Here is a 142259-nt window from a genome sequence, read left to right on the forward strand (position 1 = left end):
CCTTAAGGACCTGCAATACGTTTTTAAAAAGTAAAAGAAGCCTTGTTATAACTGCAATACTATAGAATCCTAGAAATTCAGAGCAGACATTAGAAATCACTTTCCTTAACCTTTTCACTTTAAAGATGAGGCAACTAAGGCCAGGAGAGAATTAATGGTAACTAACTTTCATAAATGTACAATGTTTGCTATGAATGAACCTGTGTGTGTGTGTGTCTGTGTGTGTGTCTGTGTGTCTGTGTGTGTGTGTGTCCCCAGGATGTCATCTACACATTTCTCCACCTGGTGGCTCCTGCCTGAATTACAGGCAGAGTCCAGCCAGTGGAAAGAAGCAGCAGAGGACACTGTCTTGGAATCCCAGAAGAAAATCTTAAGAGCTGAGACCTGAGACCTCCTTCACAAACTCAGGCCAGCTTCTCGTGGACTAGCCTTAGTCCTCAGAGACTCAGAATGTTTGCTGCCCCTCTCTCCAGTTCTGTGATCCCTCCTCTGTAGCTCCCTTTCCATAAAAGAAAATATCAACCAGGGGGAAAGCAACCAACAAAAGGTACAATGTTTGACCAGTGGTCCTGGACACTAATTCTTTGAAGACTTCCAAGATGGTAAATGGAAAGAACAACCCACATGCATGCACATACATATACATATACAAAATGCAAAGACTAAGACCCAATTAGCCTCTCACTCTGTTTCTTTTACAGGAAGGGAAGTGTCACCAGCCTCAACTACTACTCCCCATCCCCTGCAACTGCCATTCTTTCTGACTTGTCTCTAGAAAAGGCCATGTGACCTCTCCCTCAGGTTGATCCATTGTCCCAGCCAGAATGTCCAGCCAAAGCAGAATAAAGCATCTACTGGACCTAAAGGAGTGCCCCTGATATCTCCCAACTGGGTTCTGAAAGGATCCTCTGAGGGGATTTTATCATAGACACATTTAAAATGCCAAGAATGAATCGATGTGTCACCAAATTTCAGTGTCAGTGCTAGAGGCAGATTTACAGCTCAAATGAAGTCCATTAAAAAGAAGAAGAAGAAGAAGAAGAAGAAGAAGAAGAAGAAGAAGAAGAAGAAGAAGAAGAAGAAGAAATTCCACTTTCTTCTCTAGCTGTGAAAATATTCTCTGAGGAGTCTCCTGTCTGAACACGTATATGACCAAGAGTGGAATTTATCAGAGCAGATGTGAGAAAAAGAGTTTAGTGTTAGTTCTCTATTGCCATGTAACAAATTACCCCAAACTTAGAAGTTTAGAACAACAAACATTTATTATCCAGACATCTATTCTTGAGGGTCAGCAATCCAAGAGCTGCATAGCTGGGCGATTCTGGCTCAGGGTTTTTCATGAGGTTATAGTCAAGCTGTCAACCAGTCCTACAGTCATATGAAATCTTGACTCAGGCTGGAGGATCCACATCCACAATGTCGCCTAATTTCTGACTGGAGGCCTTGGGTTCCTAATGGCTGATGGCAGGAAGCTTCAGTTTCTCTCCACATAGGCTTCTCCGTGGGGATACCTGAGTGTTCTCATGACATGGCAGTGGACATGTGATCCAAGAAAGAGCAGGGCAGAAGACTTGTCTTTCAAAATCTAGCCTCAGGATTGATATACCATCAATCTGCTGTACTCTAGCGGTCGTATAGACTAACTCTGATAACGTGAGAAAGAAATACACAAGGGCCTAAATAGTGGGAAGCAGGGAATACTTGGCCTTTGGGATTCTCTAGTGGCCACCTTTAAGGCTGGCTACAACATATTAGGTGGTAAATGCAACGGAACTCATGACTCCAATATATAAAATAAAAATAGAATTACTAATAAATACTGAAGATTGGTGGTCCTCAGATTTGAGCAGGCATAAGGATCACCTGTGTATTTAGCAATACACAGATTGCTAGAATCCACCCCTAGAGTTTCTGATTCAGTAGGTCTTGGGTGGGGTTGAAGAACTGGAATTTCAAGTAAGTTTCCAGATAATGTTGATGCTGCTAGTCTGGGGGCCACACTTGGTGTAGATAAGTTTGTCAAAATTTAAAATTTGAACATACCTTAAAGGTCTCCTGATTCAATGGTTTCCAAGTCCAGCTGACCATCAGAATTACCTGTGGGAGATTCTTCCCCACCCCAACTCAAGAGTCTATGAATTTTTAAACTCCTCTAGGCAATCGCGTGATCAATAAGGTTTGGAAATCCCCAATCCCAAAGTCTCCTCTGCTTAGCATCCCCAGCATCAACCCTCCTCTTAAAGAAGACTCTTAGCAAATTGTGGTGTATGTATATACCATGGAATACTACTCAGCCATAAAAAGGAATGAAATAATGGCATTCACAGCAACCTGGATAGAACTGGAGATCATTATTCTAAGTGAAGTATCTCAGGAATAAAAAACCAGATATCATATGTTCTCACTCATAAGTGGAAACTACGCTATGAGGATGCTAAGGCATAGGAATGATACAATGGACATTGGGACTTGGGGGAAGGGTGGGAGGAGAGGTGAGGGATAAGACTACACAATGGGTACAGTGTACAATCCTTGGGTAATGGGTGCACTGGAATCTCAGAAATCACCACTAAAGAACTTATTCATGTAACCAAACACCACCTGTTCCCCAAAAACCTATTGATTTTTTTTTTAAAGAAGACTTGTAGCATAGCAATAGGCAATTAACTCCCCCTAAGGTAATGCCCATTACAGTGTGGGCCAATCAACTACTTCAAACGTGCTGCTCAGACTTAAGCAAAACTGACTTGTCCACGATGTTCACACATTGCTCACCAAGCATATGGATTCTCTCTCCTCATAACCACTGTCTAGTTTTCTAAAAAGGACTTTTATTTCACCCTCAGTCTTCTATTTTTTAGGCAAAATATCCTTCATTCCTATAATTCATCCTCAGTGGGCATGGTTTACACTGTTCTCATGGTTCCTAGTCCTTTCTGTTTCTCTTTCTCAGTCTCCTTCTTTGTAGGTAATGCTTAGAATGGAGCTATTAACCCAAGTGTGGCGCAACTCAAAGAAGTATAGAGGAAATATAGCACTTTTATCTTGGATGTGCTTTTCCTATTGGTCCCACCTAAGAATATAACAACCTTTCAGTCAGTCCCAGCACACTGGATAGGTAAATTATGACAAACAGATATTTAGAAAACTCCAAAGCCATCCAAGAAAGCACCCTCAATGAGTATCTTCGAGATGTCTAAGCAGCCCAAAAGATCTTGACTTCCTATTCTCTGAGAACTGCAATCTTTATTCACAAAAATGAACCCCCAATAGCCTCAGTGAGAGCGGACTGGACCAGGGTGTCAAGCAACACAGGCTGGGATGAGGATTCTCTTTGATGAAAGAAGAGTGGTCACTCTCTTCGTGAGGATCTAATGGATAATCTCAGGACCTGCCTTTTGCCTGATGGAAAAGAGAACTTCTCTGCAGAGATACAGAAGGAGAAGCCAATGTTCCAATAGAAACAGAGGGGGGGGGAGACAGAGAGAGAGAGTGGGGGGGAGAGAGAGAAAGGAAGGAAGGAAAGAAGGAAGGAAGGAAGGAAGGAAGGAAGGAAGGAAGGAAGGAAGGAAGGAAGGAAGGAAAGAAGGAAGGAAGGAAGGGAAAGAGATGGCCAGCAGCCCAGTGAGTGACCTTCTGGGTCCTGGTTCTGGTCATTTCTGAAACTCAGCTGCATCATTGACCTTGGGTTCCATAACCCATCTCTGCATCTCTATAACCCATCTCCTATATTTTTTGCCTAATTGGGCCTAATTGGTTGCCATTTTTTCAACTAAAGAGTGTCAGTGAATAGAATACAATTTCCAGAAGACCTTTGGCACTGCTCGTGCTATTATGTCTGCACTGGGTGGAAACAAGCCTCCCTTGTGGAGGGTTGGTATTTATTCCTTGGGCCTCTAGACCCATCAAGACCTTTCTTTTCACCTAAATCAGTTGAGGACCTGTCTGCACTCCATTAAGCCAGCACCTTTCCCACCCCCATCACAACCCACTCCAGGGTAAGCCCAATTTTATATTCAACAATAAAATCAACAAAACCTTTTAAAAATGTTTTGGAAATGTCCATTTGGAGGTGAAGAAAGCACTATGAGAAAACTGGAGCTTCCGCTCACACTGACCTGTACACACCACCTCACTCCCTCTCACATGGCTCCAACCCTAAAGTGGAATTCGCCTACATGAAAGCTGCCTTCCAGTCGGCTCTCCTACTTCCATATCTTCTCTCTCAACTATTTCTTCTTGGAACACTCAATTACTACTTACTGCTTTTCAATATTTATTGAGAACCTACATGTACCAGGAGCTGTGTAGGTCAGTGGGGACTCAGAGAGGATAAGGCAGTCCCAGGTTCTGGCCTCAGAAAGCTTCTAAGAATGCCCTCCTTGCAGCCCTCAGAATCCCACTACTCACAGAGCTCACTGTTCAGATCCTTGTCCTCATTCCCTTCCCATTCCCAGCCTGCCTGCATCTCCATCAAATTGCACCTGCCCTAAAGATCTATTCCCTGAGGGTCATGCTCTCTGGTTTCTGAATGATGGCAAGCTCATTGAAGGGTCCAGTGTCTGCTAATAACTCTGCTGAGCCTTTGGCTTAATATCATCACACTACTCCCAACAAAAATATTTGTGTTTTAACACATCTCTAAAGTCACAGTGCCTGAAATAGAGAAGAGACCTGACCTATTGGGTGTCATTTCAAGCAAGACGCTTGTCTTGTTCTTCCAAGTGACCTATTCACGAAGATTCCACTTTTCCTGGGCAAAGCCTGGGGATTCAATCTTGTCCAGATTCCAGTTCCCTTCCTGATGGTGTTCCCCAGTCCCAGAGACAGACTCTGGAATTGGAAGGCCTGGGTCCAAGTCCTGATTTCTGCACACAGTCATTAAATGACCTGACCTTGGGTATGGTGTTTAGCTCATCAGAGCTTCACTTTGCTCATCCGTAAAACAGATCAACATTACCTCATCAATTGCTCATGAAAATGATATGAGATAATGTTATTAAATTACTCTGGGATATGAATGCTGCCATTATTTCAAGCAGTCTCCCCGCCTTCCCCCAACTCAGCACAGCACCCGTGGCAAAGGAGATGTGAGACAAGAGAGCTCAGCCCACTCGGGGTGCATGGCTGAGAAAGTGCTAATGAAAGACTTCCATCTTCTAGGTCCTTCACCAGTGGGCAGGGAAGGAGAAGGAGTGACTAAAGACGTGCTGAAAACACACCTCTAATATAAATCCTGAGCTCATCATTCCTTCTCCCGTCCCTGGACCTAGGTTTACCCCAGACCTAGAAGCGTATTAACTGCCTGACTTTTTGGGCTGACTCCAGACAGCAATGTGGTCCATTAGGTTCCCAGTTCCAGAGGCTCCACAGAGCAAAGTGAGAGGAAATGTTGCCTGCTTTCCTCAGGAGCATCACGTGAGGGGCTGTGGCATGACCTCTGGTGTCTACTCTCTGGAAGACTACAGAATGCTGGTGACTAAGGTATTCCACACCCCTTCCACCTTTTTGTCCACAGTGTTTCCTCCTCTGTCTTTTACATGGGCGTCTACGTCTACTCCTGAGCCCAATCTATGACCCATGCATTCATTCATTCACTATGTATTGGTTGTCTACTCTGCATCAGACACTCTGCATGGAAATGAAACACAACAACCCCCATTACCACACCCCACCCCCATGATGCCTGTCTCCTAGTCCAAGGAAGAGAAATTTGTAGAAAAGGACCATCTGAACTAGCTTGCAGAAGTGAGGGGGAGGGGGTGTGACTCCTGAGTCAGTCTGGGGTAATGAGTAAAAACTTCAGCAGAACTGGAGAAGCCCTGTTCTGCATCTCCCTTTCCTTATCTGTAAGAATCAGGCCTCCTTCCTGCTCTTGTCCCTTGGCTCCTAAGACCCTGGGGCAGCTGGAAGGGGTGGATGTTGGCCTGGGGATGGAGAGGGACTGGAGTGGGACAGTGAGCAGGCCAGGAGCAGTTTACAGACAAAACCTCAGGTCGGTTGAGGAAGCCAGAACCATGAGACAGAGGCGACTGGAGTCAGAAACAAACACCGTGATCTGGAGTCTCCCAGGTCTGTGTCTGAGCCTCCATCAGAGCACAAGTACTTGGAGGGAAAGGAGTCTGGTCTCACGCAGTCAGCTTCCTCTCCTGAATGGGAAAAGATGGACCTGGGAGACCAGCTAGATGGGGTTTAAACCCCAGGCCTGCCTGCCACCATCTACATGGCCTTGGTGAATTTGCCTGATTATCTTAAGCATCAGAATGTTCATCTAAGAAAACAAACAAAAAACATTTGTAAGGATCTGCCGCTGACAGTTCGTGTCCTGCTTTTCTCTAACAAGCAGTGCCACTTCGGGTGAAACATTCCTGCAGTTTTTAACCACCTGCTACCTGATGTCATAGTTCTTTGTGTAGACACCAACGCAGATTCCTCCTGAGGAGCTATGAGTTCCCGGCGAGAGCTGTGACCGTCCTTCTCTGGAATACCCACGGAACTCGGTCCAGTGTCTGGAGCACGTAGGTGATCAGAAAACAGCTGTCTTCCTCCTTCGTGCAGCCCATGGAGAGGCGGGCTGTGAACGCGCTTTGCCGGGGGAGGATGGGGAAGCTACGGCGCCTCTCCTCGCGCCGGAGGCCCAGCCCTGCGGGGCGGAGGGGCTGGAAACCTGACAGCTCCAGCCCCGTGACAGCCGCCGCCTGCGGAGTCCCAGAGGGCAGCGCCGGGAAGCAGAGCGCGCGCTCGGCCCTGGTGTCCCGGGACGCTGCACGACGACGCTCCGTTAACCTCCTGGCTCGTTCTGATACTGAGGCTGCATAAAAAGAAGGATCCCATGCAAATGAAGGCCAGTGTAGCGGAAGGCTAAATACTTTTAATTAAAGGAAGGCACCTGGAGACCCAGCCGGTGGGAGGAGAGAACTAGAGCAAGTCCGCTGTGCTCTGAGCGGGGAGGGGGAGAGACACCCCGGCCCTGGAGGGGCTCGCCGTTCCTCCAGGGCCCTTCTCCTTTGCTACCCCACCCCTCCTCCCTACTCCTCCCACCTTCATCAGGCAGAGGGGACAGGAGGTGGCCTGACCCAGAGGAGTTAAGGGTGTGGCTTGGGCGCCTGGAGGAGAGGGGACTTTCTGTCCTTTGGAACAACTCTGACATTGTGTCTCTGACCCAGAGCCCTGGGGACTCAACCCTCAGACCCCGATCTGAAGGTGCGGAAGGAGAAAGTGATTGTCCCCAGGCCACTAGGCAAGTGAGAAACACTCAGGCCTCCCAGGACCGCCAACATCAGGGCCTTCTTGCTGCCCTGCTGCAAATTCTAGGCAGCAGTGAAGCCAAGGATAACACCCTGGGGAGCCTTTGGAGCACTCACATTTCTTCTTCATCATCACCCGCGTGACTAAAATTTGCAGAGCCCTTAACAAGCCCTGTGCCATGCGCTTCATCATCTCATTTAATCCTCACAAAACTCCTGAAATGAAGGTGTTCTCATTATTCCCATTCCACAGGTGAGGTCACTGGGGGTCCAGAAGGGCTAAATCACCTGTTAAGGCCCCACAGTAACTTGCATAGAGGAGTCTCCAAGACAGTCCAACTCAGAAGTTCAAGGTTGCAGACCTTTTTCCATACAGATAAGGGTACCAAGAATGGTGAAAATGTTGGACACACCGCGCTTTGGACAGCATCTGACACATAGTCGGTGCTTGCTCACAAAGTAGGTGTTCAGTCATTGCAGTGGCCTCCTCCTTTAGCCAGACCTCCCTTCCCATGGTCAGGGTGAGTGTGTGTTCCCCTGGAGGATGACTCTGCAGAGACAAAACATGGGACACAGGGACCACCTGCTGGGCCCCAAGAGCCAGGGTCAGGGTCAAGGGCATCTCAGATGCCTGGGTCCTGACTTCTAAACCAGTGTCTTTCCTGCAAGTGAAGATGGGAAAGGGTGAGTACTGGCGCCATCTCTTCCTCTCTCTTTGAGGAAAGGTATGATGAGGATTGGGGATGAAGCAGAACTGATATCTCTGAACCTATAACTAATATCCAGAACCCACAATGGCCCTGGTTGGCTTTAAGCTTCTTGATTCGGATTCACCTTTTTTTAGCACTCACTACATGCCAGGCACTCAAATATCTTGCAACGTACCAAGCAAAGCTATATCCTTATTCACTTGCCTTTTAGAACCAAGGTTCCTGTGGACACCAGGCACGGTGACTCACACCTGTAATCCCAGCAACTTGGGAGACCAAGGCAGGAGGATGGCTTGAGCCCAGGAGTTCGAGATCAGCCTGGGCAACATGACGGGACTCATTTCTACTAAAATAAAATAAAATAAATTTGCTGGGTATGGTGGTGTGCGCCAGTGATCCCAGATACTCAGGAGGCTAAGGCAGACAGATGGCATGAGCCCAGGAGGTTGAGGCTTCAGACTGCAGTGAGCTGTGATCACACCACTGCACTCCAGCCTGGGTGACAGACTGAGACCCTGTCTCAAAAAAAAGGTTGCTTTAGTCAAATTGGATTCTACGTCATCATGCCATCTCCTTTGGGGTTACTTATAAAGAAAAAAATAAACGGCCCAAGCAGGGACTTCCTTGCAGTCACTGAATGGTCCTGTGGAGTGAAACCTACCAGTGACCTTGGCCTGAGTGTCAACAGGGTACAAAGCCCTGTAGAACTCCTTGCTCCTAGAAGGACAATAACAAACACAATCTTGTACAGACCAAGAGTTCGGTAGCACCAAATCCTTGTCTAATGGTCTGCTGAGAACCAGTTCTGGGAAGGAAGATCTTCAAGAATGGATAGTGACTTGATGGGAATTTCTGGACCCAGTCATGACAGAAGGGAATCTTTTGGACTTCTGAAAAATCAGCAAGTGCTCAACAGTCTTCACCAAGCAAAGCAAATGTTGGAGGACAATAGTCAATGCCAATGTCATCAGGAGTCAAACAGTGATGATCTTGTCTACCACTCCTCATAGGGCCTGAAGCTAGAACGCGGTTATTTACTCCTTCTCCCATCTGCTTCTCCCTGGATCTCAGAGCAGGCCAGAGTAAGACAGTCCCACAGAAGTGACCTCATCCTCCCCCAGGGCCATTAGAACAATACCTTCCCCTTCGGGGCACCTGTAAATCAGGGCCCCAAAAGGGTCTGGCAGTGCTGGAATGAGGTGTGGCTTGGCAAGGAGACCTGCATGTTTAGTACAATGGCCTGATTGTGTGGATTGTTCCAACCCAGCAGCGCTCAAGTGGTCACATGTTCCCTGGGCAGCAGGTGCTATAACCTTTGCCCAGAGATTTGGAGCCTTCGGTGGTGAGACTGAGTGCCGACGAGGAGGAGAGTGGTCTGGCTGTCTCCCGCTGCCTTTGGGATCTGGGGAAGTCACTCCCTTACCCTGCCCATGGTCTGTGCCCAATTCTCACCCATATTCTACTCAGAGGGTCCTCAGCTATCCAGAAAAAAGAGAGAGGCAGGCAGCATGCCCAGGTAAACAATAAAAGGCTACTGAGTTTCTGCTTCTGCCACTCGCTGCCAAGAACCAATGAGGGGCAGGCACGGCTAAGACTTCAGTCCAGTGTTTATCTTATTAACTGCTGTGTGCTCAGCACCCAGCACCACACCATCACAATGAGGCCATTGTGTAACCCTTGCCACTCAGTCATTCCATCGAACACTCGTGTAAGCACAAGCTTTTACTGAGCATTGTCTCTGTGCCAGACACTGTTCTAGGTACTGGGGATACAGCAGTAAACAAAACCACCAAGAATTCCTGCCCTCATGTAACTTACCATCTACTAGGGGGAGACAGATGACAAATAAATAAGCGAAGTAGACAATATGTCAAATGGTGAAGAGAAATAAAGCAGAGAGAAAGGAATAAAGCCAGTGGTGGGGTGGTGGGGGAGGCAGGGCTGGTTTGCAATAGGGGGATTGGAGAAGAGTTCCCTGAGAAGCTATCTTGGAGCCAAGACTTGGAGCTGAGGGATCAAGCATCCCATCAGCCCATCTATGGCAATATTGGTCGTAGACCAGCATCCCCTCCTCAATTCTCTGATCTGACTGTCATCAGACAGAAACTTCCCCTGAGCCACTGGAAGATTTTGAGGTGGGAGGAGTTATATCTGCTTGCAGTGACTACTGGGCTTGGGGAAGCTGAAGCTCACCAAAGGACATGGGAGGATAGGATGGGGCTTACACTCATTCTGGTCTTCACAGGGCTGCAGCCCATCACCACCAGTCAAGGATAGAACTGAGAGTCAAAAGCTGACTATGACAATATTTCCCCACTCATCCCCATCACCACTTCCCTCTATCCTCAGGGCTGCCATCATCCCTTAGAATTATGGGAACACAGTGCCCCACCAACACCCCACCCTGCCTGCAGCCTGGCCTCCTCCAACCCATTCGCCACACTGTAGCCAGAAAGAGCTTTCCAAAACATGTCTGTTCCTTCACTTTCCCCAGCTAAGATCCCCTTGCTTTTTAGTATAAAGTCCAAATTTCTCAACATCCTACAAAGATTTTTGTGATCTAACGCAACACACTTTCCCAGACCCAACTCTCAGCTCTCACTGCAGATACACACACACACACACACACACACACACACGCACATACAAACATGCACTCTATTACTGTATTTTTATCTCCCACTACACTGAACTCAGTTCCCTAAATGTACCTGGCCCTCTCTGACTTCTGGACCTTTTTCTGCCAGTACCAGAACATTCCACCTTTACCTTCACATTCTCACATTTGCCTGGTGGATTCCAACTCTTCTTTCTAGTCTCTGCTTAGAGGTCTCTTTTTCTGGACAGTCAAGACTCTGTGGGGTACCCTCACTGCTCCCCGCACCTCCCCCTCTACACTCCAGCCACATTACAGCATGAAGCACGCCTCCCTACCAGGATCTGTTTATTTGTTCCATGAGGACATGGTTCTTGTTTCAGTCACCACTGTGTTCCCAGGTCCTAGTAGATAGTCCAGCACTTAGTAGATGCTCAGTAAATGCTTGTACAGCTAAATACATCAAAGGGGAGGAAGACAGGAAAATAGAAAGGGCTGTCCTGGTGAGGGAACCATGGCATTATATTGATCATCATAATTGCCTCATCCCTTACTTTTCTCCATTTCTTAATAGTTTACAAATCATTTTCATGTCACCCTGCTAATGAGATGTGGCTGTTACATGTATAGTTTTACTAAGTGTGAGAAACCTGAGAATTTGAGGTCACTGCTCAGAGCAGGGCGGTATCACGAACCCAGGTCTCTCTGACTTTGAGTCCAGGGTGCTTTCCAGAACTCACAAATCCTTGGGCTCTAGAATGGAGAGACTAAGTTTCAAACATGGCAGTACAGCTATCTCTTGAGTCCTGAACAAGAAACCATAAGACTGAACTCAGTCACCTAATTTGACCTGTCAAAGTGGCTTGAGGATCTCAGGGGGTCAACGTGTACCCTCTCTTTATTTCCTGGTTACCTGTGGGCAGTCAAGGCTGCTTTCAGGATCAGGAGCATTACCCAGTCAGGACACGCATCCTAAACTTCTGTACACCTTGGTCACTGCCTGGAAAATGGCAATGGCCCTGGACTGGGGAATCTCTCCAGGTACTCCCTTCTTACACTTCCCTACCTGCTTACCTTTAATCTTTAAAGGGATATTCAAAAGCTGCAAAAAGACAAGACAGACTAGGTTTAAGGGAAGCCAACTTGTCCATATTCATTCTAAAGGTGCGCAACCTGTACTCCCACAGTTCCATTTGTCACTTCTCATCTCTCCAGGAAAATATTTATGCATACAGTTCATTACAGAACAATCTTTTTTTGTGGAGTACACTATCTTGGCTCACTGCAACCTCCACCTCCTGGGTTCATGGGGAAACTGAGCCTGGAATGCCATGGCTCTGGAAGCCATGGGAATGGTGTCTTCTATTCTGGATTCTGCTCTCCAGAGCCACAGGTCTCTGGTAGCATGGAACTCTCTCTCAGAACTCAGAGGGTTCTCAGACAGTAGAACTTGGCAGCCCATTGAGCTGCTGGAGTAGGCTCTTGTCTGTGACTGTAGTCTTGGACACCGTAAGAGCAGACTCCTGAGCCCCAGAGAGTGCACACTCAGATCCAGGATGGAAGGGAGGAATCAGCTCACTCACACCTGAGAGACCACCTCCTCAGGTTGTCCTCATTGCCCCTTCTCCCCAGCCGCCTTGCCCCGCTGCCATTTTTGGGACCTCTCTCTCTCCCAGTATCCCTGGTATAATGACTGTGACACCACGCCAAGGTCCATGAGCAATGCTTCTCTGACATCTTTCTTGTGGCTAGTTCGACTTTCAGCCACTAACATTTATTGAGCACTCACTGTGCTACAAACACTTTGTCTGCCTTAAATATCATATCTTACGAGAGAAGTACCATTATTAGTCTCAGTCTTCAGACATAGAAACTCTGGCTCAGAGAAGTTGAGTGATTGGCACAAGGTCACACAGCCAGTATGAGAATGTGCCAGGGTTCCGGCTTTGGCCACCAGATTCCCAGCCCAGCAGTGTGACCCCTATGGTCTCTCTGCATTATGGAAGAAAGGGTACCAGACCCCAAATAGGAAAAAAATCCTTCTTTCAAGACTGTAGGCCATCTTCACTGGAGCAAGTGATTCTACTTAAAAAAATAAAATCTCAGAGCAGATGGGATCAAAATCTATAAAGTGCAGGGAATGTGGACAAAGTGAACAGAAATTACCACGGACACAGCACACTCCAGGAGGTTCAAAGGAGTGGTGTTTGGAACAAATAATAGGAAACGCTATGTGACATAAAATATGGTAGGCCTAAAAATAGAAAGAATTTTAAAACAAGTTTAGAAAATGTGTAAATGGATGACTCACTCATTCTTGCCACAAGTGTGTTCTGTGTCTGTGCTTTGCAAGCGCAGTAGGAGTTCAGTCGGAGAGCGATGGGATTCACCATGATCCCAGCCTTTGATTTCCTTTACATCCTTTCAGTTACCTACCCACCCTGTGGGCCTAAAAATCACACATCTCGTTACTGGGGTCAAGCTTCTTCTCAACAGTCCACTAGTGGCCCCTAACACTGACACTGTTTTTTAAGTTTATTTTCTAGTTTATTCTAATGCTTCCTTGGAGTTATTACAGTTGTCCATGCCTTGGAGCTACTCCATGGGGTAGTGAAGAGAATGCTGGTTCAGGTGTTAGATGGACCTGAGTTCAGATCCTGCTTCTGCTGCTCAGCAATTGGGTGACCCAGAGCACCCTCTGTGGCCCAGTTGCCTTAAAGCCCTGGCTTCACTGGGTGTTGTGAAAGATAAATGGGGCTGTGTATAAGGCACTCCACAGTTCCTGGCATTAAGTAATACTTAGTAAATAACAGTAGTAGTAACTGTTGTTATTAGAAGGAAATACCATGCTTAGCATTCTCTTGGGGTAATGGTATGTCCACCCTGGTTTGGGGGCCATGAGTAGCAAGGACAGCCACCGAAGCATAGAAAGGAAAATGGGGCTCCAGACCCCTAAACCCTCAAGTCTGCTCCTTCAGATGCAGGGAAGGCAGGCACTGTGTGGTCCACAACATGACACAAGAGGACACAGCCCTGTAGTGAGCCTAGCCCCATGAAGGAGTGGGCGAAGCACCCAAGTTTGCTCCACTCAGAATGTGCCAGAAGCCCTCCTGGGGTAAGGAAAAGGCCAGTTAGATCTCTTGAATCTTCTCTATGCCTCAACCTCGTTCCCTTGCCCCACTCAAACCTGCAGAGTCTCTGGTCCCTTCACCAGGCCCCTGGGCACTGCCAGGAGCTGGGGAGGATAGGCCCTATTCCGCGGTTTGTGCCCACAGCAGGAACTGCTGGCATTCCAAGGCCATAAAGAACAAAAGCCAACCCTGAATCTGATGAAAAGCCCTGGGCCTGGGTTTTTTCCTTGGCACTTCCCCAAGAACAGCTGTCAGGAAGGCAGCCACTCCAGGGCCCTGGCACTGGTCTGAGAGGATTCCTGCGTCCTGACTCCTGCTGCTCTGGGCTGGACCACAGGGGCCTAGCTGAGGGGAGGGCATTCCTGCCCGGTGAGCTGCTCTCCTCTCCCGTGGTAGGAAAGTTTTCCAGCCTTGGGGGTCTGACCTCACCCTGGCCACTCCCTGGGTTCCAGAAACTTCCTTCCTGAGGGGAAGGGGCAGGTGTGGAGAGTAGCAAAAACTAGGCTGAAGTGAGTAGAATTTATAATATTTAAGGCAAAGCCTGAGTCACTGGTGCTTTATTCGGCCACCTAGTTGGCCGTCTGCTAGCTGGGTGGCCTTGCTCTCTACTTACCTTCTCTAGAATCCAGTTTCCTCATCTGCAAGACGGGTTGCCAAAAGGGTCTAGCTCATTTTTTCTAACTTAAAAAAAAAAAAAAAAAAAAACTATGATTACTAGAGAAAAAAATTGAGCTGTGTACGTCAATCCTTTTATCTCCCTCTGTCACCTTCCTTTTCGTGTCCCCAGGAAGTTTTTTTTCCACCCATTTGTAAGTACCAGGGTCTCCTTCCAGAAGCCCAGGCAACTGCTGCCAAAGGCTGTGGGGTGGGCAAAGAGCCCAAGGGACAAGTGCCCAGGACACATCCCTACCCAAACCAACTGGACAAATGCCACCAGTGGTTTCTTCCAAACTGCCTTCGGCAGCCCAGCCAGTGGCCCTTTTCCTTTCACCTGCCAGCACCTATATTTCTATTTCTGAGTTTTCAAAGCCTAGGGAGGTGGAGAACCTGGAATAATTAATGATTGATTTTCAGGCACTGCCACCAGGAGGCCCCAGGGCAGGCTGTCGGCCATTTCCTGAGTGCAGGGACAGGGTTGAAATCCCACGTGGCTTCGGCAGGATTGGGCAAGTCTGTGAGGGGAGAGGGTGGAGCGAAAACTGCCAGTGCCCTGAACACTTCTGCCCTCTGCAAAATGATGAAGTCGCTGCTGGAAGTTCTGCTGTGGTGCTGGCCTTCTGCCATTGACTCTCCCCTCTCTCTGGGTCAACAAATGTTAATTGCTGCCCTCACAGACACCCCTGCCCCACTGCTACCCTTGCACCCACGCCTGCACCCACAGGCACGGGCTCACTGGCCCTTTCCTCTCCAAGGCTCCTTTGGGAAAGGATTAGAGGAACCGACTTCCACAGCAAAACTTTAGAGGCATTTTAACTTGGCCCTCCTTGGATGTATTCCTCTGCCTTTGTTGTCTAATAATAATTAACTTTTGTACAGAGGTGTAGTTTTCAAAGGGCCTTCACATTCATAATTTTATTCGTCCTCACAACAAAGCTACGAGGTGGGTCTGACCCTCCCCAGCCCCCCGTCTATATCCACATCATGCAGAAGGGGAAACTGAGGTTCGGGCAGAAGAAATCATCCCATTCTACACAATTAGGGCTGGAACACTCACCTCTGATGCAAAGTAGAGAGCTGCTGTTTTCTTCCTGAAGGGATGTACTTTAGTCCCAACAATGGTTCGTTACGTAGGGGAAGTGGCATGGTGGCAAGTAAGCCAGGAGGATTGTTGGGAGCAGTGGTCTTCCCTCGAGGCTGGTCTCTGGGCATTGTGCCCAGAGAAACCAGGGTACGTAGGAGTAAGAGGGAGAGCTCATGCACCTACTGGAGTTCAAGGGTCTCAGTCACCTGAGCCAGCAGGTAGAATGACCCAAGTGTGCAAACAATCACCCACCCAATAGTCAGTTGAAACACGGCAGCTTATAAAAGACCCCCAAACCATCCCACTCCCGCACTCTAATCAGCTAGGATGACCAATTCATCCTGATTTGCCCAGGAAAGTCCCAGTTTTAACTTGTATCTAGAAAACACTGTTGGTTTCGTCCAGGGCAAACCAGGGCACTTTATTACCCTACCACCAGCCCAGTGCATTACAGCTGAGTCCAGAAAAGAAAGAACATCTTTTGAAGGCTCAGCAGATCAGCATAGAATTAAACAAATCGTGGGATATTATGCAAATTCAAAAACCACTGTAGTTAGGCAATTACCTAGGATTGTTGGAATGTTAAACCTGAAAGAATGTTCATTTCCACAAAGAAACGCTCAGATCTGTGGCCAGATCTCTTGCATTTTCAAAGGCAAGCCAGAGTTAGTCTCTCGTCTCTACTTCTGTATTTTGATATTGGCAATGAATTACATTTTCTCAAAAAAAACACTGAGTTTAAAAAAATTATAACTAGTTGCCAGTTGATAATATTGCCACAAAAGCCTTGTAGGCATCAAGCCTGAGAAGAAAAGTTGGCAAATGAGGTATTCGTTTTAAAAAGTGAGTTCTAAGGCCTGGCCAGGCACAGTGGCTCATGCCTGTGATCCCAGCACTTTGGGAGGCTGAGGCAGGCAGATCACTTGAGGTCTGGAGTTCGAGACCAGCCTGGCCAATGTGGTGAAACCCCATCTCTACCAAAATATAAAAAATTAGTCAGGCATGATGATGCATACCTGTAGCCTCAGCTAGTCGGGAGGCTGAGGCAGGAGAATCACTTGAACCCAGGAGGTGGAGGTTGTAGTGAGCCGAGATCATGCCACTGCACTCCAGCCTGGGTGACAGAGTGAGACTATGTCTAGAAGAAAAAAAAAAGAGTTCTAAAAGTCCCATTGAAAGTCTATTAGTCACAGTGCAAATTTATTTTAAAATTTCAAATATCATCATAGGAAGGCATATGATTTTTATTCCTAACTGAAAGCATCATGGATTTTAAGTTTGAAAAAATACTGTGATAATAGGTGATTTTAAAAATATATGTATTTCAAACCTTTCGTTTTGCAGAGGAGGAGACTGATGCCAAAGAGACAGAGTTAAAGCACCAGTTAATGACATTTCCTTGGCCTTGGTCTCAGAGAATTAGGAAGTACCAAGGAACCCAGGCCTGATTTCTGATTCTAATTAGAAGCAGGATCAGTCCAGGAGGCCTGTGTTTATCTCTGCAGCAGAAGTTCACTGCATTCTCACTTCTTGCTCGTCCTAGATCTTCTCTGCTGAGTCTTCTGGTCACCTGCTATGTCACCTGCAGTCTGGAGAAGAGGTACTGTCAAGGTGTGGGGTGTGTTTTTCCCTGAGGAGTAACCTTGAACAGTGCACATTGTTTTTACCTTGAAATGAAATTTTAAAGATAAGTTTATAAATGGGACAGGAATGTTCTGATAAGTTGCTGGATTTGTCCTCTAAGAAATTTTGCCCAAAAAGGGGATAGGAAAGGGAGAGGGTTCATTGCTTGGGCAGAAAAGATGTGCACAGGCAAGAATGATTGCATGAGAGTCAATGGTTATTGGTACGTATCAGAACCTTAGATTGGGTAGAATCTCTAAGGTTGTCAGAGCTGTTTGAAATGAGGGCGTATTAGATTCACCCTGGGGCATTGCCTCCCTGGTGGGAGGGAATCCTGGGTGGACAAAGAGAGTTTCTGCTGTGGCTGCCACACTCCACACCTCCCCTGCAGCAGAAGGACACAATCCAGGGCAGCAAACTGGCCCATGGGGTCCGGAGGACCTATGCCAAGATCCGTTTCCATCCCAACACCCTTGGATTGTCTCTCTCCGGGAGGGACTGCCAGAGAAGTTAGGGATCTGGAGCTTTGAAAACCACAGAGATATTTAAAATTACAATTTTAGAGAAAGATTTAAAATGATGAAGCAGCAACTATTTTTGTTTACAGCCCCTCTTTGCAAACGTGGAGGAAACACTTAGGGATACACATCTTCTTCTCTTTTTTCACAAGATGATTCATTTCTCCTAAATTGAGAAATGAGAAAGACTGCGTGGAAGGAGGTTGTGGATTGACATGAAAGAGAAAACTTTTTTAATTCAGAAAAATAGTTCATGTGTTTTCACACACGTGTACATATGTGCATACACACACACATCCAATCCCCCCGAATATCCCAGTTTCCCCTGCACCTTCCTTGCCCCCCTCCCACTGGCTTCTTAGCCTCCTGTCCCAGAACAACCCCACCAGGCCTGCAGAGCCATCACTGAAAAGGGCATGGCTGTCCTCTAGACTGTAATCCTGAGTCCAGAGGTCTGGCCAAAGATTGGGGGAGCATCCAGGCCTTGACCCCCAGGCCTGCCAGTGTTCCAGGACACTTGCTCACTCATACCCACTCACAATCTTACATGTACCCCGGTTCCCCGACTGAGAGAACTATGAGGAAGGAGGGGGCAGCTTTTGCCATCACTAAGGTAAAGAGGTGCCAGGTAGCTCTGCTCCGTCCCGGGGCTCACCAACCCTGCCGTCATTCCCACCAGTGGACCCCTTCTTAACCACACCCAGGCCCCCATATTGCTGAGGCTATTGATTCCTACAGACCAGGCCAGAGGTCAGCTCAGTCCTGTTCCTTTCTAAGGCCTTTCCACACAGAGATGAAGTCTAGGCCCTCAGTGCCCTTCCCCTGAACTCTTCCTCCAAGTTCAAAATCCTCAAGGAGCAAGAAAGAGGGCAGGTGGCTGCGTGTGTGTTCCAAAGGAGAGAGGCGAGGAGTTGCTGTGGAATGGGTTATGTGGCAATTGTGTTAGCCTGACACTGCAAGGGTGTGAACGCTGTCTGTGTAGAACAGAGGGAATGGCTTCAGGTGCTGCTCAGGATTCTTCCCTGGAAGAGGTCATAGCTGTGGTGAGAAGGTAATAGCATCTTGCCTACAGCCCTGAAAGCAGGCTCTACCTAAAGAATCAGGCATAAAACAGAAGTTCCCTCCTTCCTTTCACAAAAGAAAAGGCTGCTTCCCGGTGAGCAAACCAGGGGAGACAGGGGGCAAGAAGGGCATCCTGCAGAGACCATCCCTCTCACTTCTGGTGGTCAGTGACCCAGGAGGACTCAGAGAGCCTCATCCTCAGGCCCCTAGGCCTCTGTTCCCCACTCCTCCAATATTTCCAGGCCTGCTGAGTTAGGGCTCAGCTGCCTCTCTCTTCCCTCCGCTGGAAACAGAAGCTCCCAGCGAATGTTTCTAACTCCTGAGTCCACTCAGCCATGTCCCCCTTGCAAAATCCTCCCCTTCCCGCACCCCCCTGCACCCAGCCAGCCAATCCGCGGCCTGCGAGCCTCGCCAGACCCATCTCCCAGGGCCTCAGCGGGATAAAACCGGTCGGTGATGCCGGGTGGATGGGAACAAACTTCAGAAGGAGGAGAGACACCGGGCCCAGGGCACCCTCGCGGGCGGACCCAAGCAGTGAGGGCCTGCAGCCGGCCGGCCAGGTACGTCACCCAGGGGTTAGCTGGAAGCCGGCTAGCAGTGAGGACGGGGGATGGAAGAAAGGAGAGGGTCCCAGGAAGCCTGGCAGCCTTTTCCCTCCCAAGTTAAACGGGATAAGACTGGGACAGCGGAGGGAGTGGGCACGGAGGTTGGAGTCTGGAGCGTCTTCAGCGCACTCCCAATCCTTGATCCTCCCGGGAAGCCTGTTAGCTAGGCTAGGCTGAGGTTGGCCCTACTTCGCCTAAAAATCCTCCTACTCCTGGCAGACGATGCAGGTGTAAAGGATAAGGCCTGGGGAGGGGGCCTGAGGATGCAGGCATCGAATCTCATCGCATCTCATGCCCTTCTCCTGGGTTTGTGCAGGGCAGCGGCAGGCGCGGCCCGGACCTACGTGAGTGAGCCCCGAGCCCTCGGCGGGCTGCGAGCGACTCCCCGGCGATGCCTCACAACTCCATCAGATCTGGTAAGAACGCGGTGTGGTCAGGACCCCCGAGCCGCCGCGCCGCTGAGCGTCCGTGCGTGCGCTCGGGTGGTTGGATCTCCAGAGCGTAAGCACGGGATTCGCGGGACCCACCCGCGTGGGGACCCAGCTGGGGGCGCCTGGGGCCTGGCCCTCCGCTGGAGCCGCCTCGCTGTTCTCGGGCACTGGGGTTCCACCCGGCCAGCTGAGCCGCCCTTCCCAGGTTTCCAGGGACCCCATGGAACGGTGAGGGGATCTCTGTGGAGTTAGAGGGGGTTTCCTTTGAGCTCCATTCCCAGCCTTGCATGGCGCATTAGTGTGGACATTCTTCGTGCTCTGTCCCTGGGCTGCACCGGTGCTGGACTTGCCGTTTCCCCGTCCCCGACCTCTAAGTCCTCTTCCTCGGGTGCGCGCAGTCCTTCCCAGTGACTCCCCTGGCTGGACTGTGAGCTCCCCGCATCTCTCAAGCCAACGGCAATGGAGCCGGTGGTCCCGGGCCTGGGAGCCGGCAGCGCACTCAGGTGCTCTCCGACTCCTCCTGGCCCAGCACCGGGCAGGCAGGGAGCCGCGCGCGGGGCGTCCGGCTGGTGAGGACTAAGCCGCTCGCGGAGTCAAAACCCCCTCCCCACCTGCGCCCGGAAGCAGGGCCTTCAAAAACACTCAAGCTCCCAGGCCGCGATGCCTGTTTTCCCCCTTCCCGGCCAGGGCTGGGCAGGGTCTTCGCTGGGAAGGAGCTCCAGGGTCAGGGCTGGTAGGTGCAGCCGTCCCCGCGCGCAGCGAGTGCGGACAGCGGCGGAGGCGCAGCGCGGCCCGTAGTGATGGATGGAGCCTGGCCGGCCGCACAGAAGGCGATTTATGGGGCCAGGGCGCATCGCTATCGATTTGGGCCGGCGAAGTGAGAGGAAATCAATATTTCAGAATGAATTCTCCGCGAATATGAAGTCCCGCTCTGCAAACGGGACATGTGTTATAATAAGGAGGGTCGGATCGGGCGCGGAGCGAGGCTGAGATCTCTATTTAGCCAAGCGCACTGCGGGGGCCCGGGCTGTGCGGCGCGGTCTCCAGTCCCAGGGCCAGGGCTCAACTAGGAGGGGAGCGGGAACCCCCTGGGGCGCCGGAAGATTTCTCACTCGGGTTCTCTCTAGAGCTGCAGACGAATGCTCCCTCCCGGCCCCCATTCCCCTCAGAGACCTGGGCCAGAATCGTCCGGCTGCCCCCAGAAGGCGCGGGGTCCCTTCAAGGTCCTCAGGGTAGAGACCTCGCAGCCATTCCCCGGCGCGGCGGGGTTGGCGAGCCCTGGGACCGAGCAGAGCTCCCTGGCACCTCTTTACGGTCCGCGCCCTGGAACCACGAGCGCTCCTAGGCCATTGTCTAAGGTCAGGATCAGGTTTTAGTCCCTTAATCTTTAGCCAAACCGTGGTACGATACCAGACATCGCCAGGACCATCCCTGAGGCCTAATGTGCAGTGCCCGGTGCCCATGCCAAGCTGGTCCAATGGCACTTCTGCTCGGCTCTGGAGGTCCATCTTTCCTCCTAACCTTCCCCTGACCCTTCCGGCGGTGGCAGGAGGAGTGGGTGCTCTCGGAAATCAAATTCACTGTGGCCGGGCTGGACCCTTACTCTCTGCCGCTGCCCAAGAAATGAGACGATGTCCCCGTCCCTCAGATGAGTTTTTTTTTTTTTTTTTCGCGGCTACTTATTTTCATTCTAGAAGTACTCGTTAGAATAGATGGAAATAGAGTATGGAAAGAGTAAAAAAGGCACAATTTATTTTTACTGTAGTTTTAATCAGTAACAGTCCCAGATGATGAGATGCGCGCTTTCCCACTAGCTTGGATGCAAATCGCGCTTGGGTTTTGGGAGGGAGCCCTCTGCCCCTGGACCTACCAGGTAATTTTTTTCCCCTTCTTCTTTTCGGGAAGACAGAGGGGCTTCTTCTACCCCCTTTCCAAAACAAATAAACAAAGTGGCGAGGGAGGGAAGATGAGACTTTCTTCTCATAGTTTAATTTAAACGCTAATAAAACAAGAAAATGGCCTATAACAGCATAGACTGCTGAAGGCGCTCCCTGTTTCTTTTCTGAACCCTCCCTCGGCAAACCTGAGGGAGAGGCCGTCTGTCTTTCTGATCAGCTTACCTGACACTGTTGTCTATAATTGGAGCTAAATTCATAAGCGCACCCCTCTTGTTTTTACAAGCCCATTTTCTCTCGGGTTGTAGCAGCTTCCCCCTTTTCCCCAGGCACCCCTATTCCTGAGATCGGTAGTGCTTAGGGAGCTCCCCTTAAGTGTTCTGTGAGCAGAGCCCGGGACGCGGGCAGCCACACGGCTTTTCGCGGGAGCGAGGCCGAGCGCACCCTTCCCAATAACCGGAGACGCTCAGGAAAACTTCCCTGCGCGGCCCCCGCCGCCCAGGCTGCCACGGCTGTCTCGCCTCGTCGCTGGCTGGTCTTGCCTTGCAGAGAGTCTTAGCATTGTCTTTCCTACAGCTTTATTCTGAGGGAACGTTGCACGCGAATCATTTTAACGTGCGCAGGTCAGCGATGGGCTGAACGTTCCTTAAAATCGCTATTTTTGTTGCATCAGGGACGAAATTCTCTAAAGCAAAAACATTTTTTAAAAAATTCGAAGATGCAGAAGAAATGATAAATGCCCCATATCTATAAAACTGAAAACAATACTGTGCCAATGAGGAAGAGAGTTTTGTAAAAGCAAGCAGGCTGGCTGTCATTAAAAGTTATCTTAAATAACTTGTCGCAGCGCACTCCCACCAGCCCTGAAAATAGTTCATTCAAGTGGTAAAATAAGACAAGGCAGAGGACGATGTCTCTAACTTCCCAGATGTGAGATCTAAAGCCCCATTCCTAACTCTTGGTTTTAGAATTGAGGAAAGTGGAATAAATGCATTTGGAAAGGATCTGTTTTCTTCCCAGGTTTCCTGCCTGGGTTGAAAATAAGGTTTCAGGGAATGGAAGCAACTTTGAGGAACATAAAGAGGTATTGGGGTTCATCAATTCATCTTTGTTTCAAGATGGTTTATCCCCCTCCACAATGCAAGTTAATTAGGAGATAATTTAGCTACCTTGTGAATTAGTTTTAAGATAAGTATCTTTTTAAGCTTTGTCACTTTAATTGCCCCACTGATTGATAAGAAGTAATTATTTCTAATTGACACTTTTTTGATGTCTATTGGAAGCATTTATTTGGAACTTTTTGGGGTGGGAAGGAAAGTTAATTAATTTTATCAGTCTACCCCCAAAAGGACTCTGCCTAATTTTGTTGAAGAAGACAAAGGAAGTGAAGGAAACCAAATAAAAAATCAATCTCATGGAATTTTAATTATTAAGGGACACTTTGGTTTAAATTAGAGGGCATCTACTAATATAATACGTCAAAACGTTCTATTTATGGCCTCAAATCTCTAATTTATTGAGATGCATTTTATAGGTATTCATTTTCCTATGGATACACTCAACGGCCCTTTATATGCTTCCTTCATTTTGGAGCGGGTTCCTCTGCTGTGTAAATAATTTTTGTGAAAAGTAAAATCTGTCAAACTTGGTATGCCCAGAAAAAATGAAATCATTTTTGTAAGAGCCAATTGTAAGAAAGATTTACTAACAGTCATCCTTGTTCTGTAATTATTGATGGAGTTGGGTATAAAGGTGAAACTTTACTTACAGTGACTTGCCTTTTCATACCTAAACCTTGGAGTAAACAGTTTAATCATTCACATCCTCCAGAACATTTTGCTGTGAGAGAGAAAGGAGTGAAAGAATAAGGAGAAAAAGAAAGACACTGAAAGGAGGCAGTGGGGGTGGAAAGGAAAGAAAGGGACAAGGTAGCTGGAGAGAATAAAATGAAAGCATTCATTTCACAAATGAAGATAGCCAGGTGCGTGGAACCTTTGCCATTCAGTATAAGAAAATTGAAATCCTGCTTTCAAAATACATTTTTGTTAACACCAAATCTCTACCACAGTCTCCAAGCACCCCCTAACCACCAAGGGATACCCCCACTTTTCTACACCTTAAAAAAGAAGAGGAGAATTTTAGGAAGCTGGCTGATCCGGATCTTGGATATCTGGCTGTCAAAGTCTTTATTTGGGGTCCAGGAAAAGGAAGTAAGAAAACGCACATTGTGCTCTGGGATTTATAAAGAGATTCGAGTGTTGCTTATGTTTATTTTATTATTAAAGCCCCTGTGATCTTCATCTCCATTTTGTATGCACAATCTTTTCACAGATCGACTTGTGACTTATTGATATAGGAAAGCATTCCCACATTAACCCAAAGTAGAGACACACACACACGCACACACACGCACGTCTGGAATGAGAGAAACACAATCACACAGGACGCGTTCCTGTCAGGTTAATTTCAGCCAGTGCCTTTTTCAATCATTTATTGTAAAATCTTGCCTGCTTTTATTGATGTTTCTCCCTGATTATGTGGAGCTGCAAGAATGAGGAAATATTTTAAATGAAAAATAAATTTAAGACGTACAAACATCAGATAATATCACATACCAACCTCACTATTAGTGAAATTGAAAGAATATATAAATAATGCAAAAAAAAATCAGCAAGGGAGTTTAGTAATGGAAAATTCCCCTGCAATTAAATGAAACAGTAATTTAGTGAAGATATGCCTCAATGAATTAGCATTTATTAATTGGTTCTCATAAAAACAATTTGTGTGTGTGACTTGGGGAGGGAGATGTTTAAAGTATATATTGTCCATAGATAAAGTTCCTCAAATATTCATATCAAATTATGTCGTTATCACATTCTATTTTGTGAGAAATCCCAAGTCTTTCACTGGCAAGTTACACCTGTACACAGAGAGCTTGAATGCAAAGGAAAGGATTCCCATCTAGATCCGAAAGAGTAAAGCTGGTTCCCACTTCTCTTGGTACATTTCCAAATGTGAAACGAATGAGGGACACACTGGCAGAGTCTTCTATGCTTAGGAACATCCAAACCGGGCCGCAAGAAGTCTCCCTGAGGACCCAGCTCTTCTGGGGCACAGCTAGCTAAGCCAGAGCTAAGCCAGGGCTGGTTTGTGGTTCTGGTCCCCCAGCCTGCTCCAGCATCCTCTCCAGCTCAGGCAGGAACTGCAGTTTGTAATCTCAGCGAGGAGCTTGCTAGGGTTGACTGGTGCATGGATGTGTTTACTTTCTCTCGCCACAGTTGGTCTGTCTTCAGTTCTAAGCATTTTAAAGCTGCTCTATTTATCAGTCCAAGAAGTGCTGAGTTCTCCGTTGAGCTGAGAAGCTTTGAGCTCTATGGTTCTGAGTACACGAGAAGCCAAAAGATAAAAGAAACTGTTTCATTTAAGAAAAAAAATGTTTTAAAAAGTGGGGGCAGGGGAATGAATGAGCCCACCTTCAAGACTGCAGATTAGTTTTGCTTTTGTTTTAGTTGAAAACTTGGTGCACTGCCCCACTTCGGGTCCTCATTCTCTTCAGAGATAGAATTTAGTATTGAAAAACACCCTCTAAGAGAGGAGAATATGCCCTCACGTTATCTTCTCTTAGAGGGTGTAGAGTTCTTTGCGGGAGGGATTCTTTCCAAATGCAGATTGGAACACCTTCGCCCAGGTTCTTCTGGGGAGGGAGCTAACACATTCTGCCTAGGAAATGCAGGCAATGACTACTTTCAGCAGGAGTTCTAGACATTCCTTTTGTGGGGAAGGAGTACAGAGCATGACAATCCAGGAGTCTCTTGGCTCCTGAAAACTCCACTCTGCCACACCAATCCTAGTTCATCCAGTCAGTGGTCAGTGACCCTGGGATGGATGGAATCTCTGCAGTGAGGTGGAGTAGGAAGAAGCATCCGCTCTTCTTTGTTTATCTACAGTAATGACACTTTTAAATGGATCTTGAAGATTCATAATTATTTCCTTAGGTCCAGAGTTAGGGCTGACAAGACTGTTTGGGTTGCTGAAAGCCCCCCTAGACCCCTTCCTTGGCCAGATAGAAATACAATGAGCAAATTTCTCTTATATAAGCCACTGGCCAGAAAAATATTCATAGGAAGGCGTCTGTCTTAAACCTGTAATTCATGTAACTGAGTCTGGGCTTTACCTTGCTTGGCTGGTGGGGGTCCTTCCCCAGGAATGAGTCTCGATAGAAACCAGCATCTCTTTACTGAGGCATGTCTAAGATCAAGGGGAAGAAAGTCCAAGAGTCCCCGAAGGATACTTGGATTCTGTTTCTGTGTTTCTTCCCGTGGACCCTCCATAGTCCTGAATGCCATATAAGATGCCAGCAATCCCTATGGCTCAGCCAAGCCAGCCTCACAGCTCCTCCTGCTCTGCCCATGTCACATTTACATCCAAAGAAAAAGAATGTCTGCACAAGAGCTGAGCATACCTGGCACTTAGTGAGCTGTCAATGAATGGAAGCTGTGATTCTTCTCTCTGAGGACTGCCACAGGTGTGGTGTGGTGCTGAGAGCAGATGTATTCATCATCTCATTTAATTCTCACAACTCTGCCAGGCAGGTATTGCTACGACATTTTTATAGAAGAGAGGGGAAGGAACTGGTGTTCAAAGAGGTTGATATGACTCCAATTCCCCTTTCCACTGCTCCCTACCTCAACCACCCAAAGTCCAGCTCATCAGAACTCGGCTACTAGATGATCGACACCTGGAATCCTAGTGGAAACTCCCATCAGAACCCTTGATAAGAAGGCTCAAGTGCCCGTGCTGGCAGTGACAGGCAGGGCCTTCAGTCTATCAGCTTGCTTTCCTCATCAGTGTTCCCCACTTTAATTAAAATACGCCCCTTTCCAGTATGGTTCTCAGTCTTCCCATCTGTGAAATGGAGAAGAGGTTCCTGCCTGGATGCCTCTCCTAGAAGTAGCTATGAGAAGGAAGGAGATGCTCAGCCACTTGGAAAGGCAGAGGGAGGGAGGCCTTACTTTCACACATCCCCCCAAGTCTGCCGTGTCTCCATCTGCACTGGAAAAAAAGCAGCTATCCTCAGGCACCACAAGTTGAAGGACCCTGGGGAACTTACTTCCCTAACTTGGCATCTCCCAAGCACACTCAGCCTCCCTGCCTAGGTTCATCTTGGATGTGATGCAAACAGCTTCAAAGTGGCTGGGGAGGCTTCCCCATGCTGTTAGGGGCCAGCACTGGGGCCCCATCCACAGGCAGCATAGCTAGGAGTGGTGGCCACTGGAGGTGCCGGTTGTTATGTCCCAAAGCTTAGGTTCATCCCCTCTGCCACTTCCTCAGGATCCCTCTCACTCAGGGGCTTAAAAGCAAGGCATTTCTCTTTTGGAGCCTCTGCAGAGGTTCAGTTTTAGAACGTTAGCTTGAAAGAAAGGGATTTTATTTTAATGTTTTCACTTTTTCATGTAGAAAGTAGCTGCTTAGCTCCCGGGCTCTCAGATGAAAACCTCTCTTTGGTTTAAACAGAGAGAGAGATTGAGAAAGAAAAAATAATTCATTCCTCCCTGCTTTTAACTTTTTTTCGTCATCTTCAGCCACAATACTCATTGGTTTTGTCTTTTTTATTTGTCTTCTTAAATGGCCTTGGGGTGACATGGGTAGTTAGTGCTAATTAGTCCACTAGGACATATTGTGACTGTCAGGGCAGCACAGCAGAAGGGTCCAGGAGCTGGTTGGGTGACGCACCTAAGAGAGAAATGGCTTAATCTGCTGTCATCGGTGTGTACTACAGGGTTCGCGCACACCCAGGCCCTCTGTGTGTTGCAGTTTTGATTCTTCGGCATCTCCAGGAGGACAGTAGAACTTATTATTCTTGGGATAAACTCAGGGGCCATGAGGTGTCAAGAGAATGACAGGCTTTTGAAATCAGCGTGAAGCCAGGATGAAAGCCCCTGCCCTGCAGGCAGAAGAAGAAGGCAAAGCCCGGGCTTCCGTCTTGGCCCAGACCTTGCTGTTTTTGTGTGAACTTAGTCAAGTCAGATGTCTCTCTGGGCTTGTACTTCCTCTTTATAAAATATGGAGACGCTGCAGGGCTTCTGGGGAGTCATGTGAGTAAAACCTGTCTCCTCACCTGGCACATAGCTGCCACTCAAGACAATTTTCTGTGCTCCATGTAGTAGTCACCAAGGAGCGGAGTCTCCAGAACACATTCCCAAAGTCCCATTGTCGTCGTATTTCCTGTGAAACAGCCGCCAGTAACTTGCAACCCAGTACTTCGTTCCATTTAAAATTTAGGACAGACTTTTCAATCATTCATGTGGACAAAATAATAGATCTACCACCTAGGAGTACTGGGATTAAATGAAGGGACACATAGAAAGTGCTGGCTATGACCTCTGCGGCTGTTATCTGCTGTTACCACAGCCTGAAATGGAAAAGGATGCCTTAGTTCACCTTACCAGAAAACCCAGTCATAGGGAAAACACTAAGCTTTTGATAGAATGGCTGTCTGTGGACTGTGTGTTGAAATCCAGAACATTCTAAGGGTTTAATAGAATTGGTCTTTGAGCAAAAATGAGCTCAAGTGGGTTTGCAGTTATGCTGTGTGTGCGGCTAAGACAGGACTGCAGGAAGACTTGCCTGGGGTACTTGTTTTTAATTGACACGGAATCATATATTTATTTTTAAAAAATTAAATCCACGAATCCTCCACCTTCTGCTTTCTTCTCTCTCCCTCCCTCCCCACCTGCCTCTGTCTCACAATTTTCTACTTTGGGTAATAATAATCCAGCTTTGGCCTGATAGCAAACCCTGGTTGACATTTAAAAGTCTCTGTGATTAGCTGAGCACCAAATCTCTGACTTAAGCTTTGCTTTGCTCCTTTGCTTCAACACTGAGCAAGGTAGAAGGCACCTCTACAGGGCAGGGAGCTGGAGTCTTGCTCTTCCCTTTCAAGAAGGCAGACCCGCAGAACCAGGAAGAAGAATGATCAGACAAAACAACTCAGTGGTAGGAAAAGGACCGAACACTAACAACCCATTCGGCAGGAGCACCAAAGTTCATTTATCTTGAACAGTCACCCCAGCACGACTATGTTGTGGCTGTTGACAGGTAAACCCCATCTGGCTTTCTCGAGTCTGCTCCTCATTGTTCCAGAGCTGGTGTGCTCCATGACGGTCTACACTGGGGCTCCATCTCAGGGCTGCTGGGCAGTTTGTGGCAAAATGTGGCAGGGCTGCAGGTAGAAGTGCCGTGGAGACACTTCTGCCAAATGAAAATGGTTACTGGACACTTCCAATGCCTAGGCTCCATGCCTTCACAGATATGCAAACTTTCCCCTCTGTAGGCCTTACATCTCTTTGGCAGTATGAAAAGACCTGGGTCCTTCGAGCCTTGGGGACCTTCCTGGACCCCCCATATTCCCTGGGGACATGGCAGTACCCCATACCAGGAAGGTCCCCATGGCCCATGGCCCACCCCGACTGCTGGCCATGGGGCTGTCTAGACAGGTGCCCCACACTGTGACAGGCCTGCCTGGGCCTCAGGGCTCCCCCTTTTGCAGGTGGCACCTGCTTTCAAGGGTCCTGCTTACAGGGACATAGCTGCTGTCCTGAGACTCTCCTTTCCTCAGGGCCTGGCTGGGGGCCATGCCATGTCTGCAAAGCACTTGGTCACGTGCTGCCCACATTCCAGCTGTCCTCACCCATCCCAGCTCCAAAGCCACCTCCCCATGAAGCTGTCCATGATTCCTCTTCCTCTTCCCCACCTCCCCAAGGTCTCCTAGCACTCTGTTTGTATGGCATGCCTTGCAGTCCAATTTTTGGAGAAGGCTTGATCTCTGTGGCTCGCAGCTTCCAGACTTAAGTTACTTGAGTACCTGGGACAATGTATGCCTCACACATCTCAGAAGCTTCATAGGCTTTCATTATGCTGGTCTACCTGGATCCAGAGTTGTTCAAGGCTAGAGGGGGCTCACAGATGAGATTCTGTCGCCACATCTTACCAGTGAGGAAACTGAGACCCAGAGAGGTATGCCCCGACCCTGGTCCCACAGCCCTTGTGGCAAAGCAGACACTCCATCTCATCACCAGGACACTTTCCATGACCCTGTGGTGACTTCCAGGGCATGTTGAGTTACAGTGAGGGCTGACCCAACCCAGGGAGCCTTTGCTGTGGCCTCTGCTGCATAAGCAGGACCCAAGGAAATGAAGGGGCCTCCTTCGCCTGCTGACAGGGACTGGGAAGCCCAGTGACAGCTGCTGAGACATACAGACACACACCCATGCACACTCACATGCATGCACACACATACACAGCATATGTACAACACTCACATCCAAACATACAGACAACCGGGGGGATTAGGGTGAAGCAGGAAGGCACTCAAGGTGCAAAATTCCAGGAGGCTCTCTCTCTCAGGCTCACGCAAGGGCAGGGTTGGCCCTGAGAGCAAGTTCCTCCTTAGATCTTATAGCCTGGACACCTGGCTGTCCTCATTCTAGTCCCCTGTATCCATATGACACACACAGTCATATCCAGTTACACACACAGACCACAGTACTCACAGACATATACATGCACACATGAATACAATATTCCCCATCTCACACACATAAACATACTAAAAGTAAGCCTTTAAAATGTAGAAGTATGTGCAGAAGACTGTCCTAGGTCTGTGGGTAATTTAAAAAGACCAGAGAAGGCCCTGCTGTCAGAGACCCTGAGAAATGCAGCTGGGAAGTTACAGGTGTGATTGATGAGTCCCGGCTGTACTCACAGTTGCTAGAAAGGAAGTCATAATCGATGCACTGGGGAAAGTAGGGTGTAAGCTATCCAGGAATCTGCTCTGTGCTGTGCATCTATTTAGGCATGAGGTCACTGACATGTGACCTCCCTGTTCTTGCAACCTGTGGTGTAAGGTCTGAGTAGAGGAATACCAGTGTCCAACCCTGAGCCCCTCCTGGCCACTAGCCCCTCACTGAAGTGACAGGTCATGGGTAGTCATGGAGCCCTGTAGAGACCTTTTGGTCCAGCATTCTTGTTTTCACATAAGATCCAGGGGCAGCCAGTCATTTGCCTGCATCAGCCCCTAGCACCACTAGGTCTCTGGGGTTCACAGTGGCTCTTCCCTGATGAGGACAGAGCTACCAAGTGGGCAGCAGCAGTAGCGGCAGGAACTGGCCTCAAGGTCCCCCAAGAATGAAGCACTGAAGGCAGGTGGCTGCCAGCTAGCATGGGCAGGCCTCTCTGCTCAGCTCAGGATATTCTCTCTAACATTCTGTCCTTGCTCAGAATTCCTGGGCCACTCTACGCCTGAGACCCCTCAGCCCCAGGCAGTTCAGGCATGCTCTGTCTACTACACTCTAAAGGAGAAGTGTGAACACAAACCACAGTTGCATGCACAACACCGAGCTTGTTTCTCCACCCACATGGACTGTATTTGTCACTATTATACACAATATGGTGCCATCATGCATATTTTGTACATTTGATCAGCCAATATTTATATAAAACTTTCATAAACACTTTCAAACAGTTTTACCCCATAGGGTGGGCAGAGGTGCTTGTCAATATAATAAAACTGAACAACAGTGGTAGAAAAAGGTACACTTGTACTTATCTTCAAGTTTAAGATGTAAATTTTTTCTGTTCAATGGCCACTACCTCATATTATTTTTAGGATCTGGGATCGGACTTAGCAACACATTATGACTTTCAAGAAGTTGAGCTCACTGTTTTGTGGCGTTCTTTGCAGAACACCGTGAACTTCCGGGTGCCCCATGTGCTGACAAGTGTCAGAACAGCTGGTGTCCAGCTGACGTGAGGCTGGACTTGTGTGATAGGCACGTTGTGGCCATAGCTCCCCACTCTGTGAAATGATGAGGTCGACATGCCTCCATCCATCAGTAGGATCCCCAGCATGGAGAATTTACACCATCACCCTTCAAAGAAAGGAGCCAAGCCCTGGGCACCTCCTCTCACCTTGACTTTCCTACAAAACACCCTTCTTTCTTGGCACCAGTATAGCACATGTGTGTTGGTCATTTAGGAGCCCAGGTGCCTTGTGGCAGAGTAAAGACACACACAGAAAGGCTGGTCTTTTCTTACTCAGCATCCCTGGAGCACACCCGGAACATGATGCCTTCCTTGAGATTTCCTTTAAAGACCCTGTCACCCCTGAGGTTTCCATCCCAGCTACCTACAGAAGTCGTGATTTCTTTTGTCTTTCTCTCAGCTTCACAGACTTCTTGGTCCACCATGGGGAGGGCTTCTATTCCCAGTCATCCACTGTCCTGTGGTGAACCTCTCTCCTCTCCTCCTGGCCCATTTCTCTCCCAAGTGTGTGCTCAGTCTGCACCATGTGGCCAGATCATCTTAGGTTTTGATCCAGCTCCTAAAGAAGCACTCACTGCCCCTTCACTCTCTCACTCTGACTTCCCAGCACTTGGGTTCTTTCCCAGCACTGCCTCTGCGTCTGGAGTGCTCCATGCAAATTTCTCACCCCAACTGCTGGCATGCTCAGTTACCTTTAGTTTTTATGATGTGTCCTCACCCATCCCCTGGCCACACAAGGCTCAAGATCTAACTCCAAATTATTTCAAAGAGCATTATTACTCAACTATTCAATTTAGTAAGTCAATGTCTACTGAGCCCCTCAGTGTGGCAGGCAGGGAGTTAGGCTTTGGGGTTATGGAACTCAGGAGACCATCCCTCTGCCTTCATGCTGACATTCTAGAGAGAGGAAAGCAAACTGAACTTTCACCACAATCACAGAGAGAAAGCAAAGGCTTCAGTCTAGATAGACAGAAAATGCTGAGCAAGTAGGAGAGGGAGGCATGCTGAGCTCTGACCGGGTCAGGATGGGATTCCTTAAGGTGGCTCAGAGGAGAAACCAGCCCCAGCAGAGATGCAGAGTCCCAGGAGGGTGTGCAGGTTCCAGGCACCAGCAGTCAGCCCTGAGGGGAGGAGACAGCAATGGGAACATGGTCAGGGTTCAGCCCAACTGCAGGGGTTGACAAGAGAAGCTAAGCTATGGTGTTAATTCCAACGTGCCATCAGAACGTCTGAGTAAAGTGCACTCGATGTATACGTTTTAGGGCATTTTATTCACTTGTGCACGAAACTTCCATCCTCCCCTGGCTTGGCCTCATGCTTCTGTTGTTGGCAGTTTTCATATCCTTCTTGGCTCTTTTGCCGCAGCTGCATACCTACTGACGCTGTTGTCTTTCAGGTTTTGCGGTGATTTTATTAAGTGGAAAAGCCATGGCAATAATCTGTGATAGCTAGGTTATTCACTTTTTCAAAATGTTCTGGTTTCTCTCCTCTCTTGGCTCTGTTTCAGACAAACTTAGCCTGGTGATTTTCCAAAATAATCAGATTTCTCCTTGCACTTCCTTTTAATCCAATCATTAACAAGCCATTTTCAGGCAAACTGCTGATGTACAATCCGAGGAGACTTTCTCCTACCTCTGTGGCCTATTTCCCACTATTTCCGTATGCAAACCCATGTTCCAGCCAGCTAGTCATTGTTTCCAAAATACACCATGTACATTCTCACCTCTGTGTCTCTGCCCATTCAATGCAGCTACCTGGAACACCCTTCCCACTCCCACTCCCTTGACAAAGCCTCAGTCAAGCTCCACCTCCTTCCCGAGACCTTTTTAGACACTCTCTACCTTTAGTGACCATCCTGTCTGACTTCCCACTGCACCTGCTCCACTCCCTGGGTACTCAGTACCTGTTCCAACAAATGTCACTTAGCTTCTTACAGTGACAACCTGTCTCTGAGCTAGAAAAGAACAAGAACCCTTCCAGATCTCTCTCTATCCCCAGCACCTTACACAAAATCCTACATAAGGAGTGAGGACTCTACAAATGTCTGGGCTGCTGGTTTTCACCCAATTCTCCAATAACATTTTTTATTGCTTCCTTGGTTGATGCAACTTGCACATTTGAGTTTTGTATACGAAGTTTTTCCAACATGAAATACACCTGATCCTTTCCCATGATATTGCTATATTACTTTTCTATTTTCTTTATAATAATTGGCAATGAGGGAACTGAGAAAGCAAGAAATGCAGCCTTTGAGGGAACCTGATGCAGCCATTCAGGCCGGAGCTGCCCCACTGGGATACCTGCCTGGTCCTAGAGGCATCTTGTAGGCACAGAAGCCTATGCTTGAAGGCCAGATAGCCAGGTTGAGCAGCAATGGGCACTGGGAGTAAAAAACACTGGCAAGCCTGGGGAGTTCTGAACCAACAAGGGACCTTCCTAGTGGATGCTGGGTGTCGACTTGGCGGGGTAATTGGTCAGATTTAGGGTGAGAGCATCTGTGAGGATAAAAGATTACAAGATTCCTGTAATTCCTGCAGACTGGGAATACAACTCCAAACAATATCTAGCACATAGTAGACATATACTAGGTGCTTCACAAGTATTTGTAAAATGGATCTTTCTTTTCTTCTTTTTTCCTCTCCTTCTTCCTTACTTCCTTTTTTCTTCTTCTTCTTTCTTGGCTTTAGATAACTGTTTCTCAAGCGTGGTCTATATCAAAACCTCCTGGGATTTTTGTTAGCAAATATGGAGCCCTGGAATCTGTATCCTTCACAAGCTCCCAGGGACTTTTTTATGATCAGCATTTAAGAAACACTGATCTACAGCCCACCCACAGTCTTCCCCATGCGGAGTCCCTCATGCCTGCCTGCTGGGGGCACACCCTTCTTTTTGCACTGTGCCTCCTCCTCCCAGAGATCTCCCATCTGGCTATGGGTAGAAGCAGATCAGATTTGAATGCAGTCTCAGGTCTGCCCCTAACTGACTGTGCACATGCCATTTGAGCCTCCGAGATGGCATCTTTATCTATAAAATGGGGCAAAGTGCCAGCCCCACCTACCTCATGGGATTGTTGTGAAAACCAATCCTGGATGCAACCAAGTCCAACAACTGGTGTTTGTTGAACTAAATTTAAGAATCACTTACTTGACAGTACTTTGGAAGGGCCCTGTGGATGTCAGGTGAGTTTATAACCAACATTTAGACTGGATCCAGGGTCAGAAAGTTCTTGAAAGGAGGAGAAGCCTGGAGGTTCTGGTAATTGGAGGGAATCCAGCCTGGCATTTGGAATATTTGCTGTGCTGATACACTGATGTTCTTTCACTGAAAAAAAAAAAAAAAAACATTGCAACATGATGCAAGGATCACAAATGGAGAACAAGATGATGAACAAGATGGTAGCAAGTATAGTAATGTCAAGAGAAACAGGTTTTCACCAAAAGAGGGTAAGCTATTAGAAAGGATTTTACCCTCTACTTGACTGACTGAACCTGCCTTACACTTAAGAGTCATTTGGAGGGAACTGGAGGGGCAGCCAGTTACCCTAGGAGAGCAGCCTCCAGGGGCTGCCCGAGCCTGCTGTGCGAAATTCAGGGCTAAAGCTCTAAAACTCTATTGATCCGTGCATGCGTTTGCTAGCGCTGCAGTGACAAAGTACTACAAACTGGAGGGCTTAAATAATAGAAATTTATTGTTTCACAGTTCTGGAAGCCAAAAGTGTCAAATCAAGGGGTCAGAAGAGTTGTTTCCTTCTGAGGCTGGAGGAGAATCTGTTCTGTGCCTCTCTCGTAGCTCCTGGTGGTTTGCTAGAAGTCTTTGGCATTCCTTGGCTTGTGACAGCATAACTCTGATATTCATATGGCTTTCTCACTTTATCTCTGTATCCAAATCTCCCCTTTTCACAAGGACTTGATCATATTGGATTAGGCCCACCCTAATGACCTCACCTTAACTAGATCATCTGCAAAGACCTTGTTTCCAAGGTGCTAGGGTGGTGGGTGGAGACAGGGGAGGGGACTATTCAATTCATAACACCTAAGTATTGTGTGTCCTTAGTCCGTTTCAGTCCCCACCCAGCCCTGACTTGACTCTCAGCTGCTTTGGGTCTGAGCAACACCACTGCAGAAGCTCTGATTTGGAGCTGACAGAAAAAGAAGGGGAAGGTGACATCCATCCTCCAGAACCCTTCCTATTGCTCCAACAGAGAAGGGGACTCCCCCTCCCAAGCCAGAATCCCCCCAAAGAGAGCCTGAAGTCCAGGTTCAACACTTAGAAAAGGCGAGTCATGGTGGCTCACACCTGTAATCCCAGCACTTTGGGAGGCTGAGGCCAGAAGATTGCTTGAGCCCAGGAGTTCAAGACCAGCCTGAGCATCATAGCAAAATCACCTCTCTACAAAAAATAAAAAACACTTAAGAAAACAAAAAGGATAAGCAAACAAGCTGATACAAGAACCTAAAATCGGCCGGGCACAGTGGCTCATGCCTGTAATTCTAACACTTTGGGAGGCCGAGGCAGGTGGATCACCTGAGGTTGGGAGTTCGAGACTAGCTTGGCCAACATGACGAAACCCTGTCTGTACTAAAAATACAAAAATTAGCTGGGCATGGTGGTGGGCGGCTATAATCCCAGCTGCTTGGGAAGCTGAGGCAGGAGAATTGCTTGAACCCGGGCGGGGCGGAGGTTGCAGGGTTTCAGTGAGCCAAGATCGCACCACTTCACTCCAGCCTGAGTGAAAGAGTGAAACTCTGTCTAAAAAAAAAAACCTAAAATCTTTCAGGGCATGCCTTGCTTCAGGACATGTTCTGTGCAAACCTCACTTTCTTCCTCCACTCTACCAACATGGCCCCAGCCAAGAAGCCACTAAGCTCCCAAAGGGCTAAGACAGGGATTTAGGTCAGAACGCTGAGGTTCTTTCTTGGTTCTGCCATGAGGTGAATCTGTGACATTAGACAGCTCACCTCTCCTTCCTGGTCAAGGATCCTCTCAGAAGTGTGCCTTGCAACTCTGCCACTCCATAGACACTGTGCACATCCACCTTCATAGTCTGTAAGCCGTGGCAGCCCACTTTGTCACCATGCAAGTCATGTGGCAGCCCATAGGCCCCACTGTGTGCTACCTTCCCTCATCTTATGGCACGCCCAGTGTCACCACTGGTGTTTTGTCACATAGGAAGGTTACTCAATGTTTCCCTCTAGAGCTCTCTCTGTACCAGCTTCTGGGGGTTTCTGGCCTCTGTTCCCCGGCTGAGGGCAGTCCCAGAGTTGTAGACATTAGGACTGGAAGCATCATCTGCTTCTGTCAAGCCAGATGAAAAAACTGAGGCACAGACTGGCATCGCCACAGAGTGGGCAGAACCTAGGCCTCCTAATTCTCAGCACCCCCTGTTTCCTCTCCAGAAACTGCAGCCTGCAGGCTGCATCTGCTGGCCTCTGTCCCTTCCCCTTTTCTTCTGCCGCAGTGAGGGCAGCTTTTAGAGTGGATAATCTCCTTCGCCATGATGCCTGCTATCGACAGGTGTGGAAACAACAGATGCACGGTTTTGTCACAGATTTTGCTCCTGTGTGTCGCTCAAAAAGGCGGTTCCCCTTCATTTGTTCTTACCTGTTATGGTCCCCAGGATGGCCAGGCCCTCCTTCTGTCCCCCACCCTGAAGACTCTGCAACTCACACACACAGTCACACACATACACACACACACACACAAAACAGTCACACTCTCTCTCTTTGCACTGCTCTACCCACTGCAAAGCACGCCTGCATGGTCAGATGAAAGCTGCACCTCCCCTCAAGGAGCCAGGCGTCTGCGGAAAGAACTTGACAACGAGATTCAAAGAGAGGACAGGGGCTGGGGAGGTCGGTGGGAGGATGGAGAAGGTTCTGGAAGGTTGCTTCTGGGAGGCTTCTCTCCCTGGGCTTCTGAAGGCCAGAGTGCAGGGTGTGGATTAGCCATACCCAAAGCCACATTCACAGAGGGGGAAGCATCACTCCTGCAGGAAGGAAAGGAAGTGAGTCCCCTGCTTGGGAAATGGTGCCCAATCTCAGAGGGAGAAAGTGGCTCATCTGCTGTTACTTTATATACCTTATATTGCTGATATAATTTATAGGATCTAAGACAGCATGAAGAGACCTCCAGAAATCTCTGAGACAGCACCAAAGGCAACCCTACCCAGGGAACCCTTGGACTTGGTGACTTTCAGGCTCAGAGCAGCCCATGTGTGTCTCACTTGCCTCAAGCTCTCTGGCCCCTGTGCTCCCAAGGTCTCCAGCTTGGCTCCAGGAAAAGGCAGGGCCTCATGTCAAGTAGTACTTTTCTTAAGGAGCTTAGAGGTCTATTGACATTTGAAGCAGCTCCATCCCTAAAAATCCACACACTGAAGCCCTTCTTGGGAGGGAGGTGACAGGGTTAATCTAAGGGCTGGGGGAGGCGGAGAAAGGCCTTGAAACCACACAGTGAAGCCAACCAGATTAATAGAGGAAGAGAGAGGGGGGTAGACCATTAGGAAGACAAAGAGAAAATCATGCTGGAGCAATAGAAAGGGAAATCTAATATCAACTAGGGAAAAATAAATGGAGATTAGGGCAAACAAATTAGCTTTAATGGGTTCAATGCTAATACAAGAATAACAGCGGAGCTGCGAATGCCTTTGAGGGGAAGATGGGATAAAGAACCTGAGCAGTCATGCAAGCAATAAAGATTATGCAGGGAAGGGGGATGGCCAAAAGAGCCAGCAGGGAGGGAGAGAGAAGGGAAGACTCCGGGCAGATGGGTAGGGGAGCGGTGGCATTGGAGGAGTCTGCCATCTTTGACAGGAAAGGACTGGAACAGAGAGCTGGTAAGAACTGGAGAGGCAGCAATCAGGAGGGAAATAAAAGAAAGCAAGGAAACTGGGAGACACTGAGGGCAAGGATGCAAACCCAGAGCCGGAAAGACTGGGAAGAAAGGAGGCAGCGATGGATGTAAACAAAGAGAATGGAAGACAACCAGCCAGTACACAAGAGTGGAGGGAAATAAAGGAATTAGGTGCCCGCTCTGACTGGAGAAAATTTAAAAAGGAAAAATTAGGCCCCAAGAAAATGAAAAGCTGGAGAGGATTTGGAAGTGTGTTTTGGAAAGCACCCATACTTGGTAGGTGACGAAAGGACATATTCGCTCTTAGGGCGGGGTCTGGCTATTCCTGGAATACAGTGCTGCTGCCAGGGGTGGTGCCGGAGGTGGGTGGGCAAAAGTAAGCAGTGCACAGCATTCACTATGGCATCTGAGAGCTCTCAGCTTGAGTCTCAGTAATGCCACTTTGTAAAGGTGGAGCCTTGAACCTGTTACATGCCGAATCTGTTCCTCATCTTCTCATCTATAAAATGATAATGTACTTCATTTTTCAAAGGGTTATTATAAGAATTAATTGAAAAGATGCATTTAAAATACTCAGCTTGGCCCAAAAATAAGCACCTCCCATAATACTGGCTATAACTATTATTCTTAGGCATCGACTAATGGGGAAGAGGGGCTGGGTACTAAAGACAGCTCTTCCTCCCTCCTTCCCCCACTTCCTCTTTTTTTAGGTCCAGCATTGGTGAAATACGAGCCTAGTTTGATTCTCTCCCAGACAGAGTCTAATCCAAGGGAAACCTCTTTATCCATCCTCTATCTCCCTCCCCTGTCCCTCCCCAGCTCCCTCTCACTATTGGGGATGAAATAATAATGCTAAGCCTTCCACCACAGCCACCCTCTGGGCTGATCTAAGGCAGAAGCATCTAAGGAAGCCAAATATCACATTCTATTGGAAGACCCTCTTATATCTGCCTGAGCCTCAGAGTGTAGTAGACAAGGAGCTGGAGTTGGTCCTCATGGCCTCACATCTTAGGATCCTCCTGGGATGCATTAAAGAGCATAGACACCCCACCAGGGAAACAGAGCCCCAAAGACCAGCACACAGCAACAATAACAAGCTAGGAGTCAATCGGTTACAGCCTAGTCATGGGCACTAGAAGGGGAAAGAAGGAGCTGGGATTATTTCCTACCCCTCCAGGCATCCCAGAACCCTGCCCTTTTATCATTACTAAGGATTTTAGAAGAAAGAGAAGAGAAATCAATCCAGGCAAGAAGAGGGGCAGATAGGGGTGGGGGAGCTTTGCCATTTGCTAATAAATAAGTTAATTAACTTGAAATCATTACAAAAAGAATCTTCCCATAAAACCATAACCTCCAAGAGGGCAGAGACCCATCTTTCTTCATCCCCCTATGTCCCCAGAACCTGGAACAGTGCCTGGTATGGAAATGGTGGGTCTCAGTGGTGAGGGTAATGGCTAACATTTGTGGACGGTCTACTGAAGCCCAGGTCCTGTGTCAGGTGCTGCACCTGCACCATGTTATTTAGATCACTTGGCACACTTAGAAGGAAAGACAGAAAGAAGTGACAGAAATTCATGCCAAAGTAATAAGTTAGTCAGAGGTGAAGCAGGGGTTTCTGACTCTCTCCTCCATATAGCTTTAAGGAATGGAAATAAATGAATACATGAACCTCACCCACTCATCAGGGCAAGAGGACAGATTTGAAAGCTACCTGTCAGTTTGGGTGTTATTCTATATATATATATATATATACACACACACACACACATATATATACACACATATATATATTCCATATATGGAATATGTATCTATATATAGAATAATAGAATATATGAGGGACTGATAAATGGGCCACCTGGCAAGTAGTAGAAGTTTAAAGGATAGTGGAAGGACTTTCTTCTTGTTGTTGTATGTGGCTCTTGTCAGCCAATACCTCAGCAGCAGTAGTTGAATCAGATTCCAGCTCTCAGCTCTCCCAGAGCCAGCCTCACATGCCCCCAGCAATAGCTGGGATGAGCCAGCCCTTCGGAGATCCAATCCCCAGCTCCACAGGCTCTTCCTCTAAGCATGTAGTTCTGATAACTCCAGTTTCTTCCCTTTGCTTCCTCCAGCCTGAGGAGCAGTGGTTGCTTCCTGTAGCTACTATCTCTGGGCTATTTCAGTGTTTCCTTTGTGCTCTTACAGCCCTCCAACACCAGACAACAATTCCCCATATTAAAGCCCCTTTGTTGAAATACCTAGGAAGGTTTCTGTCCTCTGACCAAGCCCTGGCTGATACCAGAAGAGATCTGAGGAAACCAGATTTTAAGACTGGATTGATCATGTCCTTGGCCTTGAACACAGTACTGAGCTCCTTGACAATGAGAACTGGAGAACTTTTTTCTTTTTTCTTTTTATTTATTTATTTTTTTTACTGATTGATCCCTGGCAGGCATATGCATGCAGCACTGCCTACACAGTCCTGAGTCAGAAACTTCTCATGGGGTCTCTGAGTCTGGAATGTCTGAGTTCTCAGGAGGGGTAGCATTTGCTGCTAACCCTCTGCCTCCCTAGCTTGAGCTGTCTCTCGTGGTTTTTTCCCTTGATGGATGTTAACATCTTCCCAACAGAGCTACCAACCCAGTGAGGGAGGAGTCTGTGTAGATCACCTCCCATCATTCTCCATAGAGTCTCTATGGCCCAGGTTAGAAGAAAAAGACTTCTTGGCTCAGACTCCAAAGACTAGAGTCAGTGACAGTTTCCTTAGTGGTGTAAAAGGGCAAGAGTAGCACTAATCTCACAGAAGACTCCTGCAGAACACACTGCCACATTCAACCATAAAGCTGCTCTCAACAGTGTGAGCCTGGCAAGCACTCACGCATTTAATGTTGACGTTGAAGGTCTGATATGTGAGCCAACAGGAAGACCTCTGCATTCATATCCTGACTCCTTCGGAAGCAGGGCAAACCTCTTTTTTTTTTGGACTGTGGAATCTGGACCGTCTTCTTTAAATAACTCATTTCTATGAGTATATGTGTCCGTGGAAAACAGAATTCTGTTTAAGGCAAAGAAGGTGTGGGCTTCACTAGACTTGTAGATCTGCCTCTCTCCTTCCCTCCCTCCTTCCCTCTATTCCTCTGTCCCTCCTTCCTTCTTTTTTTCCTTCCTTCCTTCTTTCTGTCCTTCCTTCCTTCCTCCTTCCCTTCCTTCCTTCCTTCTTCCCTTCTTTCCTTTGTTCTTTCCTTTCAATAACCAACAGGCACTTATATTCTGCTTAATGAGATTATGTCCTGGCTTATTTAAAAGAAAGGACCAAAGAGAGCAGGCAGGGAAAGCCAGGGAAGACTTTCTGTAGGAGGGAGCTTCCTGAACCAACTCCTAAGGCATGAATGGAAATCAATCGGGAGAAGGTGAGGACGGGCACTCCAGGCACGGAGGACACAGTCAAGGACCCAGGAGAGGATTCAGATGCAGCGAAAGAATGGCAAGCAATTCTGTGCTGTTAGGGCATCAGGTTCAAGGCTCAGACAGGTAAGAAATGAGGCTTGAACACTAAGTCAGGGTCAGGTAGTGGTAGGCATTGTCTACAAGATTTAGTAGCTTGGACTTTGCCATGAAGAAAATGATGCCATGCCTTGCAAGGATTCTTAAATATGGGAGTGATATGGCCAGACTAGGATTTAGATGTGTTGCTCCAGAGCTGGGTAGCAAAGGTTCCCTTGAGCAAGGTTGGATGTGGAGACCAATGAGTCCAGGTGAGTAGTTAACTCCTACTCACCTTCCACTCAGGTTACATGTCATTTAGAGACATCTTCCTAATCAGCTTGAGCTCATTTTCTCTTGCACCCCCACCCCATTATTTTTTAACACCGCACCCTGTTGTGTTCTTCTTAGCACTTATTCCAAATAGTAATTATACATTTATTTCTGTATTTACTTTTTAAATATATACCCATCTTCAGCCTACCTATCCCTAGTCTGAAAGCTCCATGAAGATAGAAATCAATTCTATGTAATCAGTTCTATTAAAATGTTTGCTACATGGTAGGCATATAAAATACATGTAGAATGGATAAATGAATGCAGGAATATTTGAATGCTGGGGACAGACAGGAAGGTATTGGTTAGGTAAATATTTAGGAGGTAAAACGTGGTCTTGTGAGTATTCCATATGCAGAGAATGGAAAAAGATAAAGGCTATTAGTTGATTCATGTGACATGTTTACTGAACACCTAATATAATTTAATAATGATCAAAACGAAAGAAGTCTTGCCCTCATGGAGCTTTCTATCTGGTGATAGAAGACAGTTATGATTCATACATATATAGTTATGCAAAAAATGTAAAATTAAAATTTGGACCTAAAGATGCAATTAAATTTATCTATGATACCTCCCCAGTCCCCCCAAAATTCCTCCCTTGACTATGAGACATTTTCTTCCCCTCATTTTCAACCAGATTCCAAACAGCAGTTATATTTGATGCTACCTTTCTATGACAGCCATTCAAGAAAGGTAAAGCATGTTATTAGAACACCCAAACAGAAGCCTGAACCTACTCTGCAGGATAAAGCAAAGCCACCGAGGAAGTGACTCAGTGCTGAAATATAAAGGATGAGCAGGAGTTAACTAGATAAGACAGGGAGACAAGAGCTCCAGGAGGAGGGAACAGCATGTGCAAGTGCCCCAAGGCTGGGGACACACTGTTACTTCCAAGGTCGTGCAGAAGACCGATGACAGTGCGGTGCAGAGAGTGTGGTGGCAGGTGGCAGGAGGCTGAGTGGAAGGGGCAGGCCCTGAGCTTGCATGACAGCTGGTATTGTTACCAACCAAGACAACACTAGAGGAGGAGCCCCCTTATCACCTAAGAGGAAATCTCCAATAGAAATTGAAAACAAAAGTTGGGGGAAGGACCTGACTTGGGTTACCTGGGATGCCCATGATGCCATCATGAGATGGGTAGTAGGTATGACAATAAGGGTGTGTAGGATCACCAAGGATGGCCTTGAAGGGGGAGAGAAACACTGAGAACTAAGAGAAGCCTGAAGGGAGAAAACATATGTCATGGAGCATATAAGGGAAGAGAACCCCATTAAAGCAAAGCAAAAAGCCTAGACTGAAGGTATAAGGAATCAGGAGATGGGATTGTCACTAAAATCTCTTCAAGAGGGAGAACATGGCACCCTCCAACCACTCACTGTCCATCCATGGCCACTCATCACCAAGCACATGCTAAGCAGGAGGCACAGAGCAGGCTGAGCACTGAACGTGAAGGGAGGAATGGGCTGCAAGTATAGCTGCTTTTTGAGAAATTTAGTTGAAAACAATAGGAAAGAAGAGTATCATGGTCAAGGGAAGAATTTTTTTTGTTTAATGTATTTTGAGGTCAGGGGCTGGAGAGGCAACATAGATTAATTTAATTCCATCTGTAAGTTTAGGGGAAGGACCTGGTATAAAAGAAGAGGTAAGTAATGTTTTTAAATGGGAGGATAATTGACGGAGTAGGATTCCAGGACAGGTAGAAGGGCAAGAGATCAATGAGAAACACAAGCCGCAGCTCTGCCTAGCTGCTGTCTTTCCGCTCCAGTTTCCCTTAGGAAGACAAGTGTAAGGCACAGAGGTAACCAAGGGTCATGCAGCAAGTTGGGGGTAACAGCAGATGCAGGATGCTGCTTTCCAGCATGCCAGCCTCTTTTACCCAGTCCAAGGGTCTCATGTGTCCAGGTAACCCATAACCTCATGTGTGCCGGCATGATCCAGTGTGCAGACTTTGGACACTGGGATTCCATGGCCCTGGGACACTTTCTTCAGGAGCAGTTGGAGGCACAGACCCTGGTCTTTACTCCAGAAAGGCACCAAGCCAAGAGGATTAGCTGGGAGGTGGCACATGGAGATCACAGACCTGCAAGTGAGCAGCTGGGGAAGGCAACAACACCAAGCTGAGAATGCCAGGGACTGATTCGCATGGACAAGGCCTTTCCTTTGTGGAAGGCGTATAGGCCTGGCATGATTTGAAAGGCACCCAAAGAGGCCACTGCACCTCTCACTATAGCCCTGCCAAGGCTCAACTATCACCTTGACACTCTATGGGACTAAAGCAAAAAGCCCCAGATAGTTAAATGGAAATTTTTGCAGAACAACACATTGAGCCATTGCCACTTTAGGACTGGGCAGAGCTGCAAAAGATAAAGCAAAAGGATAAAGAGGAAAGTACTGAAGCGTGGGATTTGGGGGTCCCACCGTGCAGAATCATGGGAATCCATGCAACAATCATAACCAATGTAAACCATTTTTCTACCACTTGTATATAAGAAAACACTAATTACAGTAGACAAAGACAGGGCCCTGCCTTTGAGTAACTCATAAAGAAACTCAAATAGAGAAAGTTACTGTTCAATGCAGTCAGTGCTATGATAGGAATTTGTGCAAAGGACTATAGGAACATGCAGAAAGGATTTCCACATCTTAAGGGTTTGGATATTGGCGCATATAACAAGAATTTTGGTCAATAAGTGTCTCTGTTTTCTTTCTGCCATCCCAACTACTCAGAGCTCTATAAAGGATGAAGAAATTACCAACAAAGTCCTAAGACCTCCCTGAATGGTCACTTTTCAAAAGGATATGTTTCTGGACAGCAAGCTTCACCTAGACCTTTGCTGAGCTCCAATCCCTTTACTGTACGATAAGTCCTCTCTGACCCCAGGAAAGCTTGCATTTCCCGTCTGAGTACCTTTCACTCAGGAACCTGCTTGCATCCGGCCAGGCGGTCTTGTCTTCCTCCCCCATACCCACCCCGCCTCCCCACTCACAATCCTCCAGACATACAAAGAGTCTTTGCTTATGAGGCTTCAAACCTCTTCCTGGGTCACACCTTCCCCCCTCACCCCACTTCCCGCCCAACCAGGAGGCTCCTACTCATTTTTGGCTTCCGGCCTCAAAGCCCACCCCACCTGCAGCTGCATGAAGAGGTGGTCAGCACAGTGGGCGCCAATCGTCCCCCCAACCCCTGTGCAGGAAGGAAGTCTGCACCCACCTCTGGGCATTTGGTGGTGACTCACCCAGAAGAGTCCACTCCCCCACACCGGACACAGGAAAGACAAAAGTCTTTCCATTGCAGAGACTCAGCTTAAAACTTCAAACCATAGGGGCCATCTCCATCTGCAGCCAGCAGGCTCTTTCCAAATTCTCTTTCCTGCCTGTCCTACAGCCACACTAAATGTCTTTCAATTTCTTGAAGGCACCAAGACTTAGTGCATGGATTTTTTTCCCCCTGAAGAAAATTCTTCACCTAGTTACCTCCTAGATACTCTTCCTTGCAGCTTCCCTCTAACCACTTACGGGTCTCCCCAAGCACCTGGACTTATATCCTTCAAGAAAGATCACCATTAACATGGTGATTCCTAATGTGTCTTATATCCCCCAAAAGGTTCGAAGTTCCTTGAAGGCCAGGATTCTTGTCTTGTTCAAGGTTGTATTCCCAGTGCTTTGTACCTGAGTCATGATAGGCACTTGGTCAATGTCTTGAGTTGAAAAGAAATGAAAACCATAATATACAAACAATCATTATTATTGTTAGAAGAATGCTGGAGGAGTATGAAGAGTTATTCTCTTATGCTTAATTTACCAGCCATCACCTGGCCTAAACCAGTGGTTTTCAAAGTGTGACCCTGGCCTAGCAGCATTATCACCATGTGGAAACTTCTTAGAAACATAAATTCTTAGTTCAATCCCAGACCTGCTGATTCAGAAACTTAGGGCATTGTGCTCAGTACTCTGTATTTTAATAACCCTCACTGCCGAGTGATTCTGATGCACACTGAAGTTTGAGAAAACACTCCCTAGTACTAGTCCTACTCCCAAGATTGGGTCATAACATTCAACCATGGGAATATTACAAATTAGAAAAATGTTACATTTATAGCAAGATTTGTTTATCTAAATAAACACTTCTCCATCCTGGTCCCCCTATCTTCTTTTTTTTTTTTTTTTTTTTTTTTTGAGATGGAGTCTTGCTCTGTCACCCAGGCTGGAGTGCAGTGGTGTGATCTTGGCTCACTGCAAGCTCTGCCTTGCAGGTTCATGCCATTCTCCTGCCTCAGCCTCCTGAGTAGCTGGGACTACAGGCGTCTGCCACCATGCCCGGCTAATTTTTTGTATTTTTAGTAGAGATGGGGTTTCACCGTGTTAGCCAGGATGGTCTTGATCTCCTGACCTCGTGATCCACCCACCTCGGCCTCCCAAAGTGCTGGGATTACAGGCGTGAGCCACCGCGCCCAGCCCCGCTATCTTCTTATAGGGGTTTAAGTCAGCAGCAGGCATAAGTTTTGTTAAGCTCCATTCGATAGATAAAAACACTAAGGTTGAAAAAAAAACCCACTTTCTCAAATGATAAGACTAAAACAGGCAGTGTCAAAGAAGGGATCGGGCCCAAGACTCTTTCCACAGTAACACAAAGTCATTCAGAAGACAGTCAAATAAAATAAGCACCAGAGAATTCACCGTTTAGGGGCCAGAAATGTGAATGCATCTTTCCCAGCACTACAATGCTTGCTGATAACGGTAAATAACCTCTCAGGAGGCTTCCTGAGGGTTTGGGTTTCTAAGGATGCGAGTCAGTCCTTCATAATAATTAAGAGCAATGGCCCACACAACTTACAGCGTCGTTTTTTTTTTTTAAAAAAGGCACAATACCCAATTCATGCCACCCCAAAATGGCATTTTTTTAAAAACCTGCTTCACATTTGTAGAGGTGAAGAACCTCCACCTCTAAGAAACCTTGCTTTCAGATATAGAGGTCCCAGCCTAAACACCGAGGTTTGGGTGGATACGGCCCGGAAACTTCTGGAAAATGAGGACAAAGCTGGACTGCTGAAGGTCTTGTCTGTGTTTGGGTGGCTGTCTGGCGCCCCCTTGTGTTCAGTGCCTGGACCCAAAAGAGCCGGAAGGCAACAATGATGCAGTGAGGGCAAATGGCTACAGCAATTCACAAATGGCACTCTGGCCAGTGAGGACCAGAGGAATGGGCTTAGGACTGGGCAAAGGCCCCTCTGCCCACCATCTGGGCTCTCCTGAAGGCCCTCCAAGCACTCTTCCAGCCCTAGTGGAGAAGCAGTCACTAGGAAGACTTGCCTGGCAGGCATAGGTGGAAGCTGTGCCCAAGCTCACCCGTTGTCTCCACCAGGAAGATGGGTCATTGCATCCTTCTTGCTGGGTGTTTGGCCAGAGGGCTTTTCCTCCTGACTTACTGCCAAGGGCAGAGGCTTAGAGCACCCCCACCTCCTTTTTTTTTTTTTTTTTTTTGACGGAATTTTGCTCTTGTTGCCCAGGCTGGAGTGCAATGATGCGATCTGGGATCATCACAACCTCCACCTCCCAGGTTCAAGCAATTCTCCTGCCTCAGCCTCCCGAGTAGCTGGGATTACAGGCATGTGCCACCACGCCCAACTAGTTTTTTTTTTTTTTTTTTTTTTTGTACTTTTAGTAGAGATGGGGTTTCACCATGTTGGTCAGGCTGGTCTCGAACTCCTGACCTCAGGTGATCCGCCCGACTCAGCCTCCCAAAGTGCTGGGATTACAGATGTCAGCCACTGCACCTGGCCCCCACCCCCTTTATTAAAGGGAAATTGAGTGTTCTGCTGAAGACAGCTTGGGCCCCTGAGGAGACATTGCAAGGCAGTTCTGAATGTGCTAAGTCAGTGGGTGATAATGGGCACTGTGTGCCCAGCAAAGGCACTTCCCACCCTCGGCCATAAACAGTCTTTAACTGGTTCACACAGAAGGCTGGGGTTGGCTCTTCCTTCTCACCTGCCTGCTCCCTGACTCCCACACTGCAGGGCTCTACCTTCCCAGTCATATCACCAAATCCTGCCCTTGGTGTGAAAAAGACCATGGCATGTTCAGCACAAAACAGCAGAGCCAATGACAAGCATCCAGGCATAGCTCTAGCCCCAGAACAGGGCTCCCCTCAAGGAGCAGCCCTGATCTGAGCCTTAAATTCTGGATGGATCTCAGCTCCTCCTCATATAAGCTGAGTTAGACAAGTCATATAAATCAGAGCACTAAAACTCTCTGAGCCCCAGTCTCCTCATGAGAAAAATGGAAATCTCGGCCCTGAAATTAGGCCAGTATGGCTCTAGGTACTATAGAGTTGAATATGTTGGAAAATCTAACAGACAAGTATCCTCTTGCCTCTGAGTCTTTGCACATTCTGTTCCCACTGCCTGGAACAGTTTTCTCCCCTCTCTCCCTCACTTGGCTAGTACCTGTTTATCTTCAGTCTCAGCTTAGACCTCCTCAGGAACCCTTCTGTGTTTCCTTGAGCCAAGTCAAGTTCCCCTCCAGTGGTTCCCATAACTCTCTGCATGTCACCAGTCCCAAAAGTGGTCACAAAATATGTTAACTGGCTGTTTGCTGGTCTAGGACCTCACTGTAATAAACCCCATGAGGGAAGAATAGGGATCATGTCTGCCTTATTCACCTTGGCATCATCAGGGACCTGTGCAGTGCGTGGCACATAGTTGGCACTCAAGACAAATGGATTTGACTGGATAGATGGGCTCAGAATGAAACACAGGCTGGGGCCAGAGAGCAGAGGCCAAGTCAGGAAAGCAGCTAAGGGAACGTGTACACATATCCATGACGTGGATAGATTCCCACAGTGGCCTGTAGCCCCTGTGTCAGTCCTGGAACCCAGTGCTATCTATGCCTGTGAGGACCCTGCACCAGGTCCCTGCTGCTCTGGCCTGTTAGAGAAAGAGGGAACCTTGGGGGTCATTCAGGCCAGAAGTCCACAGACAGAGCTCAGGCCTTCTCTGCCCAAGCTCTACCAGAGAGTTTCTGCTTTTATTCTTTTGTATTTGTTTTTCTCAATGAGGTAGTGTTTTAAAATCTGGTTCCATGAGGAGAAGGAGAAAGGTGAAAATCACCTGCGCCGTCATTTTACAAAAGGAAAAGAGACTCTCGGAAGAGAAGGGGTTTTCCCCAAGGTCAAACGGCTCAGTATTGGCATGGGAAGACCCCACATTCTCAACTCCTTACACACTTTTCAGAGGGAGGGAAGAAAATAGGGGATTGTGATTTGGAGTGAAGGGCCGAGTCTGCCTGAAGAGTCCCCAAGCCCAAGGTGCTCCTGTGACACCATCGCATCGTGGGGGATGAGCATCACATACCATTTGTGCCAGCATCTTGGGAGTGAGATCTGGGGAAGGGGTGCAGAGGGGCCCACAGGGCCTGGCCGTGGGATTTCATGGTCACAGTCAAACACACACACACACACCAGCACCTGCACTCATAGCTAATCCCCACCCAAACTCCTACCTCACCCTGACAGCTGTCCCTGGGAATATTGTCTCCTTAGGCCATGGAGGGCTGAACCAACTGGGAGGGGCCTTTGTGAATGGTAGACCCCTGCCGGAAGTGGTCCGCCAGCGCATTGTAGACCTGGCCCACCAGGGTGTAAGGCCCTGCGACATCTCTCGCCAGCTCCGCGTCAGCCATGGCTGCGTCAGCAAGATCCTTGGCAGGTAAGCACGAAATTCACCGCAGGCCGCCTTCCCCGCAGGGCTTGACTTCTCCAGCTGATCTCAGGGCAGCTGGAGAATACCCCTCCCAGGGAATGGGGATTTGCTCCCAATGTCCAGCTTTGGTCCTGAGACCTGAACAGTTATGGTGGTCCTTCTGGGCCTCTACCCAGCCACTATTTTTCTACTGTTTTCTTGCCCTTCCTTCTTTCTTTGTCCATTTATCCTTCTTTTAGTTTCTCCGTCTCCCTTCTTCTCTTTTGCTCCATGTCTCATTAGCCATAGGCTTCTCTCCTGCTAAGGCAAGAGAATCTTCCCCCAAGTTCCTCCTCCTACCGAGACCTAGGGAAATTGGGCCACTAGGGAGGGGACACACAGATGAGCTCCCAAGGTCTAACCCCTAAAAGAGTGATATCTGAGTTTGTGCTTCTCAAACCATAATTCCCCAAGACCCCAGATCAGTGCTTCATAGCCCTGGTAGCACATTACAGTCACCAGGGGAAGCCTGATTTTTAAATAGCAATACTGTTTATGCCCCAGGGCAGACCAATTAAATCAGAACTTTAGGGAAATAGGCGCAAGTTTTGGCATATAACTCCCCAGCCCATCCGCCCCCAGCAAGTGACTCTAATTCTCTGCAGCCAGGGTTGAGAACCACTGACCCAAAGATTCAGAAGAGACCAGGAGCAGCAAAGGCCTGCATCTGAGCTGACGCAGTCACAGATTCCAGTCTGCAAGGCCACTTCCATTAAAAATGCCTCTGTGCCACAGCTTCCAGTCAGCTCTGTGTACGTGTGCCTGTCCCCCTGCTCTGACCCTTAGGTGGATTTAGGAGGAGCCCTGGTTGGACAAGGCAAAGGGACCTGGACTGTTCTTTGAACCGTGAAAAGCCCTGGCTCCCCTCCTGAAGTAGTTAGGGAAAGGCATGATCCTTTGCTGGGCTAGGGAGAGGGGATTCCTGTGATGGGTTGTGGTGTCCCAGAAGAGATGAGTCCTGGATGGAAGTAACAGATGAATGGAGTTTTAAAGAGCTAGATTCTTTTTCATGCAGATGAGAGCAGAGAGTTTCTACAACAAGAAGAGGAGGATATGCTGACACAGGCCATTGATCTGCCAAAGCAACTAGTTGGAGGATAGAGGGAGGGGAAGGGTGGAGGCCCCAGAAGAGGAGGCTCAGCTTAACAAGTTGGACCTGGCTGGGGATCCAAGCAAGGTCAGGATTCCAGAGTCCATGAGGAGAAGCTTCAACTTGAACCTGCTAAAACCTGATAGAAAACCAGTGACCAGGGGGGTGAGGGATATGCCTCAGGCTTGGACAGGGCAGGGAGCAAAGGTGAACCAGCAAGACAGAGCAGAGGGTCCAGTGACCTCGGCTAGCTTTCTAGGTGGCCAAAGAAAATAGTCAGTCATTGGCTGGGCATGGTGGCTGATGCCTGTAATCCCAGCACTTTGGGAGGCCAAGGTGGGCGGATCACTTGAGGTCAGGGGCTCAAGACCAGCCAGGCCAACTGAGTGAAACCTGTCTCTACTAAAAATACAAAAATTAGCCGGGTGTGGTGGCAGGCGCTTGTAATCCCAGCTACTCGGGAGGCTGAGGCAGGAGAATCGCTTGAACCTGGGAGGCAGAGTTTGAAGTGAGCCAAGCTTGTCCCATTGCATTCCAGCCTGGGTGACAGATTGAGACCCTGTCTCAAAAAACAAAAAAACAAAAACAAAAAAAAAAACTCAGTCGTGCTTTAGCCAAAAGAAGCTGGATAGAGCAAACTGCTGTGCCCTTGTCATTCACACATCAGGCACACCAAGATTTCCTTTCTTAGAAGGGGAATCTTTTGTGCCCCATACAATGGCTGTTGCAGGTGCTAGGACACAAGAGACTGGCCAGAGGGAAGGAAGAGAGAGAAGCCAAGGTGAGGCCTTTAGCAGAGGGTGCTGGTTTGGCAGTAGCATGAACCTACCCAAGTGAGGGAAACAGATAGTTCCATGCACATCAAGCGCTTGAGACCAGCCTTGGAGGCAATTTCACTCTCATACCCCTACCCAGAAGCCTCAGAGAGGAGGGAGGCTCTGGCTTAATCCCTGTCTAAAGACCCCACCTGCTTATTGGGTAATTCTTTGGGATTCTCTATTGGAGTAGGTACTACGAGACTGGCAGCATCCGGCCTGGAGTGATAGGGGGCTCCAAGCCCAAGGTGGCCACCCCCAAGGTGGTGGAGAAGATTGGGGACTACAAACGCCAGAACCCTACCATGTTTGCCTGGGAGATCCGAGACCGGCTCCTGGCTGAGGGCGTCTGTGACAATGACACTGTGCCCAGTGTCAGCTCCATTAATAGGTAAGAGAGAAAGCAGCCTCTGGTGTCAGGCTGGGGCCCCTGGGCTTTGGGGAAATCAGGAAAGAGACAAGAAAGGCCTGGCTTGGGTGGAGCAGAGGCCGGGAAGGGGCCTGATGCTGAACAATCAGGCAGGGAGCACACCTGGCTCCAGGCAGATATCATACCTCCCTGCCTCCTCCCTTGCCCCATGCTATGGGGCACCCTCCCCCTGGCCCCCAGCCATAGTGTGCTATCTACAGTTTCCTTCCTCAAACACCACATCTGCTTTCATTCAATAAAAGAATCTTCATGAATTGATCCTTTTATAAGCCATCAGACCCCTAACCCAGCCCACATTCAAGCATTCATTCGTTTAGTCCCTCAATGATTCACTCACTGCCTCAATCAATCATTTACTTACTCACTCGCTTGTTCATTAATTCATTCACACATAATTCATTCATTCATTTTGTGCTAGGCCCTGGGACACACAAAGCCCATCTTTGTGGAGCTTACAGTCTAATGAGAACACAGATATTAATCAACTACCTACAAAAAATATTGTAAAAATGCAGCTGTAAGTCCTGCTAAGAAAAGGAACATGAAGATATGCAAGGTAGCACAGGATTATTTGGTTTATGAAGTTCATGAAAGTCTTCCCCTGAGTAAAAAACAATAAGAGAACTAGGTGAAAAGAGCTCAGACAGTTATGTAAAGGCCCTGTGGCTAATATGATCAAAAGAAAACCAGTAGATAGGCCAGGTGCAGTGGCTCATGCCTGTAATCCCAGCACTTTGGGAGGCCAAGGCAGGTGGATCACCTGAGATCAGGCGTTCGAGACCAACCTGGCCAACATGGTGAAACCCTATCTCTTCTAAAAATGCAAAAATTAACTGGGTGTGGTGGCGAGTGCCTGTAATCCTAGCTACTTGGGAGACTGAAGCAGGAAAATCACTTGAACATGGGAGGCAGAGGTTGCAGTGAGCTGAGATCACGCCACTGGACTCCAGCCTGGGCGACAAGAGCGAGACTCTATCTCAAAAAAAAAAGAAAGAAAGAAAAGAAAACCAGCAGATAAAGAGCAGGGGAGCACAAGGTAGGCTGAAGTTGAAGATATCAGCAGAGGTGACCTTTCAGAGGCTGGGGGCTGTGTTATACCTTCTTGCCTTTGGTCATAAAGCAATGGGAAACCCTTGGCAGATTTTAAGCAGGTGGCCAACTTGCATTTCAGAAAGTCCACTCTGGCTGCAGTAGGGAGAATCACTTAGAAAGGGCCAAGAGGGGATGGGCGTGGGCCACTGAGTGACCCTGGAACACTGGTGATGACATGCACTAAGGTGCTGATGGAGAGACGCAGAGAGGGGTCAATGTTGGCGAGGTTCACAAGGTCAAAACACAGAACTTGATGATGGGTTTGATAGGAAAGAGAGGGAAGCAGAGGTTAAGCCCCATCTCTGTTTTGGCCTTGAGTGACTGATGGTACCAATCATGAAATGCGGACAACTGAGGAGGACTAGGCATGTGGAGTAGGGTCACAGACTTGACTGTGGACAGTTGAGTTTCAAGTGCCTTTGAGATACCCAAGAGGGGTGTCAAAAAGGTGACTGGGTCTGGGGCAGCCATGAGTTCTCTTTCCTCCTCTTCTCTCTCATGGCCTTTCTTCTCTTCATCACAGAATCATCCGGACCAAAGTGCAGCAACCATTCAACCTCCCTATGGACAGCTGCGTGGCCACCAAGTCCCTGAGTCCCGGACACACACTGAGTGAGTGCTGAGAGACCTGGATACACACACATGCTCGCGTACACCTCCCCTTCAGCATACCCACATATACACAGAGGCACACACAGACACACCCACACAGACATAGCTGTGCACAGTACCATTCACAAACCCATGTGTAGACTGAGTTGTGCCACTGCGACGAAGTCTGGCCTGTTCCCAGGGCGGATTCACTGAACTATGGAGAGATGCAAACACTTGAGACAGCTCTAACTCCAAGAATCCCTCCCACCAGGAGGCCCCCTGGAGGAAGGACCTGAGCCCCTCCAGGGCTCAGTCCATGGTTCGGCTTGCTGCCTCCTGCACAGTGTCAGCAGGGACTGTGAGGGGTGTCACTCTCACTCCCTGACCCTCTCCCTCTTCCCACCACCGCAGTCCCCCCAGAGTCACCCCAGGCTGTAAGGGGTGTCCCACCCCTTGCCCCTCTCCCTCTCCCCCAGCCCCTGCAGTCTCCAGCTCAACTGTAACTACCCCAGAGTCACCCAGGGCTGTGAGGGGTGTCACTCCCACCCCTGACCCTCTCCCTCTCCCCCACTGCAGTCCCCAGCTCAGCTGTAACTCCCCCGGAGTCACCCCAGTCGGATTCCCTGGGCTCCACCTACTCCATCAATGGGCTCCTGGGCATCGCTCAGCCTGGCAGCGACAAGAGGAAAATGGATGACAGTGAGTGCTGGGACAGGAGGGCAGCGGGCGGTGCACGAGAGCAGTTTGCTCAGGCTTTGATGGGGACAGAAACCCTTCCACTTATGATATGGGACTTTGTAGGGGCTCTGCATGTGACTGTCACATGTCCTGTCCCTCAGTTGGCCAAGGCTCCTGGGCCCACGTGGCTGGCCCTTTTTCTCCCTCCACAGTGAGTCAGCTTGGAGTCAGTCCTCTACTTTGGCCTAGAGCATGAATAGATAGGTCCCCTAAAAGCTTTCTTCCTTCCCGGGGGGTACAGGTGATCAGGATAGCTGCCGACTAAGCATTGACTCACAGAGCAGCAGCAGCGGACCCCGAAAGCACCTTCGCACGGATGCCTTCAGCCAGCACCACCTCGAGCCGCTCGAGTGCCCATTTGAGCGGCAGCACTACCCGGAGGCCTATGCCTCCCCCAGCCACACCAAAGGCGAGCAGGTGAGAAGCTGGGCCCTGGGAGGTGAACAGGGTGGGCAAGGGCCAGAGAAGGTCTATTCTCCAAATGAGCCTGTGCTCCATCAAAGCAGCTGGAAGTTGCATCAATGGGCTCAGGGCACCTGCCTTATGCAACTCCAAGCCTGACACATGCTTTATTTTACCAGATGCCCTGGCATCTTCCTCTCTTTCTAACCCTCCTGGCTTCCTTCGCCCAAAACCTTTGAGCCTGGCCCTTTCAGGGATGGCAGCACAACCTGATGATGCTATCCCTTGCCATCAGCGTCTTTCCCAGATTGCAACATCACGTTCCACAACTCTGAAGCAGTAGCACAAAGCCTTCACATCATGACCGCAGCCACTATTTCCTAGCCCCACCTTTGGCCACGCATCCTGCACACCCCACGCTCTTGCATTACTCATGGCTCCAAGCACACCACCCTCGCTCACACCTCTCTGCCCTTGCACACCGTGTGCCCTCCACACAGAATGCCTTTCCTCCCACTTCTCTGCATGGAAAAATACCACTAGCCTTCATGACTCAGCTCAAACATCACCCTCTCCGTCAGTCCTCCCCTGCCCCTCCGACATGAATCATCTCTCCTGCCTCTTGCCCTTCTGCATGTCCCACATGCTGCTCTCAGTAGCTTCTCACAGTGTCACTTAATAATCTAGCAGACAGGCAGGTACAAAGACACGCGGACTCCTTAAGGACAGGGAAGCCTCATGAAACATTAAACATCGTTTTTATTCCCAGCACCTACCATTGTGCCCCCCTTATAATAGACAGTAATGGTATAGTGAATGAATGAACAAATGAATGAGTTGAGAAATCCAGAATAATACATCACAAGCTACAGCGAATTTTTCTTGCTAGTGCTCAGGACAGGTGAAATGAATCATAACAGGTTGGTGTCTGTGAAAAGCTGACAGAGATGTGAGAGGTCCCACCCCGAGGCCAACAAAGACTCTGCAGCTCTGGCAGAACCACTAAGCTCTCAGCTCCTAGTCATCACATCTTTTTCCCTTAACCCTGCCCAAGTCAACCAGATGAGGAGTGTCTTCAGGGTGGGTCTGTTGCCCCTCTTTGCCCATGCCGTCATTTGCTGTAGGAGTGAGGCAAGCCCATATGCCTTTAAGAACTGAGTAGGACAATGGAGATGATGCCAATAATCAGCCCAACCACTTCCAGTGACCGTCTGGGCTGCTGGTCCCATGCCAGCACTCGCAGCTGGGCAGGCAATTTGCATCAGCAATTTTATCAGCGTTGACTGTGGCAACCACGAGCGTGCAGAGAAAGCTGACCATCAGCAGCATGGGGAGAGGGCCTGGGTGCTCACGCACCAGTCAGCACACAGCTCCAGGAAGGAAAGGGGTTGCAGTGGGGGGCCTGCAGGAAGCTCACTCTGTGAGAGTAAGCCTACAAAACTCAGTGCGCAGGCACCAGCCACTCAGTGAAAGTAAAGAAACCCTGCTGATGAGACTCTGGACACCCGCTGAGTCCCAGAGCCATTTCCTGGCTCCATCCCTAAGCCCCCCAAAGGACCCTGCTTGACTACAGAGCACCCCCATGCCATGCTGGCATATGAACATGGGGAATCCTGGAATGAGAGAGTCTTTGAGCTTTCGGGGACCTCCATGACCACCTTGTCCAGTTTCTCCATTTGTGTGGAGATAATCCAAGCAAGACAAGGAGGGCTTGGGCAATCAGAAGGTTTTGGAGCTCAGGCCTGCCAACCCTCATTTCATTCAGACTGGTCCACTGTCACCTGTTTCAGATATGGTGCTTCTACGTAAACACTTATTTGAAGACTGAAAAAAAAAGCATTTGAAAACCATTAAACTTCTCCAACCACTCATCTTTCAGATGAGGAGACTGAGGTCCAGCAGTGTCCATAAATTATTCATTACCTCCTCAGTCAATCATTATTCACCCAGTCATTCACCTGGAGGGTGGTGAAGGCAGGGAGAACCAGCCAGTGCAAGGGCCCTTCATGTCCTGCCTGGCCTTTGCTTTTCCTACCTCTGGTAACTGACTGTGCTGCCAAAGTAACACTCCGTGCTCTCTCACCTGGGCATAGGAATGCCCTCTGGCTTGGGGAGCCAAGAAAGAAGCACAAGTATTCATACCTGACCTTAGGACAGGTTGTAACACAGCTATCTTTTCTGCAAAATCAACAAGTGGGGGACCAGGCATGGTGGCTCACACCTGTAGTCCCAGCACTTTGGGAGGCCAAGGTGGACGGGTCACCTGAGGTCAGGAGTTTGAGACCAGCCTGGCCAACATGGCAAAATCCCATCTCTACTAAAAATATAAAAATTAGCCAGGCCTGGTGGCGTGCACCTGTAATCCTAGCTACTCGGGAGGCTGAGACAGGAGAATCGCTTGAACCTGGGGGGCGGAGGTTGCAGTGACCCGAGATTGTGCCACTGCACTCCAGCCTGGGTGACAGAGCGAGGCTCCATCTGAAAAAAAAAAAAGGGCAGGGGGAAGTGTTCATCAGAAACATCATGTGGCCTTATTCCTGGTTGCTATTTCATGACCAGACATAGCTAGAAGTCATACAGCTCTTGTTTCCCTATTTTACAAATGCATCAAAAAAAACTCAACAGAATATGAATATCAGTTTATTGACAGAAATCAAGAATTTGGTGGCTTCTGACTCTTCACATGATTCTGAAATAATATCTATGATAACTCTCATTGGGCATCTGCTGTCACCAAGTATTCTGTGCTAAGCACATTAGGTATAAGTATACAAAATTTCATGTAATGCTTACGTCAGCCTCATAAAGTAGAGTCTATGATTCCCATACAGGTGAGAAAATTAAGGTTCAGAGCAGTCAAGTAGACTAAAGCTACTTGGCAGGTCATTGCAGAACCAGGGCTCAGAGTTGCTGAAGTTCTGAAGCATTGTGCTGCTCTGCCCCGATTCAAGTTCAATTCCAGCTAAAAAGCCCAATAATCACTGGGAAGTTTCAGTCATTGAATACAAAATCACCAAAAGATTTGACTATATAGGTTTTCTTTTTCCTTTTTTTCTAAGTTACTTGGATTTTGAAATAGCTATAGGATTCTGAGTAGATATTTTGCTGTCAAAACAACACATCCATAAAGCATTTTAAACTTCTCTTATACTCTCTAGAAGTTAGGTATTTTGTTCAATTTCAATAAGACACACCCTGGCCAGGTGCAATGGCTCACGCCTGTAATCCCAACACTTTGGGAGGTCAAGCCAGGCAGATCATGAGGTCAGGAGTTTAAGACTAGCCTGGCCAACATGGTGAAACTCCTGTCTCTACTAAAGATACAAAAAATTAGCCTGGCATGGTAGCACGCACCTGTAATCCCTGCTACTCGGGAGGCTGAGGCAGGGGAATCACTTGAACCCAGGAAGCAGAGGTTGCAGTAAGCGAAGATCGCACCATTGCACTCCAGCTTGGGCAACAAGAGCAAAACTCCGTCTACAAAAAAAAAAAAAAAAAAAGGCCCTAAGCAACTCCACCCTGCCTCTAAGTGGGCCCCCTTGGAAGGCATGGAACCAGAGCACCATTTAGTCAATAATTGCTGCTATGTGCTAATGGTGCCCTGGTGGCCTCCAGAATTGACTGCAGCTTCCAAAAGTGCCCAGCATGCAACCGGAAAGTGCTGTGGGTCTTTGCAGAACCCAGCTCGATGGAAATCACTGAAAACAATTGCCTTTAGTGGCACTGTTATGTAACCACTGAGCATTCCCTGCATTCAGCTTTGCACATCTCACGTAGCAGGTATGTGACGAGTGTGAAGGTATGTGGGGAATGGGTGTGTTCTTTTTTCTGCGCTATCTGCTTCCCCGGTGGAAGGAGGCCATGGTGAGGATGAGGTACACTTGCCTTTAGTTAAACAAGTTCTTTTCGGAAGGAGTACCTAAGGTCATAGCTGTGCTCCTGGGAAGGGGAGGCCAGGAGGCATCTAAAATGAGGTCTTACTGATGAAGACCCCCAGGTACTTGACAAAGAGTGTTTCCAACAAAAACAACTCTCAATACCATTTTTAAACTGAACTTGCACACTTCTATTTGTTTGGATGTGGAGAGAGAAAAGAAGAAATCCACGTGGTGGGTAAAGCACCTGGGTCCACAGCCGAAATCCCGGGTTTAGTCTGTTTCATTATACAAAATTGGGCCATTTACCTGAGTTCCAGGCTCCACATATAAAACACAGACATAATATTACTCACCCATGTCACTGGGCTGCTGGGGGACTCTACTAGGACAACAGAGGCAAAGCTCTGATATAAGCTCTTTGCAAATGTAAGAAGTGGTCCTTATGTCACCCAGTTTAGGGCAGTGGTTGAGAGCAGACACATTCTGATCCCTCGAATCTGAATCCTATCTTTGGCCCATCTGGAAGTGGGACAAGTTTCTTAAACCTTTGTGCCTGGGTTTCCTATCTGGGGAAGAATAAATTAACAGATGCAAGGACCCTGAACAGTCCGGTCGGAGACTGCTCCAGTCCTTGGCACCGTCCTGCATTCTGTGGGTCCCAACAGTGTGGTGACACCAGGAAGCCGACCAGCCATCCAACCAGGGTGTGGTCCTCTGGCTGAGACTCTCTATCCCACGTCTGGGCACCCATGCCACCAGCCGGCCTTGAATTCCAGGGATGCGGGAGGACAATGAGCATGAACGAAACGTGCTGAGTGGAGTTGAGAACGTAAAGGAAGAAGGGGACGATGAGGGCCTCTCCTGGGGAGATTAGGGCTGCCAAGTCCTAAGACACAGGCTCAGGGTCTGCAGGAAGGTCGGCTTGTCGGATCATCTCTGTGCGCTGACTTCTCTTTGCTCCCCAGGGCCTCTACCCACTGCCCTTGCTCAACAGCACCCTGGACGACGGGAAGGCCACCCTGACCCCTTCCAACACGCCACTGGGGCGCAACCTCTCGACTCACCAGACCTACCCCGTGGTGGCAGGTATAACGCCCGGAGCCTCCCTGGCAGGTGGAGGGCGGGGGACTGAAGAGCTTGGCTGGCTGTCAGGCGGGAGGTGTGTGGGGCCCTGGCCTGGAGAGGAGAGGTGGGCTGTGCTGGCTGGGCCTCAAGGCGGGTCAGGGGGGTCGCGCCTCCAGTCCCAGGCCGCTCCTGGGTCTCCACGCTCCCTCCCGTGGGAGAGGCGGGCACACACACTCCTTCCCGCTCTCTCCATTTTCACTGCAGAAGCACAGCAGGGAGGTCTAGCTTCTCTCTCCCCTCCTTGCCACACCTCGTGGGCCCTGGCTCCCCGGCCCAGACTCTGAGAGCAGCTGGGCCTGCCTGCCCCGCGCCCCGCCCGCGCCCTCCACATCTCATGGCTTGGTTTGTGCATGTTCCCGCCCCGTCATCTCACACCCCTCTCTCCTTGTTGTCTTCCCTCCCTCCGGCAGATCCTCATTCACCCTTCGCCATAAAGCAGGAAACCCCCGAGGTGTCCAGTTCTAGCTCCACCCCTTCCTCTTTATCTAGCTCCGCCTTTTTGGATCTGCAGCAAGTCGGCTCCGGGGTCCCAGCCGGTGCCTCGGTCCCGCCCTTCAATGCCTTTCCCCATGCTGCCTCCGTGTACGGGCAGTTCACGGGCCAGGCCCTCCTCTCAGGTACGACAGGGAAGTCCCGGGGCCGTGCAGCTATTGCGGTGGGCGGGAGGGGGGTCCTCAGGGCAGACTGCCAGCCCCCTCTCTGGCCTCAATCTCATCCACCACCGCCCTGTTCCCTAATTCCTCCGGCAACTTTTGGAGGCGCCAACATGCTCGGAAGGGGCGGATGCTGCAGGGGTGCCAGGAAGTGGGATACACCACCCCAAGACTCCATGGAAAAGCAGGAACCCTAAGGCCGGGAGCCGGGTGCTGTAACATAGCAACTTGGCCTTGGTAAATGCATAAATACATAGAAGGAAAAATGAACATTTTGGAGGGAAAAAGGAATTGGCTTTTGGAGCCAATTTCTGGATCAAATTTCTAAAAAGGCCAAGGGTCAGTCCCAGTTGTGTTTCCATGATGCAGCTATCTTCATTCCTAGCTTAACAGCATCACCGGGAGGACAGTCAGACATCTGTTAAACATGATAAATTCAGTGATTCAACAACTTGAGAGGAGTGGGGGACCTCCCATCAGGAACCTCAACTGCCTCAAAATATTTAAAGCTGGAAGCACCGACCGGGCGCGGTGGCTCACGCCTGTAATTCCAGCAGTTTGGGAGGCCGAGGCAGGTGGATCACAAGGTCAAGAGTTCAAGACCAGCCTGGCCAAGATGATGAAACCCCATCTCTACTAAAATACAAAAAATTAGGGGGGTGTGGTGGCAGACACCTGTAATCCCAGCTACTGGGGAGGCCGAGGCAGGAGAATTGCTTGAACCCAGGAGGCATAGGTTGCAGTGAGCTGAGGTGGCGCCATGGCACTCCAGCCTGGGTGACAGAGCAAGACTCCATCTCAAAAAAGAAAAAAACAAATAAATAAAAATAAGTAAATCTGGAAGCACCTGAGGGAGCCTCTAGAGCAAACCTCTTATGCTGATGAGGAACCTGGCCCAGGGAGGAGAAGGTCCCTGCCAAGGTCTCTGGGCAGGAGCACCATCTGCAGCTGCTTGAGGCCTGGGCCTGCACTGCATGAGTCAGACCTCAAGGGAAGCTGGGTCCTCCCGGCAGAAGGACCTTCGCTCATCCAGCCAGGGCCTGAGGAATGGCTGAGAGTCAAGCGCTTGGCTTGGGTTGGAGAGGGCCTGAGATGCAGTGAAAGTGGGAAGCAGAGACCCATATGGTCTTCAGATACCTCAAGGGCTTCCACAGGGATAGGACTATTTTAGATGTGGGCCCAGTGGGGGCCCAGGACCAAGGAAGGAAGCCAGCTAGCTCTCAGTTCAGCATTGGAGGAATCTCTTTAATATCGGCACTGTCTCCAAGGAGTGTGGGTATTTAGTGACAGAGTCCCACACCCTCCTACCCTGACGACCTTGAAATGCTGGAGCAGAGACCAGTGCGTGGGTGGAGTGTGGGAGACCTGTCACAGAGGCAGCCCAGAGTCAGACAGTCCATCTGGACCAGTGGTTTCAAATTTGGGCCTCTCAATGCTCTCTTGAAATGAAGCCTTTTACAGAAGACATGTATGCTCACCAGACTTTTAGAAGGGGTCCCTGCCCCTAGAAAGGCCTTGGACTTCGAAACCAGAGGATTAAGACTTCTACAAGCCCAGAGTAACCACAGGGTCATGTGATAAAAGTCCCTGGACCCTTTTTTTTTTTTTTTTTTTGAGATGGAATCTCACTCTGTTGCCCAGGTTGGAGTGCAGTGGCGCGATCTCAGCTCACTGCAACCTCCGCCTCCTGGGTTCAAGTGATTCTCCTGCCTCAGCCTCCCGAGTAGCTAGAACTACAAATGGGCGCCACTACACCCAGCTAATTTTTGTATTTTCAGTAGAGATGGGGTTTCACCATGTTAGCCAGAATGGTCTCGATCTCCTGACCTTGGTCCGCCCACCTTGGCCTCCCAAAGTGCTGGGGTTACAGGTGTGAGCCACCGCACCCGGCCCACGGACCCTTTTTTATAACTGGCTCTACATTTTCTTTCTGGCTGGCACCCAGGGTTTGTTTTTTTTCCCCTCCGTACATCCCTGCACCTAATGTGAGAAGTTTTCTTAGAAGAGAGGGACATCTAGTGTGTGGGCAGAGAGATGCTGTTTAAGGGTCTAAAGCGAGGAATAAAATGTTGACTTGGAGTTCAAGAACTCAAGAGGGTGAAGGCCACAGAGATGGGTCGTTTGTTTTGACCAAAGTGATGAAAAGAGCAAAACCTGTGAGCTGAGTAAAATTATGTCAGCCAGAGAAAATGGGATGCGGGGTAGGGAGGGGAATGAGAGGAGAGTGGAGAGGAAGGGAGGGGAAGGGAAGGGAGGGGAGGGGAGGGGGTGAGGAGAAGAGGTTCATGTCAGTCACAGGGAGTTACGCAAGCCTGCATGTCTTCTGAGAATGGCAGGCTAGGGCTGGGGGCGGTCATGGGGCAGGCAAGGGGTGAGGGTGTGGTGGTGCCCATGATGATGGGGAGCAGGTGCTGTGGAAGCCGCGGAGAAGCTTGGCAAGACCAGCTGAAGGAGAGGGAAGGATGTAGGGCAGCTGGAAATGGATAGATGTATCAGAGTGCAGACATAGGCTGTGGTGTAAAGTGTAACTGGAACAGCCCAGGGCAAACTCCCTGCTCCCAAAGCCCCTACACTTTGTCCCCTCCCTGTCATCCTGTTAGCATCCCCTGTCAACATGCAGTCAATCAGAGGTGACGCCTCCAACTACTGTCAGCTGTTAATTTAGTGGACATGCCCACTCTCCAGGCCAACTGCAGGACTGAGAGGTCACCCAATCCATGGGACAAAACAGCTGGCAGCAGACACCAGGTAGTCATGTAGGGATCAGGCAGCCAAATATGCAGCACCGGCGTATCTTTCAGGCTGGTGGCCCCCAATGCAGGCCCAGATGATGCTGAAGTGCAGGTGTGAGCACTTTGAAGGTTGCTGGCTGGTCACAGGGCCCCCTAGCCCAAGGGTTGACAATTCAGCACAGAGGCAGAGGCTCTGAAAAGAGTGAGGAGTGCTAGGCTTGGAGGATCTGGGGTCCAGGCAAATGGCCAAGAGTAGGAAGCAAGTCAGAAAGCAGCTCAGGCACAAGGGAGGGGATGGCTGGTGTCCATGCTGAGCTCGGGGTGTTGGCCTGGAGCTCCTTACAGACTGTCCACCTGAGGCCTCTGGTCAAGACTGGATCTCAATACCTAACACGTGGCTGAGCCATGGTGAGAGAGCTGGGAGGACATGACGGGGGGCGGTGGGGAAGGTTAGGAAGGGAATGGTTCCAGGAGCGCAGGAGGCTGCAGACCTTCCCAAGAAGAGGTGAATTTGAAAGAAAGAGAAGGAACCTGGGCCCGATGGCTCACACCTGTAATCCCAGCACTTTGGGAGGCCAAGGTGGGTGGATCACCTGAGGTCGGGAGTTCGAGACCAGCCTGACCAAAATGGAGAAACCCCATCTCTACTAAAAATACAAAATTAGCCAGGCGTGGTGGCACATGCCTGTAATCCCAGCTACTCGGGAGGCTGAGGCAGGAGAATTGCTTAAACCCAGGAGGCGGAGGTTGCCGTGAGCCGAGATCGTGCCATTGCACTCCAGCCTGGGCAACAAGAGCAAAACTGCGTCTCAAAAAAGAAAAAAATAATAAAGAAAAGAAAGAGAAGGAAGTTGAGGCCACATTATTCCTAGGTAATGCTGCAGACCAGGAGAGAGGAGAGAGGACACAGTGAGTTTTCATTCCATAATCAGCTCAGCTTTAACCCGCGTGAATCTTCCACATGCCTCTGAGTGACTCCCAAGGACCCTCGTTGCCGCCTCCTGCAACTCCTTCACCTACTTCATAGCGTTTTTCTCTGGGTCACTTATTTCCGCCTGGTGGCTCTGATAGTGTGATTTCCAAGGTGACTATCCTTCTGAGTCTCAGCTCATCCCCAGTCAGCCAAGAAAGAAGAAACAGCAAGGTTTGGGGAATAGCAAGAGTGCCCCTAACATTGCTGCCAGTTCCCTTTGGAAGCCCCAGTCTGGAGTCCCAACACACTGGCCAAGACAGCAATGTCGAGGCCGTCCTGGTCCCAGCTGCTCTGGGACTGACTCCAGCTCAGCTCAAAGGAAAGCTGTGAGTTAGGTTTTATCATCAAAGAGTCCATTCCCCTCCTCCATCCTTTTGTACAAAATTATATTTAGTTCTGCCAAAGAGATTTCTGAGTTGCCATAAATTCTCCTTGCTATCAGAACGAGATAAGGAATTGAAAAGGGGTTACATGGAGGGCAGACTTCAAAGGGGGAAAATAAAATAGTCTGAAATCACCTCTACCCTCTGAATTCCTCCAGGCAATAGCTTTATGATTCTGGCCTCTACCAATATTTAGAATATTTACCAATATTTCAAGGTGTGGGGGGAGCTAGAGTTTTCCTAGAGAACCCCACTCCAGGGCCAGTCAACATGGGCCTATGCTTTCTGTCAACTTCTTAAAATAGGACCACGTTGGAAAGAAATTTGGGTGTAGAGGAGATGGAATTCATAGCGAGGATAGTTTTATGATGAAGAGTCTTAAAAACAGAGAAGTAGATAAGAGGGCATGGTTAGGCCGTGATGGAGTTTCCACCCCACAGCTTCTGTGGTTTTGTTTCTAAGAAGGCTTGCAAGCTTCTTGGCTTTTTGGAAGAAACTATGCATTTAAGCAATTGGAGCAAAGAGTTTTGTAGGGCTGTTGGGAGAGTTTATTGTGCCATAGTCTGGGTGAGAGCCATGCTGAAGAAAGTCTTAGCAGTCTTTCCAGGAAGACCAGCTTTCATGGCAGGAAGCCTCAGGCGTCTGTTCTGATGTCCGATTCAGAAGCCTCTACCCCATTGGGACGACATTAGGTGACTGAGGGGAGATGAAGATTAAAAATCTTAGAGTACAGGGGAGTGAGACTGATGAATTCCATTTATAAGATCAATGTAGGGGCTAGTTCTCATGCGGTGGAGCCCCGTGGGAGCACCTCTGGACCATATTAAGCTGTGTTGTAAGGGGAGTATATGCCCTGGAACTCTGCCTGCTACTCTGCCAGGCTCGAGAGGCAGCAGGTTCAGGTAACAGAACGAGAAGGAACAGGATGAAGGCAGGGGGAAGGGGAGTGCGGGGCCACAGGCTGCCAGGCCAGAAGCAGCCCTGCAGGGCACGAGGCTAGCACCAGCAAACAGGTGACCTGAGAGTCAAGACCACCTCCCACTGCTCCCCACCCCGATCATGGCAGACACAGGCTGCCTCAGAATCCTTCTCAACACTGGGTGCCAGGAAGTCCCTACCAGCCAATCAGGTAGTCAGGTGAATCCAGTTTACAAGCTGAAATCTAAACTAGTTCCTTATGTGACAGGCAGGAAGACGTGGTTCAGAGAATTAAGTGGCTGTCTTTCATCCAGGGTCCAGCCTGGATCTGGAGTTCCCTTTCTGTCTCTCTCATGGAGGAAGAGGTAGGGAGGGAAGAGAAAAGAAGGAAGCAGGCCTGAATCCGCCACCACCCTCTTCCATCACTCCCTCCCTCACCACCTGTCCCTGTTCTGTGCTCCTCCTGCTCTCACAGACTTCCTGTCACTCCTTCCCTCTTGCCTAGCCGGTGCTTCATCTGAGGGCCAAGGGGGCTGAGTTTGAGGGTCGATTGTGTTGTATTCTTCTTCAAAGAAAGCTCAGATTTTATCTCAGTATAGCTTCTGCATATTTCTCCCTCTGCGTCTAAATATCTTAAAATTCTCTTTTCCCTTCCTGTGTTTCCAGCCCTTCATTTGTTCCCTTGATGACCTTGTGTCACGTGAACTGAACACACCTGTAGAATTCTAGTGGGTTTCACCCCATTTGGTCCGGTGCCAAGCACAGCTGGACACTGCAGGAAAAGTCAAACAAATTAGAAGGTGGTGTTCAGGTTTACCAAAACATTCGCACGGTTTTAAACAATGAACACTGATGGCTCTTTATTCTGTAGGAGTTCACTGGCATATAACCATTTCTAGAATGTGTCCATTGTGCTAATCAATGTCCCCCTGTAGCATGAAACCATGGCTCTGAATTATACAGATAACCTCATAGAAATTGTAATAAGGTGCCTACAGTTATATTTTTTTTCCCATTTTGCATATGAAGAAACTGACACTTGGGGCACATACTAGGCTTATCTAAGGGCACTCAGAAAACTAGCCACAGAAGCAGTATAAGGACTCCAGGCCCTCTGATTCCCAGGCCCTGCCCTCTAGAGGAAGGGAAGAAGTTGTGTGTGCCTGGTTTTTGTTCATTGACCCCTTGGGCTTGGCTCCAAATGCCTATCCCAGCCTATGTCCCTTCTTGATTTAGTGCCTGGCCTTGCTAATTTAGCATCCTGGCTTTCTGCTATATACCCAAGTGCTTAGAAAAGTGTCTAGAACATAGTATTTACTCAATAAGTATTTAGTGAATGAACACTGTCTTTGGGGAATCTCCAGAAAGAGAGATAAGGAGGAGGTAGTCACTGCAGTATTGGCAACTTACAGGATTTCATGGGGCCTTCCTTCCCTTCTGTCATGACCAGGTACCCCTTGAAGGGGCTGAGGTATGAAGGACCTGGGGGGGACTGATGGGTGGATAGTTGGACAAGCAGTGCCATAGAGGAGATGAATTTGGTAAGTTGGTTAACAGGGCTCACAGGTGGCCCACACAGGTCCTGGGAGGAAAAAGCAGCCCCCAAAATGGAAGAGGCAGAAGGCATTTGGGTAAAACAGTCATAGTCCAACACAATGGTTCTTAGCCAGCAGCGATTTTGCCCCTACTACCTCCTGCTGAGGACATATGGCAATGTCTGGAGGCATTTTTGTTGTCACACTGGGTGAAAACTGCTGCTGGTGTCTACTGGATGGAGGCCAGAAATGCTGCTAAACATCCTGCAATGCACAGGACAGCCTCCTGCAGCAAAGAATTGTGCAGCCTAACATGCCAATGTTGCTGAGACTGAGAAACTCTGTAAACATCACCAAGAACTAGGAAGAGCAAATAACTCATTATTCCAACTGGAGCATTTTGAGAATGAAATGGGCATTATTAACAAATATGCTGGGATACTGGTCATCACCTGGGTACACCTTGGCAAACCAGGGTGTATTGTCACCTTGCCAAGAATCTTGGGGTGAAGGAGAATCTGATTGGGGCCTGCAGGACACAGGAGCGATAGAAGAGGGGCAGGGGCAAGGGATCATGTTTATGTTCATTGTTATATGCAGTAGATGGGGAGATGCTCACCAGGTCAGGTGGGGCCTCCAAAATGGGAAAGTGATTTCTCGATGTAGAGGAGAAGCAGAGCCGGGAAATGAGGTCTTTACAGAGCTGATTTGGTATCACCAAGGTGGGGGTATGACCCACAAGCTATAGATAAACAGAGAGATTGGTGTCTGTTTTGCTAAAAATGGTTCTTTTCAAAATAGAATGGACAGATATGTGGCTTGTGGTCATATAAAAGCTAAATATCTCCGCCACATCTCCTTCTAGGTTGGGGTTAGCCAATCGGTTTCCTGTACCTGGCAACTCTGATAGATTGCATCCACTTGGAAGGCCCCCTCTACTCAGGGGGAAATGATATAGTGGTTGATTAGCAATGTCTGTCACAGGCCCCCCAAAAAATAGTGATGAGTTAGTGGCCCACATACATGCCATCCCTTCATAGGGTCTTACTCTTGGTATCCTCAGAGCCGGGAATGAAAGGGATGAGCTCTGAGTCAAGTGGCCTCAAATGTATTTATGGAGGCCAGCTATACCCACTGCTCTGCTGGCTGCTGTTGGGGGTAACAAAGAACAGAAGACATAACCTCAGCCTCCAATACCAGGACATTCTTGTGGATTAATAAGATAACAATCACGTAAACAAAACCACTGGAGAACAGGGAACAGTGTGAGACTGCAGTAACAAGTGCTCCCTGCATGGTGGAGCCTCTGTCCTGCAGAAAACCAGACAGAGGTGAAAAGAACTTGGGCTCAGATGAGGAGTGGGGGCAGGAGGAAGTGGGTTTGGAGAATGGCTGTAGAGAGGGTGGGAATGGCATGGAGGAAGACAGCCTCAGGAGAGTGAGATGATACATATGGGAGCCCCCATGGTCCAACTGACGACTCTTTGCTGTATTTTTCCAGGGCGAGAGATGGTGGGGCCCACGCTGCCCGGATACCCACCCCACATCCCCACCAGCGGACAGGGCAGCTATGCCTCCTCTGCCATCGCAGGCATGGTGGCAGGTAAGGAGAGGGCCAGCAGGAAGGGGAGCACTGCAAAGAGGAAGTATTGGAGCAAGGTGGGACACAAGGGGCAAGAGGCATACTGTGCCCTATTCATAGACTTCCTAAAGGGCATTGAAGGATGGACCAAAGAGGGCATCTCCTTGTAAATGCCTGGAGACGATGTCCCAGTGCAGTCCTGACTCCCTATTTAACTTGCCCCAGCTCGGCCTCCTTCTTCCCAGGCCTGCTATATTACCCTCCATGATGAAAGGGAAGGGCTGAGACAGGTCTGTGTTCAAATCCAAGCTCCACCACTTCTTCCAGTGAATCAGTGAGCATAAATGGAGAGCACTCTAAGGGCCCCAAAACACTGTGAGTGGAAGATGAACCCTACCCTCAAGCAGTGCTGGTCTCCCAGTGATTTAACTCTGATGAATCCCAGTTTGCCCGTTCTGTAAAATCTGAATCTGAAGGGTATTGATGATGATGATGATGATGATGACGATGACGATGATGATGATGAAATATATGCTTCACATCTCTCTCTCAAGCCTGCATGGATAGGACCCGGGTTCTAGGTACTCTAAGAGTACTATAGAGGATGAAATGAGCCTGGAGTAGCTCTCCATCCTCATTTGGACTGTTCTGGAACCTGCCTGCCAGTCATTTGGGTTTCTTTGTCTGCCAGTCATCATCCAATGATGATTCAAGGTGACAAGGTCTGGACAAATGAAGATAATGGGAGTTTCCTTGGGCAAGTCTCAATTTTTCAGGAGCCATGTAGGGAAGACTTTGGGATGGATGAGACATAATTGAGCCATTGTCACTGGTCAAAAAGGCCTGGGACCTGGAGTTTCTGGAAAGAGCTCTGAACACAAGGCATCTGTGACCCCCATGCCAGCCCTAGGCCAGCCTCTCTGGCTGTGACCCCAGAGACTTGGCATATTTACCTAGGCCTGCTTCCCTTCCTTGCCGGCAGGAGTTAATCTTTGCCAGCCACCCACTCTGGGCACCCTATGCAGAGGCAGGTGGGCTGGGATCTCCTGGGCAGAGGGAAGGGAGGGAGAGAAAGAGGGAGGGAGAAAGGCTCTGTGCTCCCTGGGAACCTGCTGAGCTGGCACTTGTTGCTGCCTGGTTACCGTGGCGATGTGCTTAATGCAGCGTTGAAAATACAGAATACTGACTCCTCTCTCTCTCCTGGCCCCGGACTCCCTCCCTCCCTCCCTTCCTCTTCTGGAGCGTGAAATGAGATTGGTCAAGATAAAAAAGGAAAAGATTCGGTTATTTTTTTAAGAGTGTGGATAATGGGGCCTCTCAATCAAAATCCCAGGCTCCAGTCGGCTCCCCCCATTCCCCTTCCAACCCCTCCACCTTCCCCTGCCGCCTGCTTAGAGGAGGAGGAAGAAACATAAAGCACAAGGCTTTTCTCTTAATTATGAATCATTCCCTGAGGGCAGGCCCAGGGCAAGGGGTTCCTGGGGCCCAGAGTCTAACCTGTGAGGTCTCTAGAAGGCTTGAGCCTCTCATCAAAGTCCCCCAGGTTGTTTCCAGAAAGAATCCTGAGTGGGTTCTGAGAAAAAGAAAAAAAATAGCACAACTAGGACACTGACTGCAAGTGAAATCCACAAAGGAGGGACCTTGCCCTACACAGCTGGGCTCCCAGTGAGTTCCATGAAAATCAGTTTTAGAAAATGCAATACTATTTAAATGAATCACTTGGTTCCTAGGAATGGCACTGTGCAAATGAATTCTTAAGGAAATTTTTTTGTGGAAAAATTCTATGTCCGTCTCTTACCACTGCTTGCAATCTCCCAGTTGATTGAATGGGGACTCCTGCAATTAAAGTGAATAAACTTTCATCGAACACCTACTACATTCATGTTAGGTACATGATAAATGCTTAAAGCAAGGCATGCCAAAGACATTCATCCATCAATTGTGAAAGGAAGGAAGTGATCACTTATTATGTACTTTTGCATGTCTAGCCATTCAAATATGTATAACTTTATTTCTAATTTTACCCTGACCATAAGACTAAGAGGCTAATACTATCCCAGTTTTATGGATAAGGAAACTGAAGCAAAAGCAAAGTGGTGTGCTCAGGGTCATAATCATACTAAGTGGCTGAGTTATGCAAACACGGATTTTTCAATTTCAAGTCTAAGGCTCTTTCCTCTACACCATACTGCCTCCTACCGTACCAGAAATAAAGACACAGGCTGCAAGAGAGGAGCACAGGAAAAGGGCTAGGACAGATTTCCCTTGTCTATTCACCTTCTGTTTCTGTTTTATTTTATTTTATTTTATTTTATTTTATATTTTATTTTATTTTATTTTTTATTTTATTTTATTTTTTATTTTATTTTATTTTATTTTATTTTATTTTATTTTATTTTTTGTTCTGACTCCATTAACAGTCAATGATTCTCAACCAGTTCTAGAGCAGAACCAGCAGCTCCAGACACATGGATCCATCCAGTCATCTATCTTTCCACTCATTCATCTTCCCGTACATTTTTCCACGCATCCATGCATTTTCCCATCTATCCTTCCATCTTTCATCACCCATCCCATCATCCTCCACCTTTCCACCAATCCTTCCATCTTTCCATCCATCTTTCTTTCTTTTTTTTTTTTTTTGGAGACGGAGTCTTGCTCTGTTGCCCAGGCTGGAGTGTAGTGGTGTGGTCTTAGCTCACTGCAACCTCTGCCTCCCGGGTTCAAGTGATTCTCCTGCCTCAGCCTCCCCACTAGCTGTCACTACAGGGACCCACCACCACACCTGGCTAATTTTTATATTTTTGGTAGAGACGGAGTTTCACCATGTTGGCCAGGCTGGTCTCGAACTCCTGGCCTCAGGCAATCTGCCCGCCTTGGCCCCCCGAAGTGTTGGGATTACAGGTGTGAGTCACCGTGCCCGGTCCCTCCATCCATCTTTTAATTCATCTGTCTTTCCAGTTATCTATCATCCATCTTTCCATCCATCAATCCTTTTATTTTTCCATCCATATTCATTCATCCATTCATCTTTTCATAGAACTATCCTTTAATCTGTCTTTCCATCCATCCTTTCTTCATCCATTCTTCCACCCATCCCTCCTCTCCTAGATCCATCTTTTCATCCCCTTTTCAATCTATTCCTCCATTCATCTATCCATCTTTCTATATATACATCCTTTTATCTGTCCATCTTTCCATCCATCTTGTCACCCGTCCGTCCTTTCATCATCAATCCTTCCACCATTCACACTTTCATTCATCCTTCCATCCTTCCATCCATTTACCACTTTTTCACTTAACAAATACTGGTTGAAGGTCTACTGTATAGGATGCTGGGGATACAGCAGTGAATAAGTCAGATTCCTTTATTCCTGGAGCTTATAACCTAATGGTGAAGACAAATGGACAATAAATAAGTCAATGAATGAACATAATAATTTATTGTCTGTGAAGACAATAAAATGGGATGATGTAATAAAGAGCCACAGGGAGAGGAGATAACTACTTTAGATTGGGCTGTCAGGGGAGGCCTCTCTGAGAAGGTGTTCAAAGTGACCATTCAAGTGATAAACTGGGGCAGACCATCCCTGGACCAAAGAACAGCAAGGGCAAAGGGCCTAAGGCAGGAACTAGTTTAGCATGGTAGCACAAAATTGTAGTGGCTGGGTTGAGTTTTAAAAGGCTACTCTGACTTCTAGGAAAATGAATTGTACATAGTCAAGAGAGAAAGCACAAAGACCAGTTAGGGGACAGTTGCAGTAGTTCTTGCAAGAGATGACAGTGGCTTGAGTTAGGGAATTAGCAGTGAAGGAGGGAAAAAGAGACCCTGAAAATATATTTTGGTTGCAAAGCCAGCAAACCTTGCTGGTAGATTGGCTGTTGGGATGAGAAAATAGAGGAAACAAGGATCATTTGTAGGTTTGGGGCATGGATGATGGTGGCAAGTATATATATGGGAGACCAGGAGGGGAAGTGATGTAGTAGATGGCAGGTGGAAATCAAGAGTTTTTTGGGCCGTGTTATGATTGAGATGCCTACTAAATGTCCAGTTTTAATAAGTCAGCAGGTACATCATGTGTGTCTGAAGCCAGGAAAGAATCCTGACTAGAGTATAAATTTCAGCCATTGCACAAAGCTGTCATTTAATGACAAGACTACTAGAAACCAAGCCTGGGGTTCTTCAACAATTTAGAGCTCTAACAGAGAAGGAACAGCAAGAAGAATGAGTAGGAAAGACAACTGAGTTACAAAGCAAACAGAAGACTGGGCATCACAAACCCAAAGGCATGGAGACAGGGATGAGCTAAAAGGTCAAGGGAATTGAGTATATAGAAGTGACCATTGGTATGATGGAGTTAGAGACTGTGGGGACTTGAGGGGATCAGAGTTGGCCTGATAGGAAGAGATAAGAAGGTGAAGGCAGAGACCATGGGGCAGAGAAAGGCACTGGTAGCTAGAGAGGAATGTGGGGATAGGAAGAGGATTTTTTAAAGACAGAAGATAGCAGAATATGTTTGCAGGGTGAAGGGAGAGACTGATGAAACAGAAAACGGGATCATTGGAGCGGCCAAATCCTTGGAAAGGTGAGTAGGGTGGGATGCAGAGCAAAGAGGCAGGGTTGGCCTTTCATTGGGGCAGAGACGTTTCATCTGCTGTGACTGCAAGCAGGTAGGCACATCTGATGACGGGAAGATGCCACACCCAGGTGTGTACCACCTACCGAGCTCCATCCCCTGCCCCAGGTTCCATGTGACTGAGGTACTCGGTAAATGGTAGTTAAATACATAAATAAGTGGGTGAGTGAGTGAATGCATGAATGAGTGACAAAATGAGAGGGTAAACACATCATGTTTTCCACCTCTCTCCCTTGTCCTCTAGAGCTCACTGTGTTTGCCATTGGGAAGGGTGTGGTAAAAGGTGAGAGGGCCCTTGCTGTGTGGCCAGTAGAGAATCGGCTGAAACCCGGGAGACCTGAGTTAAACAGGAGGCAGTTGGCACTGGGAGATGCAAGAGAGAGTACCATTGTGGAAGGACGGGGCCAGGGTTCTAGTTCCGGCTTTCACTGAACATGTGGCCTTGGCCAAATGTCTTTACTTCCCTATGTCACAGCTGTGTTATCTGTTAAATAGATGTTTAGAGTAGATTATTTCTTAGTTTTTCATCTGTTAAATAGATGTTTCGATTAGATTATTTCTTAGGGTTTTTTTTCTTTGCTTTTTTACTTCTTTACCCCCTTCCTTTTTTTACCCATGTTTTTTGCTTGATTTATGTTAGACTTAGTCTCTGCCCCTAAGGAACTTTCTTACTGTGTTCTTAGTCCATCATTGACTTCCTAGACAAGGAAAGGATCCAGTAGCCTTTCTCTGCTTTAGGCTTCTCCTCTTCATCTCTCTTCTTCCTGTATAAATGCCTACTTGTCTGGCAATAAAGCAGCTCCCACTAACCCCAACCCAGGCCTTAAGACTGGTTGGATGACTGATTTAAGCCTCCATTGAGCTTTATTTTCGCACCTGTTTAATGGGAAAATAATAAAAGCTTACATTTATTGAGCACTCCCTATATATTTGAAGCATGGTGCTAAGCATTTAATACGTATTTTCTCATTTAATTCTCATTAAACCAAATGAGATAGGGATAATTATTTGGCCCATTTTACAGATAAGGAAACCAAGGTTCACCTGTAAGTCACTCACTCAGAGAGGCTAAGTGACTTGTCCAAGGTTACATAACCAGGAAATGGGAAGTAAGGATTTGACTCTAGACAGGTCAGCTCCAGAGTCAGGGAGTTTCGAGCAACCCCTCCAAAGAGTCTGGGGAAGGAGACTCAGAACCACGTAGCTCCCAATCGTAGGTGAGTTTCTGAAAGGCTGGGTGGACATTCATTGAGTCTCAGGGTTGGCAGGAATCTAGCTTTGTAAATGGAATTATCGCATAAGTGAATAAAGGGATTATCTGCAATTTGGAATCAAGAGCCCTAAGGTCGAGTTCTACTCTGACATTTAACAACAGTGTGATTTGAGGCAAACTGCTTAATCATGCTGCACTCCAGTTTCCTTTTCTATAAATTGGTAGTATCCATGAGTACCTCATGGGGTAGTCTTGAGAATAAAAGATCATAATGTATGGGAAAGTACTTTACAAACTTTAAGCTCTTTACCAAGCACCAGTAGTAGCTGTGGTGATCACTTTGACTTTGTTTTTGTTATGTAAGGGAATTCTTAAGTAATTTCTTCGGTAAATAATTCCTTTGGAAAAGTCAAGAATCCATTAACAGAAGGAGGTGATCTGATTTACTTTGTGTAAATTTATACGTTGAGTTTGCTTAAAGTGGCAGACTCAGGATGGAACAACAAACTACTCCAAGTCCCAGGACACAGCTTCCTGAGGGTGTGTGCCCTCTGGGGCTCTCCCTCCTCTCCCATCCTTAACCCTCACACCTCCCCTCAGCCCCCCATGCACACAAACACACACACTCATACCTAGGGAGGCTAAAAGGTTCATATATATGGATGTCCTCTTTGGCCCCTAACCCCATACCCCTGCTGTGGGGCCCTCCCAGAAGACCCCTTCTCCAGAAGGTCCAGGCAGCAGAAGGAGCAGTTAGTCCCTGGGCCCTACAGTCATAGCACAGTTTCCCAGCTCCACCAAACCCTCCAGCTCTGGGAGCTTCCGCAGATCCCAGAGGCTCAGTTTCTTCATCTGGAAAATGGGGGTAGTTATAACATCTACCTTCTGGGCCTCCTGGGAGGGCTGTAGTATGTCAAGCCAGTGCCTCCAGTACCTACGGAAAAGGACACTGCCCCAAATTATCCAGACCGATGGGTTCCAAAAGGGATGACAGAGGGACCTTCTGAGCTCTATTGTCCCTGCCGTGGCTCCAACTGTCTCCCCCACCATTCCTGAGCTTGCCCATTGCCAGCCCTGCAGACCTTACCACACCCCAGCCCTGCATTGATGCCCTTCACCTCACAGGCCTCTCCCCTGTGTGCCTCCAACAGGAAGTGAATACTCTGGCAATGCCTATGGCCACACCCCCTACTCCTCCTACAGCGAGGCCTGGCGCTTCCCCAACTCCAGCTTGCTGAGTAAGTCCCTGGGGCTGCCCAGGCCTCTGCTGGGCAGGATGGATGGAGTGGTGGGGGGCAAGGGTGGTTCAAAGGTTACCTGAAAGCTGGGAGTCCTCAGATTATACAGAGGGCCTGGGAGATGGTGCTGTTTGTGATGGAAGAAGGCAGCAGGAGGGCAGTGTACCTGGTTGTTTGGGGAAAGAGGGCAGAAGTCCAGAGGCTTCCAGGCATTCGTTTCCCTCCTGCTTCTCAAGCCCATGTCTTTTAAATCTTTGTTTTGTGTAAGATTCAGGGCTCAGGCCTTGAAGGGGAGGACAAGGGAGGACTTGAGAAAAGCCTAAGACAGGACCTCCTGCCTCCACGGCTTACAGTCCCACAGTGCAGACACTGACGCAGGGCACCCGCCAGAATGTAACTGCCCTCCTTCCTGGGAGCCAGTTTCAAGAATGCCATCCTGTTGCCCCCATTAACCATCTAAGTGGCTCAGAAATACTCATGATTCAGCACCAAACGCTTAAACAGAAATCTTTTGTTCCACCACATTCCCCATATTTAGCCTGAGATGAAGACAGTATTCAGGGTCAAGGTCCAGAGAGTGAGCTTCAGCGAGCTTCCAGGCTTCTCTTCACCCCTCTCTTGTCCTGGGGTCCTGAACTGGGAAGAGAAGCTTTTCAGCAAAGCAAAACTCCACCAATGGGGGGACTTGAGGGATCCCACTAGAGCCTCCCTGAGTGGTGGCCTTGGGGGTATCAGAGCAAACCGGAGCCAGACAGAAGCAGTGATCCAAGGATGGCCAACCCCACAGGCACCATTGCAGGCTAGGAACCATCCATTCCCCAAGACCCCCTCTCCTCCCATTACCTCTTTGTATTCCAGAAATAACTTGAAAGGTGGCAGACCTGGGCCCTGTTTGCCAGATGAGTTCAACTCCAACCCACCTTTCCATTCAATTTAGCCAGAAAAGACGAGGGCAGTGAGACATGCCAGGGTTCAGGCACCTTCCCACTGAGCCTCCCCAGGCTGCCCATCCTGCAGGTGTGCAGAGCCTCACCTTAAGGGCCGTCAAGCCCAGATCCCCTTTGACCCCTCAGCAGTCTAATCTCCCTGGGTCTTAAGAAAGAAGACTCTCTGTCCTGGCACTGTTTGGGCAAGGCTAGGGAGGATCCCGATGACCTCTCAGTGCACTTGATTCTTTGGGGTTCCACATGCAATTGTTTTCTATTGCCCTCTCCCTATTGCAACGAGGGTGTTGAAGGTCAAAGCAGTCATAGGGGGAAGGGGCAAGAAGCCACTGTTCTCATTCTGGCCAGAAACTCAAAGGTGAGGCCAGAGAAGGAGGAAATAGGGCTGGAGAGGAGTTAATCTTTGATGATCAGATAGGCCAGAGAAATGAATGATTAACTTGTGTTGTCTTAAAGGTCAGCAGATGCAGGGAAGGCTGTGGTGCAATTTTCCTTTCTGACCAGCAGTGTTGTTGTTATTTTTTTTTAATGTGTCCAGGTTCCCCGTATTATTACAGTTCCACATCAAGGCCGAGCGCACCTCCCACCACTGCCACGGCCTTTGACCATCTGTAGTTGCCATGGGGACGGTGGGAGCGACTGAGCAACAGGAGGACTCAGCCTGGGACAGGCCCCAGAGAGTCACACAAAGGAATCTTTATTTATTACATGAAAAATAACCACAAGTCCAGCATTGCGGCACACTCCCTGTGTGGTTAATTTAATGAACCATGAAAGACAGGATGACCTTGGAGAAGGCCAAACTGTCCTCCAAGACTCCTTAATGAGGGGCAGGAGTCCCAGGGAAAGAGAACCATGCCATGCTGAAAAAGACAAAATTGAAGAAGAAATGTAGCCCCCAGCCGGTACCCACCAAAGGAGAGAAGAAGCAATAGCCGAGGAACTCGGGGGGATGGCGAATGGTTCCTGCCCGGGCCCAAGGGGTGCACAGGGCACCTCCATGGCTCCATTATTAACACAACTCTAGCAATTATGGACCATAAGCACTTCCCTCCAGCCCACAAGTCACAGCCTGGTGCCGAGGCTCTCCTCACCAGCCACCCAGGGAGTCACCTCCCTCAGCCTCCCGCCTGCCCCACACGGAGGCTCTGGCTGTCCTCTTTCTCCACTCCATTTGCTTGGCTCTTTCTACGCCTCCCTCTTGGGCATGGGCTGAGGGCTGGAGCGAGTCCCTCAGAAATTCCACCAGGCTGTCAGCTGACCTCTTTTGCCTGCTGCTGTGAAGGTACAGCACCACCCCAGGTCCTCCTGCAGTGCGGCATCCCCTTGGCAGCTGCCGTCAGCCAGGCCAGCCCCAGGGAGCTTAAAACAGACATTCCACAGGGCCTGGGCCCCTGGGAGGTGAGGTGTGGTGTGCGGCTTCACCCAGGGCAGAACAAGGCAGAATCGCAGGAAACCCGCTTCCCCTTCCTGACAGCTCCTGCCAAGCCAAATGTGCTTCCTGCAGCTCACGCCCACCAGCTACTGAAGGGACCCAAGGCACCCCCTGAAGCCAGCGATAGAGGGTCCCTCTCTGCTCCCCAGCAGCTCCTGCCCCCAAGGCCTGACTGTATATACTGTAAATGAAACTTTGTTTGGGTCAAGCTTCCTTCTTTCCACCCCCCAGACTTTGGCCTCTGAGTGAAATGTCTCTCTTTGCCATGTGGGGCTTCTCTCCTTGATGCTTCTTTCTTTTTTTAAAGACAACCTGCCATTACCACATGACTCAATAAACCATTGCTCTTCATCTCAGGCTTTGGGGTTGGCTGGAGAAGGAGGCACCCCGGGGCTGGGCTTTCTCCCAAGAACATCAGAGCTGAGTAGCCGACAAACTCACTTTGGGGCCGTGGGCTGGAAGGGACCATCTGATGCCCCAGAGCTCTGGCTTGGCCTTCTCCCTCTGCCTTTAATTCACGTTGAACGCTGGGTACCTCACTCATCCCAAGTTCTTCAACACTGAGCAAATGCAAGAATAGCACAGTATTGAGCCAACCATAAACTCCCCACAAGGAGTTGCTGTTGTTATTAACAGGAAGCCAGAGAATCAGCAGGGTGGGTTAGTGAGGGATCCGGGAATAGCTGTGACTGGAGCCTGCATAAACAGCTCTGAAGGGAGAGAGAAGACTGGGCTCTCTTGTGTGCCAAGCACAGTATGGAAGGCTTCATATAAGTTAAGCTGAAATTAGCCCTGTTTTACATACAGCTTCATTTTACATATGAGGAAACTGAGGCTTTGAAAAAAATGAGATGTCTTGCCCAAGATGAGAAGTAGTAGATTCAACCAAGTCCTCTTACTCTAAGCCCAACGCTTTTACCCAAAACCCCAGAGTCCTCTCATCAGGGATGCCAAATGGTTCTAGACCCAGTGGAGGTTCTGGAGCTGCCACTGGGGATTTAATTTCTTTTGATTTGCTAAAGATTTGACCTGACTGAATGGAGAGGTAGAGTGTAGTGGGGCCAGGACAAGGTGAGGGAGGCTGTAGAGACTTAGGACTTTAGGCCAACCACCTCCAGGAAATTTGGGAAATGCAATGTGACCGCTCGGGCTCTGCACTCCAGGGGGCTGTCTGGTGTCCACATGGACCTTCTCCATGTGAGACACAGCTGGAACAAGGGGGCAGGGGCCTGCAGCTGGGATGCCCAGGTGAATATGGGCAGCTGGACAAACAACACTGGGATTGAGTCAGATAGAAGGGGCCCAAGGACTCCAGGGCTGGGAGGACAGAGGCTGGGAGAGAGGGCTCTTACCTCCTTAGGCCTCCCAAAGAGCGGTTAGGGATGCTGCCATGGATGGCATGGCAGGGGGAACCCTCCTGGAAGAAAATCCATCTCTTCTGAAGGGATCTGAGATGCGGCTGGTTTTTCAATGGCAGAACTTCCCTCTGCAGCGCGACTCCGAATCCATGACATCTGAGAGTCTTCCTGACCACAAACCTCTGGGATCCCGAGTGCTCCCTACCCAAGAATCACTTTGAGCACAGCATCCCAAGGAACCCATAGAGCGATCCCTTGCATTCACAGCCACAGCCCCTCTGGGGACACTCTGTACCCCCGGCAGACCCTTTCCAACTCACAACAAATAAAGGGGCTTGGGCTGTGCTTTGGCTAAGGTGACCGTGGTTTAAGACTCGCCTTTCTTTCCCGGAGGTGAGCTGGGCTTGCCAGGAACCTCTGCTCAGAGCGGGTGTCTGTTGACTGTGGGATGTGTTCCCCATGTAGCGGGCCTTGGCTAGTACCCATCCAATATTCTGCCCATGGTCAAACCATGGGTCCCCTTTTCGGGCTCAGAAAATAAGGCCATTTATGTATTGGGCGAAAGAAAGACAATTCGACGTGCCCCAGCATTTGGGGTGGTGTTGGGAGGAGTCAGGCTGGCACATGGAGGGACGCAATGAAGAAGGGTGTGATGACAAGGACAGGGAGGACACGCAGGGGGCTTTGAGGGTTGGCCGAGGGGCCACTTTCACCTGGGGTAGGGAGGGCGGCTTCTGTGAGTGGTCGCAGGTGAAGGGGGGTTGCTTTATGGTGCAGGGGAGCCAGGGGTTCTCTGGGGGTGGTATGTGTGTTTGTAGGAGAATTGGGGATGAGGATGGACCCAAAGCATTGCTGAGGCATTGAGAGCACCGAGGGCCTATCCCTTCCCCCTGGAATAATCCCTTTCACTGCTCATGTAGAGAGACCACCTGAGCTTCCCAGGCAGTTTACTCTTAACTTCTCCCTGGTCCATTACCCTCACTCCTCTTCCTCCTCAGGTTCTAGCACAGGCCAGGCCAGCCCAGGGTGCTAGGAGCTTGCAGGAAATTCATGTGGACCAACCAACCCTGGCAGGTCAGTGGGTTTCTTGCTGGGAAAGGGGGCAGCTGGAACCCTGCCTGGGGCCCACCAGATGAACAGAATTGCTGTGACCCCGTAACCTCTACCACAAAGTTCCAGGACTAGAGACAGCGGAACTGGGAGTCCTCACCTACAAAGCCAGCCCCCAGGCTAGTTCCAACCCCTCCCCTTGTCACATCATCTCTTACTTCTCCAATATCCTTGCCATGAGTTGTGAGACTAAGAAACATGTATCTTCTGCCCTCTGTGTGCCAAACACACACTCAAAAACACACACTCAACCCTGGTGACAACTTCAGGCAAGAGAGTTAGCGAAACCTACTGGAAGTGGAAGCAGGAGCCTCCAAATAGAAACAGAAAGACAGACAGGTTGAGGCTGTTGCTAAGATCTCCCCTCTCCCACCTGCCCTCACCATCCTCCCACTTCCACCACCCAAAATACACACAACTTTCCCATCCATATCAACATGAGGCTTCCTGGCCAGGCACTGTGGCTCACGCCTGTAATCCTAGCACTTTGGGAGGCTGAGGCGGGTGGATCATGAGGTCAGGAGTTTGAGACCAGCCTGGCCAACATGGTGAAACCCCGTCTCTACTAAAAACACAAAAATTAGCCAGGCATGTTGGCGCATGCCTGTAATCCCAGCTACTCAAGAGGCTGAGGCAGGAGAATCACTTGAACCCTGGAGACGGAGGTTGCAGTGAGCTGAGATCGCACCACTGCACTCTAGCCTGGGTGACAGAGCAAAACTCTATCTCAAAAAAAACCAAAACCAAAACAAAAACCCATGAGGCTTCTTTAAGATAATTCACACTTCCTTGTCCTCTGGGGGTGGGCACCAGAGGAAGGGGACTGCAGACCTCAACGCCATTATTACTGGGCCTGGGCGTCAGCATCAGCCCTGTCAATCAGGACTGAGGGAGGCCGCGGGGAGGGAGGGATTGAGTTCCCTCCTAGGCAGCTCCTGCACCCACAGCTTAACAGCATCTCTGTCCTGCCTCAGCCTCAGAAGTGATAATAACCCTCTACACAGGCTTAGTTTCTTTTTCCATACAAAGCCCATTCACATCCATTTACATCTCTGATTCTGAATATTGGCCCCCTTTTATTTTGCACTTGGGGAATCTGAGACCAAGAGATAACTTGACTTTTTCAAGGTCATTCAGCGAGTCAGCAGAGGAGCAGGGACCACAGCCTTACCCCTAATCCAAGGCCTAGTGTGCATCCTATTGTCAGGCCTCAGATATCTGGACATGGCCAGGCTTCTGAGAGATGTCAGACACCCTTTGCTTTGCAGGGAGGGGCGGCAGAAGTCACTTGGCCAGTTGGGGCACAGTGACTTCTGCTGCCCCTCCCTGCAAAGCGTGACTGGACGCAAGGCCCAGAGCTCAACTGAAGAAGCACTGGGGCCAGGCAGATTTGTGCCAGGCTGATCTCAGACTTCCCTCCATCCTTGGCCCTAAATCTCCCTTCAGGGTGCCCTTTGGCAGCCCCTCTCTAACCTTTAAGGTCATAAAGCCTTCCGTGTTCCATAAAGGAGCTGGTGGCTCCTCTGCCCCAGGCTGCTGTGCTACCTTCTGACGCCAAGTGACCGAGATGCCATGGCTATGGTTCTCATGGAAGAAACTCCCTCTCTCTCACCTCTATCTCCTTCCTTTGTTCACTTCTTTTAGTTTTCTAGTTTTTTTCCTTTTCTACTGAGTCTACAGCAATTATTCCTTTCCCGACTGTTTGAGAGACATTCGTGTCTCCAGGGCTATGAATGAGGGAAAGAGACAGGGAATGTTTGGGGAGAGCTTGGAGTCCCTGACCTCCTCAGGAAATGCCGGGAAGCATCCTTCCTCCCTCTCTCCAGTGCCCTCTCACTATCACCTTCTCCCCATCACCCTCTCCCCTTCTCGCTCTCCCCATCACCCTCCCCTCTTCTCCCTCTCCCCATTACCCTCCCCTCTTCTCCCTCTCCCCATCACCCTCTCCCCTTCTCCCTCTCCCCATCTCCCTCTCCTCTTCTCCCTCTCCCCATCTCCCTCCCCTCTTCTCCCTCTCCCCATCTCCCTCCCCTCTTCTCCCTCTCCCCATCTCCCTCTCCCCTTTGTCCTCTCCCCATCGCCCTCGCCCCATGGCCCTCTCCTTGGCTTCTTGCTCTTCTCATTACTGTCTACAGCTCCTGTGGCTCTTTGGGGACCACTGGGACACAGACGCTGGAGGTCATTACCTCCTGGGTGGCAGACGCCTGTCCCCACGAGTCCCCACTCTCATAGGCACACACCACTGTCACCAACCCCATCCCTACATCTCCATGCCCTTCACATAGAAGGAGGGTGCCTGGTTCTCCTTCCTGCAAGAAGCTGGAGCAGGCAGACAGGGTGGACAGGTCTCTCCTTCCCCTGACCTCGCTCTTTCTCCTACCCTTGAGAAGCAGCAGGGGCTAAGGCCCACGGTGGAGGGGCTCAGGCCTCCTGGAAGGTGGCAAGAGGGGCTTTGGATGGGGAGAGAAGGGGAGGTGGGGGACCCAGCTCCTTGGCATCTGTGCCCGGTGGCAGCCGGCCAGGCTGTGGAGGGAAGCGCTGCCTGCGGCTCTCCCGGGGAAATGTGATTTCCCCCTGAGTGAAGCGGACTGTGCAGTGTGGAAATTGGCTCTTTTCTGAGCGAGCTGCTGCTGTTGCTGCAGAGTCGGGGCGGGCCGGCTGGCCCCTGGAGTGAGCCGGGAGCAGCCATGTGCTGAGAACTCATTAGGGATAAATCAAACTAGTAACAGCATGAAGCCAACACCCCCCCCACCGTGCCTCCCTCCCCTACCCCCTCCGAGACCCCCCCACTTCCCCTCCTCCTCCATGGTCTTCTTCCCGTCAGACTCTCTCCTGCCTTCTCCACAGCCAAGGCACCCTCCCTGAAGCCAAGGCACCTCCCCCAGACAAGGCACCCTCCCCTCCAGTTTCAGGAGCCCGAGATCCTGCTCCTGAACACAGCCTCGTGGGCGCAGGCTTATCCGCCTACTGCCCAGACGCCCGGAGCCGCCCCAGTGAGAGACAAGTTCATTTATAAATACCGTCTTTTTTGTTTGTTTTACGTTTGTTTGCTTTTTTTTGCTGGAGATGGGGGCCTGGTAGCAAGCTTCACTGACAGCCACAGACAGCCCTTGCTAGGAGCACAGATTGGGACCTCACAGTCCAGGCCCTCTCATCCTCCCACCAAAGTCACATCATTCCCCTGTCCTCACCTCCTAGAGGAACCCAGTGGGGAGGCCCCCAGCTGTGGGTAGCATTAATACCCCCACATATATCCATCCCCCTGGGGAGATGAGAGCACCCAGAAGACTTAACCGCAGCGGGAAAGAAATTGTCCTTAAAACAGATGAGCTTGGTCAGAATGGAAACTCATTTCCCCACCGGAGGAAAGCAAGGAAGAGAAACAGACAAGGAGGAAGAAAGAAGGCAGGAACAAGGCCTGGAGCTCTTGTCGTCATGAAGGTGATGAAAGTGTTTACCTGCAAAGTATAGCCATTTCTTCCCTAGAAACACCCTCTTTGCTGAGGCAGCGGGAAAGGGTCAGCCTGGTCTGTTATTCCAGGGGCTGAACTGGTTGGTGTTATTAAACTTTTATTAGGTATCATATCATCATAACATGGCCCCTGGTTATTGCCTTTGTTTTCCCCCTGGGAGACATTGGCTGAGGGATGTTGCTAAAAGGGCCCAGACCTGGAGTGTAGGGTTGTGACCGGATTTCTGTCCCTTCCCTTCTGGCGACCCCAGGAGACTCCTCACTTACCTCAACTGTAAAATGCATGGCTTGAGCCAAAAAAATGTCCAGCTCAACGCTGTGACGCAGTCGTGACCCAGGTCAGTGACAAGCATTGAGGGCCTCATCTGACTGGTTTAGGTAGGAAGCCCTCTTTCTCCAAAATTTCCCCAGGGATTTTCCATCAGGCAAACACCGTATTTCCATATTTGGAATCTGCTCTGTGTTTGGGGTGGGAGTGGGGCGGCTTCTGGTGCCCCACCCTGCCTGATGGGAGCTTGGGTCCTGACTCAGCTTGCCGAGCTAAAGCCAGGCTTCCAGAAAATTCCAGGATGGGGAAGAAACCAGAGGAGAGCCAGCTAGCCACAGTTAGTATAGGCTGGGGCATGAGGATTCTGCTATAGCCCTTACATTAGTTGATTCATTCATTCATTCATTTATTCAGAAGTCTTTTATGAACTACCTGCTTTGAATGTTTCCCTTTGGTAGGCACCAGGAGAAAACAAGATGAACCCAAAAGGACTCCTCCCAGCTCCCAAGGGGAAAAAAAACAAAAACAAACAAACGAACAAAAAACAGCTTAAGAAACGAGACTTGTACAGAACTATAGAGCAAAGTGGGAAAGTGAACATCAGAAGACAGTTGCACATAAAATACAAAATACTGTTGGTTTTCAGATAATATTTGCAAAATCCCTCATGGTCATCCCAGGCCTCTATCTGGGATCACTGTCTTCTCCAAGAAGCAGCCACTAGGAACAGCAACTGCAAATTCTAACCCTCAAGCCTGAAGTCCAACCTGTCTTCCTGGAAAAAGGCTGCTCCCCTGGCCTCCTATGCTTCTGTGTCTGGGAGGAGTAAGGCGGTGCTGGGCAAGGAAGAAATAAAACATCATCAGCATCCTTTCCCAAATACCCTCTCACCCCATTCCAACTGCCGTCTTCCAGACTTGCCCCAAACCTATCTAACCGGACCACAAGCCTAGAACCAGAAGGCCTGGGTCTCTCTCTGAGCTGCTTCTTTGTTCTTACACCTGGGTGGGGAAGGGGGCAGTGGGTACCCAGGGCCTGAAAACAGACTACAGGCTGCCCCTCCTTGCACATCTGGCTGGTCCCCTCCTTCCCATCTTGATAGCTGCCTGCACCCAGGGTGGACCAGCCCAGCTCCTCAACCACAGGTTGGAGGACTAGAAAAGGGAGAGAAGGGTCCAGGGTGGGGAGAGTGGGAAATGGCAAGCAGGGGAAAGGAGAGGGCCAGGGACATCACCTGACTGTGAGTTCTAGGACTGCTGGGGGAGGTGACAGTGATACAGGCTTTAGGAACAGGCCTCACCTCCATGATCCCTATGATGCATACACATTTTCTCAGAGGTCTACTTGGAGGATGGAGGGAGGGGACTTTAGAGGCTGAAACACAATGATGGGGGGATGCAGTACCCAAATGTCCCAAGGAAGGGAGGGAAAGTAGAAGATAGGGAGTCAGAGAAGCGGGGAGCAGGTGCCTCCTCCCAGCAGCCAGCCCCAGGGAGGGAATGGGGGTGGACCCAGACCCGGGCCAAGGCTCAGGGCCCATCTGAGCATGTCGCCTGCTAAGGAGGAGTGGAGGCGGGGGAGGGGAGGGTGGGGAGGTGAATAAATAATAGGAAATAAAACTTCATGAAGCAGAAAATAAAAGGCAGATTATACAGATGTGGCAATTTGAAGGATCATTGCCTCTGTCCTCTTTTTAACTGCTGCATCTGGAGTTTTGAAGCGGCTTATCCTCTCCCTCCCTCTCCCAGGTCCCCGCCTGGCTGGAGGCCCCCACAGGGCCAAGGCACGTGTGGGGACAGCACCTCAAACGCCTCAAATGCCAGTGGCATTTCCTAGCACCACACGCGGCTGCCCAGCCTGGGACGGGCTTGCAGGGCGGTGGGGACAGTGGGTGAAAGGGTGGGCTGGGTGATTGGGGTGAACCTCTGAGCAGGTGTGGGTGTGGCTGGGTTTGTGAGCGAGTATGAGCTTGGTATGAGGACCAGGTAGACTGTGGGGAGTGAATCTGTATGGTTAGGAGTGGGGTGAGGATTCGTCAGGCATGAGGAAGGGGACCCTGGTCTGGATGACTATCAGTGGGAGAATGAGGCCTAAGTCTCTGCAGCTTATTTCTGCTCTTCATCAAAATTCATGTGTTAAGCCTCAATTTGACACTCTGCCAGGTGCTATATAAACAGACATGGTCCCTGCCCTTAAGGAATTTCCAGCCTGAGACACACACACACTGACATTTTGTTTATTTTATTTTAAATATTAATATATTCCTCGCCTTGTTCTGGGGAGGATTTGAGACTGCTCATATGATATGCATGCCATAAATTAGTAAAATGCAATAAAAAATAAAGCATCAGACCACAGAAAGTATGCCATGGGTGGTATAGCGGGCCGTAGGCAGCTGTAAAGTTGATCCGGAATTGGCCTTCAGTCTCTTAGTGGTCAACTGAAAGGGTGTTGTGGTCACATACCTGGCTCTCATTCACAAGAGGGCAATGTACCAGCTCTTAGAAGAAGCAAAACTTTTTCTAGTACTTGACTCTAAGGAAAATGACCCACCTCGGCCCAGATGAAAGAGACTAGCGTGGATAATGTCCTCAAAACATGGCAGCAAATTCAGGCTCAGTTTCTCTGGGCTGTGTCCTGCAGGAAGCTCCAAGGTGGTCACCCTCAGCCTCTGCCCAGTGAGAGCACTGAAATCCACACTCCCTTGAGCAAAGAAACGCTCTGTATGTTTCAATTCTTTCTTCAGCACTGGGATTTCTTTCAAGTGGGTTTTCATATACAGATTAGCCCATGACCATGACTAGAGGCTCAGAGGAAATACTAGTAACTGAAGTCACAATTCCTAGCTGGGTCCAACTCAGGGTCAGAGCAGCGAATGTGGACATGTAGAGGGAGGAGGCCAGGAGTGGTGGGCAAGACTGTCAGCAAGCCTGCACAGGGAGAGCATCTCTTCTGTGTCTGTGTACCTCCTCCCGAACCTGTGTCACACCACAGAGGAGGACAAAGAAATAAGAAAACCAGGGGCTTCTACCCTGATTGTGAGGCAAAGGTCCATCCATCCGGGTCAAATCTCTGTATGTATCCTGGTGTGTGATCTTTCAAAGCAACGGATGACCTCAAGCCATCGCAGAATCACTCACAGAAACAGAGGAGTCAGGAGAGGACTAGTTTGCAGGAGATGACACCGAGTGTGGTCTTACAGATAATATAGTAACACCTGTACCGTATGGTCATTTGTAATTTCAGGAAGATATATTGAGGAGCCATGTATTGTGGACAGTTAGAATTCCAGGTCTGAAATTCAGAACAGAGATGAGAGTTGAAGGCTTAGATTTAGAGACTTCTTCCAGAAACTATCTTGAAAGCCCAGCAGTCAGCCAGGTAAGATCTTTGAGGCTACATAGTTTAGGAGTGGGAAGAGCAAGAGGGAGTAGCAGGAAAGACAGAAAAAGAATATGCACCAGTACTTTGGGAGGCAGAGGCCGGCGGATCACGAGGTCAGGAGTTTGAGACCAGCCTGACCAACATGGTGAAACCCCATCTCTACTAAAAATACAAAGATTAGCTGGGTGTGGTGGCACATGCCTGTAATCCCAGCTACTCAGGAGGCTGAGGAAGGAGAATTGCTTGAACCCGGGAGGCAGAGGTTGCAGTGAATTGAGATCGTGCCACTGCACTCCTGCCTGAAAAAAAATATGCAAGAAAGTAGAAAAAGAACCAGGACATAGTTTTGAGATGTGCATTCTTTCGACTCTAGATATCAGGCCCTGGGGAAGCAGTGAAAATCAACAATCCCAGTTCCTGCCCACAGGGAGTTTATGTTGCTCTGGAAGCAGAGAGGCAAAAAGAAATGAAGAGGGCCGGGGTGTGGTGGCTTATGCCTGTAATCCCAGCACTTTGGGAGGCTGAGGCAGGCGGATTACAAGATCAGGAGATCGAGACCATCCTGGCTAACACAGTGAAACCCCGTCTCTACTAAAAATACAAAAAAATTAGCCGGGCGTGGTGGCGGGCGCCTGTAGTCCCAGCCGCTCGGGAGGCTGAGGCAGGAGAACGGCGTGAACTCGGGAGGCAGAGCTTGCAGTGAGCCGAGATCATGCCACCGCACTCCAGCCTGGGCGACCGAGCAAGACTCCATCTCAAAAAAAAAAAAAAAAGAAGAAGAGGAGAGAGGAGAGGAGAGTTACAGAGTTTCATGTAATAGAAACTGAAGGAGGAAGACAGGGAAGGCCTCTTGGAGGAAAGGGCTCTGCATATTAGTCGGTTTTGTCCCCATCATCCGTTCCTCCTCCCCTGTCCTTCCAGTACTCAGAATTTCTCCACAGCTGGTCCCTATGTTTTGGTGGTGCTGACTTCACTCTCATCCTCTCCAGAAGTGGACTCTGATCTCCTTAAACCCCTGGCTCTAGTGACTGGCTCAGATATGGGCACACGGCCCAAGGCAGGCTGCTACAGGAGACTATTCCTGGATTTGAGTTTGAAACTTCCAGGAAGCAGAGAGTCACTTTCTGCTAGATTTGCACCAAGAAAATGGATCTTGAGAGCTCCTGGGGCCATCTTGGAAGCATGAGGGTTGTTCCTGCTCATAGGCCTGGGAGATGGAGCCCCCAAAAGAACAAGAGAGAAAAGGGGCCTTGAATCAGAGTGAAGCCCGAGATGAAGCCTCACCTGACCTGGATACAGATTATTCAGCTATTGGAGCCAATCAAAGTCCTTTTCTGCTAAAGCTCATTTGAGCTCAGATTTGTTATTTGCAGGCCAAGGCAGAGCCAAGTGCAAAGCTACCCAGCATCCAAGCAGGATGGCATGCATGAGGGCAGAGCCTAAGCCAGAGCCCAGAGGAGGAGGGGAGCAGACGTGGGGTAAGTCTGGTGAGGCTATGAATTAATAGCTAACCTCACAGGTGTTCCTTCTGTGCCAGGCATTGTTCTGAGATGTTTACGTGCATAATTTCACTTAATCTTCATGAGGACCTTGTGACATAAGTAGTGTTATTATCCCCATTTTATAGAGAAGCAAACAGAACATAAGAGGCTAACTGGCCACGGTCAGATGGCTAGAAAAGCTGGACTCAATTCCCGGCAGTCCCACTCAAGGGCCTGGCCACTGGGGCAAGATCAGGCTGAGCCTGGGTGCAGGGTCTGGTAGATGATCACATAGCTATCAAGGCCAAAGGTCGCTGAGAGGTGATGGCAGAAGAAGGCTGAGAAGGCATCAGAGTTGATGACTGCAGCCATCAATTGCCCTGGGAGGTGCCATTTCAGGCAAAGGTGGGGTGGACGCCGATTTGTAAGGTGTGAATTAGAGCCAGGTATGAATGGGAACCTGGTAAGGGCTGGGAACAGTTGGCAAAGCCCACACACACCGTGAATTCATCACAGAAAGCAGGGAAGCCAGGGTCAGCTATGGAAAGCAAGAGAGTCTAACGCCAGCTTTGATTTTTGCTCATGATGGTGTTTGCAAGGCATGATAATGAAGGGGGTAGAGAATAGGCTCAAAGAGCCCCAGTGGGCCCATGAAGGAGAGAGGTCTGTGGCAGGCAGGAGAAGAGGAGCCAGTGTGCCGGCTGAGGGGAACAGTTGGTCACAGGCTTGTGGAGGGCACCTCTTCCTCTGGAGAAGGGAAGATGAAGGGAACAGGCAAAGGTGCAAGCCACGGTTAGCTGGTGAGGGGGCATGGGCATCAGAAAAGCTGAGGGGCAGAGGTGTTGGCAGAGGGGCCAGTGGGGAGGACAGTAGCCATTCAAGAAACCTTGAGGATCTGTGAGCATGCCTGCTCAGCTCAGCAGGAGGAAAAAGGACCTGCTATGGCCAGGTTTTCACAAGGTTCTGGGATATTGCCTTTTTTTCTTTTTGTATTTATTTTGAAATAATTTCAGATTTACATGTAAGTTACACAAATAGTACAGTGCATTTGCAGGCCATATTCTGACCCTACCCATTGGCCTTACTTTTTCAAGGCATTTCATCTTTTTTTTCTTTTTCGACAGAGTCTCGCTCCGTTACCCAGGCCGGAGTGCAATGGCGCAACCTCGGCTCGCTGCAACCTCCGCCTCCTGGGTTCAAGCCATTCTCCTGCTTCAGCCTCCTGAGTAGCTGGGATTATAGGCATGTGCCACTATGCCCGGCTATTTTTTGTATTTTTAGTAAAGACTGGGTTTCACCACGTTGGCCAGGCTGGTCTCGAACTCCTGATCTCAGGTGATGCGCCCGCTTCAGCCTCCCAAAGTGCTGGGATTACAGGCGTGAGCCACCGCGCCCAGCTCATCTTCTTAAAACAAAATCCCTAGGCTGTCCTCCAAGCCCTGAGCTTGGCACTCTTCTCTTTAAAAATTGCACTGCACTGGCCAGGCACGGTGGCTCACGCCTGTGATCCCAATGCTTTGGGAGGCCAAGGCAGCTGGATCACTTGAGGTCAGGAGTTTGAGACCAGCCTGACCAACATGGTGAAACCCTGTCTCCACTAAAAAATACAAAATTAGCTGGGCATGGTGGTGCATGCCCGTAATCCCAGCTACTTGGGAGGCTGGGAAAGGAGAATCTCTTGAACCCAGGAGGCGGAGGTTGCAGTGAGCTGAGATCGCACCATTGCACTCCAGCCTGGGCAACAGAGCGAGACTCTGTCTCAAAAAAAAAAAAAAAAAAAGTTGCACTGCACATTCACAAAAAGCCACTCTCCTTGGCTGCATTGGAGACCCTGTATGATCTGGCCTCAGGCCACCCTGACGGCCCTGTTTCCCTCTGCCCCCCTCACCCCGACCCTCCAGTCCTGCTCCTTCCAACCCCGACACATTCCATATGTCTCCGTCTCCCGAAGACTCAGACCCTCCTAAGGAAAAAGGTGCAGGTCTTGGTGATCTTTTTATCTACCCTGGTGCCTGGCAAGCAACAAACAAATGTCATCAGCAGAAAGCCAGGCTCAGCTGAGATCATGAGAGCCCAGGAAGCAGTTATATCAGGAGGAACAACCTGGGTCACAGCAGGCCCAGGACCCTGGAAGCTGAGCTCCCCTATATGGGAAAGGAAGAACTAAAGCCAAACTTCAAGTGCCCTTCCAGAGCCTGAGCTCATCACTGAGAACCTCTGTCTGTCCCTTCTCCTGCAAAGAGAAGGACACAGGTGGGAGAGGAGCATGGGGTGGGAACAAGAAGGTCAGACATAGGCCTGTGGTGGTTTGATCTGTTCCATACCTAGGATGGGGACTGGAGCCTGCTCAGCTTTCACCTTCCAGCGTTACCTGGAGCAACCCTGTGGGGAGCTGTAGGCTGTCCCCATAGACTTCTGAGATGTCTTTCTTTCTCTCCATCTGCAGGAAGATGTCAGAGCCCCAATCTTTTCCCTAGGAGAGGCTTCCCTAGATGGTGGGAGTCCTGGCCCAGGCCACTGTGGGTTTTACGAAGTTGAAGGTCCTGGCACAGGTGCACACATAATAACTTCCTGCCTTTCAGGGAGCACAGCTCAGCTCCACAGCAGGACACCTGAGCAGCCAGAAGCTAGAAAGATGCAAGCCTGCCTCCAAGTGGTCACATGTCATAACTGCAGCCCACAACCCAGACCCTCCAGGCAGAGGTGCCTGGGCAGCATTGACTATGGCAGTCCAGGCAGCCACCATCATCTGGCTCTGAAGATTCCACGTGCTCAGGTGAAAGAGAGGTGCCGGTTCTACATGAGCAAAGGAGCATCAAAGTGTCACACACACATGCATTCAAACTTTCACCTTTTATCATGGTTTTAGAAATAAGGATGCATAGGCCAGGTGTGGTGGTTCACGCCTGTAATCCCAGCACTTTGGGGGGCCGAGGCAGGCAGACTACCTGAGGTCAGGAGTTCGAGACCAGCCTAGCCAACATGACGAAACCCCATCTCTACTAAAAATACAAAAAATAGCCGGGCGTGGTGGCACACGCCTGTAATCCTAGCTACTTGGGAGGCTGAGGCAGGAGAATCGCTTGATTCAGTGGAGGTTACAGTCAGCCAAGATCACACCATTGCACTCCAGCCTGGGTTACAAGAGCAAAACTCCGTCTCAAAAAAAAAAAAAAAAAAAAAGGATGCACGTTCAGTGAGGTCAAATAACCTACTCCACTTAGTTTGTAAGCATCAGTCTTGGGCCAAAAGTCATGTCCACTTGATGCTGGGATTCCACTTCAATCAAATGAGGCAATTGGACTCTACTGCAGCTAACTGCTACTTACACATCAGAATTACCCAGGGAGCTTTAAACATATTTATCTATCCCTCTGACCCAGGCTGACTGAATCAGCATCCCTGGGTGTGGGCTGGGAATGTGTCTTTTCAGCACACTTCCCCAGCAAGATAAAAGTGCCTCTGTAAACTGAGAGCAGGAAACCAGTGGGCAAGATTATCAACTCATGGAGTCAGGGACATGTTTAATTCATTTGTGAATCCCCTGGTACTGGCACATAGAAAGCGTCCCATATTATCTGCAAAATGAATGAATGAATAAATGAGCAAGTAGGTGAATGAATGATTCTGAGGTCTCCTCCAGCTTTGATGGCCTATGACCGTGTGACTCCTGCATATGCATGAACACACAGACACAGACACTACACACATGCACAGACACACATACACACTTGGAGCAAAGTGGGATGAAGCCTGCCACACTGCAGGTGGTCCTAGCTGCCTGACCTCCCTTCCTCACACACTGACACACCTCCCTCTTTGTTGACCTGTTATTTATTGTGCACCCATTGGGTGCATGGCCTAGACCTAGGCCCTGGCCGGAGACCCAAACATGGCCTCCAAGGGCCAACCTTACTTTGTGGAGGTGCAAGCCCCAGAGCTGGTTACAAGCATGGGAAGGGAGGAGGGTGGCCTAGCAGGAAGGCTGGGGAGGCAGTGCGTCAGCCGGCAGGCAGCAGCGGGTAGCAGAGGCCCCCTCTTGGCGGGCAGCCCACTTGCACACTTGGCTGAACAGAGACAATGGTGGCTGGTCCCTCCGGCCCAGCCTCCTTCCTACAGGCAGAGCCCCAAGTCCATGAGTCTCCGGAACCTCCCTCAGAGAACAAGCCCAGCTGGGAGGCAGCCAGAGGGCAGGATGAGGGGATTTCCCAGGGGAGAGCAGCAGAGACCCTCTGAGCTGCCAGAGATGGGGAAGGGGTCCAGGCACCCCACAGGAAGGAAGGTTTAAGGCATGTGTAGAAAGGAGCACAGAAAAGTCTCCCGAGCCTGGCCTAGGCCTCGCCTGGTCGCCAGCCTCCGTCCCATCCCTCACAACTCTCCTGAGCTGTGGCTCCTGCCAGGCAGACCCCTAAGGGAAACTGTCGCCACCTTTTACCTCTCTATCCTCTCCAGTGGTCTGAACATAGAGAACCTCCTTCTCTGCTCTGTTGGAACAAAGGCTCCTTGTTCCTAGGGTTCCAGGGTTCCCTGCAAAGCTCTGGAGGCCCCACCCCGCCCAGCCCTCACTCATGCCATCAGCTCTGCTCTGTTGATGAGCAGTTGGGTATGTGAGACTGTTTCATCTACTTCGGGGGAAAGGAGACACAAGGAGACAAAGGCACGGGGCCCCACAGCCGTGCAGAGCCCTTGAAGCCCCCCGAGGTCCCTGCCCAGAAGGCTGTCCCCTCAGTGGGCAGGACCTTAGCAACCCTGCTCCCTGGGTCACAGGAGGCTGGTTAGGAATTTCTCAAGAGTCCCTGATTCACTCTCCTGGGGCCTCCCCAGGAAGGTCACCTAATTCCCAGAGCAAGACCATCCTCGGGGCTGTGGCTCCCCTGGCTGGGCTGCCCAGGGGCCTCTGCTGCCCCAAGCTCTCCCCCAGAAGCCAAGGGCATACCACATAAGCACTGGTTCTCAAACAAGTGCTGAGTTCTCAGCAAGTCTAGGAAATGAGGCCACTCTGGATTCTGGGGCCTGGAGGGTGACATGGGCTGAGCTCTGGGAGGAAAGTCAAGTCCTCACCTCCCTCTTCCCTTGGGCGTGGCCAGGGACTGGGGCTGCGGAGGGACTGCCATGGGGGTGGTGGGGAGCACAGCAATATTAGGAAAGCTTCAGTGAGCACAAGAATGAGGGCCACAGGGAAACAAGGTTTGTCCTTCAGCAGGGAAAGGAGGTGCCTCATCCGTCATGGTGGACTCATTGAAATAAGTCTCCTCCAGGGAGGTTCATCTCAGGTCTACCCTGGAGCAGGGGACAGTGTCTCTGAGGTGGTGCTGGCTTCACAGCTGATTGTGGTTCCGCTTAGGGATGATCTTCCGGTAGGTTCTGCGCTCTGAGATGTTGCGCTTCACCTTGGCCGTGGTGGGAGCCTCATCCTGGTGCAGGGACGGGCTCGAGTGGGACTTCTTCAGGCTGAGCTTGGGCTCCCGAGTGCCTCCAGCTTCCCTCCCCAGCTGCTCCTCCCAAAGGTCCAGAGCATCAGAGGGGCAGTGCAGGCGGGCCACCAGCAGCTGCACGTAGGTCTCGTAGCGGGTTTTCTGCAACACACAGGCCCCACCACCTTAGCACCATCCTGGCTCCAGGTTGGGAGGAGGCTAGAATCGTGAGGGACAGCTCACAGGTACATGAAGCTATGGCGATACAGACCTCAACAGAAGCTATGGCGATACAGACCTCAGCAGAAGCTATGGCGATACAGACCTCAGCAGAAGCTATGGCGATACAGACCTCAGCAGAAGCTATGGCGATACAGACCTCAGCAGAAGCTATGGCGATACAGACCTCAGCAGAAGCTATGGCGATACAGACCTCAGCAGAAGCTATGGCGATACAGACCTCAGCAGAAGCTATGGCGATACAGACCTCAGCAGAAGCTATGGCGATACAGACCTCAGCAGAAGCTATGGCGATACAGACCTCAGCAGAAGCTATGGCGATGCAGACCTCAACAGAAAGAGGGCTGGACCAACAGTGAGTGTCAGTATAACGCTTGGATAAGCAGACTGCAGAGCACACCTCTGGATAGTATTATAATGACACATATCAGCCCAGCCCTGTTCTAATAATAACCAACCCCTTGGAGTGCTGTAACTAACATCTCTATGCCATGTTCCATCTTTGAGGCACTAAAAGATGTGTCACCCACTATGCCTGAGATCTTTGCAGCCCTACACACAAAGAGCTCACATCTGTACAGCCCTAATTGAGTCTAAATAGCATTTTAACAATTGGCATCTGTGGAGCATGATGCTAACTACCCTCATCTACTCAACACTGTATTCCTAAGGCCCCTGCAGCTAGCATCCTTGAGATATGGTTTCCAGTTTACAAAGTGCTTCCTCACCCTCCATCCCATTGGATCCTCATGCCAGCCCTGGGAGGGGGAACAGATCATTGCGGAAGGGAGGGCTGGTGGCTTGCTAAAGGTCCCAGCTGGTCAGTGGGAGGAAGAGGTTGGGTCCTCACAGCCACACCCTGAGGCCTCTGAGAAGTGGGGAGTTCACAGCCATGGATACAACCAACAAGCCAAGGGATAGCCTGGGACCTTGAAAGACAGGCAGAGGGCTGCATGCGGGCACAGCGGGGACAGGCAGGAGGCGATGTTGATTCCCACTTCCTGGTCTCTGCCTCTGGGTGGCCTCTGATTCCCTCTATTTTCACATTGCATTCACCTACCCTTCCTGCCCAGTGGGCCCTCACCCTAAGCAGGCACCCAGGACCCCTGAAGCAGGCACCCAGTGTTAGGATCCCAGATGAACTGACGTCACACCAAAGCAGAATTGGGGAGTGTGGGTGGATGGGTGAGGGTTGGGGGAGACTAAGGGATAAAACATTTCAACATGGGCTGTAGAGTCAACAAAAGTCATTACCAGGGGCAGTGGATCACACCTGTAACCCCAGCACTTTGGAAGGCTGAGGCAGGCAGACCACTCAAGGCCAGGAGTTCAAGTCCAGCTTTGCCAACATGGTGAACCCCTGTCTCTACTAAAAATACAAAAATTATCCAGGTGTGGTGGCTCACACCTGTAATCCCAGCTACTCAGGAGGCTGAGGCAGGAGAATCGCTTGAACCTGGGAGGCGGAGGTTGCAGGGAGCTGAGATCGAGCCACTGCACTCCAGCCTGGGCGACAGAGTGAGACTTTGTCTCAAAAACAAAAACAAAAACAAAAAAACACGGTCATTTCTTAGTTAAGACCATAAACGGGGCATTTAGAGCAGCATGTAAATTTACCAGATTTGGAAGAGTAGTTTAATTTCTCTGTGCCTCAGTTTCCTCATCTTTAAAATGAGGATAACAGTACCTACCCAGAGCTGTTAATTGAATGAGACAATCCATGCAAGGAAGACAAACTCCATAAATACTACCTATTAATATTTGGTAGGTATTAGAAGGAACAGTTGAGCTGAAATACAGTTTTTCCTTCAACTTGGGAAAAGCCAAATATACTCTTAGGAGAAAGAAAACTGTAAAATAACATCTGCTACGGGTGTTTCCAGACAAGCAGCTGCTATGTGCCCCCAAGACAAGAGGTGACAGGCCTAAGTGCATGGGGACACACACTCTTTGTGCATGCCCGTGCACGCGGGTGTCCATGTGGGAGCCCCTGCCCCTTTGCAGATGGCGCACACGGGCCTCGCCTTCACACAAGCGCCTCTCCCCGCCCCGGCGCGGTCAGGGCAGTGACGGCTGCAGGGACCGAGGCAGCCACGAGAGGGCGGACAGGGTCCTGCGCAGCGGCGGGGAGGTGGGCTCGGCCCCTCACCTCGTACTCCAGGTACTCCTTCCGCAGGCGATACTCCTCCAGCTCGCGGCTACGGCCCCGCCGCTCCGGTAAGTTCCTCTGCAGATCCAGCAGGTCGTCCGAGGCAGCGTCCAGGCAGTTCTCGTGGGATCGATGCTGCTCCTCCTGCGAGCAGCAGGCGGTGAGGGACGCTGTCCCGGGCGTCCCCTCCACCGCTTTCCGGGCCCGGGTGTGCCGCCCTCCTGGTCACCTCAGTTCCCAGGCCAAGTGCGCAGCCCGCCTCCAGCCTCCCCGAGTTAGTCCTGGGGCTCCAGGTGCACATTCCCAATTCCACCGCACCCCACCCCTTCCCGGAGGCCATACCAGGGAGCTCTGGGCGGGGCCCACGGGCAGGATGGGCCGCACGAATCTGCGCTGGGAGCCCACAGCGGCGGGGAAGGGCGGCGCGGAGTGCGTGGCCGCAGCCAAGTTGATGCGCGCGATCCAGGAGCTCATCTCCTTGGCAGTGCTGGGGCAAAGGAGGTCGTTGGTCCCCGGGGACACAGAGTCCGTCCTGTCACCCTCCTCCCGCCCCCTCCTGTGGCTGGTTGCACAGCTGGCCAGCTGCTCAGAACTCAGCCTCCCATAGTTAGAGCCCTGCCACTAGCAGGGCACTCGACCTCTGACTGTGGCATTTCTTATCAATAAAGAGGAAAATTTGGAGGCCCGGTGCGGTGGCAACGCCTTGGCAGGCGGATCACCTGAGGTCAGGAGTTCGAGACCAGCCTGGTCAACATGGTGAAACCCCGTCTCTACTAAAAATACACAAATTAGCCAGGCGCGGTGGCGCCCGCCTTTAATCCCAGCTACTCGGGAAGCTCAGGCATGAGAATCGCTTGAACCCGGGAGGCGGAGGTTGCAGTGAGCCGAGGTAAGAGTCACTGCACTCCAGCCAGGACGACAGAGCGAGACTCTGTCTCAAAAATAAACAATAAAAAATAAAGAGGACAATCTGAGAAGGTGACAGATTTTATAACAAATGCCAGATATGGTCAATCATTAGCAACTTCCCAGAATCCTGTGTTCTGAACTGGGAGGCTTTATCCCACTGACAAGGAAAAGGCATACTGTGCTGGCAAAGTTGGCCAAGGATGGGGAGGAAGTAGGCAATGCCTGGGCTTCATCCCTGGTCCCCAGCTCCTCTTCCTGCTGCCGCTTTCTAAGAATTTCTGATCATACGGCCATTCCCACCAGGACCCCCTGGGGCCCACAAGCCTCAGGTGTCAGCAGGGTCAGGGGAGAGAGAACTAGGGCAGGGCAAGGCCTTGCCACAGTCTCCCACCCCAGGGACTTACGGTGCCTGGAAGAGGTAGAGGCGCCAGTCAGCCGTGCGCAGCTGGAAGACGTGCGGCTTCTTGGTGTAATGGGTGGCGGGGGTGGCCAGCGAGTGGTGCACCCCCACGGGCTCATCCACCATCTGCCCCACCAAGCTCTCCTCCTCCAAGCAGTGGTCTTCTCCCTGCTACCAGTCACAGGGGCTCAGAGAAGAGGTTATCATCAGCTGCCCACCCTCCAGACTGTTCTGGGCCTCTCTCAGTCTCCCATTGTGACAGGGGTGTTGGCTCCTTTCCTACCTTCAGGAAGTAGAGAACCATCCCTCGCAGTAAGGTGTGGAACATCTTCCAGCCACGCTTGCCCCATGGCGCTGTTCCAGGAACAGAACACAAATGTAGGTGGGGGCACCAGCATCCAGACACACTCAGACACACGCAAGTGTGCATATGCCCCCTGCCCCTCACACCGCCTCCAGTCTCTCACCAGGATGCACACAAATGCAGAACATGCCAACACAAGAAAACACATACAATCGTAAACAAACATATAGAGTCTCTCCACACACAGGCAATGCCCCCCTGGAAACAAAACCATAGAACCACTCACATCCAAATATAGATATTCATACAGATCATCTTCTCTCCAACTCCAAACACACACCCACTACCCCAAGTAGTGGCAAACACCCAGGCACAAACACAGCTCCTCCCAGACAGCTTTCCAGTCCCTGCAGGATGATCTTGACCTTGCATACCCATCTAGAGGGGCTCAAGGGCGCAGGGCCCAGCTTTGGGGTGCCCTTCCCTGTGTACCCCACTCTGAGCACCACCTGCCCTCTTTTCCCCCTACCTCTCCACCCTGGTCTTGTGTGGTAAGATCCATTCTAAGCTCCTTGGACAAAAGGCAGCCCTAGGGCCCCGGCGGCTTCACAGCCAATGCTAGTTCCCATCCTGGTCGCCCCAGCCTATTCAATCTGTGCTTGCACATTAGTCTGCTGAGATCACCACTCTGGTCATGTCGGTGCCATAATCAAAAGCCTTCAGCTGCCTGTGGAATAAGACCCAAATGCAGGCCCTGGCAATTTTGCCTCAAGTGTACCTCCCTTTCACACACCCCATGTTCTGAGCAAACTCGGCTTGCTGTTTTCTCTGTGGGGGATGCCCTCTGCCCAGCTTCCAAATTCCAGACCCTCTTCTCCTCCAAAGTTCAGTGCAGATACCATCACTTACCAGAAGCCTTACCTCTCCCTGTAGCCACATCCCGCTTCCAAAACAAAACCAAAAACCTTTTTCTCCTCACTTGATTCAGCTCCTAGACACTCAGCTCTTGCTACATTTTTTTCGCAGACATTGACACACTTGTCTAATCTCTACCTTACTACAGGGACTCTGGGGCCCAGGAATAACTAGGCCTGTTTTGTCTGGGTTCTCCTACCTACCCTCTAGTGCCTCACACAGCATCCAGCACATGGTCACTGTTCAGTACGCACTGAGGAAGGAACATGGGCTGGCTGCCTGTCCTCAACGCAGGCCGTCTCTCTGCACACCTGTGCCTGCATCGGCACAGGTCCCTGAGCAGGGCTGCTCCCAGCACGCCACCCTGTTTGTGGGCAGCAGACACTCACTCTTCTTGCCGTCTGCATCTTGATGCATTTTCCGAGCCAGAATGCCCTGCTTGTAGGTGGGCACTGTGGGATCCTGAGCCAGCTGAAGGAAGGGCTTGCTCATCTTGCCAGCTGGCAGGGACGGCTGGGCCTTCTCAGGTCTGGCTGTGTCTTCTTCATCCCTGAACATCAGAGAATCGGGCTGGAAGTGCTGACTATGCAAAGAGAACTGGGAGGTATCCATTGCCTCCCAGAGCCTTAGCAACCTCTCTTTTCCTGGGAAGCCACACCCCAGGACCCCCCACAAGGAGTCCTCCTTCACAGTGAGCCCATCAATTCCTGAAAATTCTGCCATACCCCACGCCCCACTACCTCTGGCCCTCCGGTATTACTTGGGCTCCTCTATGCTCTCCCCCCAGAGCCCTGCCTCTGGCTTTGCCCCACTCCAAGGGGAGCACTATCTGAGTTTCTCTAACTCTCGGGTGGGTGACAGAGGGAGGACAGCCCAAAGACAGGGGAGAGGGGTGAGAGGGAGAGGGGAAAGGGAGTCTCACTCACACGGCCCACTCGAGCTTCTCGCTGCGGATAGACCAGTAGAGGGCCTGGAACAGAAGCACACAGGTGGGCAGGGGAGCCTCAGGGCTGTGGAGCCTAAAGTCTCTTTGTCTGGCAGAGGTAGGATAGGGGCATGTGTACAGCCTGCCTCCTCCACCCACAGCATAGGTGCCCTTCCTCCTTGAGTAAGCAAGCATCCATCCATCCATCCAACCATCCATCCATCCATCCATCCATCCATCCATCCAACCATCCATCCATCCAACCATCCATCCATCCATCCATCCATCCATCCATCCAACCATCCATCCATCCAACCATCCATCCATCCATCCATCCATCCATCCATCCATCCATCCGTGCAACAAAGTATTTCTGGAGTATTTCCCAGCGACAAGCACTATGCTGGGTGCTAGAGACATAAAGATGACCTGCCAGGCACGGTGGCTCACACCTCTAATCCCTGCACTTTGGGAGGCCGAGGCGGGTGGATCACTTGAAGTCAGGAGTTCAAGACCAGCCTGGCCAACATGATGAAACCCTGTCTCTACTAAAAATACAAAAAATTAGCTGGGCGTGGTGGTGCACACCTGTAATACCAGCTACTCAGGAGGCTGAGGCAAGAGAATTGCTTGAACCCGGGAGGCGGAGGTTGCAGTGAGCCAAGATCACACCACTGCACTCCCGCGACAGTGCAGGATGAGACTCCATCTCAAAAAAAAAAAAAGATGATGACCAAGGCAGACAAGTCCCTGTCCTGCCCATGCTTAGTGAGGCCTTAACTAGTTCTCATGGAGGAGAAATGAATTACCTACATGGCATTCTACTGGGAGGGATCTGATGGAGAAGAAACTGGCTGACCAATCCCCACAATGAATGTGCAGTAAATGAATGAATGATGCACTAAAAGTTTGACATATTAACGTAGATGTTATCTCGCTTGCTTCTATAGCTCTTGCGATGCCTAGCAAGAAGTCTGGCACATAGTAGGTGTTCAGTAAATGTTCATGAAGTACAGCCATGTACCATATAACAGCATCATGATGGTTCAGTCCAGGATGAACTGCATACATGATAGTGGTCCTGTAAGATTGTGATGGAGCTGTCCTATACAGGTGTATCGTTTTTAATCTTTTCTATCATGTTTTTATTATACCTTTTCTATGTTTAGATATACAAATACAGCACTGTGTTAGAATTGCTTGCAGTATTAAGTACAGCAGCATGCCATACAGGTTTGTAGCCCAGGAGCAATAGACTATCCCATATAGCCCTGGTGTGCAGTGAGCTGTACATCTAGGTTTGTGTAGGTTCACTCTATAATGTTCACACAATAGTGAAAATGCCCAACGATGCATTTCTCAGAACACACCTTCATCGTTAAGTGATGCGTGACTGTGATGAAACAGCAAATGATTTTAATTGCTTATGACACACATGCTATGTGCCAAGCACCATGCTGAGCACTTGGAAGATTTCATTTCATCTTGATAATGGCATGGTAAGTGGTTAATACTCTCAGGAAGAACTTGAGCTGGCCAAGAGGGGGCAAATTGCCCAAGACTAGAATTCAAACCCAGGAACACCAGGCTCCCAAGTCTGAGCTCCAGACTTTCACCATGTGTAGCTTTGCCCTTCTCAGACTTTGAAGGGGTAAGAATGACTTGAAAACTTAAAAATATTTTAGGGGTCCCAGTCTCAGAGAGTCTGATTCAATAAGTCCAGCACAGGGAGCCTGCAGATTTGCATGGATAACAAATTCCAAGATGCTTCTGATGCTGCCAGCCAGGGAATACACTTTTACTAGCCCTTCAATAAACAAGTCCTGTTCTCTCAAGGATATTTTGGCAAAGCCAGTCCCAAGCTCAGCATCTCCCTTGGAACAAAGAACCAAGGCTCCAGGTCCTACATGAGGCTCATAAGAAGGCCCCGTGGCACATACCTTCAGCAGCTCCTTGGGGAAGTTCCTGCCATCCCTCAGCCCATTCAGGTTGGTTATGAATTCCTGGCAGCTCATGCTCTTCCCAATGTTCTGTAGCCACGGACAAGTGGGATGACTCGAGCACACACCCCATCCCAATAGAATAACCTCCCAGCCAGCAACCATGGAACCCTTTCCAGCTCCCCAGGCCCACATCCCTCAGGGGTGTTCCCTGCCCGGTCTCAGGCCTCTGGTCTTCTCCTCCCGGCACCCCTTGCCACAGCCTCAGTTCCCACAGGGACTCTCTCCACCGTCTTACCTGTCCATGCAGGTCTGTGTTAAGGAGCATGATTGCACATGTCAAGGTGTGTACAGAATCTGCCCCAGAGATAGGTAAGTGGAGAGAAAGCTCATTGGAACCAGGGCTCCTGTTTCCTCTGCCCACACTGCGTGGGGTAACCGAAGAACCCCTGGAATGCTTCCATTCTCCACAGCCCCCAACACACTCCCACCAGTTCACTGTCACCTATTGAACTCCCAAGCAGACATGGGCACCCCAAAGTTTCCCTGCTTTGCTGTCAGGGCCAGCCCCTCCCTACCTACTGAGGGGAAGATCCCCGGATTGCAATGGTGGAAGCGTCTGGAGAACTGGTAGAGGATTCGCTCCCGTTCCTGAGTCTCCCCACTGAGCACCAAGGCCTGGAGGAAGCTCCTGCAAAGGAGGGCCAGGGTCAAGGACAGAGCCCGGGAGCTTAGGGCCAATCAGATCCCAGCCTCAGGCTGGTGCCACTGCCCCATGCCATCCTCCACAGCCTCGCCAGAGAGGGCCCAAAGACATTACCGGAGGGCTCGGTCCAGGCTCTGGCCTCCAAACTGGAAGAAGGACAAGTACTCCTCAGCCACAGCCCTGCTAAAGTCATTGCTGCAGAGGGAAAAGGGGCATGGAGTCTGCACCAGGGGCCTGGGCTGGGGCCGCAGATGCACTGGGGCCCCCAGGGCCTGCACACATTATGCGGTGGGGGTGAGCAAGGGAAGGGTGCAGGCACGCTGGGCCTTGGGTCCTGACAGGGCAAGGGGGCAGCCAGGGTCTGGTATGCCCTGCTACCCTATTCCGTGTACACTGGGAGACACTGGGAGAGACCTGTGGAGTCTGGTTGGCAAGGCAGTGGGGACCAAGGACCAAGGGTGTGGAGACCATGGGGACCATGACTGAGAGTAAGCAGCAGATACAGTGAGGGTATGGGGGAAAAATTAGGAGGGGAGATGGGAAGGGAACAGGGCAGGGATGGGAAGGGGAGGGTGGCCAGTGGAGGGAGCCCTTCAGCAGCTCCTCCCTGGCTGCCTCAGCCTCCGGCCTTCCCCAGGCTCAAAGCCCCTTACTTCTTCTGCAGGTAGGCAGCCACTTCAGACTTCCGGAAGCCCTCCAGGCGATAGAGGCGTGAGGCCAAGTTCCAGGCTACCTTGTTGTTCCTGACGCCATTAGCTAGCTTGTCTCCAGCTGGTGGTCTCTGGCCTTCCTCTGGGGACCGTGCTTGGGTCATAGGGCTCCCAGGAAGCCTAGAAGAGTTCATCGGTGTCCTCAGATTCTCACTTGAGATAGACATGCAGGAGCTCTGGGTCAAGTGTTCTTGCAGGTCAGTTGTGGCAAGAGTTCCCCGAGCTCAGCGCCTTGAATGGTGGGGCCTGGAGGAGCTGGACCCAGGCCCTTACTCAGGGAAGAGACAGAGTCACAGCCAGACTGACTTAGCCTGGCCTGGGACCAGGAGAACCCCGAGAGGAAGGTATTCATGCAAGGTCTCCAGGTCTGGGGCCCTGCGCTTTCTCAGGTAAAGCACAGCCATGTTCCGAGTTTATCTCACCTCAGGTGGCAGGTGCATCCCTGTGAGGCCCCTAGCGTTGTTTTCTCCAATGCAAGGCACGTGGGATTGTCTCCCTCACCTGTCCTGTGGTCTTCCTATACCTCCTTGTCCCTTCCCCACCTCCCAGCTCTGGCTCTAGCCTCCACTCCTAGATCTGGAGCCTAGAAGGCTGTAAGGGGGCTGAGAACAGGAAGCTAGGTGGGCTCTAGTAATGGCAGCAGCTGGGGTAGTTCAGGAGGTGGTCCTCAGCCTCTCCCTTCCCCCACCTAGCAGCCTGGATGACAAGGAGACTGAGTGGTGACCTATGACCCAGTGTGAACAGGCCCGGGTGACCCCCAGCCAACTCAGAACCTCCCAGTCCAGCACTAAGACTCTCAGATGTCACTCTGTCTAATCTTTACCTGACTCTTCTGCTTCCCCGACAACATTACAATCAAGTGTGGGGTATTCTAGTTATTTAAACATTAATTATCCAAGTGATACAGTTAGGAAGTTGAACTGGTAAGCAGAAGACATCATAATATGAAAACATTCCAGGGGCCTGGGCGCAGTACTCAGCCTGTAATCCTACTGCTTTGGGAGGCCAAGGCAGGTGGATCACTTGAGGCCAGGAGTTCGAAGCCAGCCTGGCCATCATGGTGAAACGCTGTCTCTACTAAAAATACAAAAATTAGGCAGGGTGGCACATGCCTGTAGTCCCAGCTACTCAGGAGGCTAAGGCAGGAGAATCACTTGAACCCAGGAGGCGGAAATTCCAGTGAGCTGATATTGTGACACTGCACACCAGCCTGGGCAACAGAGCAAGATGCCGTCTAAAAGAAAAAAAAAGAAAACAATCCCTAATAAACAGATATATAACATTAGAATTCACTTAAACACCCTCACTATCTAACACAGCTGGGTCAGGGTTAATGGGAGGGTTAACCCCATGCCCATCACAAGGTCTTTGGGTGATGGTGACAGAATGTCAATCAGTGCCAGAAACCAAAGAACCATCTTCCTTATGCATCTGGAAACTAGGCTGCCCCGTGGAGAGGTTCAGAGGCTTGGTAGCCAGAGAAGTTCCAGCCTCTGAAAAGGGAAGGTTCTTCATGCCAAAAATTAAAGTTCACGCAACCCAAAATAGAAGTAACTAAATCTAACTAAAATGAGAACATACTTTCATAGTAAATAATGAAAAGGTTTACTTGGAGCTTTATCTTGGTAAATGTACAAATAAGTTTATTTAAATCTTATAGTAAACACAATGCCTAAAGTTTAATTTTCCCAGCACAAGTTTTCTGGCTGGATAAGACATCTTGCATTCATGCTTGATTTTCACAGTAAGATCATAAAGGCCATTAAAAACAATAACAGGCTGGGTGCAGTGGCTCATGCCTATAATCCCAGCACTTTGGGAGGCCGAGGTGGGAGGATTGCTTGAGCTCAAGAGTTGGAGGCCAGCCTTGTGGTCTGCCTGGGCAACATGGTGAGACCACATCTCCACAAAAAATAAAAATAAGTAAAAATTAGCTGGGTGTAGTGATACACGCCTGTGGTCCCAGTTACTTGGGAGGCTGAAGTGGGAAGATCGCTTGAGCCTGGGAGGCTGAGGCTTCAGTGATTCATGATTGTACCTCACACTCCAGGCTGGGCAACAGAGTGAGATCCTGCCTCAAAAAAATAATAATAACAGCTATTTTGAAATATAATTCACATACCATCCAATTCACCCATTTAAAGTGTACAATTTACAGCCAACTGATCTTCAACAAAGCAAACAAAAACATAAAGTGGGGAAAGGACACACTTTTCAAAAAATGGTGTTGGGATAATTGGCTAGCCACAAGGAGGACACACTTTTTCAACAAATGGTGTTGGGATAATTGGCTAACCACAAGAAGGAGAATGACACTGGATCCTCATCTCTCACCTTACACAAAAAACAACTCGAGATGTATTAAGGACTTAAATCTAAGACCAGGAACTATAAAAATTCTAGAAGATAACATTGGAAAAACCCTTCTAGACATTGGCTTAGGTAAGGATTTCATGACCAAGAACCAAAAGCAAATGCAATAAAAACAAAGATAAATTGCCAGGACTTAATTAAACTGAAGAGCTTTTGCATGACAAAAGGAACAGTCAGCAGAGTAAATAGAAAACCCACAGAGTGGGAAAAAATCTCCACAATCTATACATCTGACAAAGGACTAATATCCAGAATCTACAATGAACTCCAACAAATCAACAAGAAAAAAACAAATAATCCCATCAAGAAGTGGGCTAAGGACATGAATAGACAATTCTCAAAAGAAGATATACAAATGGCCAACAAATGTATGAAAAAATGCTCAACATCACTAATGATCAGGGAAATGCAAATCAAAACCACACTGCAATAACACCTGACTCCTGCAAGAAAGCCCATAATCAAAAAATCAAAAAATAGACGTTGGCATGGATGAGGTCAATAGGGAACACTTCTACACTGCTGGTGGGAATATAAACTCATACAATCACTATGGAAAACAGTGTGGAGATTCCTTAAAGAACTAAAAGTAGAACTACCATTTGATCCAGCAATCCCACTACTGGGTATCTACCCAGAGGAAAATAAGTCATTATAAGAAAAATATACTTGCATACACATGCTTATGCTTATAGCAGCACAATTCGCAATCACAAAAGCATGGAACCAACCCACATGCCGATCAGTCAATGAGTGCATAAAGAAACTGTGGTGTGTATGTGTGTGTATATATATATATATATATATACTATTATATATTCAATTATATATAATTGAATCACATATATGATTGAATATGCATATATATTATTGAATATATATATATGATTCAATACTACTTAGCCATAAAAAGGAATGAATTAATGGCATTCACAGCAACCTGGATGAGATTGGAGACTATTATTCTAAGTGAAGTAACTCAGGAATGGAAACGCAAACATCATATGTTCTCACTTATAAGTGGGAACTAAGCTATGAGGATGCAAAGGCATAAGAATGACACAATGGACTTTGGAGACTCAGGGGTAAAGGGTGAAAGGCGGTTAAAGGATAAAAGACTACAAATAGGGTGCAGTGTATACTGCTCTGGTGATGGGTGCATCAAAACCTCACAAATCACCATTCAAGAACTTATTCATGCAACCAAACACTGCTTGTTCCCCAATAACCTATGGAAATAAAAATTATAAAAAAGAAAGAAAAGAAAATTCAAGTTAAAAAGATAAAATAGGCAGGGCGTGGTGGCTCACGCCTATAATCTCAGCACTTTAGGAGGCCAAGGCGGGCAGATCACGAGGTCAGGAGATCAAGACCACGGTGAAACCCTGTCTCTACTAAAAATACAAAAAATTAGCCAGGCCCAGTGGTGGGCGCCTGTAGTCCCAGCTACTAGGGAGGCTGAGGCAGGAGAATGGCCTGAACTTGGGAGGCGGAGTTTGCAGTGAGCCGAGATCACGCCAATGCACTCCAGCCTGGGCCACAGAGCAAGACTCCATCTCAAAAAAATAAATAAATAAAATAAAATAATATAATAAAGTGAGGTCAGGCACAGCGGCTCAGGCCTATAATCCCAGCACTTTGACAGGCTGAGGCGAGTGGATTCGAGAGTTCAAGACAAGTCTGATCAAGAGTTCAAGACCAGCCTGGCCAACACGGTGAAGCCCCCTCTCTACTAAAAGTACAAAAATTAGCCAGGCATGGTGGCACACGCCTGTAATCCCAGCTACTCGGAAGGCTAAGGCAGGAAAGTCACTTGAGCCCTGGAGGCAGAGGTTGCAGTGAGCCAAGATCGCACCATTGCACTTCAGCCTGGGCAGCAAGAGCAAAACTCTGTCCCAAAACAAAACAAAAAAATAAAGGGTACAATTTTATGATAATTTATATTTGCATACTTTTTTTTTCAAAGTGCTCCCTCATCTAAGTATTATTTTAGTAACAACACTAATTGACTAGGTCATTTTTAAAAGCATATTTTAGGGCTTCTTCGGTTGATTTTTCGAGTAATTCTCTTTAGATGTGACAATTTATTCTTTATTTTTATTTTCTCCTCTTCCATTGTTCACTGGACAATCTCTTTTGGTTCCCGATTTGTCAGTGGTTTTCCACATGACTTGTGAGGTCTTTCAACATCACTTTCACAGACCTTATGAAATCATGTTTTTTGACAGGATTTGTACTTACACTTTTCTGTTAGCTTCTGTTGTGTTTCTCCTGCATTGTGTAGTGTTCATGAGCCTCAAGAGGCAGTGAGAAGTCACCAGCAAAGACCCTGACCCGTCTGCGTTAGGTGGAGAGGGTGCTTAAGTGAAACCTAATGTTATTCGTCTGTTTATCAGGGAACGTTTTCATATTATGATGACTCCTGCTTACTGGTTCAACTTCCTGTGTCACTTGGATAATGAATGCTTAAATAACTAGAATACCTGATTGTGACGTTGTGGGGGAAGCAGAAGAGTCAGGTTTAGATTGGATTGAGTGACATCTGAGAGTCTTAGTGCTGGACTGGGAGGTTCTGAGTCGGCTGGGGGTCACCCGGGCCTGTTCACACTGGGTCATAGGTCACCACTCAGTCTCCTTGTCATCCAGGCTGCTAGGTGGGGGAAGGGAGAGGCTGAGGACCACCTCCTGAACTACCCCAGCTGCTGCCATTACTAGAGCCCACCTAGCTTCCTGTTCTCAGCCCCCTTACAGCCTTCTAGGCTCCAGATCTAGGAGTGGAGGCTAGAGCCAGAGCTGGGAGGTGGGGAAGGGACAAGGAGGTATAGGAAGACCACAGGACAGGTGAGGGAGACAATCCCACGTGCCTTGCATTGGAGAAAACAACGCTAGGGGCCTCACATGGACACACCTGCCACCTGAGGTGAGATAAACTCGGAACATGGCTGTGCTTTACCTGACAAAGCGCAGGGCCCCAGACCTGGAGACTTTGCATGAATACCTTCCTCTCGGGGTTCTCCTGGTCCCAGGCCAGGCTAAGTCAGTCTGGCTGTGACTCTGTCTCTTCCCTGAGTAAGGACCCGGGTCCAGCTCCTCCAGGCCCCACCATTCAAGGCCCTGAACTCAGGGCACCCTTGCCACAGCTAACCTGCATGGACTGCACCATTAGGTCCATGACATGAACCACTGCTGGTTCCTGCTAGTCCCATTAACGTGACTCACATTCAGCCAATTAGAAAACAAAATGCCTTTTTCAGTGTGGAGATCCCAGGGGCAGATAGTCTTGAGGCAGCATTCTGGGACAAGTGGACATCTAGGTTGGTTTCTCAGTTGGCCTATTCCTACTTCTGGTCACAGTTCTGGGGTTACACAATCCTACGTTGGGCCCCAAGATCCATTCCCTTGGTCCCCATCAAACCTCCACTTGATGAGATCCGAGCCAGTGCCCCAGGCCCAGGTTCTTTGGTGAATGCCTCCCAGATACCTCCTCAAATTCAAAGCAGTCCATAATCCCCACATCACAAGCTCTGACCTTGCACTTCCCTGGCCTGCCAGCATGGCTCCCGTTTTTCTGGGCAGGCACACGCCCTTGCTCAGGTTCCCTGGACACCTCCTCCCCTTCCTCCTCTCCTGGTCTCCAGCTGTGGATGCTTCTTCTGAAGCCCTGCACCAGCACACTCAGATCTTGCCTCCACCTGTATAACTATCTGCTGTTTTGTTTCTGATGCTTCTGAATCTTACGGTCTTTCTCAAAACTCTTCCTGGTACCCACTCATATAATCCTTGCTTAATAAATATGAGTATGTTTAATTCCAATGTGCATTTCTCACCCTCCATCCAGACTAGAATATTCTTAAATGCATCCATAATTAGGAGCATGAGAGCCAGTTAGTCTGAGACTTACTGTTCTGCAGAAGTCAGGTGAATGTCAGGCTGGACGTCTCCAGTCTCTGCAGGCCTGGCTGTTCCTTCACTCTTTACTTCCTCGCCTGGTTTCAGGGCCTCCCCTGCCTCCTCTTTCTTCAAGGAACTTGGCTGTTCCCCATCCGTCTCCAAGAGTGAAGACTGTGAAGCATCTAGTGTCCACTTGGGCAAAATGCCTGAGCTGTGGTGTTGAAGCTGCGGGCTGCCCTCCTGGGACGATGCAGGGCTGGGCCTGGGACCAGGGCCTCTGCTCTCAGATTCTGGGCTGCTAGGCTCTGGAGAAGAAGCTGGGCTCCTCCAGGGGCAGGGGGCCAAGGTGCAGGGAAGAGATTCCTGGGGGTGCCCACCCTCCCTCTCATCTGAGGAAGAACATGAAGTGAGGCGGGCACAGGGCAGGAGGCAGGAGAACGGCCTGGGCACCACCTCCAGAGGCTCCCTCCCTGGGGCTCCTCCCCTGGAGCCTGGCAGCCTGCCCTGTCCTCCCTCGGGCAGTGACCTCTCCCACTTGCAGAGGCAGCAGACAGCGGGCTCCCAGGACTCAAGCCTCCAGGCAACTAAGGGCTCAGGACCTTTGCTAAACCATTAAGACCCAGCGGTAAGAAATGCTGGTCCTTTTGTACGTTTCCTTCATTTCATTTTAAAGAGGCAGGATTTAACCCCAAGTCTGTCTGGCTTAAACACAATATAATGGGACCCATTAATGGCAACCATGGATCCAAGAATGATCTTTGTCCCCACTCCAAATTCCAACTCCTCCCAGGACCCAATTTCCCAAACCCCCTTATTAGGGCTCACCTCTGTCCTGGGAGTTAAGAGTCACCTGGGGCCAAAAAGGACCTCCTCTCTGCCAGCCCTCAGGGCTGAGAGAGGCCTGTTGAGAGAGGCAAAGGCATTCCCATGAGCCCTGGAGACACAGAGAGGTGGATGGGGGAGAGGCCAGGCAGGGAGAAGGGGAAAGGAGGGGAGGGGAAGGATGCCATGAGTAGGCAGAAGCCCCTCCATCCCCCTCCCACCCAGGCTGGAGCCTCAGTTCAGAAGGGGAGTCCTGATGTGCGAAGCTCCACATCCTAGGATTGTTGGTGCTAGGCCCTGGAAATGAATGGGCTCATAGTCCTCCTCCAAAGATGGAGAAAGTAAGGCCCAGAAAGGGGAAGTGACTTGCCCAAGGTTGCACAGGATGTGCAGCAGGGCCAAGATCAGATCCGACACATCCTGATTCCCAGGTCAATGCTTCGTCCACACACGGTGCTGCAGATGGAGCAGGACCAAGCCTATCTCCCTGAGAAGTCGAGAGAGAGACAGAGGAGAGAAGGAGAGGAGAGGTGACTAGAGGAAAATTGCTCCCAGGGCCTTTCTCAAATCCCATGAAGCCTCCTCCCTTCACAGTCTGCCCTGATGGCCCTGCCTCAGGTGGTGCCAGCCCAAGGAGGGGCTGTGTTTTAGGGAGGGTGATAGCCCCAGGCACTGGGCTGGGTGGGCTCTGCCTTCCCAGACAGGAGCCAACCTGCAACTTATAGCGTTCCCAGGCTTCCCTCTGAGAAGTTAGTGCTTAGAGCAAGAAAGTCCATGGTGGGCGCAGTGGCTCACTTAATCCCAGCACTCTGGGACGCCCAGGTGTTTGGAACACCTGAGGTCAGGAGTTCAAGACCAGCCTGGCCAACATGGTGAAACCTATCTCTACTAAAAATACAAAAATTAGCTGGGTGGGGTGGCACACACCTGTAATCCTAGCTACCTGGGAGCCTGAGGCAGGCGAATCGCTTGAACCTGGGAGGTGGAGGGTCAGCCAAGATGGCACCACTGCACTCCAGCCTGGGCAACATAGCAAGACTCCGTCTCAAAAAAAAAAAAAAAAGAAAGTCCTGAGAAAATGGACCTCCACAGACACAGCCCTAACTGCCCCACACTGGGGGCCCTGGCCCATGGTGGAGGGGACTCCCATCAGTACCCAGGAGCTTCTCTGATCTTGGGCTCCAAGAGCTGCTCTGGTAATAGAGCTGCTCTGGGTAATAGCTCTTCATTGTTCTCAGGGAATTGAGAGATTAGAAAATTACAGCCACACTCTACCATATTGAGTCTCCTTATCTCTTAAGGAGAGGCCTCCCTGGGAAAACTGTGCTCCCTATTGTCTCACAGAGCATGTCCCCATCCTTAGTTGATATTAAGAATCTCTGCCATTGTCATATGGGCCTGATCTATTGACACTGGACAGGGGAATAACGACAGATGATGAGCTAAAAGTAACAACATGCTGAAATCTGTCAAGAAGAGAGAGGACTGGACTTTTGAAATAGGCATCTCTCTGTTAGGGGCAAAGGTCACCCTTGCAGGCTGAGCGCTGCCCTGTTACAGTTGGGAATGTCTTGGAGATGGGAGGGGAAGAATCTGAGAATGGCCTGGAACATGCTGCAATTGGAGGAGCTGTTTGTTCTCCAAACGTATCTAGGCATGGCCCCTTGGAGCTGGTGAGATGGAGACATTTGTGGACTTAATTATCAGCTGACATCATGGCATTGATAAAATGTCCTATCATTCTGAAGACAACACTGGTCCTGATTTTCTGCTCTATTACCCTGCTATATACTGATGCACATTATCCCCAAAGCTCTTAGCGTCAGAGAAGAATGTTCTGGGCCTGGTGACCCCCGAGGAAGACCCTCCCTTCTGTGTTCCCAGCACAGCCCCGGTTGGTTCCCAAGACTGGGCTTACCTCACTCTCCCCGTGACCAGGAGGTGCTGCAGGAGCCCCCTCAGCGGCAGCCACTGAGGCCCAGCAGATGGAGTGTGGTTTATAGATGGGCACAGGGAATGGAGGGGTACAATGCCCACTGATAGCAGCACCGTCCCCCAAATCTGGCTCACTTTCCAGCTCCCACAGCACTGTGTCTTCTGGGAGGGGAGGCTCCAGAGTCGCTGGGCTCTCAGGTCCAGTCCTCACACCTGCATGGGAGTCTGAAGCCCCCCAGGAAAAGCACTCTCCAGAAGCACTGTTCTCTGAGCAAGGACTCGCCAGGAAGAGGGGGTTGCTGAAGAACATGCTCTCCTCCTCAGCTCCCCACTGTGGGGAAGAGTCTGGGGTTCCCTCTCTCAGCCATGCCTGGCCCTCTCCCTCAGGCTCGCTGCTGTCTTCCCCTGAGTCTTCGTTCTCAGGTGGGCTGGAGTGCAGGCCCGTGTCCCCGGGGAGGTCCACAGGGGGTGTGGGGAGACAGCATTTCAGTCCAGCCTTGAGCCCTTCCGTCTTCTCCAGCTCCTCCTCCAGGTCTAGGACACACATCTGGGCCTGCAGGATGCCTGCCCAGAACACTACCTGTGTGGACGTGCTCCGGTTCTGCTTTGGGCTCCCCGGTAGATGGCTGTTCACTGGTGACCCTGGTGATGCTGTGTTCTGCCTGTGCTCCCTCTGGGCAGAGGGGCTCCCCAGGTGTGTGAGCTCCACACCGGAGCCCCAGGGAGGAGCATCTTGTCTGGTAGATTCAGGAGGGTCAGTGGCCCGGGTTTGCTCCTGGCAAGGCTCCAGCCCATCCTGATGGACCCAGCTCCCCAGGTGTGTGAGCTCCACACCGCAGCCCCAGGGAGGAACATTTTGTCTGGTAGGTTCAGGAGGGTCAGTGGCCCAGGTTTGCTCCTCGAAAGGCTCCGGTGGATCCTCATGGCTGCACATTTCCCTCGGGCACTCTCCTGGGTGGGGCTCCAGGCTGTCTCCCAAGTACAGATTGAGAATTTCCATGGGCTGGGGGTGGTCAGGGAGTCTGTAGTCACCCATCATCCACCGAGCAAAAGCTGCGCAGGAGTGCCCCGGAGCATCTGCTTTCACGGTCTCACTGTGTGGACTAGGGGGAGCACTGGCTGCTGGAGAAACTGGGAATCCATATCTACCCTGGAAATGCCCAAAGCAAGTGCAGGTTAGGGAAGGGCTGTCAGCCTCTGGAGGCACGTGTGTAGTGTGTTAGATGTGTTTGGAGTGTCTTCCCCATCTATGCCTGCTGCTCCTTAGCACTGCCCTCCACAGCCCTGCTGGGAGTAAGGAGTGTACCACATATTCCATCTGATCCCACAATCTCTAAACTTGCACCAGGGCAGCCCCTGCCCCAAAGACACCCATCTGTTGGCTGAAGGTAGCCCATGTGGCTTAGCTGAAAAGAACAAACTGGCCAAATCAGATCCTTCTCTTGGGCATTTGGATTGGAGAGTGTGGAGACTGAGGTGGTTGGCAGCAGGAACTGAAGGCGGAAATGTCTCTAGGTATCAAGGAAGCAGCTGCAAGCCACAAAGGACATGTAAACCAAAGCATGTGGGAGCCAAACAGACACAGACGAGGTGAGGAGAATGCAACAGACTCATGGAAGAAGCAGGCACCCACGACACGAAGGCCACAGCCTGCCTTACTTCCACTTTCCAAGGCTCCTATCCTTGGGGCCTTACCCTGTTCACCAGGCTGGCTCACAGGCTGCTTCTTTGTCCTTGTAAGCTGTTGACAGCTTGGAATTTGGCCCAGGTGGAAGCAGCAAGGGGCTCTCTGCTTAACTCAGCCCAAGCCCTCATGAAGGGAGGATGCTTCAGCCCTGCTGCCCACCACCCAGCAGACTGCCTGCTGCATGGGGAGGAGATCTCTGCCTTCTAGGGAGGAAGAGGCTGGGATGTGGCAGCCATGTCTGCCTGGAGCTGCCTCCCATCTGCCCAGAGCTGCTGTGTGCACAGCCTGCACTAACACTCTGGGTGGGCCCTTATCAGATGAGCCCAGGAACCTCGCAGGGTGTTTTCTAGAAGCATGCATTTCCATCCCCTGCATGCAGCCCACCGCTTACATGGCTCTCAGAGCAGCCCTGCTTCCTCAGAATAGCTGGCTTGTTTTGATCCAAAGCACACTGTGAAGCTTGTAACTTGTTTGTCTCATGGTGCTGGCTCTCCACAAAGTGGAAGTGCAGGGTCAAGTACACAGGTCCTTATGGCGTGTCGTAAGCACTCCCCTGGCAGCTGTCTTTTTTTTTTTTTTTTTTTGAGACAGAGTCTCGCTCTGTCACCCGGGCTGGAGTGTAGCGGCACAATCTTGGCTCACTGCAACCTCTGCCTCCTGGGTTCAAGCGATTCTCCTGCCTCAGCCTCCCGAGTAGCTAGAATTATAGGCGTCCACCACCATGCTCTGCTAATTTTTTTTTTTTTTTTGTATTTCTAGTACAGATGGGGTTTCACCATGTTAGCCAGGCTAGTCTCGAACTCCTGACCTCAAGTGATCTGCCCACCTTGGCCTCCCAAAGTGGTGGGATTATAGTTGTGAGCCGCTGCACCCAGCAGCTATCTTTTCTTATTTTCCCTTTGCCTCATTTTCTTCACTCACAGATTTCTATCTTGAAGGCTTACGTGCGTGCTTGTGAGCTATATTAGAATATTTTGGGGGCAAGACTATTAACAAACACACACATGCTCCCAGTTTATAACCACGTGTGACTTCCAGATACCCAAGAACAACAGCCCCTTCCACATGCAGTTAACCATGCCTGTCCCCACCCACTGTTCCCCCAACCTCGCACCTGAAAGATGAGCAGTCCCCTTCGTGTCGCTGTTTAACAGATGAGGAAGCCTTAGCCTGAGTCTGGCTTAATGACTCACAGCTGGTGACAGGGGCCGGACTCCGACCCCAGACCATCCACCTTCCGGTCTGCAGCTCTCTCTGCCCTTTCCCTGCTCCAGTATGAAGAGAGTGAGCCCAGGTGGCCTCATCCAGGGCTCCAGACCTCACACTGAGGTCCTCCCACAGGCAGGCTGTAGGACAGGAGCTTGACTGGCATGCAGGGCCCTAACCAGCACACATAACAAACCCATGGGGGTCAGCGCCTCCCTGCCCAGCACTAGAGAACATAAGCTGAATCAATAGCCACATGGACCGCAGCTCAAACCCTCGTCCTGCCACATACAACTGAGTGGATAAGCCTGGAAAGTTCCTTAGCATCTGGGAGCGCCACTGCAGTGGGAAGCTAGGGTTAACGGAGGTGATTCACACGGCCTTCAGCCCAGGCTTGGCCCACTGTTAGACACTCAGTAAACGGTAACCCTCAGCGCTCTCTCACGCAGGTCAGGGGGTCCAGCTGTTATTCAAGGTCACCTAGAAAACATTGCTTTGCCCCATGCCTTTTTTCTGGAGGGCACCTGAGAGAAGGAAGGAGGGCCAGTATGCATTTCAGTTTCTTATTCACCTTGAAAGTATCCTTTTTCTAAAAGTGCCTCCAAAAGAAATCTCTTTCTGGGTTTTTACCCCTCCCTCTGACCCAACCCTTGCATTCCTGTTTTAGAATAACAAGAATCTAGACTTGCTGGATGACAGCCTCAGGATTCTGATGTTTCAGCCCACCTGGAATGGCCCCTGACCTGCCTTCAGGGCCCTTCCACCTGTTAGTTATGGCAGCCTCCCCAACAGGCTGACTTTCCGAGAGGAGAGGCCCTTTCTTATGTTTAATCTTGTACTTGACACTCTGAATCAAATGGACCAGATTTGGTCTCATCAGAGACGTTTGAACCAGAGTAGCTCCATCTTGAATAGGGGCTGGGTAAAATAAGGCTGAGACCTACTGGGCTGCATTCCCGGGAAGCTAGGCATTCTAAGTCACAGGATGAGATAAGAGGTCGGCTCAAGATACGGGCAACCTTAATCCAGCAGCCCAAGCTGCTGCTCTGCCTATGGAGTAACCATTCTTTTATTCTTTTACTTTGCTAATAAACTTGCCCTCATTTTATGGATTCACCTTGAATTCTTTCTTGCACGAGATCCGAGAACCCTCTCTTGGGGTCTGGATTGGAATCCCTTTCCATCAACAGTCTTGCCTTTCATTGTTCTCCTATGGATCCAGCCTTCACTCATCATTCTAGGTTCTGCCTCTCCACCTCCCACCACTACCTCCAGGTAACAGGCAGAGGATTTGTATGGTTTACTCCTTAAGTCCATACCACTCTCTGCTCGCCATGCAGCTGCCCATTGTCACCCTCAGTGCTCTCTGGGCAAGAGGCCTGACACGGTTCTACTTGTAAGGCAGGAGGGATGAGGAGCCTCAAGATCTATTGTCTATACTACGGAAAACACCCTGGACCCCAAATCTCCCTCCCCAAACCTGCCTGGTGGAGAGCAACCGAGTGTGAGCAAGGAGGTGACTCACCCCACCACATCCCACTGTGCCTCCTCAAGACACCAGCCCATGGGGTATAATAAATGACTAGGAAGACATGTTTACTTAGAGATAGAGGGGAACGCTGGGGAGAAGCACCTGGTTTACAGGTACCGGAACACAGGACATCCCTAGCTCTACTCAACTGCCTCCCTTCCCAGACCCCAAAGCCACCCTCCAGGTCTCTGTAAAGTCCTGGTCTTTGGGCCCAAATAGTTCTCCTGCCATGCAAAATCCCTGATCCCTTCTCCTGTTCTCATTCACCCAACTCCACACATTGTACCTGAATGAGTGCCAGCCTCATGGCCCTATGAGCCCCAGAGCATTTTGCCAGGATAACGCCAACTCACCTTCTCTCACCATCAGTCAACTCACTTGGCAAGAAACGTTCCCGTGCCAATATGGGAATGGGAGTGGGAATGCGGGGCTAGGCCTGCTAGAAAGGACATCCTGAATTTTTCATAAGATGAGAGGAAACCCCACTTGTCTCTCTTTGCACATATGTACTTGCAAATAGATATGTATATGTACATAAAGCAGCCCTCTAGGTACACGCTAATGCTGATGCTAGATATAAGTGAGGATTGGACTTGCCTTCCCAGAAAAAAACCAGTGTTCCTTGCTGGGTTTTTTCAGAGGAAAAAAAATAAATACCAGAGGCTGCAGCAGCTTTCCGAGCAAAGAGAAGAGAGCAGATCTCTGGGGCCTGCAGCACCTGAGGAGCCTGGGAGGGGTGGGGGTGAGGAACTGGTCAGTGGAGGGGAGCCCAAGGCAATGGAGACAGGAAGGGTGGAGACAGATCAGGTATTCAGTGGGGACAAGGCATGTAGTTTGACTGGCTGCGACATTTTTTTTTAGACGGTATCTTGCTCTGTCACCCAGGCTAGAGTGCAGTGGCATGATCTTAGCTCACTGCAACTTCTGACTCCCAGGTTCAAGCGATTCTCCTGTCTCAGCCTCCCAAGTAGCTGGGACTACAGGCACCCGCCATCATGCCTTGCTACGTTTTGTATTTTTAGTAGAGACGGGGTTTTACCATATTGATCAGGCTGGTCTCAAACTCCTGACCTCAGGTGATCCACCTACCTTGGCCTCCCAAAGCGCTGGGATTATAGGCATGAGCCACTGTGGCACCTGGCCGGCTATGACTTTTTAAACCAATTAAACTCAATGTGACTATACTCCACCCCTCACTTTTACTTTCTGAGCGTTTATCCCGGTGTGTAGTTGCCAGTGTGTTTACCCGCGTGGTTCTAGTTTGCCTAGAAGGTAAGCACCAAGATGGCAGGTTCTTTATGTTTCCTGTTCGCCACTGTGTCTCAGTATGAAAATATTGAATGGCATAGTCACATTATGTAACTGATTTGTTAACCACTCCGACCCACAAAGCTCTGGGGGCATACTTTAGTTCAACTGGATTCGAAATTTAAAGATCAGCATTGACTTGAGGGGTTTAGTTCAAGTGGATTAGAAACTTAAAGGTTAGCGTTGACGTAAGAGGTTCAGGCCCGCCTGTGACTTGAGCTGGTGTGTGAACCCAGGTTACAGCTCTCTTAAGCATCATTCTCTCCTCCTGCCCCACTGATTAATTCTCTTGGACATTCCTGAATTCACTTGAGTCACTCAAACTCCTGTACAGCGCCTCCTTGGCTGAGAGTCGGCGTTGTAGAACATTTGTGAAAATAAGAGAGGGGATGGCTAGATGAATGGACAGACAAATGGAGAGACACACTGATGGGATGGATCCTCAGAACTCTCCCTCCACAACAACCAGGCCAGAAGACTGGGGAGACCGAGGCTTGGAGAAGAGAATTAGCATCATTATAATATGAAGGCTTCCCCATGGGGGCCAGTCTGCCCATGACCAATCACCTCATCCTCCCCTCTCCAGGAAGTCCAGTGCTCCAAGGGCAGTGCTCCCCCAGAGGTAGGTTCCTACCAGGTCAGCAGCCAAAATGTCCCTGTGGGTCTTGGCTCCCAGGCAGCAACCCGAACAGAAAGGAGGACCCATTCCATTGTGTTGTTTGTGCTCTCCACTTGTGCAGGGGGCACTGTGTAACTGTGTGTTTAAAAGATGTCTCCTTTTTTTTTTTTAATTGCTCTTGCCTGAATGGAAAGGTAGGATGACCTAAAAGGTGAAGTCACCTCCTAAAGCCAAAAAGGCAGTCCTACCGGTCACCCAGCTGAGGGCGGTCTGATCTCGGAAGGGTGGAGGATGGAACTAGCCTTTGATCCCTGAGGTAGGATGGCAACCTCTAGGCAGAGGCAGGCCAGAAACTGGGCAGCAGAGCCCAGGTCTTACGCATCTAAAATTTTCTTGGTTTACTTGTGTTTTTCCACCCCTGGTGTTTAGCAAAATCTCTCTTGAAATCTCCCGTCTGTTATCCCAACCAGAACGAAAGCAGAAGGAAAGGAATTCGCAGCAAAAGAATCGCCACCTGTCACATCAGTTGAGTTCTGTTACCTCTACATTAAAGTGGCCCTTCAGTTTTTCTGAGCTCTGAGGTGGCTCTGAAAGTTTAAGGAGGGTTCAGAGGGGAAGGAGCCAAGGTGGGGAAGAGAGAGCACCGCTCCACTCTGCTGCCAACCGGCCACTCTTCTTGAGCACAGCTGACTACCTTTCAGAGAATCTTCACCACGGTGGGCAGGGCGTGTATGTTTCTCATGGAGAATACTGCAAGGGCTAAGCCTTATGTCCCTCTTGTGGGAGGTGAAGGACACAGAAAGCAATGGCTGAGGGACTAGAAGGTAGAGTCCCTCCCACCTGCCCCAACCCCGGCTTCAAGGCAATTTCTTTTTGACCCAAGGGGGCAGGAAGGAACCCAGCTGACACCTGGCACCCGGACGGTGCTTTCTAACAGTGAGTTTGTTTTTCACCCTCAGCCTGGCATTGCAGCCTTGTACCCTGGCTGAAGAACGGGGAGACCGGGCACAGAGGCTGGGGTATGAGCCTGCCCTGAGTAGGAAGGTGATGGCCTTGGGTGCCCTGCACTGACCATCCTCCTTTGCCCACTTCAGGGTCATAGTGAAGAATGCAGAGCAGAATCCCATCCTAACTCTACAGCTGACAAGCCATGTGGCTCTGGGTGAAAAACTCCACCTGGTTCCTTTTCTGTAAAATAAGGAACCAAGACCCAATAAAGCTATACTTCACAGGTTTGTTGTAAAGTTGGAATGGGTCTGAGTGCTGGGCCTGGCCCTTGGTGGGTGCTCAGGAAATACCGCGTCCTGCTCAGTTTAATTTTGTTGTTTTGCTGTCCATTTAGAGAAGCCAAAATTAACAAAAACAAACAAATAGCCCTCCTGGTCAGGCTCAGCTCTCAGCCTCCTCAAGGAGTCAGCCCTGAGCCTTCATCCGGAGGGTGCCTGTCTCTGTTTCCCTTTTTGAGCTTCCAGACTCAGCAAGCAAACACTCCCTCCTTTTACCCTGGAAATGTTTTCCCTCCTATGGAAAAGGTATGAAGGCTTCTGGCCGGTCCAAGGACTTAGGAGGTGACCTGTCCTGTCCCTCTGCAGCCCAAGAAGCTGCCGAATTACAGATGTTGCTGCAGGCAGGAACCATGAGTGGAACTCCCTGGCCTGGAGCTGCAGGACAGAGGCCTCTGTCTGAACCTGGGGTCTGAAGCACCGTGAGAGAAATGACTCGAGAAGGCCCCACATCCTGCCCACACAGAAAGAGCCATCATGCAAATTTGCGCGCGCGCAAACACACACACACACACACACAGAGAGAGAGAGAGAGAGAGAAGACAGTGCTACTGAAGGCCTGTGGTGAGGCCAGCAGAGGCTCAGGAAGGGAGCAGAGGATGGCGGTCTGAGGTAGGCAGAGAGTATCCAGGGGAGAGATCACGGGGGTAGGGACAGAGTGACAAAGAGGACCCAGTACAGCTGCTGCCTGGGGAGGACAAAGACCCCTAGGGGGCTGGGGCCAGGCTGGGCCTCTCCTCCCTGGGTCGTCTCACCCCACATCCCTCACCCCTTCTGTGGGTCTCTCCCCCTTCCCCAACAAAGAGCTCAGAAGCCTGTGTTCTGATCCCCATGCTAGGCGGTTCCTTGTCTGTAGGAGGAGGGGGCCACGGGATGCTCTAGAGTCCTAGGCAGCTGGGAGACAGGCCTGCTTGGGGACCACTTTTTAAAGCTGGGCCAAGGTCCAATAAACGGAGGAGTATTTATCATCAGCTGATGACAGGCCACCCTTCCCTGCATTCTAGCAGAGGAGTGACTTCAACTGTGGGATTTTAGGCCCTGGAATAAGGGGGGAATGGCAGTGTCAGGGGAATTTCCCCCCATGCAGCTACCTTCACTATAACAATAATGACTACAGTGGGCCTTGGTGTCCTACACAGGCGCACTTTGAGAGTTCAGTGGTTCCTGTTGCCCATCAGGACAACAGGCCTAAGCCAGAGCTAAACCAGTAAGGAAGGTCCCCTTACCTCTCCTGGAGCTTCTCCAGGATGGTCCTGGAAGGCAAGATGAAGCTGGGAGCCCCCTGATGGCCAAGTTGACTCTGAGCTCCTGCAGCAACCACACCCAGAGCCACCCCCACCCCAAACCCAGGCCTTCCAGACTCCCTCTCTCCAGAGTCTAGGGTCGAGAATCACTTGGGACCTTTGGCCACAAAAGCCCCCACTGGGTACTCAGCCAGAGCAGTCACTGGGGACGCAGTGACACTCACAAGAGGATTAGCAAGGAGCTTCCTTCACCCTTCACTATTGCAGACCTCCAGGGGCTCTGCGGGGAGCCAGGGAAGGGAAACAACAGGGGTCCGTGGGGCCAGGGCAGGGAATCAGAGAAGGGTCAGAAGAGGAGGGGTAGGCTGAGGGAGGAGGGGGACGGGACACAGAGCAGGAAGGGGGAAGGAGGGGCCTAGCCTAGCCCAGGCTCATGGCAGGTGCACACGGCACTGCCAGAGCCCTCGCCTCTCCCCTGCCCACCTGCCCCAGCCCCTGCCACAAGGACCCACATGTGACTCTCCACATTCCCTGCTCCCACAGGTTCCACCAGCCCCAACCTAGGCAGACCCACTTAGCTCACCTCCAAAGGACCCAGGAATGGATGGCTTGGCCTGGGCTCCCCAAGAGCACTTCCTGGCTCACAGTCGGCTTGCCCAGTGAATGTGGCTGTGACGGCTGGAGCTTCCGACTTCCGCTCCTCCTCACCACAACACACACCCCTCCTGCTCCCCGCCGCCTCCCCAGGGTTCCCTAGCTGCTCAACACCTCACACTTCCTGCCCACAAGATAAGAGCCTCTCTTCCTAGGCCCAGCGCCTACAGCTCCCTTCCCCATGCCCCTGCTCCTTGGAGGCCCCCACCCTGCACACCAGCCTAGAAAGAACCTGCCATGGTGGAACTGGCCTCTCCCTGCCATGCAGGGGCCTGGGATTGAAAGGGGAAGGGGCCGAGGCCTGGCTGGTAAGCAGGCCCCACCTCCTTCCTCCCTGCGGTTCTGCCCCAGGTTCTCAGTCTTGCTCTGGCTCTCGGTCCCCTGCAGGGCACCCAGTGAGAGACAGGAGGGCCCTAAGTTGGGCAATTTCTGGTTTTAAAACAAATGACATTTCAATTTTTGTGTGACTATGTCTCATGTCACTGGTAATAATACAAATGATACAGTTGCCTTTTAGTTACAAAGTGTCTCCCAATAGCACCTCAATCCCTCCTCACACCCACTTTATGAAGCATTAAGAACCCCATCATACAGATCTGGATCTGGAGGCAAGCTCAGAGATGCTAAGCCACTGCCCAGGGTTGCACAGCTGGAAAATCACAAAGCTGGGGTTAGAATACAGAGCCTGTGACTATATGAACCAATGGACCTCCATTCCCCACGGCTGAATTCCCAACACATGTCCTCAGGACACAGGCCGCAGTGTCCACAAGTGTAAGTGAGGCTGGTGGGGAGCGCAAACACCATGCCATTCTCCTCCCTCCACACAATCTACTTCCTCAACATCAATGCCCATCAACTTCTCTGCTGAGGCTCCACCACTCCCACCCTCCCTGAACTCTCATCTTCATGATTCCAGCTGACCCAGAGACTCCCTCACTTGCATGTCCACACAGCAGTGGGGACCAGCCACCCTGACCCAGAGTTGAGAGGGTCGGGCTCTAGCTCACCTACAGCCGCACCCCTCCCCGCAGGGTACAGAGTCCACAGGAACATACCAACATGGAGCCTGTGCACCCTGCTTCTCCACCACACTCTGAGTGCCCCAGATCCCGAGATTCTCCAGTTCTGGGGCCCAAATTTCCTCCTCCCCATGTGGGCACACTGCACCGCTGCCCTATGCAGCCTGAGACTGGGTGAAGAGCTGGCAAGAGTCCTGATAGCAGAGACAGGAGCAGGCAGAGAGAGCTCAAACCTTTGGGCAGGTCACCCACCCACATGCATGTGTGATACAGAGCAGGGTGGGGAAGAGAAAGGGAGGTGGAGCTGTGGCGTGGGCCAAAGGCTGGGGTGGGCTGTGCTGTGGCAGCAACATTCAGAGGCGGCTAAGAATCCTCCTTCAAACCTGGACCTCCAGGCCATGATGAAAGTGGGAGGTAGGAAAATTAGGAGAATAGACACTTTTTTTTTTTTTGAGACCAAGTTTCGCTCTTGTTGCCCAGGCTGGAGTACAGTGACGCCATCTAGGCTCACCACAACCTCCACCTCCCAGGTTCAAGTGATTCTCCTGCCTCAGACTCCCAAGTAGCTGGGATTACAGGCATGCGCCACCACGCCCGACTAATTTTGTATTTTTAGTAGAGATGGGGTTTCTCCATGTTGGCGAGGCTGGTCTCGAACTCCCAACCTCAGGTGATCCGCCCGCCTCGGCCTCCCATAGTGCTAGATTACAGGCGTGAGCCACCGCACCCGGCAGGACACATTTTATATGACAGTTTGTGAGCTTTAGTCTTAACTTTCATGTATTTGGACATATCAGATGGGGTCCTCCACTCTCCACTTCCTGGGGCTGGCAAATGTTGGGGACATGCTTATCTCACCAGCACTTCAAACTCAATGTTTATAAGGCAAACCTGGTTCCTTCTCTTCTCCAAGCTCTTCTTCCTCATATATTTCAGGTTTTACAACTCTCTCTCTCCATCAAGCTGGGTAAGTCAGAAACCTGAAGTCACCAAGACCTAAATGCAAACCCTCCACTCTGGGCCCCAGCCTCTAGGGGTGTCTCCGGAACATGGCCAAGGCTCAAAGTCAGCACCTGCTCTGTGCAGGCTCTATGCTACAAGCCACTGACCTATCAGGAATAAAACACATGACCCCTGTGGAAGCTGAAGCAACTCCATCTTGGAAGCTAACCTGCCACATTGACTTAACTGAGTGACCCCAGTTCCAAGGCAGGGCCTCTGCAATTTCCAGTTTATCTATTGTTTCCTGTGTAAGAGCAGATACTTACTGTAAGTCCGTAAGTGCTACTCGTAGGTCAAACAACCTTGATGATATCACACTTCAATTGTCTTATAAATCCCATCTGAACCGCCCCTACCCTATGGTATATGAGCCCTGGGTTTGGGTGCTAATGCGGGGATCCACCATCTCATCTCATTGCCGCCTGAGACACCTACATGGCTTCTGTTGGAAAGTCCCCTAGCTTTCTCAGCCTCTTTCTTCAACTTCTCAACTTCCTCAGACTTTGGGGTAGGTTTGCATAGGCCTGTCTACTGCAGAACAACTCCTGTTCTCAGGGAGCTTCCAGTCTACTGACAGAGAAAGAAAATAAACAATCGGACTTATGAATCAAACTTTATCATAAATTGTGAGGAATGCCTGGGAAGAAGCAGAGAGAAATAAGAGAGCAGCGAGGGTGAGCACACTGCCGTGGGAATTCGGGAAGGTCTCTGAAGCTGCGCCATGTCCTGGTGAGGAGGGTCCAGTATGGAAGGGCATTTTCAGCTTCTAATTCCTTCCCTGAGGTGGGAAATGTCTCCACATTTCCAGGGAATAGAAAGCAAGCCAGTGTGGTGCAGCGCAGTCCCAGGGGCCCAGGGGGTGTGGGAAAAGATGGGGCCAGGAGGGGCAGGGCCAGATCCCACAGGCACCCCAGTGGCAAGACAGGGTGCATTTTTTTTTTGAGACAGTCTCACTCTGTCACCCAGGCTGGGGTGCAGTGGTATGATCTCAGCTCACTGCAACCTCTGCCTCCCAGGTTCAAGCAATTCTCTTGCCTCTGCCTCCCAAGGAGCTGGGATTACAGGTATCTGCCACCACATCTGGCTAATTTTTGTATTTTTAGTAGAGACAGGATTTCATCACGTTGGCCAGGCTGGTCTCAAACTCCTAACCTCAAGTGATCCACTTGCCTCGGCCTCCCAAAGTGCTGGGATTACAAGCATGAGCCACCATATCCAGCCTAGGGTGCATTTTTGTTTGTTTGTTTTTTGAGATGGAGCCTCACTCTGTCGTCCAGGCTGGAATGCAGTGGTGCGATCTCGGCTCACTGCAACCTCCACCTCCTGAGTTCAAGCGATTCTCCTGCCTCAGCCTTCAGAGTAGCTGGGACTACAGGGGCCCGCCACCATGTCTGGCTAATTTTTTGTATTTTTAGTAGAGACGGGGTTTCACCGTGTTAGCCAGGATAGTCTCGATCTCCTGACCCCATGGTCCGCCCACCTTGGTCTCCCAAAGTGCTGGGATTACAGGCATGAGCCACCACGCCTGGCCTTGTTTGTTTGTGTGTTTTTAAGATGGAGTCTTGCTCTGTCTCCCAGGCTGAAGTGCAATGGGATCTTGGTTCACTGCAACCTCCACCTGCTGAGTTCAAGCGATTCTACTGCCTCAGCCTCTCGAGTAGCTGGGATTACTAATGTGTGCCACCACACCCAGCTCGTTTTTGTATTTTTAGTACAGATGGGGTTTCACCATGTTGGCCAGGCTGGGTCTTGAACTCCTGCCCTCAGGTGATCCGCCCACCTTGTCCTCCCAAAGTGCTGAGATTACAGGCATGAGCCACCATGCCTGACCCCCAGGGTGCATTTTTAAAGCAGAGAAATGACAGGTCAAAGAGTATTTGTGTATTTACTTTTAAGATCATCCATCTGCTATATGGAGAATAGATGGACCTGTCTGCTGTATGGAGAAGAGATGGTAGAGGCTACGTAAGTTCAAGGAGACCAGTCAGGAGGCTCTGTGAGAGTCCAGGCAATGGGGGAGAGTGGCTTGGCTGGGGCAGTCACGGCAGAGAAAAGAGGCATAGGGCTGGGAATGCATATGGGGGATGATTATAGAACCTGCTCTTTCATTATATTCGAGGGGTCAAGATGGGAGGGGAAGTCATGGGCAACTTCCAGATTTCTGACTTAAGCAACCAGATGGGCAGTAATAATGGCATTTGCTGAAATAGGAAAGAACTGGGAGATGAGGCTCAGGGGAGAAAATCCAGAGTTTAACTTTTATTTATTTATTATTCATTTATTTATTTATTTATTTTGAGATGGAGTTTAGCTCTTGTTGCCCAGGTTGAAGTGCAATGGTGCTACCTCGGCTCACTGCAGCCTCCGCCTCCTGGGTTCAAGCGATTCTCCTGCCTCAACCTCCCGAGTAGCTGGGTTTACAGGCATGCACCACCACGCATTTTGTATTTTTAGTAGAAACGGGGTTTCTCCATGTTGGTCAGGCTGGTCTTGAACTCTCGACCTCAGGTGACCTGCCCACCTTGGGCTCCCAAAGTGTTGGGATTACAGGCTGAGCCACCATGCCCGGCCCAGAGTTTAATTTTTAAATATTGGATTTGAACTACCTGTGAGATATTTCAAGTAGGCAACTGAAAAACACACCTGGAGCCCATCTGAGCTTGGAGAGAGAAGGTGGTGCCTACCTGGGATGGGAGGGGACAGGTCTGCAAAGGAGACTGAAAAGGGACTGTCACAAAGGTGAGAGAAGCAAGGGGAGAGCCATGCTGTCACAGAAGACAAGAGGAGGTTACTTCAGACGGAGGAAGTGGTTGGCTTGGTTGATTGCTGCTGAAAAGTGGAGGAGATTAGAAGCGAAAGTGATCTATATTGAACATGGCCAGAGGTTATGGACAAGTGGGGTTGGCAGCAGATGCGGAGGCAGAAGCCAGGAGACCAAGAGGTGAAGTGTCACCTCCTCAAGTTCGGGCTCTGCCCCCTCCAGTCCAGACTTCCTGGTAATCCATGGTTTCCTGAGGCTGAAAGGGAGGCACCAGTGATCTTCCCCCTTCCCCAAGTCCAGGCCCTGCCCCTTGGCTTAGTTATGGGTTCCCATCCTCCCCTTGATCATGAACTTCTCCAGGGCAAGGACTGGCCCATGTGCTTTACAGCGGAGTGCCTGGCTCACAATTGCTCCACAGCCATTTGATGAATGACTCTCTTCAAGACTGTACTAAAGGGAATGGGACCTGCCTCTCCCCGTTCCTTCCACGCAGTGGGTCTTGCATATGTACGGTGTGTGTGTGTGTGTGTGTGTGTGTGTGTGTGTGTGTGTGTGTGTTGGGAGTTCCCTCCCCAGCCTTTCCTCCTCCCCACGGCACAGAGGACACACAACACAGCAGACGCACAGCACAGCCAGGCAGCTCTCCTGCCTCCCTCAAGGTAAGCTGCTTCCTGTTTGCCTGCAGAAGAAGCTGCTCAGCACAGGTGACTTCTCCACACAGAGCACAGACCAGGGAGTGGAGCCCACCTTCCAGGAGAGGGGCCCTGGGGATTTCAGCACACAGCCCCTCCTGGGAGGCAAGGGGAGAGAGGAGAGAGGCCACCAATGAAAGAAATGGCACCTGACATAAACCCCATGACACTTTCCTGAGGACCCCAATGTGTTGACACTTACCGGGTCCTCTCCACGCATCATCTCTAGTTCCTGGGGGTCTGAGGTCAGGGTTAGGGGCTTTATCATCTCCAGCCTACAGACCAGATGAGGAGACAGAGGGTCCACAGTCACTCGGGCTTGCACAGGCAGGAAATGGTAAGACTGGGGTTGGAATTAGGCCTGTGGAACCTTCCCAATGCACTTTCGGGCTTGCACAGGCAGGAAATGGTAAGACTGGGATTGGAATTAGGCCTGTGGAACCTTCCCAATGCACTTTCGGGCTTGCACAGGCAGGAAATGGTAAGACTGGGATTGGAATTAGGCCTGTGGAACCTTCCCAATGCACTTTCTGCTGTACCCCGTTACCACTGCATGCTGCAGAAATGAAAACCCAGGTGGGGAGCAGGGCTTCTTTCCAAACGAGCAGAGCTAGACAGGGTAAGCCAGTCTCCCAACTGGAAGTTCAGGAAAACCCTTGTGCTAATGGAGCTGAAATATTGTCCTGGGGCAGGGTGAGAAAGGAGGACTGAAGCATCTAAATGGGCTTCAAATGAGTCTCCATGAAGTCTCCATACTTCAGAGAAGGCTGAGAGTGAGGCGGCCACATGCTCCTTTCTCCGGAAAAGGCCCTCTTCCCTCCCAGCTGTCTGACCTCCACAAGCCTCGGCCCTGGAGAAGGGCAGACGGAACACCTGCCTCTCCAACCATTCCTCTGCCTGGTTGGATGTTTACAGTCCCCCTGGCCGGCTCAGCTGTGGGCTCCCAGGATCAGAGCAGGTAGGTAGGGCTGGGCCAGGGCTTCCAATGACTGGGCACGTGGCAGGGGCCAAAGGTGCCTCTCCTTGCCGCCTGTGACCTTAGAGTGGGAGGGAGAAGTCTCCTAGAGGCAGGGAAAAGAGGAAAGGGAGAACAGCCCAGCCCAGTGCTGACATCACCAACCTCTGAGCGCATGTGTGCGCTGGTGCTGCCCTGGATGTTCTGGAGAAGGGCAGGAAGTGATTATAAAAGTGAATGACAAGCCTCCATCTCCGCACTTGTTTGCCCAATCCCGTACCAATGCAGTGACCTTGGGAGGCTGTCCTTACCCGCCCGTGGCCAGTCAAATGAAGCACACCCAGTGTCTGTGGACAGACGGCCAGGGACGGGGCCACCCAGGTCACAGCTCCCTGGCTCTCCTCTGCCCCAGCACAAAAGCTCGGCTCAGACTCTGTCTCTCAAGGTCCTTCTCTTGGGCTCTTTCCCAGCTCTTTTTTAGATACGCCAACTTGTTGTAGGTCTGTCCTTTTCACATGAGCAGTGAGTTGGGCACTGTAGTTATTCATCCTCTCTCCCCCAGCCCCCTTGGCACCAGAAGGCACCCACAAAACATCTGCTGAAACACATGTGCATGCAGTTACTTATAATGGCAAAAATGCTCATAACCTCAATATCCACAATAGAGAATGAGATAAATGGATAGATTACTGGGTAACCATATAGCCATATGGTGAACCTAGGCAACCTTTAGCCATTTTGTTTTTAAAGAGTATCTAATGAAATGGAAAGATGCTCATAGAATTTTGTTAAATAAGAAAACTATTTATAATTTCACTACAGTCCCAAGTTTTTTTTGGTTTGTTTGGTTTTGTTTGTTTGGTTTTTTTTGAGATGGAGTGTTGCTCTGTCGCCCGGCCTGGAGTGCAGTGGCGCGATCTCGGCTCACTGCAACTTCTGCCTCCCAGATTCAAGCAATTCTCCTGCCTCAGCCTCCCAAGTAGCTGGGACTACAGGCACGCGCCACCACGCTCGGCTAATTTTTTTCATTTTTAGTAGAGATGGGGTTTCACCATATTGGTCAGGCTGGTCTCAAACTCCTGACCTCAGGCGATCCACCTACCTCGTCCTCCCAAAGTGCTAGGATTACAGGCGTGAGCCACTGCGCCCGGCCTATGGTCCCAGTTTTTAAAAAACTTGTTTGTGTTTGTGTATTTAGGCAATAAAACATCAAAGCATTGATTGACAGTAGCTATCTGTGCCTGGCAACAGTATACATGATTTCAATTTCTTTTCATGCTTGTTTCATATGTATTCAACTTTTTAAAATAAATATACTTTATGTTTGTCATCAGCAAAAATAATAAAGTTACTGTTTCTGCCCCCTCCCTTTCCCCTACTGAGTTAGGTACCTGGCCTTGAACTTTAACTATCTAACAAGCCAGCTACTACTTTTGTTGGCTCCCATGTACATGTGAGTAAAACCTTTTTCTTCTGTTAATCTGGCTTTTGTCACTTTAATTTGCAGGTCCCAGTCCCTAAACCTAAGAAGGAAGAGGAAAAGGGTTATTTCCTCCCCTACCTAGGATTAGGATAAAGCATATCCTAATAAGATTACCCCAAGATTACCTTCTCCATGAACCCCAAGATTACCTTCTCCATGAACCCACAAATCTGAGGCTGTGTTTGCCTACATGGATATGTGGTACACATACTAAACATTAATAGTTAAGCATTTATTTCAATATGCACTAGAATAAGATAGAGTGTAGCAAACCTGTGATTTAGGAACACAGTAAAGTAGAAAATATCTACTTTATGTTGTTAAGTATATGTATTCACAGAAAAATATTAAATATTATTTGATAATATAATAAATATAAATAAATATCAAAACTCTTATCTCAAAAATTATAGTAGGGATATGTAAAGAGCAGACACTTTGTGCAGCTGGATCTGACCTTTGCAGCATTTTCTTCTTTGGAGAAAGAGCTGAAAGTCTTCCTTATAATGCTCATTAGCCCTGATTGGCCACCAATCACTGAATACGAATTCAAGCAGGTATGATTTGCAGAAAAGCAAAGCTCTGGCATTAAACAGAGAACAGGTATGCTCTCACAAAGTGAAGGAGGAAGACAAACTCAGAGCAGGACATTTCCTGGGCCTTGTAAAGGGTCACGTATTCCCCTGGGGAGGCTCATGCTTAACCCTGCCCATAGCAACAAAGCCGTGAGCTTCGCAGTGCCCTCTGCAGCAGCAGGAGCTGACCCACGCTCTATCCATTGTCATCTTCAGAAGACAAAAGGGACGGCTGGTTTGGCAGCTCCTAGCAGGAAGAGCGCTGGGGCCTCGGAGCTCATACCCCAGGAGGAGAGCCCGCACACCTAAGCTTCCTGGGGCCATTTCCCTCCTCTCTGACTCAATACATCTATGCATCTTCCAAGGCCGCACTGAGAGCTCCAGAAAGGCAGAGTCCACTCGTTGGGCCTTATTGTATATACCCACCTCCCATCCCTCCCCTGCCCAGGCTCCACAGCAGCACAGAGTCCATGCCAAGAGGGTAATTTCCAGAGGTTGTCAAGCCAGGAAAGGCCAGAGTTCAAAAGGGCACCACATATTATTGTCAGCTCCTCCCTGTAAACCTGCCCCATGCTCTGTTCCTGATGGGCATCTCTCGCCCTCACATTCTTCCATGAGGATCCCCACCCAGTCCCACATGTTAACCTCCCACCTACTCACTAAAGGCTCACAATTCCCTCTCTAGCCCAGCGTCTTAATTACCAGCAGGAATCTTCTAGCTGGATGTACAGCAGAGCATCAGACTTCGCAGCCTGCTCACATGCCCGTAAGCATCCTTCCCATCCCATGCCCGTGCCTGCCCCTCCCAGGACCCGTCTAGACTGGCATCACATCCACCAGCGTCCCAAGTTAGCAACCTTGGCACCAGCCCAGGCCCCTCTCCCCTCATGGCTTTGGTACCCACTCCTGCTGGATCCTCCTCCCCTGCAGGCCCCTGGGCTCCACCAGCTCACAGAGCGCGTCCTCGCTTTTCTGGAGGACTGCAGCAATTGCCTGCCTAATTCTCCACTGAGAGATCACCCCTGTCCTAGAAAATCTTTACCCGGCACCCTCGTCCCCCATTCTCCAACAATGCCCCTCACTGCCTCTCTCTTCCGTTGCTTTAGGGAATGTCCAACGCTGTTATCTGAGACCTCTCCAGCCTCTCCTATGACCACACACAACCACACCCTGACCTGTGGCCTCAGCAGGCAACGGGTCCTTCCCTAAATGTTCTTGGCATGTTCATACGTCCTCTTGGACAGCTCCATTTCCTTCCCCAGTCCTCTTCATCCTACGAGGCTCACCCCATAATGCCAATTCTCCATACAACCTTTCTAGACCAATCCAATAGGAATTGACTATTACAATAACTCCCTAACTCCAGCTACAGAGTACAATGCAGCAATTAGAAGCAACAAACCAAGAGTACACACTGCAGTCAAATAGATCTTTTAAAAAATAGTGCTGGTGGCTGGGTGTGGTGGCTTATGCCTATAATCCCAGCACTTTGGGAGGCCAAGGAGGGTGGATCACGAGGTCAGGCGTTCAAGACCAGCTTGGCCAAGATGGTGAAATGCCATCTCTACTAAAAATACAAAAATCAGCCAGGCACAGTGGCAGGCACCTGTAATCACAGCTACTCGAGTAGCTGAGGCAGGAGAATCGCTTGAACCTGGGGGGGCGGAGGTTGCAGTGAGTCGAGATCACACCACTGCACTCCAGCCTGGGAGACAGAGTGAGACTCGCTCTCAAAAAACAAAAAACAAAAAAAACAAAAAAACATAGTGCTGGTTAGCCAGGGATGGCGGCTCACACCTGTAATCCTAGCACTTTGGGGGCCCGAGGCGGGTGGATCACTGGAGGTCAGGAGTTTGAGACCACCCTAGCCAACATGGTGAAACCCCGTCTCTACTAAAAGTACAAAAATTAGCTGAGCGCGCTCACTTGAACCCAGGAGGCGGGGGATGCAGTGAGCCAAGATCGTTGACAGAGCGAGACTCTGTCTCAAAAAAAAAAAAAAATAGCGCTGGTTTTAAAAAGCAAGAAAAATTTAAGGATTTATAGCACGAAGCAATTGTGACCCCATAAAGACAGGGTCTCATTCTGTTGCTGAGGCTCTAGTACAGTGATGCTATAATAACTCACTGCAGCCTCAAACTCCTGGGCTCAAGTGGTCTTCCAGCCTCAGCCTCCCAAGTAGCTAGGAAAATAGGAGTGTACCACCACACCTGGCTAATTTTTTTTTATTATTATCTTTATTTATTTATTTTTTTTGGAGAGAAGAGTCTTGCTCTGTTGCCCAGGCTGGTCTTGAAACCCTGGCCTCAGGCAATCCTCCCGCCTTAGCATCCCAAAAGGCTGGGATTACAGGCATAAGCCACTGTGCCCAGCTCCATAGTGCAATTTATGTAGGGTTAAAAATACATGCATATATAAATCAACATCATATATCTTTCTAAAATACATCCAAATCTAAGGATAAACCTATCATAAATATGTCAGAGTAGCTGTTGCTCACGAGGGTAGGGTTAAAGGGTAAGTGTGAGGGGAAATCACTGGGACTAGGAATGAGGGATGAAGAGGAAATGATAACTCAATAACAACAACAAAAATCCAATTGAAAACATAGGCCAAGTATATGAACAGTCCACAGAAAAACACAACTCACTAGAAAGAAATACCTATTTAAACTATAGCATGATGGCATTTTTCTCATCTGTCAAATTGGGAAGAATAAAAAGTTGATGACACATCAAGTTGGTGGAGCCGAGGGGAAAGCAGCACTCTCCTAAGTACAAAGACATGCATGCCTTCGGAAAGCAGACTGACAGTAACTTTTAAACCACATTTATGAATTCCTCCTGCTGAAACAGTCACAGAACTGAGATTATATAGGTACAGGTATGCTTAATGTGTTATTGTCTATCACAGCAAACAAACAGAGATGGGGGAAATAGCTTATAAACCCACAGTGCACTGGCTAGATAAATATGGTAGCTCATTCAATGAGATACAGCATCATATACGTACTTAAAAACGATGAAGGCGGGGTGTGGTGGCTGACGACTATAATCCCAGCACTTTGGGAGGCTGGCTGAGGTGGGAGGATTGCTTGAGGCTAGCAGTTTGAGACCAGCCTGGGCAACATAGTGACACTCCCATCTCTACAAAAATTACAAAATTTAGCCTGGCGTGGTGGCGCCTGCTTGTGGTCCCAGCTACTGGGCAGAGGGTGGGCAGGGCAGGGCACTGAGGCTGGAGGATCACTTGAGCCCAGGAGGTCGGGCTGCAGTGAGCCATGACTGTACCACTGTACTCCGGCCTGGGTGACAGAGTGAGACCTTGTTTCCAAAAAAAAAAAAAGAAAAGCCTGACATGGTGGCTCATGCCTGTAATCCTAGCACTTTGGGAGGCCGAGGCGGGTGGATCATGAGGTCAAGAGATCGAGACCATCGTGGCCAACATGGTGAAACCCCGTCTCTACCAAAAATACAAAAATTAGCTGGTTGTGATGGTGCACGCCTGTAGTCCCAGCTACTCAGGAGACTGAAGCAGCAGCATCTCTTGACCCGGGAGGCGGAGGTAACAGTGAGCCGAGATCATGCCACTGCACTCCAGCCTGGCGACAGAGCAAGACTCCGTCTCAAAAAAAAAAAGAAAGAAAGAAAGATGAAACCTGTCCATAAAGATGAAACCTGTCTATATGTCTTGAAGCAGAATGATTAAGGATATTAAGTTTAAAAAGTGCATACCTAAGTATTATTTCCTACTATTTATGTTTTAAAAAAAGAAGAAGACAAGGAAGGTATACATACATATATGCTTGTTTACAAATAGAATATGTCGCTCTGAAAGTATTCTCAAGAAATTGCCTCTGAGGAGAATTGGAGATGACAGGACAGGAGAGGGAAAGAGATTTTTCACTGCGTACCTTAAGGGCTGTTTGCATTAATATTTTAAAAAGATTTTTGAATACATGTAAATATTGCCTTTAAAAATATTTTTAAAGAGTGTTAACCTATGTAAGTTCTATCTTTTTTATTTTTTTTTTTGAGATGGAGTTTCACTCTTGTTGCTCAGGCTGGAGTGCAATGGCGCAATCTCGGCTCACCGCAACCTCCACCTCCTGGGTTCAAGCGATTCTTCTGCCTCAGCCTTCCGAGTAGCTGGGATTACAGGCATGTGCCACCACGCCTGGCTAATTTTGTATTTTTGGTAGAGACAGGGTTTCTCCATGTTGGTCAGGCTGCTCTTGAACTCTTAACCTCAGGTGATCTGCCTGCCTTGGCCTCCCTAAGTGCTGGGATTACAGGCATGAGCCACCGTGCCCGGCCAGTACTATCTTAAAAACATCTTTTTTAAAGAAGGAGAGAAGTAGAATGTGCTCAAACCCAGCAGCTGTCTTCTCTCTAACCATCTGTTGTCATGCACTGTGGACAAAACCTGCCCTCCTGGTCTCATGTAATCCTCCTGCTTTAGCCTCCTGGGCACAAGGCTGAGCCCTGGCTAACTGGATCTGATCCACTGACCTACCGCACCCTATGTAGTCCTCACCCTGCACCCGCATCCTCACCATGGTCTGAGACCAGTATTTGTGGAATATGCCACATGGCCACAACTATTTTATTTTATTTATTTATTTATTTTTGAGACAAGAGTCTTGCTCTGTCACCCAGGCTGGGATGCAGTGGCACAATCTTGTCTCACTGCAACCTCCGCCTTCGGGGTTCAAGTGATTCTCATGCCTCAGCCTCCCAAGTAGCTGGGAATACAGGCACGAGCCACCATGCCTGGCTAAGTTTTGTATTTTTCTTTCTTTCTTTTTTTTTTTTTTTAAGTAGAGATGGGGTTTCACCGTGTTGGCCAGGCTGGTCTCGAACTCCTGACCTTGAGTGATCTGCCAGCCTCGGTCTCCCTAAGTGCTGGGATTACAGGCTACCGCGCCCGGCCAGCCACGACTATTTTATAAAGGGACCAATTTCATTTGCCAACTAGGAGCTTCTCCAAAAGTTAGGGCAGTCAGAAGTCCATTTTGGTGGACAGAATATCTTCAAAATTTGGGCTCAAGGTTGGCTCTCTGACATTGTTACAGCATAGTATGAGAGCACTTGGCTCAAAAATGGCACCAGCTGATGGCAAATTCTGATTCTTCACTTACTACGCATGTAACCTTGGCCAACTTTCTTACTTGCTCTGGGCCTCAGTTTTCCCATCTGTGAAGTGGGATCATAATACTATAAACTGCATAGACTTGCTGCGGGAATTATTTGTGTTAGTGCACACAAGTTACCCAAAGTAGGGCCTGGCATATAGTATGTGTTCAATAAATGCTAATGATTTATATGATCTTGGGCTGGTTTTTTTTTTTTAAGAAAAACCTGCTAATGAGATCATCTAATAGTTTTAAGGATGAAAATAAAAATAGATTATTGGAATTTTCCCGGAAGGCAGGTTTTTTCTCATCTTTCATTCCCTGGGCATTTATTAGGTTGGTGCAAAAGCAATTGTGGTTTTTGCCATTAAAAGTAATGGCAAACGTCACAATTGCTTTTGCACCAACCTAATACTAAATTTGAAAACCTCAGGGTCTGCTGCCCACTATAATTCTCATTGTGTGGCCCCATAATGTTATTATTATCATGATTATTATATTTTATTTTATTTTATTTTCGAGGCAAGGTCTCACTCTGTCGCCCAGGCTGGAGTGCAGTGGCACAATCTCCACTCCTGCAACTTCCGCCTCCTGGGTTCAAGCGATTCTCATGCCTTAGCCTCCGGAGTAGCTGGGATTACAGGAAAGCGCCACCACTCCTGGCTAATTTTTGTATTTTTAGCTGAGATGGGATTTCACCATGTTAGTTAGGCTGCCCATAATGTTTTGAAGGATGCAGAGTGTGAGTAAGAAAAGCAAATGATACCTCTCCTACCAAAAGACATGCTCTCCATCTCTGTTGATCACTTCTTGCCCTACTTGGCATAAACCACCAGGCCTGTCCATAAGTCGGAGATTGTAAATCTTCCTGCCACAGCAGTGAGGGGCACCATCTGCTTTCCTGGGTGCCTTTGGTCAAGGCTGAGCCCTACCCCAGCCTCCTTTAAGACAAGTCTCTGAGATGCCTGCTCCCCACCCCAGAGCCACACTGACCTCCTCCCTGTTCGTCCAGCATGCCCAGCATTTTCATGCCTCGCTCTGGCTTCAGGGCCTTTGCACTTGCTGTTCCCTCTGCCTGGAATGTTCTTCCCCCAGGCAGTCACATGGCTATGTCCCACATACATTCACGTCTCTGCTCAAATTTCATCTAAGCACAGCCTGTCCTGACTACTCTGTTGAACACTGCAGCCCCTATCAACTTTAACCCCTTAAGCTGCCTTGCTTTTCTTCAGATCCTTCATCTGACACGACATTAAAATTGCTATGTTGTTTATTGTCTGTTTCTCCCACAAGAAATAAGCTCTGTGAGATGCAGGATTGTCTTGTTCACTGATGTATCCTTAAAACCTGGAATAGTGCCTGGGACATACAGGCCTTCAATAAATATTTGTTGAATAAATATACAAATGAGTGAGTGAGTCAATAGACCGTGTTTTCTGGGAATCTTAATCTCTGTCTTAGATTTAAGCTTCCCAATAAGAAACATACTCTTAGAGAGGGGCTACTCACCACTAGTTCATTTCTCACTGATCCTTTATAAGCAGCTTATAACTCCCTGCTGATAGGAACAGAGGGCACCTCATTCTGTGTCCCTAGATTTTGAGGACCTGAACATGAGACCATTTTCCCACCTAATTTAGAAAGTCTGTTTGCTACACTTTCTAGTTAAGGCCCAATTTCTCTTATACATTTCACTGTCATGCCCCATATCCCTCTTTTTGGGAATTTTTCAGTTTTGTTTTTTCAGCATTTATTGCTCTCTGAAATAATGTCATTCAACTGCTTACTTGCTTATTTTCTCTTTCCAACCCATATGCAAGTAAGAGCAGTAGTATTCGCAGTGCCTGCATGCCTGATTCGTAGTTGACACTTAGTAAATATCTGCTAGATGAATGAATGAATGACTCTTCTTTATATGCTTCACATACAGGAAATATCACGTCTGGAAGAAAAGAATGAATTATTTGGCGCTACACACTGTCTAAACCTGACCTTGGTGTGCTCTTTATGTAGAGAGTCTCATGGACATCCAATTAGTTGCTAATTAACATTCAGTCAGCTCTGGGCCTCAGGAGGGGCCAAGCCTGAGGTTCAAGGGCAGGTGGGGCTTACTTGCCCAGTCTTCACTTTGATACTGGCCCCCTGACCTAGACATGCGGACCATGGACACAGAGGTCTGGCGAGTGCATTGACCAGAGCAGCAAGTCCATCCTGCAGCGTGGAAATATCCAGCAAAGAACTCACTCACATTCTTAGCTCCATCATCCTACAGAAAAGATGAGCTAGACAATTCTAGAGCCAAAAAGAAATCCTAGAGGGATATGAGTTTGTCAGCTGTGCAGACACTTTTTACCTTCCCAGAAATCTCTCATACTTTCTTGCTAGACACACCTAGGAGAAGGGCCAGCACCCAAGGGGATAGAGAAGAGCTGCCTGATCCTCTAGCCCAGTGCAGTCCTGGGGGGCAGCTCCCACCAAGCCGGGGCCAGCCTGGCCTGGTCATGAGCACCAGAAACCACTGAGGCACAGGGCCATGACAGATTAGGAGCAAAGCCCTCAGTGTCGCCTGATTCTGACACTTGGATGACTTTAAGGGCTCCTCCTGCTCGCCAGCCAGCGGGGCTTGGAGCCAGGATCCAACAGCGCAGCTGGAGTAGCCCGCAGCGAGAGAGCCCAGGCTGGTTCTTTCAGTGGAGAGAGCGTCCCCTTGCTGTCCCAGTCTCCGCCACTTGGTTAGGCTGGATTCTCAGGGTCCCCTGCTCGCTCTCTACCCTCTTTCCGGCTCCAGGGACCCTTACCCTCAGCGACAGCCGCTCCGCAGGTGCTCACCGGCTTGGCGAGAGCGGTGCATGGCACACAGTCACTGTCGAGGGCGGCGACGGCCGGGGGTGCCCCCGCCCGGCCCAGGCCTCCCCATGATCCCTTACCCATTTCCCGCCGGGCTCCTGCTCCGGCCTCCCGCCGGCCCGCGCGCCCCATGGCCCCGCGCCCAGGCGCCGGCTGGGGGCAGCGAGAGCTGCGGGGCCTCGGCTGCGCGGGGGGGGGGCTGGGCCAGTCCAGCTCTGGGCGCTCACAGGAGGGACTCGGTTTCCGGGACTGCAGGCTGGCGGGCGGGTGGCGGCGCAGGGCGGGGAGGGGCGGGCTGAGACCGGGCCGGGGTTGGGGGTGGGGGGGCGAAGCTGTCGGACTGGTCTGACCGCTGTGACGCCGGGCTGGGCCGCCGGGCAGGCCGGGTGCCTCCCGCACGCCCCGCACGGCACTGTCTGACCTCACGGCACTGTCTGACCTGTGCGCTGCGAGCTGCAGGCGCTCCAAAGCCCTCTGGTTATTTTTCCAGTACCTAAACCGGAAACTGAGGCCTGCCCCAGATACGCGTAAGCCTTGACAGGGATTGTTTGGAGTCCTTACAAACCCCTTGTTCATTTACTATTCATTGGGCACAAGAAAAAGTTGCATTATTTGATTTCCAAATTTCACCTGTCTGTAACTGTTGACTTACAGTGAACATTCACTAGTTGGTTTGGGGATTGGTGGCACAGAAGCAAACAGCTGTGATTTTACACTTAATCTATTTTAGCAAACATAAGCTCAGAATAGGTTGTCATTGGCGAGACGCTATTATTTTTCAATGTCACCCTTGATGGCACTATCTGGTTTCTGTTTCTGTAACTATGTAAGGCACCATATAATGACATTTTGAGTTAAATGATTCGATATTTCCTGTATATTGTGAATAAAAGTTCTCCAAAAGGAATCTTCCAGTAAGCAGTTTGTAAACAGGAGAGGCACAACCTTTATTGTAAAACAAAGGTGCCCTTCCAAAGAACAAAGGGAAGGCTCGGGTTTTATAGCAAATGGTCCCACACAGGTTTCCTGTGCAAATGAAGGTTTGAAATTTGCTTAGTTCTGATTGCTTTACAAGGCCAACTTCTGATTGATCAATACATCTGAGTCCTGATTGGGTGATACAGCTGAGCCCTGATTGGCCAAGGCAGGTGAGCTCTGATTGGTTGGTTCAGGTGAGCTCTGAAAATCCCAGAAACAAGAAGGTGCTGGTTTCCAGAGAGCTCAGCATATGTGACCTTTAGTCAGCAAGTGACCACTTGGCTCTATTTTGAATTTAGACCAATGCAGTCCAGTTATTTGACATGTAAAAACGGAAAAATAAAATAAAATAAAACAGATTTAGGCCCAGTTAGCCACTCAGGATCCATCTTGAAGAATTGGCTCTTGAAAGTTCACATTTATTCACAATATCTAGTGAACATTTTAGCTCCCCTAGGAATTGGCAACCTAGAGAGGTCCATTTCTTGATTTGATGCTGCTAAAATGAAGCTGACCAGGCTCTCTACAAGCAGCAACAACCATGATAACACCTAATATTTATTGAGTGCTAGGCAATAAGCTGTCTTAAAACATTTAATCCTCACGGCAACCCTATGAGTTAGGAAGCTTTTCACCTCATGCGGAAACTGAGGCACAGAGAGGCTGAGTAACCTGATCAAGGACGCACGGACGGGCAATCAGGCAAGACCCAAAGACCATGCTCTAAATCAGCAGTCTGCAACCTTTTTGGCACCAGGGAGGGACTGGTTTCTGTGGAAGGCAATTCTTCCACAGATAGGGGAGGTGGGAGTGGATGGTGTTTCAGGATGATTCAAGCACCTTACATTTATTGTGTGCACTTTATTTCTGTTATTATTACATTGTAATATATAATGAAATGATTTTATAACTTACCATAATGTAGAATCAGTGGGAGCACTAAGCTTGTTTTCCTGAAACTAGACAATCCCATCTGGGGGTGATAGGAGACAGCGACACATCATCAAGCACTAGATTCTCATAAGGAATGCACAACATAGATCCTTCGCGCACACAGTTCACGATAGTGTTTGCACTCCCATGAGAATCTAATGCCGCAGCTGATCTGACAGGAGGTGGAGCTCAGGTGGTAATACAAACAGTGGGGACTGCCTGTAAATACAGATGAAGCTTTGCTCGCAATCCCCCACCCCAAATATGGTCCTAACAGGCCATGGACAGGGGATTGGGGACCCTTGCTCTAAATCAATGTGCAACACTACTGCTTAATCTTTTTAGATGGGGATCTGATGCTAGGTTTAATAATCCTATAATTTATTAGTTCATTTCTTCACTCTACAAATATTCACTTCAGTATTCACCTACTGTATATATGCCAAGCACTGGTTAAAACAATGAACTGAACACTCCAAAAGCTTGCAGCTAGCAGGGAATATAAGCAGTAGTGTGAGGTACACTTGTAAATTGTAAACTTGGGAGGCTGAGTGGGGTGTCTTTGAGGGGGGAAATCCTGAAGGAGGGAGCCACAAAGAACAGAAGCCCAACAACTACATGCAAACTCCTTTAAACTCTTGGCAGATTCCTGAATGAACAATGCAAGGAGGAAGAATCTAGATAACCTGAAGGAGATCAATAGTGAGCAGAGATCTGAGCAGTTAGTTGCCATCTCTGGGAAAGTTCCACCATCTGAGAGGGACTTGGTTCTGTTGGGCTTTCCACTGAAACCCTAGAATGACCACCCCTTAGCAGGAAAGACTGCATCCCAGCATTAAGGGATATACCCTAGAATTAGGGACAAAACCAAAAGAAATTCATCCAAACAAAGCACAAAACCAAATCTCCACAAAACCAAGGTGAGTTTTCAATAATTTAACTTACTGTTAGAACAAAACTTGACAGTCTTCAAAGGAAAATAGAATGCAGAGCATCTACAATGTATCATTCACAATGTTCATCATATGACAAAAAATTATTAGGCATTCAAAAAAGCAGAAAAATGTGAGCCATAGTCAAGAGAAAAAAATCAATTGAAATAGACCCACAGGTGACCAAGATATTGGGATCAAAAGACAAGGAATTAAAAACAAAAACTATGATAAATATGGTTAAAAAACACTTTCAGCAAAATATAGATATAACGGGTAAAGAAATCAGGCATTTCAGCAGAAATATAACCATTTTTTAAATAAAGTGCCAAACGGAACATAAATAAATCCACATCAATGAAGGCGATATCTGTATCTTTATTACCCCAGAATGAAGAGACATCCCAACTTTTGCCCTCCAGGGGGAAGCCTGGGCAGGTTTGCCAACAGCCCCTGTGTAAGTTCAGAGCCTCCTAATATTAGGGTCCCTTTTTTTTTTTTTTTTTTTTGAGACGGAGTCTTGCTCTGTCGCC

The 142259-nt window shown here is 49.6% G+C and overlaps 2 protein-coding genes across 26 annotated transcripts; one reads left to right on the forward strand and one right to left on the reverse strand.

Moving 5' to 3' along the window:
* Positions 1–19080: 19080 nt before the first annotated feature.
* Positions 19081–78525, forward strand: PAX8 (paired box 8). 6 transcript variants are annotated; one of them, XM_016949285.4, is made up of 12 exons: positions 19081–19188; positions 19550–19649; positions 49569–49734; positions 51863–52063; positions 53718–53806; positions 54365–54487; positions 54768–54943; positions 59772–59892; positions 60342–60548; positions 68627–68784; positions 75709–75795; positions 77278–77368. In XM_016949285.4, the coding sequence occupies exons 2-11, from the start codon at positions 19625–19627 to the stop codon at positions 75793–75795; spliced, it is 1353 nt and encodes a 450-aa protein (XP_016804774.1). In that variant the 5' UTR covers positions 19081–19188; positions 19550–19624; the 3' UTR covers positions 77278–77368. The 6 variants fall into 6 exon arrangements, with proteins under 6 accessions (XP_016804774.1, XP_054534179.1, XP_016804772.1 ...); XM_016949283.3 differs by having other exon boundaries at positions 19082–19188; positions 68627–68728; positions 77278–78525; XM_016949284.3 differs by having other exon boundaries at positions 19082–19188; positions 51866–52063; positions 68627–68728; positions 77278–78525.
* A 14221-nt stretch (positions 78526–92746) lies between these two features.
* Positions 92747–139116, reverse strand: PSD4 (pleckstrin and Sec7 domain containing 4). 20 transcript variants are annotated; one of them, XM_016949275.4, is made up of 17 exons: positions 138964–139116; positions 112864–114030; positions 111316–111432; positions 110949–111024; positions 110134–110512; positions 103803–104012; positions 103264–103344; positions 103022–103134; positions 102742–102800; positions 102444–102533; positions 100505–100548; positions 99968–100128; positions 98643–98713; positions 98364–98530; positions 97393–97537; positions 97051–97194; positions 92747–94823 (listed from the first exon to the last, which is right to left on the reverse strand). In XM_016949275.4, exons 2-17 carry the CDS (start codon positions 113917–113919, stop codon positions 94566–94568), a joined length of 3171 nt encoding a protein of 1056 aa, XP_016804764.2. In that variant the 5' UTR covers positions 113920–114030; positions 138964–139116; the 3' UTR covers positions 92747–94565. The 20 variants fall into 20 exon arrangements, with proteins under 20 accessions (XP_016804764.2, XP_063644979.1, XP_063644976.1 ...); XM_063788909.1 differs by having other exon boundaries at positions 98364–98527; positions 103803–103979; positions 138964–139091; XM_063788906.1 differs by having other exon boundaries at positions 103803–103979; positions 138964–139091.
* Positions 139117–142259: the final 3143 nt, after the last annotated feature.

This window comes from Pan troglodytes, chromosome 12 (genome assembly GCF_028858775.2).
Source record: "Pan troglodytes isolate AG18354 chromosome 12, NHGRI_mPanTro3-v2.0_pri, whole genome shotgun sequence".
NCBI lineage: Eukaryota > Metazoa > Chordata > Mammalia > Primates > Hominidae > Pan > Pan troglodytes.

Coding starts and splice junctions, on each gene's coding strand:
- PAX8 (XM_016949283.3), top strand. CDS start 19,625: ATGCCTCACAACTCCATCAGATCTG. Junction 52,064..53,717: donor AGTGTCAGCTCCATTAATAG/GTAAGAGAGAAA, acceptor TCTTCATCACAG/AATCATCCGGACCAAAGTGC. Junction 59,893..60,341: donor GACCTACCCCGTGGTGGCAG/GTATAACGCCCG, acceptor TCCCTCCGGCAG/ATCCTCATTCACCCTTCGCC.
- PSD4 (XM_016949275.4), bottom strand. CDS start 113,919: ATGATGGGTGACTACAGACTCCCTGACCACCCCCAGCCCATGGAAATT. Junction 100,129..100,504: donor GAGAAGCTCGAGTGGGCCGT/GTGAGTGAGACT, acceptor TCTGATGTTCAG/GGATGAAGAAGACACAGCCA. Junction 97,538..98,363: donor CTCTACCTCTTCCAGGCACC/GTAAGTCCCTGG, acceptor CCTTTGCCCCAG/CACTGCCAAGGAGATGAGCT.